Here is a 144179-nt window from a genome sequence, read left to right as displayed (position 1 = left end):
TAAAACGCGTGTAAAACATAAACCAAACGATGAAATTGGTTATTTCTTCATGTATAATGATCAACTCGATACTCCCTAGCCCCCAACAGCCTTTTTTTTCATAACACTTTAACCAGAGTGACGGGAGAGCGGCATTTCAGAAAACGTGCTTATCTCGGCGAGAAAAAGCGATTTCGGCAATAAAATTTAAAACGCGTGTAAAACATAAACCAAACGATGAAATTGGTTATTTCTTCATGTATAATGATCAACTCGATACTCCCTAGCCCCCAACAGCCTTTTTTTTCATAACACTTTAACCAGAGTGACGGGAGAGCGGCATTTCAGAAAACGTGCTTATCTCGGCGAGAAAAAGCGATTTCGGCAATAAAATTTAAAACGCGTGTAAAACATAAACCAAACGATGAAATTGGTTATTTCTTCATGTATAATGATCAACTCGATACTCCCTAGCCCCCAACAGCCTTTTTTTTCATAACACTTTAACCAGAGTGACGGGAGAGCGGCATTTCAGAAAACGTGCTTATCTCGGCGAGAAAAAGCGATTTCGGCAATAAAATTTAAAACGCGTGTAAAACATAAACCAAACGATGAAATTGGTTATTTCTTCATGTATAATGATCAACTCGATACTCCCTAGCCCCCAACAGCCTTTTTTTTCATAACACTTTAACCAGAGTGACGGGAGAGCGGCATTTCAGAAAACGTGCTTATCTCGGCGAGAAAAAGCGATTTCGGCAATAAAATTTAAAACGCGTGTAAAACATAAACCAAACGATGAAATTGGTTATTTCTTCATGTATAATGATCAACTCGATACTCCCTAGCCCCCAACAGCCTTTTTTTTCATAACACTTTAACCAGAGTGACGGGAGAGCGGCATTTCAGAAAACGTGCTTATCTCGGCGAGAAAAAGCGATTTCGGCAATAAAATTTAAAACGCGTGTAAAACATAAACCAAACGATGAAATTGGTTATTTCTTCATGTATAATGATCAACTCGATACTCCCTAGCCCCCAACAGCCTTTTTTTTCATAACACTTTAACCAGAGTGACGGGAGAGCGGCATTTCAGAAAACGTGCTTATCTCGGCGAGAAAAAGCGATTTCGGCAATAAAATTTAAAACGCGTGTAAAACATAAACCAAACGATGAAATTGGTTATTTCTTCATGTATAATGATCAACTCGATACTCCCTAGCCCCCAACAGCCTTTTTTTTCATAACACTTTAACCAGAGTGACGGGAGAGCGGCATTTCAGAAAACGTGCTTATCTCGGCGAGAAAAAGCGATTTCGGCAATAAAATTTAAAACGCGTGTAAAACATAAACCAAACGATGAAATTGGTTATTTCTTCATGTATAATGATCAACTCGATACTCCCTAGCCCCCAACAGCCTTTTTTTTCATAACACTTTAACCAGAGTGACGGGAGAGCGGCATTTCAGAAAACGTGCTTATCTCGGCGAGAAAAAGCGATTTCGGCAATAAAATTTAAAACGCGTGTAAAACATAAACCAAACGATGAAATTGGTTATTTCTTCATGTATAATGATCAACTCGATACTCCCTAGCCCCCAACAGCCTTTTTTTTCATAACACTTTAACCAGAGTGACGGGAGAGCGGCATTTCAGAAAACGTGCTTATCTCGGCGAGAAAAAGCGATTTCGGCAATAAAATTTAAAACGCGTGTAAAACATAAACCAAACGATGAAATTGGTTATTTCTTCATGTATAATGATCAACTCGATACTCCCTAGCCCCCAACAGCCTTTTTTTTCATAACACTTTAACCAGAGTGACGGGAGAGCGGCATTTCAGAAAACGTGCTTATCTCGGCGAGAAAAAGCGATTTCGGCAATAAAATTTAAAACGCGTGTAAAACATAAACCAAACGATGAAATTGGTTATTTCTTCATGTATAATGATCAACTCGATACTCCCTAGCCCCCAACAGCCTTTTTTTTCATAACACTTTAACCAGAGTGACGGGAGAGCGGCATTTCAGAAAACGTTCTTATCTCGGCGAGAAAAAGCGATTTCGGCAATAAAATTTAAAACGCGTGTAAAACATAAACCAAACGATGAAGTTGGTTATTTCTTCATGTATAATGATCAACTCGATACTCCCTAGCCCCCAACAGCCTTTTTTTTCATAACACTTTAACCAGAGTGACGGGAGAGCGGCATTTCAGAAAACGTGCTTATCTCGGCGAGAAAAAGCGATTTCGGCAATAAAATTTAAAACGCGTGTAAAACATAAACCAAACGATGAAATTGGTTATTTCTTCATGTATAATGATCAACTCGATACTCCCTAGCCCCCAACAGCCTTTTTTTTCATAACACTTTAACCAGAGTGACGGGAGAGCGGCATTTCAGAAAACGTGCTTATCTCGGCGAGAAAAAGCGATTTCGGCAATAAAATTTAAAACGCGTGTAAAACATAAACCAAACGATGAAATTGGTTATTTCTTCATGTATAATGATCAACTCGATACTCCCTAGCCCCCAACAGCCTTTTTTTTCATAACACTTTAACCAGAGTGACGGGAGAGCGGCATTTCAGAAAACGTGCTTATCTCGGCGAGAAAAAGCGATTTCGGCAATAAAATTTAAAACGCGTGTAAAACATAAACCAAACGATGAAATTGGTTATTTCTTCATGTATAATGATCAACTCGATACTCCCTAGCCCCCAACAGCCTTTTTTTTCATAACACTTTAACCAGAGTGACGGGAGAGCGGCATTTCAGAAAACGTGCTTATCTCGGCGAGAAAAAGCGATTTCGGCAATAAAATTTAAAACGCGTGTAAAACATAAACCAAACGATGAAATTGGTTATTTCTTCATGTATAATGATCAACTCGATACTCCCTAGCCCCCAACAGCCTTTTTTTTCATAACACTTTAACCAGAGTGACGGGAGAGCGGCATTTCAGAAAACGTGCTTATCTCGGCGAGAAAAAGCGATTTCGGCAATAAAATTTAAAACGCGTGTAAAACATAAACCAAACGATGAAATTGGTTATTTCTTCATGTATAATGATCAACTCGATACTCCCTAGCCCCCAACAGCCTTTTTTTTCATAACACTTTAACCAGAGTGACGGGAGAGCGGCATTTCAGAAAACGTGCTTATCTCGGCGAGAAAAAGCGATTTCGGCAATAAAATTTAAAACGCGTGTAAAACATAAACCAAACGATGAAATTGGTTATTTCTTCATGTATAATGATCAACTCGATACTCCCTAGACCCCAACAGCCTTTTTTTTCATAACACTTTAACCAGAGTGACGGGAGAGCGGCATTTCAGAAAACGTGCTTATCTCGGCGAGAAAAAGCGATTTCGGCAATAAAATTTAAAACGCGTGTAAAACATAAACCAAACGATGAAATTGGTTATTTCTTCATGTATAATGATCAACTCGATACTCCCTAGCCCCCAACAGCCTTTTTTTTCATAACACTTTAACCAGAGTGACGGGAGAGCGGCATTTCAGAAAACGTGCTTATCTCGGCGAGAAAAAGCGATTTCGGCAATAAAATTTAAAACGCGTGTAAAACATAAACCAAACGATGAAATTGGTTATTTCTTCATGTATAATGATCAACTCGATACTCCCTAGCCCCCAACAGCCTTTTTTTTCATAACACTTTAACCAGAGTGACGGGAGAGCGGCATTTCAGAAAACGTGCTTATCTCGGCGAGAAAAAGCGATTTCGGCAATAAAATTTAAAACGCGTGTAAAACATAAACCAAACGATGAAATTGGTTATTTCTTCATGTATAATGATCAACTCGATACTCCCTAGCCCCCAACAGCCTTTTTTTTCATAACAATTTAACCAGAGTGACGGGAGAGCGGCATTTCAGAAAACGTGCTTATCTCGGCGAAAAAAAGCGATTTCGGCAATAAAATTTAAAACGCGTGTAAAACATAAACCAAACGATGAAATTGGTTATTTCTTCATGTATAATGATCAACTCGATACTCCCTAGCCCCCAACAGCCTTTTTTTTCATAACACTTTAACCAGAGTGACGGGAGAGCGGCATTTCAGAAAACGTGCTTATCTCGGCGAGAAAAAGCGATTTCGGCAATAAAATTTAAAACGCGTGTAAAACATAAACCAAACGATGAAATTGGTTATTTCTTCATGTATAATGATCAACTCGATACTCCCTAGCCCCCAACAGCCTTTTTTTTCATAACACTTTAACCAGAGTGACGGGAGAGCGGCATTTCAGAAAACGTGCTTATCTCGGCGAGAAAAAGCGATTTCGGCAATAAAATTTAAAACGCGTGTAAAACATAAACCAAACGATGAAATTGGTTATTTCTTCATGTATAATGATCAACTCGATACTCCCTAGCCCCCAACAGCCTTTTTTTTCATAACACTTTAACCAGAGTGACGGGAGAGCGGCATTTCAGAAAACGTGCTTATCTCGGCGAGAAAAAGCGATTTCGGCAATAAAATTTAAAATGCGTGTAAAACATAAACCAAACGATGAAATTGGTTATTTCTTCATGTATAATGATCAACTCGATACTCCCTAGCCCCCAACAGCCTTTTTTTTCATAACACTTTAACCAGAGTGACGGGAGAGCGGCTTTTCAGAAAACGTGCTTATCTCGGCGAGAAAAAGCGATTTCGGCAATAAAATTTAAAACGCGTGTAAAACATAAACCAAACGATGAAATTGGTTATTTCTTCATGTATAATGATCAACTCGATACTCCCTAGCCCCCAACAGCCTTTTTTTTCATAACACTTTAACCAGAGTGACGGGAGAGCGGCATTTCAGAAAACGTGCTTATCTCGGCGAGAAAAAGCGATTTCGGCAATAAAATTTAAAACGCGTGTAAAACATAAACCAAACGATGAAATTTGTTATTTCTTCATGTATAATGATCAACTCGATACTCCCTAGCCCCCAACAGCCTTTTTTTTCATAACACTTTAACCAGAGTGACGGGAGAGCGGCATTTCAGAAAACGTGCTTATCTCGGCGAGAAAAAGCGATTTCGTCAATAAAATTTAAAACGCGTGTAAAACATAAACCAAACGATGAAATTGGTTATTTCTTCATGTATAATGATCAACTCGATACTCCCTAGCCCCCAACAGCCTTTTTTTTCATAACACTTTAACCAGAGTGACGGGAGAGCGGCATTTCAGAAAACGTGCTTATCTCGGCGAGAAAAAGCGATTTCGGCAATAAAATTTAAAACGCGTGTAAAACATAAACCAAACGATGAAATTGGTTATTTCTTCATGTATAATGATCAACTCGATACTCCCTAGACCCCAACAGCCTTTTTTTTCATAACACTTTAACCAGAGTGACGGGAGAGCGGCATTTCAGAAAACGTGCTTATCTCGGCGAGAAAAAGCGATTTCGGCAATAAAATTTAAAACGCGTGTAAAACATAAACCAAACGATGAAATTGGTTATTTCTTCATGTATAATGATCAACTCGATACTCCCTAGCCCCCAACAGCCTTTTTTTTCATAACACTTTAACCAGAGTGACGGGAGAGCAGCATTTCAGAAAACGTGCTTATCTCGGCGAGAAAAAGCGATTTTGGCAATAAAATTTAAAACGCGTGTAAAACATAAACCAAACGATGAAATTGGTTATTTCTTCATGTATAATGATCAACTCGATACTCCCTAGCCCCCAACAGCCTTTTTTTTCATAACACTTTAACCAGAGTGACGGGAGAGCGGCATTTCAGAAAACGTGCTTATCTCGGCGAGAAAAAGCGATTTCGGCAATAAAATTTAAAACGCGTGTAAAACATAAACCAAACGATGAAATTGGTTATTTCTTCATGTATAATGATCAACTCGATACTCCCTAGCCCCCAACAGCCTTTTTTTTCATAACACTTTAACCAGAGTGACGGGAGAGCGGCATTTCAGAAAACGTGCTTATCTCGGCGAGAAAAAGCGATTTCGGCAATAAAATTTAAAACGCGTGTAAAACATAAACCAAACGATGAAATTGGTTATTTCTTCATGTATAATGATCAACTCGATACTCCCTAGACCCCAACAGCCTTTTTTTTCATAACACTTTAACCAGAGTGACGGGACAGCGGCATTTCAGAAAACGTGCTTATCTCGGCGAGAAAAAGCGATTTCGGCAATAAAATTTAAAACGCGTGTAAAACATAAACCAAACGATGAAATTGGTTATTTCTTCATGTATAATGATCAACTCGATACTCCCTAGCCCCCAACAGCCTTTTTTTTCATAACACTTTAACCAGAGTGACGGGAGAGCGGCATTTCAGAAAACGTGCTCATCTCGGCGAGAAAAAGCGATTTCGGCAATAAAATTTAAAACGCGTGTAAAACATAAACCAAACGATGAAATTGGTTATTTCTTCATGTATAATGATCAACTCGAGTCAAGCTCCAGGGAGAGAGGCTGATTTTTCGCTTTTTAAAGCCGACCGACGAACCGGCGCGGGGCGGACTCAAAAGCTCGCAGAGCCGTAGGCACTTAGAAAAGTTTCGCCTTTGGCTGTGAGCTCCAGGGGGAGAGGCTGGTTTTGCGTTATTTCAGGCCGGCTGGAGAACCGGCGCGGGTCGGACGCACAATCCCCGCAGAGCCGTGGGCACTTAGAAAATTTTCGCCAAGTTGGCTCTGAATGCCTGGTACCTAATATGGAAGTATAGAGGCCGACTTTCGGGCAAGATCACGCCGCGTTAGGCTTCCAGGACCCCGGCTAAGTAATTTTACCGGGCCGCCCGGTTCTTTTTTTGAACCAGCCCGGTTCTTTTTACACTTCCAGCTGGAGCTCAGCAGCGGCTTTTGGCGCAAGATCACGCCGGGTTAGGCTTCCAGGACCTCGGCTAAGCAATTCTACCGGGCCGCCCGGTTCTTTTTTTGAACCAGCCCGGTTCTTTTTACACTTCCAGCTGGAGCTCACGAGCGGCTTTTGGGACAAGATCACGCCGTGTTAGGCTTCCAGAGCCCCGGCTAAGCAATTTTACCGGCCCGACCGGTTCTTTTTTTTTTAACCAGCCCGGTTCTTTTTACACTTCCAGCTGGAGCTCAGCAGCGGCTTTTTGCACAGTATCACGCCGGGTTAGGCTTCCAGGACCCCGGCTAGGCAATTTTACCGGGCCGCCCGGTTCTTTTTTTTAACCAGCCCGGTTCTTTTTACACTTCCAGCTGGAGCTCAGCAGCGGCTTTTTGGACAAGATCACGCCGTGTTAGGCTTCCAGAGCCCCGGCTAAGCAATTTTACCGGGTCGCCCGGTTCTTTTTTTTAACCAGCCCGGTTCTTTTTACACTTCCAGCTGTAGCTCAGCAGCGGCTTTTTGGACAAGATCACGCCGTGTTAGGCTTCCAGAGCCCCGGCTAAGCAATTTTACCGGGTCGCCCGGTTCTTTTTTTAACCAGCCCGGTTCTTTTTACACATCCAGCTGGAGCTCAGCAGTGACGGGAGAGCGGCATTTCAGAAAACGTGCTTATCTCGGCGAGAAAAAGCGATTTCGGCAATAAAATTTAAAACGCGTGTAAAACATAAACCAAACGATGAAATTGGTTATTTCTTCATGTATAATGATCAACTCGATACTCCCTAGCCCCCAACAGCCTTTTTTTCATAACGCTTTAACCAGAGTGACGGGAGAGCGGCATTTCAGAAAACGTGCTTATCTCGGCGAGAAAAAGCGATTTCGGCAATAAAATTTAAAACGCGTGTAAAACATAAACCAAACGATGAAATTGGTTATTTCTTCATGTATAATGATCAACTCGAGTCGAGCTCCAGGGAGAGAGGCTGATTTTTCGCTTTTTGAGGCCGACCGACGAACCGGCGCGGGGCGGACTCAAAAGCTCGCAGAGCCGTAGGCACTTAGAAAAGTTTCGCCTTTGGCTGTGAGCTCCAGGGGGAGAGGCTGGTTTTGCGTTATTTCAGGCCGGCTGGAGAACCGGCGCGGGTCGGACGCACAATCCCCGCAGAGCCGTGGGCACTTAGAAAATTTTCGCCAAGTTGGCTCTGAGCGCCTGGTACCTAATATGGAAGTATAGAGGCCGACTTTCGGGCAAGATCACGCCGCGTTAGGCTTCCAGGACCCCGGCTAAGCAATTTTACCGGGCCGCCCGGTTCTTTGTTTGAACCAGCCCGGTTCTTTTTACACTTCCAGCTGGAGCTCAGCAGCGGCTTTTGGCGCAAGATCACGCCGGGTTAGGCTTCCAGGACCTCGGCTAAGCAATTCTACCGGGCCGCCCGGTTCTTTTTTTGAACCAGCCCGGTTCTTTTTACACTTCCAGCTGGAGCTCACGAGCGGCTTTTGGGACAAGATCACGCCGTGTTAGGCTTCCAGAGCCCCGGCTAAGCAATTTTACCGGCCCGCCCGGTTCTTTTTTTTTTAACCAGCCCGGTTCTTTTTACACTTCCAGCTGGAGCTCAGCAGCGGCTTTTTGGACAATATCATGCCGGGTTAGGCTTCCAGGACCCCGGCTAAGCAATTTTACCGGGCCGCCCGGTTCTTTTTTTTAACCAGCCCGGTTCTTTTTACACTTCCAGCTGTAGCTCAGCAGCGGCTTTTTGGACAAGATCACGCCGTGTTAGGCTTCCAGAGCCCCGGCTAAGCAATTTTACCGGGTCGCCCGGTTCTTTTTTTAACCAGCCCGGTTCTTTTTACACATCCAGCATTTCAACCTGCAAGCAATATGACCTGAAAAGAAAATCACAGTTTATTTACAAAAATCTGATTTTTTGGGGATCAGCTCTCCCTCAAATGGCACGGCTTACTTGAAAGAAGTACAGACGGTTTTGCTTCTGGTTCAGCTTTTTCTTTTAGATGTTTTCTAAAATAGCCGGAAATAGCTTACATTTTAGTTTGTTGTCTGACACCGGTTGAGTGCAAGTCATCCAGTTTGTTGTCTGACACCGGTTGAGTGCAAGTCATCCAGTCTTGGATGAGATTGATTTATCTCAATTTAATTTGCATATTGACAAAAACTGGAGCAAATATCTTAAGGCTGAAAGTACAAAAACAAACAGATGACATAATTTACATCAAGCAATACTGACAGAGAAATGTCTGCCTATATAATATGTACAAGCTCAGCAGTGACGGGAGAGCGGCATTTAGGAAAACGTGCTTATCTCGGCGAGAAAAAGCGATTTCGGCAATAAAATTTAAAACGCGTGTAAAACATAAACCAAACGATGAAATTGGTTATTTCTTCATGTATAATGATCAACTCGATACTCCCTAGCCCCCAACAGCCTTTTTTTTCATAACACTTTAACCAGAGTGACGGGAGAGTGGCATTTCAGAAAACGTGCTTATCTCGGCGAGAAAAAGCGATTTCGGCAATAAAATTTAAAACGCGTGTAAAACATAAACCAAACGATGAAATTGGTTATTTCTTCATGTATAATGATCAACTCGATACTCCCTAGCCCCCAACAGCCTTTTTTTTCATAACACTTTAACCAGAGTGACGGGAGAGCGGCATTTCAGAAAACGTGCTTATCTCGGCGAGAAAAAGCGATTTCGGCAATAAAATTTAAAACGCGTGTAAAACATAAACCAAACGATGAAATTGGTTATTTCTTCATGTATAATGATCAACTCGATACTCCCTGGCCCCCAACAGCCTTTTTTTTCATAACACTTTAACCAGAGTGACGGGAGAGCGGCATTTCAGAAAACGTGCTTATCTCGGCGAGAAAAAGCGATTTCGGCAATAAAATTTAAAACGCGTGTAAAACATAAACCAAACGATGAAATTGGTTATTTCTTCATGTATAATGATCAACTCGATACTCCCTAGCCCCCAACAGCCTTTTTTTTCATAACACTTTAACCAGAGTGACGGGAGAGCGGCATTTCAGAAAACGTGCTTATCTCGGCGAGAAAAAGCGATTTCGGCAATAACATTTAAAACGCGTGTAAAACATAAACCAAACGATGAAATTGGTTATTTCTTCATGTATAATGATCAACTCGATACTCCCTAGCCCCCAACAGCCTTTTTTTTCATAACACTTTAACCAGAGTGACGGGAGAGCGGCATTTCAGAAAACGTGCTTATCTCGGCGAGAAAAAGCGATTTCGGCAATAAAATTTAAAACGCGTGTAAAACATAAACCAAACGATGAAATTGGTTATTTCTTCATGTATAATGATCAACTCGATACTCCCTAGCCCCCAACAGCCTTTTTTTTCATAACACTTTAACCAGAGTGACGGGAGAGCGGCATTTCAGAAAACGTGCTTATCTCGGCGAGAAAAAGCGATTTCGGCAATAAAATTTAAAATGCGTGTAAAACATAAACCAAACGATGAAATTGGTTATTTCTTCATGTATAATGATCAACTCGATACTCCCTAGCCCCCAACAGCCTTTTTTTTCATAACACTTTAACCAGAGTGACGGGAGAGCGGCTTTTCAGAAAACGTGCTTATCTCGGCGAGAAAAAGCGATTTCGGCAATAAAATTTAAAACGCGTGTAAAACATAAACCAAACGATGAAATTGGTTATTTCTTCATGTATAATGATCAACTCGATACTCCCTAGCCCCCAACAGCCTTTTTTTTCATAACACTTTAACCAGAGTGACGGGAGAGCGGCATTTCAGAAAACGTGCTTATCTCGGCGAGAAAAAGCGATTTCGGCAATAAAATTTAAAACGCGTGTAAAACATAAACCAAACGATGAAATTGGTTATTTCTTCATGTATAATGATCAACTCGATACTCCCTAGCCCCCAACAGCCTTTTTTTTCATAACACTTTAACCAGAGTGACGGGAGAGCGGCATTTCAGAAAACGTGCTTATCTCGGCGAGAAAAAGCGATTTCGGCAATAAAATTTAAAATGCGTGTAAAACATAAACCAAACGATGAAATTGGTTATTTCTTCATGTATAATGATCAACTCGATACTCCCTAGCCCCCAACAGCCTTTTTTTTCATAACACTTTAACCAGAGTTACGGGAGAGCGGCTTTTCAGAAAACGTGCTTATCTCGGCGAGAAAAAGCGATTTCGGCAATAAAATTTAAAACGCGTGTAAAACATAAACCAAACGATGAAATTGGTTATTTCTTCATGTATAATGATCAACTCGATACTCCCTAGCCCCCAACAGCCTTTTTTTTCATAACACTTTAACCAGAGTGACGGGAGAGCGGCATTTCAGAAAACGTGCTTATCTCGGCGAGAAAAAGCGATATCGGCAATAAAATTTAAAACGCGTGTAAAACATAAACCAAACGATGAAATTGGTTATTTCTTCATGTATAATGATCAACTCGATACTCCCTAGCCCCCAACAGCCTTTTTTTTCATAACACTTTAACCAGAGTGACGGGAGAGCGGCATTTCAGAAAACGTGCTTATCTCGGCGAGAAAAAGCGATTTCGTCAATAAAATTTAAAACGCGTGTAAAACATAAACCAAACGATGAAATTGGTTATTTCTTCATGTATAATGATCAACTCGATACTCCCTAGCCCCCAACAGCCTTTTTTTTCATAACACTTTAACCAGAGTGACGGGAAAACGGCATTTCAGAAAACGTGCTTATCTCGGCGAGAAAAAGCGATTTCGGCAATAAAATTTAAAACGCGTGTAAAACATAAACCAAACGATGAAATTGGTTATTTCTTCATGTATAATGATCAACTCGATACTCCCTAGCCCCCAACAGCCTTTTTTTTCATAACACTTTAACCAGAGTGACGGGAGAGCGGCATTTCAGAAAACGTGCTTATCTCGGCGAGAAAAAGCGATTTCGGCAATAAAATTTAAAACGCGTGTAAAACATAAACCAAACGATGAAATTGGTTATTTCTTCATGTATAATGATCAACTCGATACTCCCTAGCCCCCAACAGCCTTTTTTTTCATAACACTTTAACCAGAGTGACGGGAGAGCGGCATTTCAGAAAACGTGCTTATCTCGGCGAGAAAAAGCGATTTCGGCAATAAAATTTAAAACGCGTGTAAAACATAAACCAAACGATGAAATTGGTTATTTCTTCATGTATAATGATCAACTCGATACTCCCTAGCCCCCAACAGCCTTTTTTTTCATAACACTTTAACCAGAGTGACGGGAGAGCGGCATTTCAGAAAACGTGCTTATCTCGGCGAGAAAAAGCGATTTCGGCAATAAAATTTAAAACGCGTGTAAAACATAAACCAAACGATGAAATTGGTTATTTCTTCATGTATAATGATCAACTCGATACTCCCTAGCCCCCAACAGCCTTTTTTTTCATAACACTTTAACCAGAGTGACGGGAGAGCGGCATTTCAGAAAACGTGCTTATCTCGGCGAGAAAAAGCGATTTCGGCAATAAAATTTAAAACGCGTGTAAAACATAAACCAAACGATGAAATTGGTTATTTCTTCATGTATAATGATCAACTCGATACTCCCTAGCCCCCAACAGCCTTTTTTTTCATAACACTTTAACCAGAGTGACGGGAGAGCGGCATTTCAGAAAACGTGCTTATCTCGGCGAGAAAAAGCGATTTCGGCAATAAAATTTAAAACGCGTGTAAAACATAAACCAAACGATGAAATTGGTTATTTCTTCATGTATAATGATCAACTCAATACTCCCTAGCCCCCAACAGCCTTTTTTTTCACAACACTTTAACCAGAGTGACGGGAGAGCGGCATTTCAGAAAACGTGCTTATCTCGGCGAGAAAAAGCGATTTCGGCAATAAAATTTAAAACGCGTGTAAAACATAAACCAAACGATGAAATTGGTTATTTCTTCATGTATAATGATCAACTCGATACTCCCTAGACCCCAACAGCCTTTTTTTTCATAACACTTTAACCAGAGTGACGGGAGAGCGGCATTTCAGAAAACGTGCTTATCTCGGCGAGAAAAAGCGATTTCGGCAATAACATTTAAAACGCGTGTAAAACATAAACCAAACGATGAAATTGGTTATTTCTTCATGTATAATGATCAACTCGATACTCCCTAGCCCCCAACAGCCTTTTTTTTCATAACACTTTAACCAGAGTGACGGGAGAGCGGCATTTCAGAAAACGTGCTTATCTCGGCGAGAAAAAGCGATTTCGGCAATAAAATTTAAAACGCGTGTAAAACATAAACCAAACGATGAAATTGGTTATTTCTTCATGTATAATGATCAACTCGATACTCCCTAGCCCCCAACAGCCTTTTTTTCATAACACTTTAACCAGAGTGACGGGAGAGCGGCATTTCAGAAAACGTGCTTATCTCGGCGAGAAAAAGCGATTTCGGCAATAAAATTTAAAATGCGTGTAAAACATAAACCAAACGATGAAATTGGTTATTTCTTCATGTATAATGATCAACTCGATACTCCCTAGACCCCAACAGCCTTTTTTTTCATAACACTTTAACCAGAGTGACGGGAGAGCGGCTTTTCAGAAAACGTGCTTATCTCGGCGAGAAAAAGCGATTTCGGCAATAAAATTTAAAACGCGTGTAAAACATAAACCAAACGATGAAATTGGTTATTTCTTCATGTATAATGATCAACTCGATACTCCCTAGCCCCCAACAGCCTTTTTTTTCATAACACTTTAACCAGAGTGACGGGAGAGCGGCATTTCAGAAAACGTGCTTATCTCGGCGAGAAAAAGCGATTTCGGCAATAAAATTTAAAACGCGTGTAAAACATAAACCAAACGATGAAATTGGTTATTTCTTCATGTATAATGATCAACTCGATACTCCCTAGCCCCCAACAGCCTTTTTTTTCATAACACTTTAACCAGAGTGACGGGAGAGCGGCATTTCAGAAAACGTGCTTATCTCGGCGAGAAAAAGCGATTTCGTCAATAAAATTTAAAACGCGTGTAAAACATAAACCAAACGATGAAATTGGTTATTTCTTCATGTATAATGATCAACTCGATACTCCCTAGCCCCCAACAGCCTTTTTTTTCATAACACTTTAACCAGAGTGACGGGAAAACGGCATTTCAGAAAACGTGCTTATCTCGGCGAGAAAAAGCGATTTCGGCAATAAAATTTAAAACGCGTGTAAAACATAAACCAAACGATGAAATTGGTTATTTCTTCATGTATAATGATCAACTCGATACTCCCTAGCCCCCAACAGCCTTTTTTTTCATAACACTTTAACCAGAGTGACGGGAGAGCGGCATTTCAGAAAACGTGCTTATCTCGGCGAGAAAAAGCGATTTCGGCAATAAAATTTAAAACGCGTGTAAAACATAAACCAAACGATGAAATTGGTTATTTCTTCATGTATAATGATCAACTCGATACTCCCTAGCCCCCAACAGCCTTTTTTTTCATAACACTTTAACCAGAGTGACGGGAGAGCGGCATTTCAGAAAACGTGCTTATCTCGGCGAGAAAAAGCGATTTCGGCAATAAAATTTAAAACGCGTGTAAAACATAAACCAAACGATGAAATTGGTTATTTCTTCATGTATAATGATCAACTCGATACTCCCTAGCCCCCAACAGCCTTTTTTTTCATAACACTTTAACCAGAGTGACGGGAGAGCGGCATTTCAGAAAACGTGCTTATCTCGGCGAGAAAAAGCGATTTCGGCAATAAAATTTAAAACGCGTGTAAAACATAAACCAAACGATGAAATTGGTTATTTCTTCATGTATAATGATCAACTCGATACTCCCTAGCCCCCAACAGCCTTTTTTTTCATAACACTTTAACCAGAGTGACGGGAGAGCGGCATTTCAGAAAACGTGCTTATCTCGGCGAGAAAAAGCGATTTCGGCAATAAAATTTAAAATGCGTGTAAAACATAAACCAAACGATGAAATTGGTTATTTCTTCATGTATAATGATCAACTCGATACTCCCTAGCCCCCAACAGCCTTTTTTTTCATAACACTTTAACCAGAGTGACGGGAGAGCGGCTTTTCAGAAAACGTGCTTATCTCGGCGAGAAAAAGCGATTTCGGCAATAAAATTTAAAACGCGTGTAAAACATAAACCAAACGATGAAATTGGTTATTTCTTCATGTATAATGATCAACTCGATACTCCCTAGCCCCCAACAGCCTTTTTTTTCATAACACTTTAACCAGAGTGACGGGAGAGCGGCATTTCAGAAAACGTGCTTATCTCGGCGAGAAAAAGCGATTTCGGCAATAAAATTTAAAACGCGTGTAAAACATAAACCAAACGATGAAATTGGTTATTTCTTCATGTATAATGATCAACTCGATACTCCCTAGCCCCCAACAGCCTTTTTTTTCATAACACTTTAACCAGAGTGACGGGAGAGCGGCATTTCAGAAAACGTGCTTATCTCGGCGAGAAAAAGCGATTTCGTCAATAAAATTTAAAACGCGTGTAAAACATAAACCAAACGATGAAATTGGTTATTTCTTCATGTATAATGATCAACTCGATACTCCCTAGCCCCCAACAGCCTTTTTTTTCATAACACTTTAACCAGAGTGACGGGAAAACGGCATTTCAGAAAACGTGCTTATCTCGGCGAGAAAAAGCGATTTCGGCAATAAAATTTAAAACGCGTGTAAAACATAAACCAAACGATGAAATTGGTTATTTCTTCATGTATAATGATCAACTCGATACTCCCTAGCCCCCAACAGCCTTTTTTTTCATAACACTTTAACCAGAGTGACGGGAGAGCGGCATTTCAGAAAACGTGCTTATCTCGGCGAGAAAAAGCGATTTCGGCAATAAAATTTAAAACGCGTGTAAAACATAAACCAAACGATGAAATTGGTTATTTCTTCATGTATAATGATCAACTCGATACTCCCTAGCCCCCAACAGCCTTTTTTTTCATAACACTTTAACCAGAGTGACGGGAGAGCGGCATTTCAGAAAACGTGCTTATCTCGGCGAGAAAAAGCGATTTCGGCAATAAAATTTAAAACGCGTGTAAAACATATACCAAACGATGAAATTGGTTATTTCTTCATGTATAATGATCAACTCGATACTCCCTAGCCCCCAACAGCCTTTTTTTTCATAACACTTTAACCAGAGTGACGGGAGAGCGGCATTTCAGAAAACGTGCTTATCTCGGCGAGAAAAAGCGATTTCGTCAATAAAATTTAAAACGCGTGTAAAACATAAACCAAACGATGAAATTGGTTATTTCTTCATGTATAATGATCAACTCGATACTCCCTAGCCCCCAACAGCCTTTTTTTTCATAACACTTTAACCAGAGTGACGGGAAAACGGCATTTCAGAAAACGTGCTTATCTCGGCGAGAAAAAGCGATTTCGGCAATAAAATTTAAAACGCGTGTAAAACATAAACCAAACGATGAAATTGGTTATTTCTTCATGTATAATGATCAACTCGATACTCCCTAGCCCCCAACAGCCTTTTTTTTCATAACACTTTAACCAGAGTGACGGGAGAGCGGCATTTCAGAAAACGTGCTTATCTCGGCGAGAAAAAGCGATTTCGGCAATAAAATTTAAAACGCGTGTAAAACATAAACCAAACGATGAAATTGGTTATTTCTTCATGTATAATGATCAACTCGATACTCCCTAGCCCCCAACAGCCTTTTTTTTCATAACACTTTAACCAGAGTGACGGGAGAGCGGCATTTCAGAAAACGTGCTTATCTCGGCGAGAAAAAGCGATTTCGGCAATAAAATTTAAAACGCGTGTAAAACATAAACCAAACGATGAAATTGGTTATTTCTTCATGTATAATGATCAACTCGATACTCCCTAGCCCCCAACAGCCTTTTTTTCATAACACTTTAACCAGAGTGACGGGAGAGCGGCATTTCAGAAAACGTGCTTATCTCGGCGAGAAAAAGCGATTTCGGCAATAAAATTTAAAACGCGTGTAAAACATAAACCAAACGATGAAATTGGTTATTTCTTCATGTATAATGATCAACTCGATACTCCCTAGCCCCCAACAGCCTTTTTTTTCATAACACTTTAACCAGAGTGACGGGAGAGCGGCATTTCAGAAAACGTGCTTATCTCGGCGAGAAAAAGCGATTTCGGCAATAAAATTTAAAACGCGTGTAAAACATAAACCAAACGATGAAATTGGTTATTTCTTCATGTATAATGATCAACTCGATACTCCCTAGCCCCCAACAGCCTTTTTTTTCATAACACTTTAACCAGAGTGACGGGAGAGCGGCATTTCAGAAAACGTGCTTATCTCGGCGAGAAAAAGCGATTTCGGCAATAAAATTTAAAACGCGTGTAAAACATAAACCAAACGATGAAATTGGTTATTTCTTCATGTATAATGATCAACTCGATACTCCCTAGCCCCCAACAGCCTTTTTTTTCATAACACTTTAACCAGAGTGACGGGAGAGCGGCATTTCAGAAAACGTGCTTATCTCGGCGAGAAAAAGCGATTTCGGCAATAAAATTTAAAACGCGTGTAAAACATAAACCAAACGATGAAATTGGTTATTTCTTCATGTATAATGATCAACTCGATACTCCCTAGACCCCAACAGCCTTTTTTTTCATAACACTTTAACCAGAGTGACGGGAGAGCGGCATTTCAGAAAACGTGCTTATCTCGGCGAGAAAAAGCGATTTCGGCAATAAAATTTAAAACGCGTGTAAAACATAAACCAAACGATGAAATTGGTTATTTCTTCATGTATAATGATCAACTCGATACTCCCTAGCCCCCAACAGCCTTTTTTTTCATAACACTTTAACCAGAGTGACGGGAGAGCGGCATTTCAGAAAACGTGCTTATCTCGGCGAGAAAAAGCGATTTCGGCAATAAAATTTAAAACGCGTGTAAAACATAAACCAAACGATGAAATTGGTTATTTCTTCATGTATAATGATCAACTCGATACTCCCTAGCCCCCAACAGCCTTTTTTTTCATAACACTTTAACCAGAGTGACGGGAGAGCGGCATTTCAGAAAACGTGCTTATCTCGGCGAGAAAAAGCGATTTCGACAATAAAATTTAAAACGCGTGTAAAACATAAACCAAACGATGAAATTGGTTATTTCTTCATGTATAATGATCAACTCGATACTCCCTAGCCCCCAACAGCCTTTTTTTTCATAACACTTTAACCAGAGTGACGGGAGAGCGGCATTTCAGAAAACGTGCTTATCTCGGCGAGAAAAAGCGATTTCGGCAATAAAATTTAAAACGCGTGTAAAACATAAACCAAACGATGAAATTGGTTATTTCTTCATGTATAATGATCAACTCGATACTCCCTAGCCCCCAACAGCCTTTTTTTTCATAACACTTTAACCAGAGTGACGGGAGAGCGGCATTTCAGAAAACGTGCTTATCTCGGCGAGAAAAAGCGATTTCGGCAATAAAATTTAAAACGCGTGTAAAACATAAACCAAACGATGAAATTGGTTATTTCTTCATGTATAATGATCAACTCGATACTCCCTAGCCCCCAACAGCCTTTTTTTTCATAACACTTTAACCAGAGTGACGGGAGAGCGGCATTTCAGAAAACGTGCTTATCTCGGCGAGAAAAAGCGATTTCGGCAATAAAATTTAAAACGCGTGTAAAACATAAACCAAACGATGAAATTGGTTATTTCTTCATGTATAATGATCAACTCGATACTCCCTAGCCCCCAACAGCCTTTTTTTTCATAACACTTTAACCAGAGTGACGGGAGAGCGGCATTTCAGAAAACGTGCTTATCTCGGCGAGAAAAAGCGATTTCGGCAATAAAATTTAAAACGCGTGTAAAACATAAACCAAACGATGAAATTGGTTATTTCTTCATGTATAATGATCAACTCGATACTCCCTAGCCCCCAACAGCCTTTTTTTTCATAACACTTTAACCAGAGTGACGGGAGAGCGGCATTTCAGAAAACGTGCTTATCTCGGCGAGAAAAAGCGATTTCGGCAATAAAATTTAAAACGCGTGTAAAACATAAACCAAACGATGAAATTGGTTATTTCTTCATGTATAATGATCAACTCGATACTCCCTAGCCCCCAACAGCCTTTTTTTTCATAACACTTTAACCAGAGTGACGGGAGAGCGGCATTTCAGAAAACGTGCTTATCTCGGCGAGAAAAAGCGATTTCGGCAATAAAATTTAAAACGCGTGTAAAACATAAACCAAACGATGAAATTGGTTATTTCTTCATGTATAATGATCAACTCGATACTCCCTAGCCCCCAACAGCCTTTTTTTTCATAACATTTTAACCAGAGTGACAGGAGAGCGGCATTTCAGAAAACGTGCTTATCTCGGCGAGAAAAAGCGATTTCGGCAATAAAATTTAAAACGCGTGTAAAACATAAACCAAACGATGAAATTGGTTATTTCTTCATGTATAATGATCAACTCGATACTCCCTAGCCCCCAACAGCCTTTTTTTTCATAACACTTTAACCAGAGTGACGGGAGAGCGGCATTTCAGAAAACGTGCTTATCTCGGCGAGAAAAAGCGATTTCGGCAATAAAATTTAAAACGCGTGTAAAACATAAACCAAACGATGAAATTGGTTATTTCTTCATGTATAATGATCAACTCGATACTCCCTAGCCCCCAACAGCCTTTTTTTTCATAACACTTTAACCAGAGTGACGGGAGAGCGGCATTTCAGAAAACGTGCTTATCTCGGCGAGAAAAAGCGATTTCGGCAATAAAATTTAAAACGCGTGTAAAACATAAACCAAACGATGAAATTGGTTATTTCTTCATGTATAATGATCAACTCGATACTCCCTAGCCCCCAACAGCCTTTTTTTTCATAACACTTTAACCAGAGTGACGGGAGAGCGGCATTTCAGAAAATGTGCTTATCTCGGCGAAAAAAAGCGATTTCGGCAATAAAATTTAAAACGCGTGTAAAACATAAACCAAACGATGAAATTGGTTATTTCTTCATGTATAATGATCAACTCGATACTCCCTAGCCCCCAACAGCCTTTTTTTTCATAACACTTTAACCAGAGTGACGGGAGAGCGGCATTTCAGAAAACGTGCTTATCTCGGCGAGAAAAAGCGATTTCGGCAATAAAATTTAAAACGCGTGTAAAACATAAACCAAACGATGAAATTGGTTATTTCTTCATGTATATTGATCAACTCGAGTCGAGCTCCAGGGAGAGAGGCTGAATTTTCGCTTTTTGAGGCCGACCGACGAACCGGCGCGGGGCGGACTCAAAAGCTCGCAGAGCCGTAGGCACTTAGAAAAGTTTCGCCTTTGGCTGTGAGCTCCAGGGGGAGAGGCTGGTTTTGCGTTATTTCAGGCCGGCTGGAGAACCGGCGCGGGTCGGACGCACAATCCCCGCAGAGCCGTGGGCACTTAGAAAATTTTCGCCAAGTTGGCTCTGAGCGCCTGGTACCTAATATGGAAGTATAGAGGCCGACTTTCGGGCAAGATCACGCCGCGTTAGGCTTCCAGGACCCCGGCTAAGCAATTTTACCGGGCTGCCCGGTTCTTTGTTTGAACCAGCCCGGTTCTTTTTACACTTCCAGCTGGAGCTCAGCAGCGGCTTTTGGCGCAAGATCACGCCGGGTTAGGCTTCCAGGACCTCGGCTAAGCAATTCTACCGGGCCGCCCGGTTCTTTTTTTGAACCAGCCCGGTTCTTTTTACACTTCCAGCTGGAGCTCACGAGCGGCTTTTGGGACAAGATCACGCCGTGTTAGGCTTCCAGAGCCCCGGCTAAGCAATTTTACCGGCCCGCCCGGTTCTTTTTTTTTTAACCAGCCCGGTTCTTTTTACACTTCCAGCTGGAGCTCAGCAGCGGCTTTTTGGACAATATCACGCCGGGTTAGGCTTCCAGGACCCCGGCTAAGCAATTTTACCGGGCCGCCCGGTTCTTTTTTTTAACCAGCCCGGTTCTTTTTACACTTCCAGCTGTAGCTCAGCAGCGGCTTTTTGGACAAGATCACGCCGTATTAGGCTTCCAGAGCCCCAGCTAAGCAATTTTACCGGGTCGCCCGGTTCTTTTTTTAACCAGCCCTGTTCTTTTTACACTTCCAGCTGGAGCTCAGCAGCGGCTTTTTGGACAAGATCACGCCGTGTTAGGCTTCCAGAGCCCCGGCTAAGCAATTTTACCGGGTCGCCCGGTTCTTTTTTTAACCAGCCCGGTTCTTTTTACACTTCCAGCTGGAGCTCAGCAGCGGCTTTTTGCACAGTATCACGCCGGGTTAGGCTTCCAGGACCCCGGCTAGGCAATTTTACCGGGCCGCCCGGTTCTTTTTTTTAACCAGCCCGGTTCTTTTTACACTTCCAGCTGGAGCTCAGCAGCGGCTTTTTGGACAAGATCACGCCGTGTTAGGCTTCCAGAGCCCCGGCTAAGCAATTTTACCGGGTTGCCCGGTTCTTTTTTTTAACCAGCCCGGTTCTTTTTACACTTCCAGCTGTAGCTCAGCAGGGGCTTTTTGGACAAGATCACGCCGTGTTAGGCTTCCAGAGCCCCGGCTAAGCAATTTTACCGGGTCGCCCGGTTCTTTTTTTAACCAGCCCGGTTCTTTTTACACATCCAGCTGGAGCTCAGCAGCGTGTAAAACATAAACCAAACGATGAAATTGGTTATTTCTTCATGTATAATGATCAACTCGATACTCCCTAGCCCCTAACAGCCTTTTTTTTCATAACACTTTAACCAGAGTGACGGGAGAGCGGCATTTCAGAAAACGTGTTTATCTCGGCGAGAAAAAGCGATTTCGGCAATAAAATTTAAATCGCGTTTAAAACATAAACCAAACGATGAAATTGGTTATTTCTTCATGTATAATGATCAACTCGATACTCCCTAGCCCCCAACAGCCTTTTTTTTCATAACACTTTAACCAGAGTGACGGGAGAGCGGCATTTCAGAAAACGTGCTTATCTCGGCGAGAAAAAGCGATTTCGGCAATAAAATTTAAAACGCGTGTAAAACATAAACCAAACGATGAAATTGGTTATTTCTTCATGTATAATGATCAACTCGATACTCCCTAGCCCCCAACAGCCCTTTTTTTCATAACACTTTAACCAGAGTGACGGGAGAGCGGCATTTCAGAAAACGTGCTTATCTCGGCGAGAAAAAGCGATTTCGGCAATAAAATTTAAAACGCGTGTAAAACATAAACCAAACGAAGAAATTGGTTATTTCTTCATGTATAATGATCAACTCGATACTCCCTAGCCCCCAACAGCCTTTTTTTTCATAACACTTTAACCAGAGTTACGGGAGAGCGGCTTTTCAGAAAACGTGCTTATCTCGGCGAGAAAAAGCGATTTCGGCAATAAAATTTAAAACGCGTGTAAAACATAAACCAAACGATGAAATTGGTTATTTCTTCATGTATAATGATCAACTCGATACTCCCTAGCCCCCAACAGCCTTTTTTTTCATAACACTTTAACCAGAGTGACGGGAGAGCGGCATTTCAGAAAACGTGCTTATCTCGGCGAGAAAAAGCGATATCGGCAATAAAATTTAAAACGCGTGTAAAACATAAACCAAACGATGAAATTGGTTATTTCTTCATGTATAATGATCAACTCGATACTCCCTAGCCCCCAACAGCCTTTTTTTTCATAACACTTTAACCAGAGTGACGGGAGAGCGGCATTTCAGAAAACGTGCTTATCTCGGCGAGAAAAAGCGATTTCGTCAATAAAATTTAAAACGCGTGTAAAACATAAACCAAACGATGAAATTGGTTATTTCTTCATGTATAATGATCAACTCGATACTCCCTAGCCCCCAACAGCCTTTTTTTTCATAACACTTTAACCAGAGTGACGGGAAAACGGCATTTCAGAAAACGTGCTTATCTCGGCGAGAAAAAGCGATTTCGGCAATAAAATTTAAAACGCGTGTAAAACATAAACCAAACGATGAAATTGGTTATTTCTTCATGTATAATGATCAACTCGATACTCCCTAGCCCCCAACAGCCTTTTTTTTCATAACACTTTAACCAGAGTGACGGGAGAGCGGCATTTCAGAAAACGTGCTTATCTCGGCGAAAAAAAGCGATTTCGGCAATAAAATTTAAAACGCGTGTAAAACATAAACCAAACGATGAAATTGGTTATTTCTTCATGTATAATGATCAACTCGATACTCCCTAGCCCCCAACAGCCTTTTTTTTCATAACACTTTAACCAGAGTGACGGGAGAGCGGCATTTCAGAAAACGTGCTTATCTCGGCGAGAAAAAGCGATTTCGGCAATAAAATTTAAAACGCGTGTAAAACATAAACCAAACGATGAAATTGGTTATTTCTTCATGTATAATGATCAACTCGATACTCCCTAGCCCCCAACAGCCTTTTTTTTCATAACACTTTAACCAGAGTGACGGGAGAGCGGCATTTCAGAAAACGTGCTTATCTCGGCGAGAAAAAGCGATTTCGGCAATAAAATTTAAAACGCGTGTAAAACATAAACCAAACGATGAAATTGGTTATTTCTTCATGTATAATGATCAACTCGATACTCCCTAGCCCCCAACAGCCTTTTTTTTCATAACACTTTAACCAGAGTGACGGGAGAGCGGCATTTCAGAAAACGTGCTTATCTCGGCGAGAAAAAGCGATTTCGGCAATAAAATTTAAAACGCGTGTAAAACATAAACCAAACGATGAAATTGGTTATTTCTTCATGTATAATGATCAACTCGATACTCCCTAGCCCCCAACAGCCTTTTTTTTCATAACACTTTAACCAGAGTGACGGGAGAGCGGCATTTCAGAAAACGTGCTTATCTCGGCGAGAAAAAGCGATTTCGGCAATAAAATTTAAAACGCGTGTAAAACATAAACCAAACGATGAAATTGGTTATTTCTTCATGTATAATGATCAACTCAATACTCCCTAGCCCCCAACAGCCTTTTTTTTCACAACACTTTAACCAGAGTGACGGGAGAGCGGCATTTCAGAAAACGTGCTTATCTCGGCGAGAAAAAGCGATTTCGGCAATAAAATTTAAAACGCGTGTAAAACATAAACCAAACGATGAAATTGGTTATTTCTTCATGTATAATGATCAACTCGATACTCCCTAGACCCCAACAGCCTTTTTTTTCATAACACTTTAACCAGAGTGACGGGAGAGCGGCATTTCAGAAAACGTGCTTATCTCGGCGAGAAAAAGCGATTTCGGCAATAACATTTAAAACGCGTGTAAAACATAAACCAAACGATGAAATTGGTTATTTCTTCATGTATAATGATCAACTCGATACTCCCTAGCCCCCAACAGCCTTTTTTTTCATAACACTTTAACCAGAGTGACGGGAGAGCGGCATTTCAGAAAACGTGCTTATCTCGGCGAGAAAAAGCGATTTCGGCAATAAAATTTAAAACGCGTGTAAAACATAAACCAAACGATGAAATTGGTTATTTCTTCATGTATAATGATCAACTCGATACTCCCTAGCCCCCAACAGCCTTTTTTTCATAACACTTTAACCAGAGTGACGGGAGAGCGGCATTTCAGAAAACGTGCTTATCTCGGCGAGAAAAAGCGATTTCGGCAATAAAATTTAAAATGCGTGTAAAACATAAACCAAACGATGAAATTGGTTATTTCTTCATGTATAATGATCAACTCGATACTCCCTAGACCCCAACAGCCTTTTTTTTCATAACACTTTAACCAGAGTGACGGGAGAGCGGCTTTTCAGAAAACGTGCATCTCGGCGAGAAAAAGCGATTTCGGCAATAAAATTTAAAACGCGTGTAAAACATAAACCAAACGATGAAATTGGTTATTTCTTCATGTATAATGATCAACTCGATACTCCCTAGCCCCCAACAGCCTTTTTTTTCATAACACTTTAACCAGAGTGACGGGAGAGCGGCATTTCAGAAAACGTGCTTATCTCGGCGAGAAAAAGCGATTTCGGCAATAAAATTTAAAACGCGTGTAAAACATAAACCAAACGATGAAATTGGTTATTTCTTCATGTATAATGATCAACTCGATACTCCCTAGCCCCCAACAGCCTTTTTTTTCATAACACTTTAACCAGAGTGACGGGAGAGCGGCATTTCAGAAAACGTGCTTATCTCGGCGAGAAAAAGCGATTTCGTCAATAAAATTTAAAACGCGTGTAAAACATAAACCAAACGATGAAATTGGTTATTTCTTCATGTATAATGATCAACTCGATACTCCCTAGCCCCCAACAGCCTTTTTTTTCATAACACTTTAACCAGAGTGACGGGAAAACGGCATTTCAGAAAACGTGCTTATCTCGGCGAGAAAAAGCGATTTCGGCAATAAAATTTAAAACGCGTGTAAAACATAAACCAAACGATGAAATTGGTTATTTCTTCATGTATAATGATCAACTCGATACTCCCTAGCCCCCAACAGCCTTTTTTTTCATAACACTTTAACCAGAGTGACGGGAGAGCGGCATTTCAGAAAACGTGCTTATCTCGGCGAGAAAAAGCGATTTCGGCAATAAAATTTAAAACGCGTGTAAAACATAAACCAAACGATGAAATTGGTTATTTCTTCATGTATAATGATCAACTCGATACTCCCTAGCCCCCAACAGCCTTTTTTTTCATAACACTTTAACCAGAGTGACGGGAGAGCGGCATTTCAGAAAACGTGCTTATCTCGGCGAGAAAAAGCGATTTCGGCAATAAAATTTAAAACGCGTGTAAAACATAAACCAAACGATGAAATTGGTTATTTCTTCATGTATAATGATCAACTCGATACTCCCTAGCCCCCAACAGCCTTTTTTTTCATAACACTTTAACCAGAGTGACGGGAGAGCGGCATTTCAGAAAACGTGCTTATCTCGGCGAGAAAAAGCGATTTCGGCAATAAAATTTAAAACGCGTGTAAAACATAAACCAAACGATGAAATTGGTTATTTCTTCATGTATAATGATCAACTCGATACTCCCTAGCCCCCAACAGCCTTTTTTTTCATAACACTTTAACCAGAGTGACGGGAGAGCGGCATTTCAGAAAACGTGCTTATCTCGGCGAGAAAAAGCGATTTCGGCAATAAAATTTAAAACGCGTGTAAAACATAAACCAAACGATGAAATTGGTTATTTCTTCATGTATAATGATCAACTCGATACTCCCTAGCCCCCAACAGCCTTTTTTTTCATAACACTTTAACCAGAGTGACGGGAGAGCGGCATTTCAGAAAACGTGCTTATCTCGGCGAGAAAAAGCGATTTCGGCAATAAAATTTAAAACGCGTGTAAAACATAAACCAAACGATGAAATTGGTTATTTCTTCATGTATAATGATCAACTCGATACTCCCTAGCCCCCAACAGCCTTTTTTTTCATAACACTTTAACCAGAGTGACGGGAGAGCGGCATTTCAGAAAACGTGCTTATCTCGGCGAGAAAAAGCGATTTCGGCAATAAAATTTAAAACGCGTGTAAAACATAAACCAAACGATGAAATTGGTTATTTCTTCATGTATAATGATCAACTCGATACTCCCTAGACCCCAACAGCCTTTTTTTTCATAACACTTTAACCAGAGTGACGGGAGAGCGGCATTTCAGAAAACGTGCTTATCTCGGCGAGAAAAAGCGATTTCGGCAATAAAATTTAAAACGCGTGTAAAACATAAACCAAACGATGAAATTGGTTATTTCTTCATGTATAATGATCAACTCGATACTCCCTAGCCCCCAACAGCCTTTTTTTTCATAACACTTTAACCAGAGTGACGGGAGAGCGGCATTTCAGAAAACGTGCTTATCTCGGCGAGAAAAAGCGATTTCGGCAATAAAATTTAAAACGCGTGTAAAACATAAACCAAACGATGAAATTGGTTATTTCTTCATGTATAATGATCAACTCGATACTCCCTAGCCCCCAACAGCCTTTTTTTTCATAACACTTTAACCAGAGTGACGGGAGAGCGGCATTTCAGAAAACGTGCTTATCTCGGCGAGAAAAAGCGATTTCGACAATAAAATTTAAAACGCGTGTAAAACATAAACCAAACGATGAAATTGGTTATTTCTTCATGTATAATGATCAACTCGATACTCCCTAGCCCCCAACAGCCTTTTTTTTCATAACACTTTAACCAGAGTGACGGGAGAGCGGCATTTCAGAAAACGTGCTTATCTCGGCGAGAAAAAGCGATTTCGGCAATAAAATTTAAAACGCGTGTAAAACATAAACCAAACGATGAAATTGGTTATTTCTTCATGTATAATGATCAACTCGATACTCCCTAGCCCCCAACAGCCTTTTTTTTCATAACACTTTAACCAGAGTGACGGGAGAGCGGCATTTCAGAAAACGTGCTTATCTCGGCGAGAAAAAGCGATTTCGGCAATAAAATTTAAAACGCGTGTAAAACATAAACCAAACGATGAAATTGGTTATTTCTTCATGTATAATGATCAACTCGATACTCCCTAGCCCCCAACAGCCTTTTTTTTCATAACACTTTAACCAGAGTGACGGGAGAGCGGCATTTCAGAAAACGTGCTTATCTCGGCGAGAAAAAGCGATTTCGGCAATAAAATTTAAAACGCGTGTAAAACATAAACCAAACGATGAAATTGGTTATTTCTTCATGTATAATGATCAACTCGATACTCCCTAGCCCCCAACAGCCTTTTTTTTCATAACACTTTAACCAGAGTGACGGGAGAGCGGCATTTCAGAAAACGTGCTTATCTCGGCGAGAAAAAGCGATTTCGGCAATAAAATTTAAAACGCGTGTAAAACATAAACCAAACGATGAAATTGGTTATTTCTTCATGTATAATGATCAACTCGATACTCCCTAGCCCCCAACAGCCTTTTTTTTCATAACACTTTAACCAGAGTGACGGGAGAGCGGCATTTCAGAAAACGTGCTTATCTCGGCGAGAAAAAGCGATTTCGGCAATAAAATTTAAAACGCGTGTAAAACATAAACCAAACGATGAAATTGGTTATTTCTTCATGTATAATGATCAACTCGATACTCCCTAGCCCCCAACAGCCTTTTTTTTCATAACACTTTAACCAGAGTGACGGGAGAGCGGCATTTCAGAAAACGTGCTTATCTCGGCGAGAAAAAGCGATTTCGGCAATAAAATTTAAAACGCGTGTAAAACATAAACCAAACGATGAAATTGGTTATTTCTTCATGTATAATGATCAACTCGATACTCCCTAGCCCCCAACAGCCTTTTTTTTCATAACATTTTAACCAGAGTGACAGGAGAGCGGCATTTCAGAAAACGTGCTTATCTCGGCGAGAAAAAGCGATTTCGGCAATAAAATTTAAAACGCGTGTAAAACATAAACCAAACGATGAAATTGGTTATTTCTTCATGTATAATGATCAACTCGATACTCCCTAGCCCCCAACAGCCTTTTTTTTCATAACACTTTAACCAGAGTGACGGGAGAGCGGCATTTCAGAAAACGTGCTTATCTCGGCGAGAAAAAGCGATTTCGGCAATAAAATTTAAAACGCGTGTAAAACATAAACCAAACGATGAAATTGGTTATTTCTTCATGTATAATGATCAACTCGATACTCCCTAGCCCCCAACAGCCTTTTTTTTCATAACACTTTAACCAGAGTGACGGGAGAGCGGCATTTCAGAAAACGTGCTTATCTCGGCGAGAAAAAGCGATTTCGGCAATAAAATTTAAAACGCGTGTAAAACATAAACCAAACGATGAAATTGGTTATTTCTTCATGTATAATGATCAACTCGATACTCCCTAGCCCCCAACAGCCTTTTTTTTCATAACACTTTAACCAGAGTGACGGGAGAGCGGCATTTCAGAAAATGTGCTTATCTCGGCGAAAAAAAGCGATTTCGGCAATAAAATTTAAAACGCGTGTAAAACATAAACCAAACGATGAAATTGGTTATTTCTTCATGTATAATGATCAACTCGATACTCCCTAGCCCCCAACAGCCTTTTTTTTCATAACACTTTAACCAGAGTGACGGGAGAGCGGCATTTCAGAAAACGTGCTTATCTCGGCGAGAAAAAGCGATTTCGGCAATAAAATTTAAAACGCGTGTAAAACATAAACCAAACGATGAAATTGGTTATTTCTTCATGTATATTGATCAACTCGAGTCGAGCTCCAGGGAGAGAGGCTGAATTTTCGCTTTTTGAGGCCGACCGACGAACCGGCGCGGGGCGGACTCAAAAGCTCGCAGAGCCGTAGGCACTTAGAAAAGTTTCGCCTTTGGCTGTGAGCTCCAGGGGGAGAGGCTGGTTTTGCGTTATTTCAGGCCGGCTGGAGAACCGGCGCGGGTCGGACGCACAATCCCCGCAGAGCCGTGGGCACTTAGAAAATTTTCGCCAAGTTGGCTCTGAGCGCCTGGTACCTAATATGGAAGTATAGAGGCCGACTTTCGGGCAAGATCACGCCGCGTTAGGCTTCCAGGACCCCGGCTAAGCAATTTTACCGGGCTGCCCGGTTCTTTGTTTGAACCAGCCCGGTTCTTTTTACACTTCCAGCTGGAGCTCAGCAGCGGCTTTTGGCGCAAGATCACGCCGGGTTAGGCTTCCAGGACCTCGGCTAAGCAATTCTACCGGGCCGCCCGGTTCTTTTTTTGAACCAGCCCGGTTCTTTTTACACTTCCAGCTGGAGCTCACGACCGGCTTTTGGGACAAGATCACGCCGTGTTAGGCTTCCAGAGCCCCGGCTAAGCAATTTTACCGGCCCGCCCGGTTCTTTTTTTTTTAACCAGCCCGGTTCTTTTTACACTTCCAGCTGGAGCTCAGCAGCGGCTTTTTGGACAATATCACGCCGGGTTAGGCTTCCAGGACCCCGGCTAAGCAATTTTACCGGGCCGCCCGGTTCTTTTTTTTAACCAGCCCGGTTCTTTTTACACTTCCAGCTGTAGCTCAGCAGCGGCTTTTTGGACAAGATCACGCCGTATTAGGCTTCCAGAGCCCCAGCTAAGCAATTTTACCGGGTCGCCCGGTTCTTTTTTTAACCAGCCCTGTTCTTTTTACACTTCCAGCTGGAGCTCAGCAGCGGCTTTTTGGACAAGATCACGCCGTGTTAGGCTTCCAGAGCCCCGGCTAAGCAATTTTACCGGGTCGCCCGGTTCTTTTTTTAACCAGCCCGGTTCTTTTTACACTTCCAGCTGGAGCTCAGCAGCGGCTTTTTGCACAGTATCACGCCGGGTTAGGCTTCCAGGACCCCGGCTAGGCAATTTTACCGGGCCGCCCGGTTCTTTTTTTTAACCAGCCCGGTTCTTTTTACACTTCCAGCTGGAGCTCAGCAGCGGCTTTTTGGACAAGATCACGCCGTGTTAGGCTTCCAGAGCCCCGGCTAAGCAATTTTACCGGGTTGCCCGGTTCTTTTTTTTAACCAGCCCGGTTCTTTTTACACTTCCAGCTGTAGCTCAGCAGGGGCTTTTTGGACAAGATCACGCCGTGTTAGGCTTCCAGAGCCCCGGCTAAGCAATTTTACCGGGTCGCCCGGTTCTTTTTTTAACCAGCCCGGTTCTTTTTACACATCCAGCTGGAGCTCAGCAGCGTGTAAAACATAAACCAAACGATGAAATTGGTTATTTCTTCATGTATAATGATCAACTCAATACTCCCTAGCCCCTAACAGCCTTTTTTTTCATAACACTTTAACCAGAGTGACGGGAGAGCGGCATTTCAGAAAACGTGTTTATCTCGGCGAGAAAAAGCGATTTCGGCAATAAAATTTAAATCGCGTTTAAAACATAAACCAAACGATGAAATTGGTTATTTCTTCATGTATAATGATCAACTCGATACTCCCTAGCCCCCAACAGCCTTTTTTTTCATAACACTTTAACCAGAGTGACGGGAGAGCGGCATTTCAGAAAACGTGCTTATCTCGGCGAGAAAAAGCGATTTCGGCAATAAAATTTAAAACGCGTGTAAAACATAAACCAAACGATGAAATTGGTTATTTCTTCATGTATAATGATCAACTCGATACTCCCTAGCCCCCAACAGCCCTTTTTTTCATAACACTTTAACCAGAGTGACGGGAGAGCGGCATTTCAGAAAACGTGCTTATCTCGGCGAGAAAAAGCGATTTCGGCAATAAAATTTAAAACGCGTGTAAAACATAAACCAAACGAAGAAATTGGTTATTTCTTCATGTATAATGATCAACTCGATACTCCCTAGCCCCCAACAGCCTTTTTTTTCATAACACTTTAACCAGAGTGACGGGAGAGCGGCATTTCAGAAAACGTGCTTATCTCGGCGAGAAAAAGCGATTTCGGCAATAAAATTTAAAACGCGTGTAAAACATAAACCAAACGATGAAATTGGTTATTTCTTCATGTATAATGATCAACTCGATACTCCCTAGCCCCCAACAGCCTTTTTTTTCGTAACACTTTAACCAGAGTGACGGGAGAGCGGCATTTCAGAAAACGTGCTTATCTCGGCGTGAAAAAGCGATTTCGGCAATAAAATTTAAAACGCGTGTAAAACAGAAACCAAACGATGAAATTGGTTATTTCTTCATGTATAATGATCAACTCGATACTCCCTAGCCCCCAACAGCCTTTTTTTTCATAACACTTTAACCAGAGTGACGGGAGAGCGGCATTTCAGAAAACGTGCTTATCTCGGCGAGAAAAAGCGATTTCGGCAATAAAATTTAAAACGCGTGTAAAACATAAACCAAACGATAAAATTGGTTATTTCTTCATGTATAATGATCAACTCGATACTCCCTAGCCCCCAACAGCCTTTTTTTTTCATAACACTTTAACCAGAGTGACGGGAGAGCGGCATTTCAGAAAACGTGCTTATCTCGGCGAGAAAAAGCGATTTCAGCAATAAAATTTAAAACGCGTGTAAAACATAAACCAAACGATGAAATTGGTTATTTCTTCATGTATAATGATCAACTCGATACTCCCTAGCCCCCAACAGCCTTTTTTTTCATAACACTTTAACCAGAGTGACGGGAGAGCGGCATTTCAGAAAACGTGCTTATCTCGGCGAGAAAAAGCAATTTCGGCAATAAAATTTAAAACGCGTGTAAAACATAAACCAAACGATGAAATTGGTTATTTCTTCATGTATAATGATCAACTCGATACTCCCTAGCCCCCAACAGCCTTTTTTTTCATAACACCTTAACCAGAGTGACGGGAGAGCGGCATTTCAGAAAACGTGCTTATCTCGGCGAGAAAAAGCGATTTCGGCAATAAAATTTAAAACGCGTGTAAAACATAAACCAAACGATGAAATTGGTTATTTCTTCATGTATAATGATCAACTCGATACTCCCTAGCCCCCAACAGCCTTTTTTTTCATAACACTTTAACCAGAGTGACGGGAGAGCGGCATTTCAGAAAACGTGCTTATCTCGGCGAGAAAAAGCGATTTCGGCAATAAAATTTAAAACGCGTGTAAAACATAAACCAAACGATGAAATTGGTTATTTCTTCATGTATAATGATCAACTCGATACTCCCTAGCCCCCAACAGCCTTTTTTTTCATAACACTTTAACCAGAGTGACGGGGAGCGGCATTTCAGAAAACGTGCTTATCTCGGCGAGAAAAAGCGATTTCGGCAATAAAATTTAAAACGCGTGTAAAACATAAACCAAACGATGAAATTGGTTATTTCTTCATGTATAATGATCAACTCGATACTCCCTAGCCCCCAACAGCCTTTTTTTTCATAACACTTTAACCAGAGTGACGGGAGAGCGGCATTTCAGAAAACGTGCTTATCTCGGCGAGAAAAAGCGATTTCGGCAATAAAATTTAAAACGCGTGTAAAACATAAACCAAACGATGAAATTGGTTATTTCTTCATGTATAATGATCAACTCGATACTCCCTAGCCCCCAACAGCCTTTTTTTTCATAACACTTTAACCAGAGTGACGGGAGAGCGGCATTTCAGAAAACGTGCTTATCTCGGCGAGAAAAAGCGATTTCGGCAATAAAATTTAAAACGCGTGTAAAACATAAACCAAACGATGAAATTGGTTATTTCTTCATGTATAATGATCAACTCGATACTCCCTAGCCCCCAACAGCCCTTTTTTTCATAACACTTTAACCAGAGTGACGGGAGAGCGGCATTTCAGAAAACGTGCTTATCTCGGCGAGAAAAAGCGATTTCGGCAATAAAATTTAAAACGCGTGTAAAACATAAACCAAACGAAGAAATTGGTTATTTCTTCATGTATAATGATCAACTCGATACTCCCTAGCCCCCAACAGCCTTTTTTTTCATAACACTTTAACCAGAGTTACGGGAGAGCGGCTTTTCAGAAAACGTGCTTATCTCGGCGAGAAAAAGCGATTTCGGCAATAAAATTTAAAACGCGTGTAAAACATAAACCAAACGATGAAATTGGTTATTTCTTCATGTATAATGATCAACTCGATACTCCCTAGCCCCCAACAGCCTTTTTTTTCATAACACTTTAACCAGAGTGACGGGAGAGCGGCATTTCAGAAAACGTGCTTATCTCGGCGAGAAAAAGCGATATCGGCAATAAAATTTAAAACGCGTGTAAAACATAAACCAAACGATGAAATTGGTTATTTCTTCATGTATAATGATCAACTCGATACTCCCTAGCCCCCAACAGCCTTTTTTTTCATAACACTTTAACCAGAGTGACGGGAGAGCGGCATTTCAGAAAACGTGCTTATCTCGGCGAGAAAAAGCGATTTCGTCAATAAAATTTAAAACGCGTGTAAAACATAAACCAAACGATGAAATTGGTTATTTCTTCATGTATAATGATCAACTCGATACTCCCTAGCCCCCAACAGCCTTTTTTTTCATAACACTTTAACCAGAGTGACGGGAAAACGGCATTTCAGAAAACGTGCTTATCTCGGCGAGAAAAAGCGATTTCGGCAATAAAATTTAAAACGCGTGTAAAACATAAACCAAACGATGAAATTGGTTATTTCTTCATGTATAATGATCAACTCGATACTCCCTAGCCCCCAACAGCCTTTTTTTTCATAACACTTTAACCAGAGTGACGGGAGAGCGGCATTTCAGAAAACGTGCTTATCTCGGCGAGAAAAAGCGATTTCGGCAATAAAATTTAAAACGCGTGTAAAACATAAACCAAACGATGAAATTGGTTATTTCTTCATGTATAATGATCAACTCGATACTCCCTAGCCCCCAACAGCCTTTTTTTTCATAACACTTTAACCAGAGTGACGGGAGAGCGGCATTTCAGAAAACGTGCTTATCTCGGCGAGAAAAAGCGATTTCGGCAATAAAATTTAAAACGCGTGTAAAACATAAACCAAACGATGAAATTGGTTATTTCTTCATGTATAATGATCAACTCGATACTCCCTAGCCCCCAACAGCCTTTTTTTTCATAACACTTTAACCAGAGTGACGGGAGAGCGGCATTTCAGAAAACGTGCTTATCTCGGCGAGAAAAAGCGATTTCGGCAATAAAATTTAAAACGCGTGTAAAACATAAACCAAACGATGAAATTGGTTATTTCTTCATGTATAATGATCAACTCGATACTCCCTAGCCCCCAACAGCCTTTTTTTTCATAACACTTTAACCAGAGTGACGGGAGAGCGGCATTTCAGAAAACGTGCTTATCTCGGCGAGAAAAAGCGATTTCGGCAATAAAATTTAAAACGCGTGTAAAACATAAACCAAACGATGAAATTGGTTATTTCTTCATGTATAATGATCAACTCGATACTCCCTAGCCCCCAACAGCCTTTTTTTCATAACACTTTAACCAGAGTGACGGGAGAGCGGCATTTCAGAAAACGTGCTTATCTCGGCGAGAAAAAGCGATTTCGGCAATAAAATTTAAAATGCGTGTAAAACATAAACCAAACGATGAAATTGGTTATTTCTTCATGTATAATGATCAACTCGATACTCCCTAGACCCCAACAGCCTTTTTTTTCATAACACTTTAACCAGAGTGACGGGAGAGCGGCTTTTCAGAAAACGTGCTTATCTCGGCGAGAAAAAGCGATTTCGGCAATAAAATTTAAAACGCGTGTAAAACATAAACCAAATGATGAAATTGGTTATTTCTTCATGTATAATGATCAACTCGATACTCCCTAGCCCCCAACAGCCTTTTTTTTCATAACACTTTAACCAGAGTGACGGGAGAGCGGCATTTCAGAAAACGTGCTTATCTCGGCGAGAAAAAGCGATTTCGGCAATAAAATTTAAAACGCGTGTAAAACATAAACCAAACGATGAAATTGGTTATTTCTTCATGTATAATGATCAACTCGATACTCCCTAGCCCCCAACAGCCTTTTTTTTCATAACACTTTAACCAGAGTGACGGGAGAGCGGCATTTCAGAAAACGTGCTTATCTCGGCGAGAAAAAGCGATTTCGTCAATAAAATTTAAAACGCGTGTAAAACATAAACCAAACGATGAAATTGGTTATTTCTTCATGTATAATGATCAACTCGATACTCCCTAGCCCCCAACAGCCTTTTTTTTCATAACACTTTAACCAGAGTGACGGGAAAACGGCATTTCAGAAAACGTGCTTATCTCGGCGAGAAAAAGCGATTTCGGCAATAAAATTTAAAACGCGTGTAAAACATAAACCAAACGATGAAATTGGTTATTTCTTCATGTATAATGATCAACTCGATACTCCCTAGCCCCCAACAGCCTTTTTTTTCATAACACTTTAACCAGAGTGACGGGAGAGCGGCATTTCAGAAAACGTGCTTATCTCGGCGAGAAAAAGCGATTTCGGCAATAAAATTTAAAACGCGTGTAAAACATAAACCAAACGATGAAATTGGTTATTTCTTCATGTATAATGATCAACTCGATACTCCCTAGCCCCCAACAGCCTTTTTTTTCATAACACTTTAACCAGAGTGACGGGAGAGCGGCATTTCAGAAAACGTGCTTATCTCGGCGAGAAAAAGCGATTTCGGCAATAAAATTTAAAACGCGTGTAAAACATAAACCAAACGATGAAATTGGTTATTTCTTCATGTATAATGATCAACTCGATACTCCCTAGCCCCCAACAGCCTTTTTTTTCATAACACTTTAACCAGAGTGACGGGAGAGCGGCATTTCAGAAAACGTGCTTATCTCGGCGAGAAAAAGCGATTTCGGCAATAAAATTTAAAACGCGTGTAAAACATAAACCAAACGATGAAATTGGTTATTTCTTCATGTATAATGATCAACTCGATACTCCCTAGCCCCCAACAGCCTTTTTTTTCATAACACTTTAACCAGAGTGACGGGAGAGCGGCATTTCAGAAAACGTGCTTATCTCGGCGAGAAAAAGCGATTTCGGCAATAAAATTTAAAATGCGTGTAAAACATAAACCAAACGATGAAATTGGTTATTTCTTCATGTATAATGATCAACTCGATACTCCCTAGCCCCCAACAGCCTTTTTTTTCATAACACTTTAACCAGAGTGACGGGAGAGCGGCTTTTCAGAAAACGTGCTTATCTCGGCGAGAAAAAGCGATTTCGGCAATAAAATTTAAAACGCGTGTAAAACATAAACCAAACGATGAAATTGGTTATTTCTTCATGTATAATGATCAACTCGATACTCCCTAGCCCCCAACAGCCTTTTTTTTCATAACACTTTAACCAGAGTGACGGGAGAGCGGCATTTCAGAAAACGTGCTTATCTCGGCGAGAAAAAGCGATTTCGGCAATAAAATTTAAAACGCGTGTAAAACATAAACCAAACGATGAAATTGGTTATTTCTTCATGTATAATGATCAACTCGATACTCCCTAGCCCCCAACAGCCTTTTTTTTCATAACACTTTAACCAGAGTGACGGGAGAGCGGCATTTCAGAAAACGTGCTTATCTCGGCGAGAAAAAGCGATTTCGTCAATAAAATTTAAAACGCGTGTAAAACATAAACCAAACGATGAAATTGGTTATTTCTTCATGTATAATGATCAACTCGATACTCCCTAGCCCCCAACAGCCTTTTTTTTCATAACACTTTAACCAGAGTGACGGGAAAACGGCATTTCAGAAAACGTGCTTATCTCGGCGAGAAAAAGCGATTTCGGCAATAAAATTTAAAACGCGTGTAAAACATAAACCAAACGATGAAATTGGTTATTTCTTCATGTATAATGATCAACTCGATACTCCCTAGCCCCCAACAGCCTTTTTTTTCATAACACTTTAACCAGAGTGACGGGAGAGCGGCATTTCAGAAAACGTGCTTATCTCGGCGAGAAAAAGCGATTTCGGCAATAAAATTTAAAACGCGTGTAAAACATAAACCAAACGATGAAATTGGTTATTTCTTCATGTATAATGATCAACTCGATACTCCCTAGCCCCCAACAGCCTTTTTTTTCATAACACTTTAACCAGAGTGACGGGAGAGCGGCATTTCAGAAAACGTGCTTATCTCGGCGAGAAAAAGCGATTTCGGCAATAAAATTTAAAACGCGTGTAAAACATATACCAAACGATGAAATTGGTTATTTCTTCATGTATAATGATCAACTCGATACTCCCTAGCCCCCAACAGCCTTTTTTTTCATAACACTTTAACCAGAGTGACGGGAGAGCGGCATTTCAGAAAACGTGCTTATCTCGGCGAGAAAAAGCGATTTCGTCAATAAAATTTAAAACGCGTGTAAAACATAAACCAAACGATGAAATTGGTTATTTCTTCATGTATAATGATCAACTCGATACTCCCTAGCCCCCAACAGCCTTTTTTTTCATAACACTTTAACCAGAGTGACGGGAAAACGGCATTTCAGAAAACGTGCTTATCTCGGCGAGAAAAAGCGATTTCGGCAATAAAATTTAAAACGCGTGTAAAACATAAACCAAACGATGAAATTGGTTATTTCTTCATGTATAATGATCAACTCGATACTCCCTAGCCCCCAACAGCCTTTTTTTTCATAACACTTTAACCAGAGTGACGGGAGAGCGGCATTTCAGAAAACGTGCTTATCTCGGCGAGAAAAAGCGATTTCGGCAATAAAATTTAAAACGCGTGTAAAACATAAACCAAACGATGAAATTGGTTATTTCTTCATGTATAATGATCAACTCGATACTCCCTAGCCCCCAACAGCCTTTTTTTTCATAACACTTTAACCAGAGTGACGGGAGAGCGGCATTTCAGAAAACGTGCTTATCTCGGCGAGAAAAAGCGATTTCGGCAATAAAATTTAAAACGCGTGTAAAACATAAACCAAACGATGAAATTGGTTATTTCTTCATGTATAATGATCAACTCGATACTCCCTAGCCCCCAACAGCCTTTTTTTTCATAACACTTTAACCAGAGTGACGGGAGAGCGGCATTTCAGAAAACGTGCTTATCTCGGCGAGAAAAAGCGATTTCGGCAATAAAATTTAAAACGCGTGTAAAACATAAACCAAACGATGAAATTGGTTATTTCTTCATGTATAATGATCAACTCGATACTCCCTAGCCCCCAACAGCCTTTTTTTTCATAACACTTTAACCAGAGTGACGGGAGAGCGGCATTTCAGAAAACGTGCTTATCTCGGCGAGAAAAAGCGATTTCGGCAATAAAATTTAAAACGCGTGTAAAACATAAACCAAACGATGAAATTGGTTATTTCTTCATGTATAATGATCAACTCGATACTCCCTAGCCCCCAACAGCCTTTTTTTTCATAACACTTTAACCAGAGTGACGGGAGAGCGGCATTTCAGAAAACGTGCTTATCTCGGCGAGAAAAAGCGATTTCGGCAATAAAATTTAAAACGCGTGTAAAACATAAACCAAACGATGAAATTGGTTATTTCTTCATGTATAATGATCAACTCGATACTCCCTAGCCCCCAACAGCCTTTTTTTTCATAACACTTTAACCAGAGTGACGGGAGAGCGGCATTTCAGAAAACGTGCTTATCTCGGCGAGAAAAAGCGATTTCGGCAATAAAATTTAAAACGCGTGTAAAACATAAACCAAACGATGAAATTGGTTATTTCTTCATGTATAATGATCAACTCGATACTCCCTAGACCCCAACAGCCTTTTTTTTCATAACACTTTAACCAGAGTGACGGGAGAGCGGCATTTCAGAAAACGTGCTTATCTCGGCGAGAAAAAGCGATTTCGGCAATAAAATTTAAAACGCGTGTAAAACATAAACCAAACGATGAAATTGGTTATTTCTTCATGTATAATGATCAACTCGATACTCCCTAGCCCCCAACAGCCTTTTTTTTCATAACACTTTAACCAGAGTGACGGGAGAGCGGCATTTCAGAAAACGTGCTTATCTCGGCGAGAAAAAGCGATTTCGGCAATAAAATTTAAAACGCGTGTAAAACATAAACCAAACGATGAAATTGGTTATTTCTTCATGTATAATGATCAACTCGATACTCCCTAGCCCCCAACAGCCTTTTTTTTCATAACACTTTAACCAGAGTGACGGGAGAGCGGCATTTCAGAAAACGTGCTTATCTCGGCGAGAAAAAGCGATTTCGACAATAAAATTTAAAACGCGTGTAAAACATAAACCAAACGATGAAATTGGTTATTTCTTCATGTATAATGATCAACTCGATACTCCCTAGCCCCCAACAGCCTTTTTTTTCATAACACTTTAACCAGAGTGACGGGAGAGCGGCATTTCAGAAAACGTGCTTATCTCGGCGAGAAAAAGCGATTTCGGCAATAAAATTTAAAACGCGTGTAAAACATAAACCAAACGATGAAATTGGTTATTTCTTCATGTATAATGATCAACTCGATACTCCCTAGCCCCCAACAGCCTTTTTTTTCATAACACTTTAACCAGAGTGACGGGAGAGCGGCATTTCAGAAAACGTGCTTATCTCGGCGAGAAAAAGCGATTTCGGCAATAAAATTTAAAACGCGTGTAAAACATAAACCAAACGATGAAATTGGTTATTTCTTCATGTATAATGATCAACTCGATACTCCCTAGCCCCCAACAGCCTTTTTTTTCATAACACTTTAACCAGAGTGACGGGAGAGCGGCATTTCAGAAAACGTGCTTATCTCGGCGAGAAAAAGCGATTTCGGCAATAAAATTTAAAACGCGTGTAAAACATAAACCAAACGATGAAATTGGTTATTTCTTCATGTATAATGATCAACTCGATACTCCCTAGCCCCCAACAGCCTTTTTTTTCATAACACTTTAACCAGAGTGACGGGAGAGCGGCATTTCAGAAAACGTGCTTATCTCGGCGAGAAAAAGCGATTTCGGCAATAAAATTTAAAACGCGTGTAAAACATAAACCAAACGATGAAATTGGTTATTTCTTCATGTATAATGATCAACTCGATACTCCCTAGCCCCCAACAGCCTTTTTTTTCATAACACTTTAACCAGAGTGACGGGAGAGCGGCATTTCAGAAAACGTGCTTATCTCGGCGAGAAAAAGCGATTTCGGCAATAAAATTTAAAACGCGTGTAAAACATAAACCAAACGATGAAATTGGTTATTTCTTCATGTATAATGATCAACTCGATACTCCCTAGCCCCCAACAGCCTTTTTTTTCATAACACTTTAACCAGAGTGACGGGAGAGCGGCATTTCAGAAAACGTGCTTATCTCGGCGAGAAAAAGCGATTTCGGCAATAAAATTTAAAACGCGTGTAAAACATAAACCAAACGATGAAATTGGTTATTTCTTCATGTATAATGATCAACTCGATACTCCCTAGCCCCCAACAGCCTTTTTTTTCATAACATTTTAACCAGAGTGACAGGAGAGCGGCATTTCAGAAAACGTGCTTATCTCGGCGAGAAAAAGCGATTTCGGCAATAAAATTTAAAACGCGTGTAAAACATAAACCAAACGATGAAATTGGTTATTTCTTCATGTATAATGATCAACTCGATACTCCCTAGCCCCCAACAGCCTTTTTTTTCATAACACTTTAACCAGAGTGACGGGAGAGCGGCATTTCAGAAAACGTGCTTATCTCGGCGAGAAAAAGCGATTTCGGCAATAAAATTTAAAACGCGTGTAAAACATAAACCAAACGATGAAATTGGTTATTTCTTCATGTATAATGATCAACTCGATACTCCCTAGCCCCCAACAGCCTTTTTTTTCATAACACTTTAACCAGAGTGACGGGAGAGCGGCATTTCAGAAAACGTGCTTATCTCGGCGAGAAAAAGCGATTTCGGCAATAAAATTTAAAACGCGTGTAAAACATAAACCAAACGATGAAATTGGTTATTTCTTCATGTATAATGATCAACTCGATACTCCCTAGCCCCCAACAGCCTTTTTTTTCATAACACTTTAACCAGAGTGACGGGAGAGCGGCATTTCAGAAAATGTGCTTATCTCGGCGAAAAAAAGCGATTTCGGCAATAAAATTTAAAACGCGTGTAAAACATAAACCAAACGATGAAATTGGTTATTTCTTCATGTATAATGATCAACTCGATACTCCCTAGCCCCCAACAGCCTTTTTTTTCATAACACTTTAACCAGAGTGACGGGAGAGCGGCATTTCAGAAAACGTGCTTATCTCGGCGAGAAAAAGCGATTTCGGCAATAAAATTTAAAACGCGTGTAAAACATAAACCAAACGATGAAATTGGTTATTTCTTCATGTACATTGATCAACTCGAGTCGAGCTCCAGGGAGAGAGGCTGAATTTTCGCTTTTTGAGGCCGACCGACGAACCGGCGCGGGGCGGACTCAAAAGCTCGCAGAGCCGTAGGCACTTAGAAAAGTTTCGCCTTTGGCTGTGAGCTCCAGGGGGAGAGGCTGGTTTTGCGTTATTTCAGGCCGGCTGGAGAACCGGCGCGGGTCGGACGCACAATCCCCGCAGAGCCGTGGGCACTTAGAAAATTTTCGCCAAGTTGGCTCTGAGCGCCTGGTACCTAATATGGAAGTATAGAGGCCGACTTTCGGGCAAGATCACGCCGCGTTAGGCTTCCAGGACCCCGGCTAAGCAATTTTACCGGGCTGCCCGGTTCTTTGTTTGAACCAGCCCGGTTCTTTTTACACTTCCAGCTGGAGCTCAGCAGCGGCTTTTGGCGCAAGATCACGCCGGGTTAGGCTTCCAGGACCTCGGCTAAGCAATTCTACCGGGCCGCCCGGTTCTTTTTTTGAACCAGCCCGGTTCTTTTTACACTTCCAGCTGGAGCTCACGAGCGGCTTTTGGGACAAGATCACGCCGTGTTAGTCTTCCAGAGCCCCGGCTAAGCAATTTTACCGGCCCGCCCGGTTCTTTTTTTTTTAACCAGCCCGGTTCTTTTTACACTTCCAGCTGGAGCTCAGCAGCGGCTTTTTGGACAATATCACGCCGGGTTAGGCTTCCAGGACCCCGGCTAAGCAATTTTACCGGGCCGCCCGGTTCTTTTTTTTAACCAGCCCGGTTCTTTTTACACTTCCAGCTGTAGCTCAGCAGCGGCTTTTTGGACAAGATCACGCCGTATTAGGCTTCCAGAGCCCCAGCTAAGCAATTTTACCGGGTCGCCCGGTTCTTTTTTTAACCAGCCCTGTTCTTTTTACACTTCCAGCTGGAGCTCAGCAGCGGCTTTTTGGACAAGATCACGCCGTGTTAGGCTTCCAGAGCCCCGGCTAAGCAATTTTACCGGGTCGCCCGGTTCTTTTTTTAACCAGCCCGGTTCTTTTTACACTTCCAGCTGGAGCTCAGCAGCGGCTTTTTGCACAGTATCACGCCGGGTTAGGCTTCCAGGACCCCGGCTAGGCAATTTTACCGGGCCGCCCGGTTCTTTTTTTTAACCAGCCCGGTTCTTTTTACACTTCCAGCTGGAGCTCAGCAGCGGCTTTTTGGACAAGATCACGCCGTGTTAGGCTTCCAGAGCCCCGGCTAAGCAATTTTACCGGGTTGCCCGGTTCTTTTTTTTAACCAGCCCGGTTCTTTTTACACTTCCAGCTGTAGCTCAGCAGGGGCTTTTTGGACAAGATCACGCCGTGTTAGGCTTCCAGAGCCCCGGCTAAGCAATTTTACCGGGTCGCCCGGTTCTTTTTTTAACCAGCCCGGTTCTTTTTACACATCCAGCTGGAGCTCAGCAGCGTGTAAAACATAAACCAAACGATGAAATTGGTTATTTCTTCATGTATAATGATCAACTCGATACTCCCTAGCCCCTAACAGCCTTTTTTTTCATAACACTTTAACCAGAGTGACGGGAGAGCGGCATTTCAGAAAACGTGTTTATCTCGGCGAGAAAAAGCGATTTCGGCAATAAAATTTAAATCGCGTTTAAAACATAAACCAAACGATGAAATTGGTTATTTCTTCATGTATAATGATCAACTCGATACTCCCTAGCCCCCAACAGCCTTTTTTTTCATAACACTTTAACCAGAGTGACGGGAGAGCGGCATTTCAGAAAACGTGCTTATCTCGGCGAGAAAAAGCGATTTCGGCAATAAAATTTAAAACGCGTGTAAAACATAAACCAAACGATGAAATTGGTTATTTCTTCATGTATAATGATCAACTCGATACTCCCTAGCCCCCAACAGCCCTTTTTTTCATAACACTTTAACCAGAGTGACGGGAGAGCGGCATTTCAGAAAACGTGCTTATCTCGGCGAGAAAAAGCGATTTCGGCAATAAAATTTAAAACGCGTGTAAAACATAAACCAAACGAAGAAATTGGTTATTTCTTCATGTATAATGATCAACTCGATACTCCCTAGCCCCCAACAGCCTTTTTTTTCATAACACTTTAACCAGAGTTACGGGAGAGCGGCTTTTCAGAAAACGTGCTTATCTCGGCGAGAAAAAGCGATTTCGGCAATAAAATTTAAAACGCGTGTAAAACATAAACCAAACGATGAAATTGGTTATTTCTTCATGTATAATGATCAACTCGATACTCCCTAGCCCCCAACAGCCTTTTTTTTCATAACACTTTAACCAGAGTGACGGGAGAGCGGCATTTCAGAAAACGTGCTTATCTCGGCGAGAAAAAGCGATATCGGCAATAAAATTTAAAACGCGTGTAAAACATAAACCAAACGATGAAATTGGTTATTTCTTCATGTATAATGATCAACTCGATACTCCCTAGCCCCCAACAGCCTTTTTTTTCATAACACTTTAACCAGAGTGACGGGAGAGCGGCATTTCAGAAAACGTGCTTATCTCGGCGAGAAAAAGCGATTTCGTCAATAAAATTTAAAACGCGTGTAAAACATAAACCAAACGATGAAATTGGTTATTTCTTCATGTATAATGATCAACTCGATACTCCCTAGCCCCCAACAGCCTTTTTTTTCATAACACTTTAACCAGAGTGACGGGAAAACGGCATTTCAGAAAACGTGCTTATCTCGGCGAGAAAAAGCGATTTCGGCAATAAAATTTAAAACGCGTGTAAAACATAAACCAAACGATGAAATTGGTTATTTCTTCATGTATAATGATCAACTCGATACTCCCTAGCCCCCAACAGCCTTTTTTTTCATAACACTTTAACCAGAGTGACGGGAGAGCGGCATTTCAGAAAACGTGCTTATCTCGGCGAAAAAAAGCGATTTCGGCAATAAAATTTAAAACGCGTGTAAAACATAAACCAAACGATGAAATTGGTTATTTCTTCATGTATAATGATCAACTCGATACTCCCTAGCCCCCAACAGCCTTTTTTTTCATAACACTTTAACCAGAGTGACGGGAGAGCGGCATTTCAGAAAACGTGCTTATCTCGGCGAGAAAAAGCGATTTCGGCAATAAAATTTAAAACGCGTGTAAAACATAAACCAAACGATGAAATTGGTTATTTCTTCATGTATAATGATCAACTCGATACTCCCTAGCCCCCAACAGCCTTTTTTTTCATAACACTTTAACCAGAGTGACGGGAGAGCGGCATTTCAGAAAACGTGCTTATCTCGGCGAGAAAAAGCGATTTCGGCAATAAAATTTAAAACGCGTGTAAAACATAAACCAAACGATGAAATTGGTTATTTCTTCATGTATAATGATCAACTCGATACTCCCTAGCCCCCAACAGCCTTTTTTTTCATAACACTTTAACCAGAGTGACGGGAGAGCGGCATTTCAGAAAACGTGCTTATCTCGGCGAGAAAAAGCGATTTCGGCAATAAAATTTAAAACGCGTGTAAAACATAAACCAAACGATGAAATTGGTTATTTCTTCATGTATAATGATCAACTCGATACTCCCTAGCCCCCAACAGCCTTTTTTTTCATAACACTTTAACCAGAGTGACGGGAGAGCGGCATTTCAGAAAACGTGCTTATCTCGGCGAGAAAAAGCGATTTCGGCAATAAAATTTAAAACGCGTGTAAAACATAAACCAAACGATGAAATTGGTTATTTCTTCATGTATAATGATCAACTCAATACTCCCTAGCCCCCAACAGCCTTTTTTTTCACAACACTTTAACCAGAGTGACGGGAGAGCGGCATTTCAGAAAACGTGCTTATCTCGGCGAGAAAAAGCGATTTCGGCAATAAAATTTAAAACGCGTGTAAAACATAAACCAAACGATGAAATTGGTTATTTCTTCATGTATAATGATCAACTCGATACTCCCTAGACCCCAACAGCCTTTTTTTTCATAACACTTTAACCAGAGTGACGGGAGAGCGGCATTTCAGAAAACGTGCTTATCTCGGCGAGAAAAAGCGATTTCGGCAATAACATTTAAAACGCGTGTAAAACATAAACCAAACGATGAAATTGGTTATTTCTTCATGTATAATGATCAACTCGATACTCCCTAGCCCCCAACAGCCTTTTTTTTCATAACACTTTAACCAGAGTGACGGGAGAGCGGCATTTCAGAAAACGTGCTTATCTCGGCGAGAAAAAGCGATTTCGGCAATAAAATTTAAAACGCGTGTAAAACATAAACCAAACGATGAAATTGGTTATTTCTTCATGTATAATGATCAACTCGATACTCCCTAGCCCCCAACAGCCTTTTTTTCATAACACTTTAACCAGAGTGACGGGAGAGCGGCATTTCAGAAAACGTGCTTATCTCGGCGAGAAAAAGCGATTTCGGCAATAAAATTTAAAATGCGTGTAAAACATAAACCAAACGATGAAATTGGTTATTTCTTCATGTATAATGATCAACTCGATACTCCCTAGACCCCAACAGCCTTTTTTTTCATAACACTTTAACCAGAGTGACGGGAGAGCGGCTTTTCAGAAAACGTGCATCTCGGCGAGAAAAAGCGATTTCGGCAATAAAATTTAAAACGCGTGTAAAACATAAACCAAACGATGAAATTGGTTATTTCTTCATGTATAATGATCAACTCGATACTCCCTAGCCCCCAACAGCCTTTTTTTTCATAACACTTTAACCAGAGTGACGGGAGAGCGGCATTTCAGAAAACGTGCTTATCTCGGCGAGAAAAAGCGATTTCGGCAATAAAATTTAAAACGCGTGTAAAACATAAACCAAACGATGAAATTGGTTATTTCTTCATGTATAATGATCAACTCGATACTCCCTAGCCCCTAACAGCCTTTTTTTTCATAACACTTTAACCAGAGTGACGGGAGAGCGGCATTTCAGAAAACGTGTTTATCTCGGCGAGAAAAAGCGATTTCGGCAATAAAATTTAAATCGCGTTTAAAACATAAACCAAACGATGAAATTGGTTATTTCTTCATGTATAATGATCAACTCGATACTCCCTAGCCCCCAACAGCCTTTTTTTTCATAACACTTTAACCAGAGTGACGGGAGAGCGGCATTTCAGAAAACGTGCTTATCTCGGCGAGAAAAAGCGATTTCGGCAATAAAATTTAAAACGCGTGTAAAACATAAACCAAACGATGAAATTGGTTATTTCTTCATGTATAATGATCAACTCGATACTCCCTAGCCCCCAACAGCCCTTTTTTTCATAACACTTTAACCAGAGTGACGGGAGAGCGGCATTTCAGAAAACGTGCTTATCTCGGCGAGAAAAAGCGATTTCGGCAATAAAATTTAAAACGCGTGTAAAACATAAACCAAACGAAGAAATTGGTTATTTCTTCATGTATAATGATCAACTCGATACTCCCTAGCCCCCAACAGCCTTTTTTTTCATAACACTTTAACCAGAGTGACGGGAGAGCGGCATTTCAGAAAACGTGCTTATCTCGGCGAGAAAAAGCGATTTCGGCAATAAAATTTAAAACGCGTGTAAAACATAAACCAAACGATGAAATTGGTTATTTCTTCATGTATAATGATCAACTCGATACTCCCTAGCCCCCAACAGCCTTTTTTTTCGTAACACTTTAACCAGAGTGACGGGAGAGCGGCATTTCAGAAAACGTGCTTATCTCGGCGTGAAAAAGCGATTTCGGCAATAAAATTTAAAACGCGTGTAAAACAGAAACCAAACGATGAAATTGGTTATTTCTTCATGTATAATGATCAACTCGATACTCCCTAGCCCCCAACAGCCTTTTTTTTCATAACACTTTAACCAGAGTGACGGGAGAGCGGCATTTCAGAAAACGTGCTTATCTCGGCGAGAAAAAGCGATTTCGGCAATAAAATTTAAAACGCGTGTAAAACATAAACCAAACGATAAAATTGGTTATTTCTTCATGTATAATGATCAACTCGATACTCCCTAGCCCCCAACAGCCTTTTTTTTTCATAACACTTTAACCAGAGTGACGGGAGAGCGGCATTTCAGAAAACGTGCTTATCTCGGCGAGAAAAAGCGATTTCAGCAATAAAATTTAAAACGCGTGTAAAACATAAACCAAACGATGAAATTGGTTATTTCTTCATGTATAATGATCAACTCGATACTCCCTAGCCCCCAACAGCCTTTTTTTTCATAACACTTTAACCAGAGTGACGGGAGAGCGGCATTTCAGAAAACGTGCTTATCTCGGCGAGAAAAAGCAATTTCGGCAATAAAATTTAAAACGCGTGTAAAACATAAACCAAACGATGAAATTGGTTATTTCTTCATGTATAATGATCAACTCGATACTCCCTAGCCCCCAACAGCCTTTTTTTTCATAACACTTTAACCAGAGTGACGGGAGAGCGGCATTTCAGAAAACGTGCTTATCTCGGCGAGAAAAAGCGATTTCGGCAATAAAATTTAAAACGCGTGTAAAACATAAACCAAACGATGAAATTGGTTATTTCTTCATGTATAATGATCAACTCGATACTCCCTAGCCCCCAACAGCCTTTTTTTTCATAACACTTTAACCAGAGTGACGGGAGAGCGGCATTTCAGAAAACGTGCTTATCTCGGCGAGAAAAAGCGATTTCGGCAATAAAATTTAAAACGCGTGTAAAACATAAACCAAACGATGAAATTGGTTATTTCTTCATGTATAATGATCAACTCGATACTCCCTAGCCCCCAACAGCCTTTTTTTTCATAACACTTTAACCAGAGTGACGGGGAGCGGCATTTCAGAAAACGTGCTTATCTCGGCGAGAAAAAGCGATTTCGGCAATAAAATTTAAAACGCGTGTAAAACATAAACCAAACGATGAAATTGGTTATTTCTTCATGTATAATGATCAACTCGATACTCCCTAGCCCCCAACAGCCTTTTTTTTCATAACACTTTAACCAGAGTGACGGGAGAGCGGCATTTCAGAAAACGTGCTTATCTCGGCGAGAAAAAGCGATTTCGGCAATAAAATTTAAAACGCGTGTAAAACATAAACCAAACGATGAAATTGGTTATTTCTTCATGTATAATGATCAACTCGATACTCCCTAGCCCCCAACAGCCTTTTTTTTCATAACACTTTAACCAGAGTGACGGGAGAGCGGCATTTCAGAAAACGTGCTTATCTCGGCGAGAAAAAGCGATTTCGGCAATAAAATTTAAAACGCGTGTAAAACATAAACCAAACGATGAAATTGGTTATTTCTTCATGTATAATGATCAACTCGATACTCCCTAGCCCCCAACAGCCCTTTTTTTCATAACACTTTAACCAGAGTGACGGGAGAGCGGCATTTCAGAAAACGTGCTTATCTCGGCGAGAAAAAGCGATTTCGGCAATAAAATTTAAAACGCGTGTAAAACATAAACCAAACGAAGAAATTGGTTATTTCTTCATGTATAATGATCAACTCGATACTCCCTAGCCCCCAACAGCCTTTTTTTTCATAACACTTTAACCAGAGTTACGGGAGAGCGGCTTTTCAGAAAACGTGCTTATCTCGGCGAGAAAAAGCGATTTCGGCAATAAAATTTAAAACGCGTGTAAAACATAAACCAAACGATGAAATTGGTTATTTCTTCATGTATAATGATCAACTCGATACTCCCTAGCCCCCAACAGCCTTTTTTTTCATAACACTTTAACCAGAGTGACGGGAGAGCGGCATTTCAGAAAACGTGCTTATCTCGGCGAGAAAAAGCGATATCGGCAATAAAATTTAAAACGCGTGTAAAACATAAACCAAACGATGAAATTGGTTATTTCTTCATGTATAATGATCAACTCGATACTCCCTAGCCCCCAACAGCCTTTTTTTTCATAACACTTTAACCAGAGTGACGGGAGAGCGGCATTTCAGAAAACGTGCTTATCTCGGCGAGAAAAAGCGATTTCGTCAATAAAATTTAAAACGCGTGTAAAACATAAACCAAACGATGAAATTGGTTATTTCTTCATGTATAATGATCAACTCGATACTCCCTAGCCCCCAACAGCCTTTTTTTTCATAACACTTTAACCAGAGTGACGGGAAAACGGCATTTCAGAAAACGTGCTTATCTCGGCGAGAAAAAGCGATTTCGGCAATAAAATTTAAAACGCGTGTAAAACATAAACCAAACGATGAAATTGGTTATTTCTTCATGTATAATGATCAACTCGATACTCCCTAGCCCCCAACAGCCTTTTTTTTCATAACACTTTAACCAGAGTGACGGGAGAGCGGCATTTCAGAAAACGTGCTTATCTCGGCGAGAAAAAGCGATTTCGGCAATAAAATTTAAAACGCGTGTAAAACATAAACCAAACGATGAAATTGGTTATTTCTTCATGTATAATGATCAACTCGATACTCCCTAGCCCCCAACAGCCTTTTTTTTCATAACACTTTAACCAGAGTGACGGGAGAGCGGCATTTCAGAAAACGTGCTTATCTCGGCGAGAAAAAGCGATTTCGGCAATAAAATTTAAAACGCGTGTAAAACATAAACCAAACGATGAAATTGGTTATTTCTTCATGTATAATGATCAACTCGATACTCCCTAGCCCCCAACAGCCTTTTTTTTCATAACACTTTAACCAGAGTGACGGGAGAGCGGCATTTCAGAAAACGTGCTTATCTCGGCGAGAAAAAGCGATTTCGGCAATAAAATTTAAAACGCGTGTAAAACATAAACCAAACGATGAAATTGGTTATTTCTTCATGTATAATGATCAACTCGATACTCCCTAGCCCCCAACAGCCTTTTTTTTCATAACACTTTAACCAGAGTGACGGGAGAGCGGCATTTCAGAAAACGTGCTTATCTCGGCGAGAAAAAGCGATTTCGGCAATAAAATTTAAAACGCGTGTAAAACATAAACCAAACGATGAAATTGGTTATTTCTTCATGTATAATGATCAACTCGATACTCCCTAGCCCCCAACAGCCTTTTTTTTCATAACACTTTAACCAGAGTGACGGGAGAGCGGCATTTCAGAAAACGTGCTTATCTCGGCGAGAAAAAGCGATTTCGGCAATAAAATTTAAAACGCGTGTAAAACATAAACCAAACGATGAAATTGGTTATTTCTTCATGTATAATGATCAACTCAATACTCCCTAGCCCCCAACAGCCTTTTTTTTCACAACACTTTAACCAGAGTGACGGGAGAGCGGCATTTCAGAAAACGTGCTTATCTCGGCGAGAAAAAGCGATTTCGGCAATAAAATTTAAAACGCGTGTAAAACATAAACCAAACGATGAAATTGGTTATTTCTTCATGTATAATGATCAACTCGATACTCCCTAGACCCCAACAGCCTTTTTTTTCATAACACTTTAACCAGAGTGACGGGAGAGCGGCATTTCAGAAAACGTGCTTATCTCGGCGAGAAAAAGCGATTTCGGCAATAACATTTAAAACGCGTGTAAAACATAAACCAAACGATGAAATTGGTTATTTCTTCATGTATAATGATCAACTCGATACTCCCTAGCCCCCAACAGCCTTTTTTTTCATAACACTTTAACCAGAGTGACGGGAGAGCGGCATTTCAGAAAACGTGCTTATCTCGGCGAGAAAAAGCGATTTCGGCAATAAAATTTAAAACGCGTGTAAAACATAAACCAAACGATGAAATTGGTTATTTCTTCATGTATAATGATCAACTCGATACTCCCTAGCCCCCAACAGCCTTTTTTTCATAACACTTTAACCAGAGTGACGGGAGAGCGGCATTTCAGAAAACGTGCTTATCTCGGCGAGAAAAAGCGATTTCGGCAATAAAATTTAAAATGCGTGTAAAACATAAACCAAACGATGAAATTGGTTATTTCTTCATGTATAATGATCAACTCGATACTCCCTAGACCCCAACAGCCTTTTTTTTCATAACACTTTAACCAGAGTGACGGGAGAGCGGCTTTTCAGAAAACGTGCATCTCGGCGAGAAAAAGCGATTTCGGCAATAAAATTTAAAACGCGTGTAAAACATAAACCAAACGATGAAATTGGTTATTTCTTCATGTATAATGATCAACTCGATACTCCCTAGCCCCCAACAGCCTTTTTTTTCATAACACTTTAACCAGAGTGACGGGAGAGCGGCATTTCAGAAAACGTGCTTATCTCGGCGAGAAAAAGCGATTTCGGCAATAAAATTTAAAACGCGTGTAAAACATAAACCAAACGATGAAATTGGTTATTTCTTCATGTATAATGATCAACTCGATACTCCCTAGCCCCCAACAGCCTTTTTTTTCATAACACTTTAACCAGAGTGACGGGAGAGCGGCATTTCAGAAAACGTGCTTATCTCGGCGAGAAAAAGCGATTTCGTCAATAAAATTTAAAACGCGTGTAAAACATAAACCAAACGATGAAATTGGTTATTTCTTCATGTATAATGATCAACTCGATACTCCCTAGCCCCCAACAGCCTTTTTTTTCATAACACTTTAACCAGAGTGACGGGAAAACGGCATTTCAGAAAACGTGCTTATCTCGGCGAGAAAAAGCGATTTCGGCAATAAAATTTAAAACGCGTGTAAAACATAAACCAAACGATGAAATTGGTTATTTCTTCATGTATAATGATCAACTCGATACTCCCTAGCCCCCAACAGCCTTTTTTTTCATAACACTTTAACCAGAGTGACGGGAGAGCGGCATTTCAGAAAACGTGCTTATCTCGGCGAGAAAAAGCGATTTCGGCAATAAAATTTAAAACGCGTGTAAAACATAAACCAAACGATGAAATTGGTTATTTCTTCATGTATAATGATCAACTCGATACTCCCTAGCCCCCAACAGCCTTTTTTTTCATAACACTTTAACCAGAGTGACGGGAGAGCGGCATTTCAGAAAACGTGCTTATCTCGGCGAGAAAAAGCGATTTCGGCAATAAAATTTAAAACGCGTGTAAAACATAAACCAAACGATGAAATTGGTTATTTCTTCATGTATAATGATCAACTCGATACTCCCTAGCCCCCAACAGCCTTTTTTTTCATAACACTTTAACCAGAGTGACGGGAGAGCGGCATTTCAGAAAACGTGCTTATCTCGGCGAGAAAAAGCGATTTCGGCAATAAAATTTAAAACGCGTGTAAAACATAAACCAAACGATGAAATTGGTTATTTCTTCATGTATAATGATCAACTCGATACTCCCTAGCCCCCAACAGCCTTTTTTTTCATAACACTTTAACCAGAGTGACGGGAGAGCGGCATTTCAGAAAACGTGCTTATCTCGGCGAGAAAAAGCGATTTCGGCAATAAAATTTAAAATGCGTGTAAAACATAAACCAAACGATGAAATTGGTTATTTCTTCATGTATAATGATCAACTCGATACTCCCTAGCCCCCAACAGCCTTTTTTTTCATAACACTTTAACCAGAGTGACGGGAGAGCGGCTTTTCAGAAAACGTGCTTATCTCGGCGAGAAAAAGCGATTTCGGCAATAAAATTTAAAACGCGTGTAAAACATAAACCAAACGATGAAATTGGTTATTTCTTCATGTATAATGATCAACTCGATACTCCCTAGCCCCCAACAGCCTTTTTTTTCATAACACTTTAACCAGAGTGACGGGAGAGCGGCATTTCAGAAAACGTGCTTATCTCGGCGAGAAAAAGCGATTTCGGCAATAAAATTTAAAACGCGTGTAAAACATAAACCAAACGATGAAATTGGTTATTTCTTCATGTATAATGATCAACTCGATACTCCCTAGCCCCCAACAGCCTTTTTTTTCATAACACTTTAACCAGAGTGACGGGAGAGCGGCATTTCAGAAAACGTGCTTATCTCGGCGAGAAAAAGCGATTTCGTCAATAAAATTTAAAACGCGTGTAAAACATAAACCAAACGATGAAATTGGTTATTTCTTCATGTATAATGATCAACTCGATACTCCCTAGCCCCCAACAGCCTTTTTTTTCATAACACTTTAACCAGAGTGACGGGAAAACGGCATTTCAGAAAACGTGCTTATCTCGGCGAGAAAAAGCGATTTCGGCAATAAAATTTAAAACGCGTGTAAAACATAAACCAAACGATGAAATTGGTTATTTCTTCATGTATAATGATCAACTCGATACTCCCTAGCCCCCAACAGCCTTTTTTTTCATAACACTTTAACCAGAGTGACGGGAGAGCGGCATTTCAGAAAACGTGCTTATCTCGGCGAGAAAAAGCGATTTCGGCAATAAAATTTAAAACGCGTGTAAAACATAAACCAAACGATGAAATTGGTTATTTCTTCATGTATAATGATCAACTCGATACTCCCTAGCCCCCAACAGCCTTTTTTTTCATAACACTTTAACCAGAGTGACGGGAGAGCGGCATTTCAGAAAACGTGCTTATCTCGGCGAGAAAAAGCGATTTCGGCAATAAAATTTAAAACGCGTGTAAAACATAAACCAAACGATGAAATTGGTTATTTCTTCATGTATAATGATCAACTCGATACTCCCTAGCCCCCAACAGCCTTTTTTTTCATAACACTTTAACCAGAGTGACGGGAGAGCGGCATTTCAGAAAACGTGCTTATCTCGGCGAGAAAAAGCGATTTCGTCAATAAAATTTAAAACGCGTGTAAAACATAAACCAAACGATGAAATTGGTTATTTCTTCATGTATAATGATCAACTCGATACTCCCTAGCCCCCAACAGCCTTTTTTTTCATAACACTTTAACCAGAGTGACGGGAAAACGGCATTTCAGAAAACGTGCTTATCTCGGCGAGAAAAAGCGATTTCGGCAATAAAATTTAAAACGCGTGTAAAACATAAACCAAACGATGAAATTGGTTATTTCTTCATGTATAATGATCAACTCGATACTCCCTAGCCCCCAACAGCCTTTTTTTTCATAACACTTTAACCAGAGTGACGGGAGAGCGGCATTTCAGAAAACGTGCTTATCTCGGCGAGAAAAAGCGATTTCGGCAATAAAATTTAAAACGCGTGTAAAACATAAACCAAACGATGAAATTGGTTATTTCTTCATGTATAATGATCAACTCGATACTCCCTAGCCCCCAACAGCCTTTTTTTTCATAACACTTTAACCAGAGTGACGGGAGAGCGGCATTTCAGAAAACGTGCTTATCTCGGCGAGAAAAAGCGATTTCGGCAATAAAATTTAAAACGCGTGTAAAACATAAACCAAACGATGAAATTGGTTATTTCTTCATGTATAATGATCAACTCGATACTCCCTAGCCCCCAACAGCCTTTTTTTTCATAACACTTTAACCAGAGTGACGGGAGAGCGGCATTTCAGAAAACGTGCTTATCTCGGCGAGAAAAAGCGATTTCGGCAATAAAATTTAAAACGCGTGTAAAACATAAACCAAACGATGAAATTGGTTATTTCTTCATGTATAATGATCAACTCGATACTCCCTAGCCCCCAACAGCCTTTTTTTTCATAACACTTTAACCAGAGTGACGGGAGAGCGGCATTTCAGAAAACGTGCTTATCTCGGCGAGAAAAAGCGATTTCGGCAATAAAATTTAAAACGCGTGTAAAACATAAACCAAACGATGAAATTGGTTATTTCTTCATGTATAATGATCAACTCGATACTCCCTAGCCCCCAACAGCCTTTTTTTTCATAACACTTTAACCAGAGTGACGGGAGAGCGGCATTTCAGAAAACGTGCTTATCTCGGCGAGAAAAAGCGATTTCGGCAATAAAATTTAAAACGCGTGTAAAACATAAACCAAACGATGAAATTGGTTATTTCTTCATGTATAATGATCAACTCGATACTCCCTAGCCCCCAACAGCCTTTTTTTTCATAACACTTTAACCAGAGTGACGGGAGAGCGGCATTTCAGAAAACGTGCTTATCTCGGCGAGAAAAAGCGATTTCGGCAATAAAATTTAAAACGCGTGTAAAACATAAACCAAACGATGAAATTGGTTATTTCTTCATGTATAATGATCAACTCGATACTCCCTAGACCCCAACAGCCTTTTTTTTCATAACACTTTAACCAGAGTGACGGGAGAGCGGCATTTCAGAAAACGTGCTTATCTCGGCGAGAAAAAGCGATTTCGGCAATAAAATTTAAAACGCGTGTAAAACATAAACCAAACGATGAAATTGGTTATTTCTTCATGTATAATGATCAACTCGATACTCCCTAGCCCCCAACAGCCTTTTTTTTCATAACACTTTAACCAGAGTGACGGGAGAGCGGCATTTCAGAAAACGTGCTTATCTCGGCGAGAAAAAGCGATTTCGGCAATAAAATTTAAAACGCGTGTAAAACATAAACCAAACGATGAAATTGGTTATTTCTTCATGTATAATGATCAACTCGATACTCCCTAGCCCCCAACAGCCTTTTTTTTCATAACACTTTAACCAGAGTGACGGGAGAGCGGCATTTCAGAAAACGTGCTTATCTCGGCGAGAAAAAGCGATTTCGACAATAAAATTTAAAACGCGTGTAAAACATAAACCAAACGATGAAATTGGTTATTTCTTCATGTATAATGATCAACTCGATACTCCCTAGCCCCCAACAGCCTTTTTTTTCATAACACTTTAACCAGAGTGACGGGAGAGCGGCATTTCAGAAAACGTGCTTATCTCGGCGAGAAAAAGCGATTTCGGCAATAAAATTTAAAACGCGTGTAAAACATAAACCAAACGATGAAATTGGTTATTTCTTCATGTATAATGATCAACTCGATACTCCCTAGCCCCCAACAGCCTTTTTTTTCATAACACTTTAACCAGAGTGACGGGAGAGCGGCATTTCAGAAAACGTGCTTATCTCGGCGAGAAAAAGCGATTTCGGCAATAAAATTTAAAACGCGTGTAAAACATAAACCAAACGATGAAATTGGTTATTTCTTCATGTATAATGATCAACTCGATACTCCCTAGCCCCCAACAGCCTTTTTTTTCATAACACTTTAACCAGAGTGACGGGAGAGCGGCATTTCAGAAAACGTGCTTATCTCGGCGAGAAAAAGCGATTTCGGCAATAAAATTTAAAACGCGTGTAAAACATAAACCAAACGATGAAATTGGTTATTTCTTCATGTATAATGATCAACTCGATACTCCCTAGCCCCCAACAGCCTTTTTTTTCATAACACTTTAACCAGAGTGACGGGAGAGCGGCATTTCAGAAAACGTGCTTATCTCGGCGAGAAAAAGCGATTTCGGCAATAAAATTTAAAACGCGTGTAAAACATAAACCAAACGATGAAATTGGTTATTTCTTCATGTATAATGATCAACTCGATACTCCCTAGCCCCCAACAGCCTTTTTTTTCATAACACTTTAACCAGAGTGACGGGAGAGCGGCATTTCAGAAAACGTGCTTATCTCGGCGAGAAAAAGCGATTTCGGCAATAAAATTTAAAACGCGTGTAAAACATAAACCAAACGATGAAATTGGTTATTTCTTCATGTATAATGATCAACTCGATACTCCCTAGCCCCCAACAGCCTTTTTTTTCATAACACTTTAACCAGAGTGACGGGAGAGCGGCATTTCAGAAAACGTGCTTATCTCGGCGAGAAAAAGCGATTTCGGCAATAAAATTTAAAACGCGTGTAAAACATAAACCAAACGATGAAATTGGTTATTTCTTCATGTATAATGATCAACTCGATACTCCCTAGCCCCCAACAGCCTTTTTTTTCATAACATTTTAACCAGAGTGACAGGAGAGCGGCATTTCAGAAAACGTGCTTATCTCGGCGAGAAAAAGCGATTTCGGCAATAAAATTTAAAACGCGTGTAAAACATAAACCAAACGATGAAATTGGTTATTTCTTCATGTATAATGATCAACTCGATACTCCCTAGCCCCCAACAGCCTTTTTTTTCATAACACTTTAACCAGAGTGACGGGAGAGCGGCATTTCAGAAAACGTGCTTATCTCGGCGAGAAAAAGCGATTTCGGCAATAAAATTTAAAACGCGTGTAAAACATAAACCAAACGATGAAATTGGTTATTTCTTCATGTATAATGATCAACTCGATACTCCCTAGCCCCCAACAGCCTTTTTTTTCATAACACTTTAACCAGAGTGACGGGAGAGCGGCATTTCAGAAAACGTGCTTATCTCGGCGAGAAAAAGCGATTTCGGCAATAAAATTTAAAACGCGTGTAAAACATAAACCAAACGATGAAATTGGTTATTTCTTCATGTATAATGATCAACTCGATACTCCCTAGACCCCAACAGCCTTTTTTTTCATAACACTTTAACCAGAGTGACGGGAGAGCGGCATTTCAGAAAACGTGCTTATCTCGGCGAGAAAAAGCGATTTCGGCAATAAAATTTAAAACGCGTGTAAAACATAAACCAAACGATGAAATTGGTTATTTCTTCATGTATAATGATCAACTCGATACTCCCTAGCCCCCAACAGCCTTTTTTTTCATAACACTTTAACCAGAGTGACGGGAGAGCGGCATTTCAGAAAACGTGCTTATCTCGGCGAGAAAAAGCGATTTCGGCAATAAAATTTAAAACGCGTGTAAAACATAAACCAAACGATGAAATTGGTTATTTCTTCATGTATAATGATCAACTCGATACTCCCTAGCCCCCAACAGCCTTTTTTTTCATAACACTTTAACCAGAGTGACGGGAGAGCGGCATTTCAGAAAACGTGCTTATCTCGGCGAGAAAAAGCGATTTCGACAATAAAATTTAAAACGCGTGTAAAACATAAACCAAACGATGAAATTGGTTATTTCTTCATGTATAATGATCAACTCGATACTCCCTAGCCCCCAACAGCCTTTTTTTTCATAACACTTTAACCAGAGTGACGGGAGAGCGGCATTTCAGAAAACGTGCTTATCTCGGCGAGAAAAAGCGATTTCGGCAATAAAATTTAAAACGCGTGTAAAACATAAACCAAACGATGAAATTGGTTATTTCTTCATGTATAATGATCAACTCGATACTCCCTAGCCCCCAACAGCCTTTTTTTTCATAACACTTTAACCAGAGTGACGGGAGAGCGGCATTTCAGAAAACGTGCTTATCTCGGCGAGAAAAAGCGATTTCGGCAATAAAATTTAAAACGCGTGTAAAACATAAACCAAACGATGAAATTGGTTATTTCTTCATGTATAATGATCAACTCGATACTCCCTAGCCCCCAACAGCCTTTTTTTTCATAACACTTTAACCAGAGTGACGGGAGAGCGGCATTTCAGAAAACGTGCTTATCTCGGCGAGAAAAAGCGATTTCGGCAATAAAATTTAAAACGCGTGTAAAACATAAACCAAACGATGAAATTGGTTATTTCTTCATGTATAATGATCAACTCGATACTCCCTAGCCCCCAACAGCCTTTTTTTTCATAACACTTTAACCAGAGTGACGGGAGAGCGGCATTTCAGAAAACGTGCTTATCTCGGCGAGAAAAAGCGATTTCGGCAATAAAATTTAAAACGCGTGTAAAACATAAACCAAACGATGAAATTGGTTATTTCTTCATGTATAATGATCAACTCGATACTCCCTAGCCCCCAACAGCCTTTTTTTTCATAACACTTTAACCAGAGTGACGGGAGAGCGGCATTTCAGAAAACGTGCTTATCTCGGCGAGAAAAAGCGATTTCGGCAATAAAATTTAAAACGCGTGTAAAACATAAACCAAACGATGAAATTGGTTATTTCTTCATGTATAATGATCAACTCGATACTCCCTAGCCCCCAACAGCCTTTTTTTTCATAACACTTTAACCAGAGTGACGGGAGAGCGGCATTTCAGAAAACGTGCTTATCTCGGCGAGAAAAAGCGATTTCGGCAATAAAATTTAAAACGCGTGTAAAACATAAACCAAACGATGAAATTGGTTATTTCTTCATGTATAATGATCAACTCGATACTCCCTAGCCCCCAACAGCCTTTTTTTTCATAACATTTTAACCAGAGTAACAGGAGAGCGGCATTTCAGAAAACGTGCTTATCTCGGCGAGAAAAAGCGATTTCGGCAATAAAATTTAAAACGCGTGTAAAACATAAACCAAACGATGAAATTGGTTATTTCTTCATGTATAATGATCAACTCGATACTCCCTAGCCCCCAACAGCCTTTTTTTTCATAACACTTTAACCAGAGTGACGGGAGAGCGGCATTTCAGAAAACGTGCTTATCTCGGCGAGAAAAAGCGATTTCGGCAATAAAATTTAAAACGCGTGTAAAACATAAACCAAACGATGAAATTGGTTATTTCTTCATGTATAATGATCAACTCGATACTCCCTAGCCCCCAACAGCCTTTTTTTTCATAACACTTTAACCAGAGTGACGGGAGAGCGGCATTTCAGAAAACGTGCTTATCTCGGCGAGAAAAAGCGATTTCGGCAATAAAATTTAAAACGCGTGTAAAACATAAACCAAACGATGAAATTGGTTATTTCTTCATGTATAATGATCAACTCGATACTCCCTAGCCCCCAACAGCCTTTTTTTTCATAACACTTTAACCAGAGTGACGGGAGAGCGGCATTTCAGAAAATGTGCTTATCTCGGCGAAAAAAAGCGATTTCGGCAATAAAATTTAAAACGCGTGTAAAACATAAACCAAACGATGAAATTGGTTATTTCTTCATGTATAATGATCAACTCGATACTCCCTAGCCCCCAACAGCCTTTTTTTTCATAACACTTTAACCAGAGTGACGGGAGAGCGGCATTTCAGAAAACGTCCTTATCTCGGCGAGAAAAAGCGATTTCGGCAATAAAATTTAAAACGCGTGTAAAACATAAACCAAACGATGAAATTGGTTATTTCTTCATGTATATTGATCAACTCGAGTCGAGCTCCAGGGAGAGAGGCTGAATTTTCGCTTTTTGAGGCCGACCGACGAACCGGCGCGGGGCGGACTCAAAAGCTCGCAGAGCCGTAGGCACTTAGAAAAGTTTCGCCTTTGGCTGTGAGCTCCAGGGGGAGAGGCTGGTTTTGCGTTATTTCAGGCCGGCTGGAGAACCGGCGCGGGTCGGACGCACAATCCCCGCAGAGCCGTGGGCACTTAGAAAATTTTCGCCAAGTTGGCTCTGAGCGCCTGGTACCTAATATGGAAGTATAGAGGCCGACTTTCGGGCAAGATCACGCCGCGTTAGGCTTCCAGGACCCCGGCTAAGCAATTTTACCGGGCTGCCCGGTTCTTTGTTTGAACCAGCCCGGTTCTTTTTACACTTCCAGCTGGAGCTCAGCAGCGGCTTTTGGCGCAAGATCACGCCGGGTTAGGCTTCCAGGACCTCGGCTAAGCAATTCTACCGGGCCGCCCGGTTCTTTTTTTGAACCAGCCCGGTTCTTTTTACACTTCCAGCTGGAGCTCACGACCGGCTTTTGGGACAAGATCACGCCGTGTTAGGCTTCCAGAGCCCCGGCTAAGCAATTTTACCGGCCCGCCCGGTTCTTTTTTTTTTAACCAGCCCGGTTCTTTTTACACTTCCAGCTGGAGCTCAGCAGCGGCTTTTTGGACAATATCACGCCGGGTTAGGCTTCCAGGACCCCGGCTAAGCAATTTTACCGGGCCGCCCGGTTCTTTTTTTTAACCAGCCCGGTTCTTTTTACACTTCCAGCTGTAGCTCAGCAGCGGCTTTTTGGACAAGATCACGCCGTATTAGGCTTCCAGAGCCCCAGCTAAGCAATTTTACCGGGTCGCCCGGTTCTTTTTTTAACCAGCCCTGTTCTTTTTACACTTCCAGCTGGAGCTCAGCAGCGGCTTTTTGGACAAGATCACGCCGTGTTAGGCTTCCAGAGCCCCGGCTAAGCAATTTTACCGGGTCGCCCGGTTCTTTTTTTAACCAGCCCGGTTCTTTTTACACTTCCAGCTGGAGCTCAGCAGCGGCTTTTTGCACAGTATCACGCCGGGTTAGGCTTCCAGGACCCCGGCTAGGCAATTTTACCGGGCCGCCCGGTTCTTTTTTTTAACCAGCCCGGTTCTTTTTACACTTCCAGCTGGAGCTCAGCAGCGGCTTTTTGGACAAGATCACGCCGTGTTAGGCTTCCAGAGCCCCGGCTAAGCAATTTTACCGGGTTGCCCGGTTCTTTTTTTTAACCAGCCCGGTTCTTTTTACACTTCCAGCTGTAGCTCAGCAGGGGCTTTTTGGACAAGATCACGCCGTGTTAGGCTTCCAGAGCCCCGGCTAAGCAATTTTACCGGGTCGCCCGGTTCTTTTTTTAACCAGCCCGGTTCTTTTTACACATCCAGCTGGAGCTCAGCAGCGTGTAAAACATAAACCAAACGATGAAATTGGTTATTTCTTCATGTATAATGATCAACTCGATACTCCCTAGCCCCTAACAGCCTTTTTTTTCATAACACTTTAACCAGAGTGACGGGAGAGCGGCATTTCAGAAAACGTGTTTATCTCGGCGAGAAAAAGCGATTTCGGCAATAAAATTTAAATCGCGTTTAAAACATAAACCAAACGATGAAATTGGTTATTTCTTCATGTATAATGATCAACTCGATACTCCCTAGCCCCCAACAGCCTTTTTTTTCATAACACTTTAACCAGAGTGACGGGAGAGCGGCATTTCAGAAAACGTGCTTATCTCGGCGAGAAAAAGCGATTTCGGCAATAAAATTTAAAACGCGTGTAAAACATAAACCAAACGATGAAATTGGTTATTTCTTCATGTATAATGATCAACTCGATACTCCCTAGCCCCCAACAGCCCTTTTTTTCATAACACTTTAACCAGAGTGACGGGAGAGCGGCATTTCAGAAAACGTGCTTATCTCGGCGAGAAAAAGCGATTTCGGCAATAAAATTTAAAACGCGTGTAAAACATAAACCAAACGAAGAAATTGGTTATTTCTTCATGTATAATGATCAACTCGATACTCCCTAGCCCCCAACAGCCTTTTTTTTCATAACACTTTAACCAGAGTGACGGGAGAGCGGCATTTCAGAAAACGTGCTTATCTCGGCGAGAAAAAGCGATTTCGGCAATAAAATTTAAAACGCGTGTAAAACATAAACCAAACGATGAAATTGGTTATTTCTTCATGTATAATGATCAACTCGATACTCCCTAGCCCCCAACAGCCTTTTTTTTCGTAACACTTTAACCAGAGTGACGGGAGAGCGGCATTTCAGAAAACGTGCTTATCTCGGCGTGAAAAAGCGATTTCGGCAATAAAATTTAAAACGCGTGTAAAACATAAACCAAACGATGAAATTGGTTATTTCTTCATGTATAATGATCAACTCGATACTCCCTAGCCCCCAACAGCCTTTTTTTTCATAACACTTTAACCAGAGTGACGGGAGAGCGGCATTTCAGAAAACGTGCTTATCTCGGCGAGAAAAAGCGATTTCGGCAATAAAATTTAAAACGCGTGTAAAACATAAACCAAACGATGAAATTGGTTATTTCTTCATGTATAATGATCAACTCGATACTCCCTAGCCCCCAACAGCCTTTTTTTTTCATAACACTTTAACCAGAGTGACGGGAGAGCGGCATTTCAGAAAACGTGCTTATCTCGGCGAGAAAAAGCGATTTCAGCAATAAAATTTAAAACGCGTGTAAAACATAAACCAAACGATGAAATTGGTTATTTCTTCATGTATAATGATCAACTCGATACTCCCTAGCCCCCAACAGCCTTTTTTTTCATAACACTTTAACCAGAGTGACGGGAGAGCGGCATTTCAGAAAACGTGCTTATCTCGGCGAGAAAAAGCAATTTCGGCAATAAAATTTAAAACGCGTGTAAAACATAAACCAAACGATGAAATTGGTTATTTCTTCATGTATAATGATCAACTCGATACTCCCTAGCCCCCAACAGCCTTTTTTTTCATAACACTTTAACCAGAGTGACGGGAGAGCGGCATTTCAGAAAACGTGCTTATCTCGGCGAGAAAAAGCGATTTCGGCAATAAAATTTAAAACGCGTGTAAAACATAAACCAAACGATGAAATTGGTTATTTCTTCATGTATAATGATCAACTCGATACTCCCTAGCCCCCAACAGCCTTTTTTTTCATAACACTTTAACCAGAGTGACGGGAGAGCGGCATTTCAGAAAACGTGCTTATCTCGGCGAGAAAAAGCGATTTCGGCAATAAAATTTAAAACGCGTGTAAAACATAAACCAAACGATGAAATTGGTTATTTCTTCATGTATAATGATCAACTCGATACTCCCTAGCCCCCAACAGCCTTTTTTTTCATAACACTTTAACCAGAGTGACGGGGAGCGGCATTTCAGAAAACGTGCTTATCTCGGCGAGAAAAAGCGATTTCGGCAATAAAATTTAAAACGCGTGTAAAACATAAACCAAACGATGAAATTGGTTATTTCTTCATGTATAATGATCAACTCGATACTCCCTAGCCCCCAACAGCCTTTTTTTTCATAACACTTTAACCAGAGTGACGGGAGAGCGGCATTTCAGAAAACGTGCTTATCTCGGCGAGAAAAAGCGATTTCGGCAATAAAATTTAAAACGCGTGTAAAACATAAACCAAACGATGAAATTGGTTATTTCTTCATGTATAATGATCAACTCGATACTCCCTAGCCCCCAACAGCCTTTTTTTTCATAACACTTTAACCAGAGTGACGGGAGAGCGGCATTTCAGAAAACGTGCTTATCTCGGCGAGAAAAAGCGATTTCGGCAATAAAATTTAAAACGCGTGTAAAACATAAACCAAACGATGAAATTGGTTATTTCTTCATGTATAATGATCAACTCGATACTCCCTAGCCCCCAACAGCCTTTTTTTTCATAACACTTTAACCAGAGTGACGGGAGAGCGGCATTTCAGAAAACGTGTTTATCTCGGCGAGAAAAAGCGATTTCGGCAATAAAATTTAAAACGCGTGTAAAACATAAACCAAACGATGAAATTGGTTATTTCTTCATGTATAATGATCAACTCGATACTCCCTAGCCCCCAACAGCATTTTTTTTTCATAACACTTTAACCAGAGTGACGGGAGAGCGGCATTTCAGAAAACGTGCTTATCTCGGCGAGAAAAAGCGATTTCGGCAATAAAATTTAAAACGCGTGTAAAACATAAACCAAACGATGAAATTGGTTATTTCTTCATGTATAATGATCAACTCGATAATCCCTAGCCCCCAACAGCCTTTTTTTTCATAACACTTTAACCAGAGTGACGGGAGAGCGGCATTTCAGAAAACGTGCTTATCTCGGCGAGAAAAAGCGATTTCGGCAATAAAATTTAAAACGCGTGTAAAACATAAACCAAACGATGAAATTGGTTATTTCTTCATGTATAATGATCAACTCGATACTCCCTAGCCCCCAACAGCCTTTTTTTTCATAACACTTTAACCAGAGTGACGGGAGAGCGGCATTTCAGAAAACGTGCTTATCTCGGCGAGAAAAAGCGATTTCGGCAATAAAATTTAAAACGCGTGTAAAACATAAACCAAACGATGAAATTGGTTATTTCTTCATGTATAATGATCAACTCGATACTCCCTAGCCCCCAACAGCCTTTTTTTTTCATAACACTTTAACCAGAGTGACGGGAGAGCGGCATTTCAGAAAACGTGCTTATCTCGGCGAGAAAAAGCGATTTCGGCAATAAAATTTAAAACGCGTGTAAAACATAGACCAAACGATGAAATTGGTTATTTCTTCATGTATAATGATCAACTCGATAATCCCTAGCCCCCAACAGCCTTTTTTTTCATAACACTTTAACCAGAGTGACGGGAGAGCGGCATTTCAGAAAACGTGCTTATCTCGGCGAGAAAAAGCGATTTCGGCAATAAAATTTAAAACGCGTGTAAAACATAAACCAAACGATGAAATTGGTTATTTCTTCATGTATAATGATCAACTCGATACTCCCTAGCCCCCAACAGCCTTTTTTTTTCATAACACTTTAACCAGAGTGACGGGAGAGCGGCATTTCAGAAAACGTGCTTATCTCGGCGAGAAAAAGCGATTTCGGCAATAAAATTTAAAACGCGTGTAAAACATAAACCAAACGATGAAATTGGTTATTTCTTCATGTATATTGATCAACTCGAGTCGAGCTCCAGGGAGAGAGGCTGATTTTTCGCTTTTTGAGGCCGACCGACGAACCGGCGCGGGGCGGACTCAAAAGCTCGCAGAGCCGTAGGCACTTAGAAAAGTTTCGCCTTTGGCTGTGAGCTCCAGGGGGAGAGGCTGGTTTTGCGTTATTTCAGGCCGGCTGGAGAACCGGCGCGGGTCGGACGCACAATCCCCGCAGAGCCGTGGGCACTTAGAAAATTTTCGCCAAGTTGGCTCTGAGCGCCTGGTACCTAATATGGAAGTATAGAGGCCGACTTTCGGGCAAGATCACGCCGCGTTAGGCTTCCAGGACCCCGGCTAAGCAATTTTACCGGGCTGCCCGGTTCTTTGTTTGAACCAGCCCGGTTCTTTTTACACTTCCAGCTGGAGCTCAGCAGCGGCTTTTGGCGCAAGATCACGCCGGGTTAGGCTTCCAGGACCTCGGCTAAGCAATTCTACCGGGCCGCCCGGTTCTTTTTTTGAACCAGCCCGGTTCTTTTTACACTTCCAGCTGGAGCTCACGACCGGCTTTTGGGACAAGATCACGCCGTGTTAGGCTTCCAGAGCCCCGGCTAAGCAATTTTACCGGCCCGCCCGGTTCTTTTTTTTTTAACCAGCCCGGTTCTTTTTACACTTCCAGCTGGAGCTCAGCAGCGGCTTTTTGGACAATATCACGCCGGGTTAGGCTTCCAGGACCCCGGCTAAGCAATTTTACCGGGCCGCCCGGTTCTTTTTTTTAACCAGCCCGGTTCTTTTTACACTTCCAGCTGTAGCTCAGCAGCGGCTTTTTGGACAAGATCACGCCGTATTAGGCTTCCAGAGCCCCAGCTAAGCAATTTTACCGGGTCGCCCGGTTCTTTTTTTAACCAGCCCTGTTCTTTTTACACTTCCAGCTGGAGCTCAGCAGCGGCTTTTTGGACAAGATCACGCCGTGTTAGGCTTCCAGAGCCCCGGCTAAGCAATTTTACCGGGTCGCCCGGTTCTTTTTTTAACCAGCCCGGTTCTTTTTACACTTCCAGCTGGAGCTCAGCAGCGGCTTTTTGCACAGTATCACGCCGGGTTAGGCTTCCAGGACCCCGGCTAGGCAATTTTACCGGGCCGCCCGGTTCTTTTTTTTAACCAGCCCGGTTCTTTTTACACTTCCAGCTGGAGCTCAGCAGCGGCTTTTTGGACAAGATCACGCCGTGTTAGGCTTCCAGAGCCCCGGCTAAGCAATTTTACCGGGTTGCCCGGTTCTTTTTTTTAACCAGCCCGGTTCTTTTTACACTTCCAGCTGTAGCTCAGCAGGGGCTTTTTGGACAAGATCACGCCGTGTTAGGCTTCCAGAGCCCCGGCTAAGCAATTTTACCGGGTCGCCCGGTTCTTTTTTTAACCAGCCCGGTTCTTTTTACACATCCAGCTGGAGCTCAGCAGCGTGTAAAACATAAACCAAACGATGAAATTGGTTATTTCTTCATGTATAATGATCAACTCGATACTCCCTAGCCCCCAACAGCCTTTTTTTTCATAACACTTTAACCAGAGTGACGGGAGAGCGGCATTTCAGAAAACGTGCTTATCTCGGCGAGAAAAAGCGATTTCGGCAATAAAATTTAAAACGCGTGTAAAACATAAACCAAACGATGAAATTGGTTATTTCTTCATGTATAATGATCAACTCGATACTCCCTAGCCCCCAACAGCCTTTTTTTTCATAACACTTTAACCAGAGTGACGGGAGAGCGGCATTTCAGAAAACGTGCTTATCTCGGCGAGAAAAAGCGATTTCGGCAATAAAATTTAAAACGCGTGTAAAACATAAACCAAACGATGAAATTGGTTATTTCTTCATGTATAATGATCAACTCGATACTCCCTAGCCCCCAACAGCCTTTTTTTTCATAACACTTTAACCAGAGTGACGGGGAGCGGCATTTCAGAAAACGTGCTTATCTCGGCGAGAAAAAGCGATTTCGGCAATAAAATTTAAAACGCGTGTAAAACATAAACCAAACGATGAAATTGGTTATTTCTTCATGTATAATGATCAACTCGATACTCCCTAGCCCCCAACAGCCTTTTTTTTTCATAACACTTTAACCAGAGTGACGGGAGAGCGGCATTTCAGAAAACGTGCTTATCTCGGCGAGAAAAAGCGATTTCGGCAATAAAATTTAAAACGCGTGTAAAACATAGACCAAACGATGAAATTGGTTATTTCTTCATGTATAATGATCAACTCGATAATCCCTAGCCCCCAACAGCCTTTTTTTTCATAACACTTTAACCAGAGTGACGGGAGAGCGGCATTTCAGAAAACGTGCTTATCTCGGCGAGAAAAAGCGATTTCGGCAATAAAATTTAAAACGCGTGTAAAACATAAACCAAACGATGAAATTGGTTATTTCTTCATGTATAATGATCAACTCGATACTCCCTAGCCCCCAACAGCATTTTTTTTTCATAACACTTTAACCAGAGTGACGGGAGAGCGGCATTTCAGAAAACGTGCTTATCTCGGCGAGAAAAAGCGATTTCGGCAATAAAATTTAAAACGCGTGTAAAACATAAACCAAACGATGAAATTGGTTATTTCTTCATGTATAATGATCAACTCGATACTCCCTAGCCCCCAACAGCCTTTTTTTTTCATAACACTTTAACCAGAGTGACGGGAGAGCGGCATTTCAGAAAACGTGCTTATCTCGGCGAGAAAAAGCGATTTCGGCAATAAAATTTAAAACGCGTGTAAAACATAGACCAAACGATGAAATTGGTTATTTCTTCATGTATAATGATCAACTCGATAATCCCTAGCCCCCAACAGCCTTTTTTTTCATAACACTTTAACCAGAGTGACGGGAGAGCGGCATTTCAGAAAACGTGCTTATCTCGGCGAGAAAAAGCGATTTCGGCAATAAAATTTAAAACGCGTGTAAAACATAAACCAAACGATGAAATTGGTTATTTCTTCATGTATAATGATCAACTCGATACTCCCTAGCCCCCAACAGCATTTTTTTTTCATAACACTTTAACCAGAGTGACGGGAGAGCGGCATTTCAGAAAACGTGCTTATCTCGGCGAGAAAAAGCGATTTCGGCAATAAAATTTAAAACGCGTGTAAAACATAAACCAAACGATGAAATTGGTTATTTCTTCATGTATAATGATCAACTCGATAATCCCTAGCCCCCAACAGCCTTTTTTTTCATAACACTTTAACCAGAGTGACGGGAGAGCGGCATTTCAGAAAACGTGCTTATCTCGGCGAGAAAAAGCGATTTCGGCAATAAAATTTAAAACGCGTGTAAAACATAAACCAAACGATGAAATTGGTTATTTCTTCATGTATAATGATCAACTCGATACTCCCTAGCCCCCAACAGCCTTTTTTTTTCATAACACTTTAACCAGAGTGACGGGAGAGCGGCATTTCAGAAAACGTGCTTATCTCGGCGAGAAAAAGCGATTTCGGCAATAAAATTTAAAACGCGTGTAAAACATAAACCAAACGATGAAATTGGTTATTTCTTCATGTATGATGATCAACTCGATACTCCCTAGCCCCCAACAGTCTTTTTTTTCATAACACTTTAACCAGAGTGACGGGAGAGCGGCATTTCAGAAAACGTGCTTATCTCGGCGAGAAAAAGCGATTTCGGCAATAAAATTTAAAACGCGTGTAAAACATAAATCAAACGATGAAATTGGTTATTTCTTCATGTATAATGATCAACTCGATACTCCCTAGCCCCCAACAGCCTTTTTTTTCATAACACTTTAACCAGAGTGACGGGAGAGCGGCATTTCAGAAAACGTGCTTATCTCGGCGAGAAAAAGCGATTTCGGCAATAAAATTTAAAACGCGTGTAAAACATAAACCAAACGATGAAATTGGTTATTTCTTCATGTATAATGATCAACTCGATACTCCCTAGCCCCCAACAGCCTTTTTTTTCATAACACTTTAACCAGAGTGACGGGAGAGCGGCATTTCAGAAAACGTGCTTATCTCGGCGAGAAAAAGCGATTTCGGCAATAAAATTTAAAACGCGTGTAAAACATAAACCAAACGATGAAATTGGTTATTTCTTCATGTATGATGATCAACTCGATACTCCCTAGCCCCCAACAGCCTTTTTTTTCATAACACTTTAACCAGAGTGACGGGAGAGCGGCATTTCAGAAAACGTGCTTATCTCGGCGAGAAAAAGCGATTTCGGCAAAAAAATTTAAAACGCGTGTAAAACATAAACCAAACGATGAAATTGGTTATTTCTTCATGTATAATGATCAACTCGATACTCCCTAGCCCCCAACAGCCTTTTTTTTCATAACACTTTAACCAGAGTGACAGGAGAGCGGCATTTCAGAAAACGTGCTTATCTCGGCGAGAAAAAGCGATTTCGGCAATAAAATTTAAAACGCGTGTAAAACATAAACCAAACGATGAAATTGGTTATTTCTTCATGTATAAAGATCAACTCGATACTCCCTAGCCCCCAACAGCCTTTTTTTTCATAACACTTTAACCAGAGTGACGGGAGAGCGGCATTTCAGAAAACGTGCTTATCTCGGCGAGAAAAAGCGATTTCGGCAATAAAATTTAAAACGCGTGTAAAACATAAACCAAACGATGAAATTGGTTATTTCTTCATGTATAATGATCAACTCGATACTCCCTAGCCCCCAACAGCCTTTTTTTTTCATAACACTTTAACCAGAGTGACGGGAGAGCGGCATTTCAGAAAACGTGCTTATCTCGGCGAGAAAAAGCGATTTCGGCAATAAAATTTAAAACGCGTGTAAAACATAAACCAAACGATGAAATTGGTTATTTCTTCATGTATAATGATCAATTCGATACTCCCTAGCCCCCAACAGCCTTTTTTTTCATAACACTTTAACCAGAGTGACGGGAGAGCGGCATTTCAGAAAACGTGCTTATCTCGGCGAGAAAAAGCGATTTCGGCAATAAAATTTAAAACGCGTGTAAAACATAAACCAAACGATGAAATTGGTTATTTCTTCATGTATAATGATCAACTCGATACTCCCTAGCCCCCAACAGCCTTTTTTTCATAACACTTTAACCAGAGTGACGGGAGAGCGGCATTTCAGAAAACGTGCTTATCTCGGCGAGAAAAAGCGATTTCGGCAATAAAATTTAAAACGCGTGTAAAACATAAACCAAACGATGAAATTGGTTATTTCTTCATGTATAATGATCAACTCGATACTCCCTAGCCCCCAACAACCTTTTTTTTCATAACACTTTAACCAGAGTGACGGGAGAGCGGCATTTCAGAAAACGTGCTTATCTCGGCGAGAAAAAGCGATTTCGGCAATAAAATTTAAAACGCGTGTAAAACATAAACCAAACGATGAAATTGGTTATTTCTTCATGTATAATGATCAACTCGATACTCCCTAGCCCCCAACAGCCTTTTTTTTCATAACACTTTAACCAGAGTGACGGGAGAGCGGCATTTCAGAAAACGTGCTTATCTCGGCGAGAAAAAGCGATTTCGGCAATAAAATTTAAAACGCGTGTAAAACATAAACCAAACGATGAAATTGGTTATATCTTCATGTATAATGATCAACTCGATACTCCCTAGCCCCCAACAGCCTTTTTTTTCATAACACTTTAACCAGAGTGACGGGAGAGCGGCATTTCAGAAAACGTGCTTATCTCGGCGAGAAAAAGCGATTTCGGCAATAAAATTTAAAACGCGTGTAAAACATAAACCAAACGATGAAATTGGTTATTTCTTCATGTATAATGATCAACTCGATACTCCCTAGCCCCCAACAGCCTTTTTTTTCATAACACTTTAACCAGAGTGACGGGAGAGCGGCATTTCAGAAAACGTGCTTATCTCGGCGAGAAAAAGCGATTTCGGCAATAAAATTTAAAACGCGTGTAAAACATAAACCAAACGATTAAATTGGTTATTTCTTCATGTATAATGATCAACTCGATACTCCCTAGCCCCCAACAGCCTTTTTTTTCATAACACTTTAACCAGAGTGACGGGAGAGCGGCATTTCAGAAAACGTGCTTATCTCGGCGAGAAAAAGCGATTTCGGCAATAAAATTTAAAACGCGTGTAAAACATAAACCAAACGATGAAATTGGTTATTTCTTCATGTATAATGATCAACTCGATACTCCCTAGCCCCCAACAGCCTTTTTTTTCATAACACTTTAACCAGAGTGACGGGAGAGCGGCATTTCAGAAAACGTGCTTATCTCGGCGAGAAAAAGCGATTTCGGCAATAAAATTTAAAACGCGTGTAAAACATAGACCAAACGATGAAATTGGTTATTTCTTCATGTATAATGATCAACTCGATACTCCCTAGCCCCCAACAGCCTTTTTTTTCATAACACTTTAACCAGAGTGACGGGAGAGCGGCATTTCAGAAAACGTGCTTATCTCGGCGAGAAAAAGCGATTTCGGCAATAAAATTTAAAACGCGTGTAAAACATAAACCAAACGATGAAATTGGTTATTTCTTCATGTATAATGATCAACTCGATACTCCCTAGCCCCCAACAGCCTTTTTTCTTCATAACACTTTAACCAGAGTGACGGGAGAGCGGCATTTCAGAAAACGTGCTTATCTCGGCGAGAAAAAGCGATTTCGGCAATAAAATTTAAAACGCGTGTAAAACATAAACCAAACGATGAAATTGGTTATTTCTTCATGTATAATGATCAACTCGATAATCCCTAGCCCCCAACAGCCTTTTTTTTCATAACACTTTAACCAGAGTGACGGGAGAGCGGCATTTCAGAAAACGTGCTTATCTCGGCGAGAAAAAGCGATTTCGGCAATAAAATTTAAAACGCGTGTAAAACATAAACCAAACGATGAAATTGGTTATTTCTTCATGTATAATGATCAACTCGATACTCCCTAGCCCCCAACAGCCTTTTTTTTTCATAACACTTTAACCAGAGTGACGGGAGAGCGGCATTTCAGAAAACGTGCTTATCTCGGCGAGAAAAAGCGATTTCGGCAATAAAATTTAAAACGCGTGTAAAACATAAACCAAACGATGAAATTGGTTATTTCTTCATGTATGATGATCAACTCGATACTCCCTAGCCCCCAACAGTCTTTTTTTTCATAACACTTTAACCAGAGTGACGGGAGAGCGGCATTTCAGAAAACGTGCTTATCTCGGCGAGAAAAAGCGATTTCGGCAATAAAATTTAAAACGCGTGTAAAACATAAATCAAACGATGAAATTGGTTATTTCTTCATGTATAATGATCAACTCGATACTCCCTAGCCCCCAACAGCCTTTTTTTTCATAACACTTTAACCAGAGTGACGGGAGAGCGGCATTTCAGAAAACGTGCTTATCTCGGCGAGAAAAAGCGATTTCGGCAATAAAATTTAAAACGCGTGTAAAACATAAACCAAACGATGAAATTGGTTATTTCTTCATGTATAATGATCAACTCGATACTCCCTAGCCCCCAACAGCCTTTTTTTTCATAACACTTTAACCAGAGTGACGGGAGAGCGGCATTTCAGAAAACGTGCTTATCTCGGCGAGAAAAAGCGATTTCGGCAATAAAATTTAAAACGCGTGTAAAACATAAACCAAACGATGAAATTGGTTATTTCTTCATGTATGATGATCAACTCGATACTCCCTAGCCCCCAACAGCCTTTTTTTTCATAACACTTTAACCAGAGTGACGGGAGAGCGGCATTTCAGAAAACGTGCTTATCTCGGCGAGAAAAAGCGATTTCGGCAATAAAATTTAAAACGCGTGTAAAACATAAACCAAACGATGAAATTGGTTATTTCTTCATGTATAATGATCAACTCGATACTCCCTAGCCCCCAACAGCCTTTTTTTTCATAACACTTTAACCAGAGTGACGGGAGAGCGGCATTTCAGAAAACGTGCTTATCTCGGCGAGAAAAAGCGACTTCGGCAATAAAATTTAAAACGCGTGTAAAACATAAACCAAACGATGAAATTGGTTATTTCTTCATGTATAATGATCAACTCGATACTCCCTAGCCCCCAACAGCCTTTTTTTTCATAACACTTTAACCAGAGTGACGGGAGAGCGGCATTTCAGAAAACGTGCTTATCTCGGCGAGAAAAAGCGATTTCGGCAATAAAATTTAAAACGCGTGTAAAACATAAACCAAACGATGAAATTGGTTATTTCTTCATGTATAATGATCAACTCGATACTCCCTAGCCCCCAACAGCCTTTTTTTTTTCATAACACTTTAACCAGAGTGACGGGAGAGCGGCATTTCAGAAAACGTGCTTATCTCGGCGAGAAAAAGCGATTTCGGCAATAAAATTTAAAACGCGTGTAAAACATAAACCAAACGATGAAATTGGTTATTTCTTCATGTATAATGATCAATTCGATACTCCCTAGCCCCCAACAGCCTTTTTTTTCATAACACTTTAACCAGAGTGACGGGAGAGCGGCATTTCAGAAAACGTGCTTATCTCGGCGAGAAAAAGCGATTTCGGCAATAAAATTTAAAACGCGTGTAAAACATAAACCAAACGATGAAATTGGTTATTTCTTAATGTATAATGATCAACTCGAGTCGAGCTCCAGGGAGAGAGGCTGATTTTTCGCTTTTTGAGGCCGACCGACGAACCGGCGCGGGGCGGACTCAAAAGCTCGCAGAGCCGTAGGCACTTAGAAAAGTTTCGCCTTTGGCTGTGAGCTCCAGGGGGAGAGGCTGGTTTTTTCGTTATTTCAGGCCGGCTGGAGAACCGGCGCGGGTCGGACGCACAATCCCCGCAGAGCCTTGGGCACTTAGAAAATTTTCGCCAAGTTGGCTCTGAGCGCCTGGTACCTAATATGGAAGTATAGAGGCCGACTTTCGGGCAAGATCACGCCGCGTTAGGCTTCCAGGACCCCGGCTAAGCAATTTTACCGGGCCGCCCGGTTCTTTTTTTGAACCAGCCCGGTTCTTTTTACACTTCCAGCTGGAGCTCAGCAGCGGCTTTTGGCGCAAGATCACGCCGGGTTAGGCTTCCAGGACCTCGGCTAAGCAATTCTACCGGGCCGCCCGGTTCTTTTTTTGAACCAGCCCGGTTCTTTTTACACTTCCAGCTGGAGCTCACAAGCGGCTTTTGGGACAAGATCACGCCGTGTTAGGCTTCCAGAGCCCCGGCTAAGCAATTTTACCGGCCCGCCCGGTTCTTTTTTTTTTAACCAGCCCGGTTCTTTTTACACTTCCAGCTGGAGCTCAGCAGCGGCTTTTTGGACAATATCACGCCGGGTTAGGCTTCCAGGACCCCGGCTAAGCAATTTTACCGGGCCGCCCGGTTCTTTTTTTTAACCAGCCCGGTTCTTTTTACACTTCCAGCTGGAGCTCACGAGCGGCTTTTTGGACAAGATCACGCCTGGTTAGGCTTCCAGAGCCCCGGCTAAGCAATTTTAACGGGCCGCCCGGTTCTTTTTTTTAACCAGCCCTGTTCTTTTTACACTTCCAGCTGGAGCTCAGCAGCGGCTTTTTGGACAAGATCACGCCGTGTTAGGCTTCCAGAGCCCCGGCTAAGCAATTTTACCGGGTCGCCCGGTTCTTTTTTTAACCAGCCCGGTTCTTTTTACACTTCCAGCTGGAGCTCAGCAGCGGCTTTTTGCACAGTATCACGCCGGGTTAGGCTTCCAGGACCCCGGCTAGGCAATTTTACCGGGCCGCCCGGTTCTTTTTTTTAACCAGCCCGGTTCTTTTTACACTTCCAGCTGGAGCTCAGCAGCGGCTTTTTGGACAAGATCACGCCGTGTTAGGCTTCCAGAGCCCCGGCTAAGCAATTTTACCGGGTCGCCCGGTTCTTTTTTTTAACCAGCCCGGTTCTTTTTACACTTCCAGCTGTAGCTCAGCAGCGGCTTTTTGGACAAGATCACGCCGTGTTAGGCTTCCAGAGCCCCAGCTAAGCAATTTTACCGGGTCGCCCGGTTCTTTTTTTAACCAGCCCGGTTCTTTTTACACATCCAGCTGGAGCTCAGCAGCGTGTAAAACATAAACCAAACGATGAAATTGGTTATTTCTTCATGTATAATGATCAACTCGATACTCCCTAGCCCCCAACAGCCTTTTTTTTCATAACACTTTAACCAGAGTGACGGGAGAGCGGCATTTCAGAAAACGTGCTTATCTCGGCGAGAAAAAGCGATTTTGGCAATAAAATTTAAAACGCGTGTAAAACATAAACCAAACGATGAAATTGGTTATTTCTTCATGTATAATGATCAACTCGATACTCCCTAGCCCCCAACAGCCTTTTTTTTCATAACACTTTAACCAGAGTGACGGGAAAGCGGCATTTCAGAAAACGTGCTTATCTCGGCGAGAAAAAGCGATTTCGGCAATAAAATTTTAAACGCGTGTAAAACATAAACCAAACGATGAAATTGGTTATTTCTTCATGTATAATGATCAACTCGAAACTCCCTAGCCCCCAACAGCCTTTTTTTTCATAACACTTTAACCAGACTGACGGGAGAGCGGCATTTCAGAAAACGTGCTTATCTCGGCGAGAAAAAGCGATTTCGGCAATAAAATTTAAAACGCGTGTAAAACATAAACCAAACGATGAAATTGGTTATTTCTTCATGTATAATGATCAACTCGATACTCCCTAGCCCCCAACAGCCTTTTTTTTCATAACACTTTAACCAGAGTGACGGGAGAGCGGCATTTCAGAAAACGTGCTTATCTCGGCGAGAAAAAGCGATTTCGGCAATAAAATTTAAAACGCGTGTAAAACATAAACCAAACGATGAAATTGGTTATTTCTTCATGTATAATGATCAACTCGATACTCCCTAGCCCCCAACAGCCTTTTTTTTCATAACACTTTAACCAGAGTGACGGGAGAGCGGCATTTCAGAAAACGTGCTTATCTCGGCGAGAAAAAGCGATTTCGGCAATAAAATTTAAAACGCGTAAAACATAAACCAAACGATGAAATTGGTTATTTCTTCATGTATAATGATCAACTCGATACTCCCTAGCCCCCAACAGCCTTTTTTTTCATAACACTTTAACCAGAGTGACGGGAGAGCGGCATTTCAGAAAACGTGCTTATCTCGGCGAGAAAAAGCGATTTCGGCAATAAAATTTAAAACACGTGTAAAACATAAACCAAACGATGAAATTGGTTATTTCTTCATGTATAATGATCAACTCGATACTCCCTAGCCCCCAACAGCCTTTTTTTTCATAACACTTTAACCAGAGTGACGGGAGAGCGGCATTTCAGAAAACGTGCTTATCTCGGCGAGAAAAAGCGATTTCGGCAATAAAATTTTAAACGCGTGTAAAACATAAACCAAACGATGAAATTGGTTATTTCTTCATGTATAATGATCAACTCGAAACTCCCTAGCCCCCAACAGCCTTTTTTTTCATAACACTTTAACCAGACTGACGGGAGAGCGGCATTTCAGAAAACGTGCTTATCTCGGCGAGAAAAAGCGATTTCGGCAATAAAATTTAAAACGCGTGTAAAACATAAACCAAACGATGAAATTGGTTATTTCTTCATGTATAATGCCCGGTTCTTTTTTTGAACCAGCCCGGTTCTTTTTACACTTCCAGCTGGAGCTCACGAGCGGCTTTTGGGACAAGATCACGCCGTGTTAGGCTTCCAGAGCCCCGGCTAAGCAATTTTACCGGCCCGCCCGGTTCTTTTTTTTTTAACCAGCCCGGTTCTTTTTACACTTCCAGCTGGAGCTCAGCAGCGGCTTTTTGGACAATATCACGCCGGGTTAGGCTTCCAGGACCCCGGCTAAGCAATTTTACCGGGCCGCCCGGTTCTTTTTTTTAACCAGCCCGGTTCTTTTTACACTTCCAGCTGTAGCTCAGCAGCGGCTTTTTGGACAAGATCACGCCGTATTAGGCTTCCAGAGCCCCAGCTAAGCAATTTTACCGGGTCGCCCGGTTCTTTTTTTAACCAGCCCTGTTCTTTTTACACTTCCAGCTGGAGCTCAGCAGCGGCTTTTTGGACAAGATCACGCCGTGTTAGGCTTCCAGAGCCCCGGCTAAGCAATTTTACCGGGTCGCCCGGTTCTTTTTTTAACCAGCCCGGTTCTTTTTACACTTCCAGCTGGAGCTCAGCAGCGGCTTTTTGCACAGTATCACGCCGGGTTAGGCTTCCAGGACCCCGGCTAGGCAATTTTACCGGGCCGCCCGGTTCTTTTTTTTAACCAGCCCGGTTCTTTTTACACTTCCAGCTGGAGCTCAGCAGCGGCTTTTTGGACAAGATCACGCCGTGTTAGGCTTCCAGAGCCCCGGCTAAGCAATTTTACCGGGTTGCCCGGTTCTTTTTTTTAACCAGCCCGGTTCTTTTTACACTTCCAGCTGTAGCTCAGCAGGGGCTTTTTGGACAAGATCACGCCGTGTTAGGCTTCCAGAGCCCCGGCTAAGCAATTTTACCGGGTCGCCCGGTTCTTTTTTTAACCAGCCCGGTTCTTTTTACACATCCAGCTGGAGCTCAGCAGCGTGTAAAACATAAACCAAACGATGAAATTGGTTATTTCTTCATGTATAATGATCAACTCGATACTCCCTAGCCCCCAACAGCCTTTTTTTCATAACACTTTAACCAGAGTGACGGGAGAGCGGCATTTCAGAAAACGTGCTTATCTCGGCGAGAAAAAGCGATTTCGGCAATACAATTTAAAACGCGTGTAAAACATAAACCAAACGATGAAATTGGTTATTTCTTCATGTATAATGATCAACTCGATACTCCCTAGCCCCCAACAGCCTTTTTTTTCATAACACTTTAACCAGAGTGACGGGAGAGCGGCATTTCAGAAAACGTGCTTATCTCGGCGAGAAAAAGCGATTTCGGCAATAAAATTTAAAACGCGTGTAAAACATAAACCAAACGATGAAATTGGTTATTTCTTCATGTATAATGATCAACTCGATACTCCCTAGCCCCCAACAGCCTTTTTTTTCATAACACTTTAACCAGAGTGACGGGAGAGCGGCATTTCAGAAAACGTGCTTATCTCGGCGAGAAAAAGCGATTTCGGCAATAAAATTTAAAACGCGTGTAAAACATAAACCAAACGATGAAATTGGTTATATCTTCATGTATAATGATCAACTCGATACTCCCTAGCCCCCAACAGCCTTTTTTTTCATAACACTTTAACCAGAGTGACGGGAGAGCGGCATTTCAGAAAACGTGCTTATCTCGGCGAGAAAAAGCGATTTCGGCAATAAAATTTAAAACGCGTGTAAAACATAAACCAAACGATGAAATTGGTTATTTCTTCATGTATAATGATCAACTCGATACTCCCTAGCCCCCAACAGCCTTTTTTTTCATAACACTTTAACCAGAGTGACGGGAGAGCGGCATTTCAGAAAACGTGCTTATCTCGGCGAGAAAAAGCGATTTCGTCAATAAAATTTAAAACGCGTGTAAAACATAAACCAAACGATGAAATTGGTTATTTCTTCATGTATAATGATCAACTCGATACTCCCTAGCCCCCAACAGCCTTTTTTTTCATAACACTTTAACCAGAGTGACGGGAGAGCGGCATTTCAGAAAACGTGCTTATCTCGGCGAGAAAAAGCGATTTCGGCAATAAAATTTAAAACGCGTGTAAAACATAAACCAAACGATGAAATTGGTTATTTCTTCATGTATAATGATCAACTCGATACTCCCTAGCCCCCAACAGCCTTTTTTTTCATAACACTTTAACCAGAGTGACGGGAGAGCGGCATTTCAGAAAACGTGCTTATCTCGGCGAGAAAAAGCGATTTCGGCAATAAAATTTAAAACGCGTGTAAAACATAGACCAAACGATGAAATTGGTTATTTCTTCATGTATAATGATCAACTCGATACTCCCTAGCCCCCAACAGCCTTTTTTTTCATAACACTTTAACCAGAGTGACGGGAGAGCGGCATTTCAGAAAACGTGCTTATCTCGGCGAGAAAAAGCGATTTCGGCAATAAAATTTAAAACGCGTGTAAAACATAAACCAAACGATGAAATTGGTTATTTCTTCATGTATAATGATCAACTCGATACTCCCTAGCCCCCAACAGCCTTTTTTCTTCATAACACTTTAACCAGAGTGACGGGAGAGCGGCATTTCAGAAAACGTGCTTATCTCGGCGAGAAAAAGCGATTTCGGCAATAAAATTTAAAACGCGTGTAAAACATAAACCAAACAATGAAATTGGTTATTTCTTCATGTATAATGATCAACTCGATAATCCCTAGCCCCCAACAGCCTTTTTTTTCATAACACTTTAACCAGAGTGACGGGAGAGCGGCATTTCAGAAAACGTGCTTATCTCGGCGAGAAAAAGCGATTTCGGCAATAAAATTTAAAACGCGTGTAAAACATAAACCAAACGATGAAATTGGTTATTTCTTCATGTATAATGATCAACTCGATACTCCCTAGCCCCCAACAGCCTTTTTTTTTCATAACACTTTAACCAGAGTGACGGGAGAGCGGCATTTCAGAAAACGTGCTTATCTCGGCGAGAAAAAGCGATTTCGGCAATAAAATTTAAAACGCGTGTAAAACATAAACCAAACGATGAAATTGGTTATTTCTTCATGTATGATGATCAACTCGATACTCCCTAGCCCCCAACAGTCTTTTTTTTCATAACACTTTAACCAGAGTGACGGGAGAGCGGCATTTCAGAAAACGTGCTTATCTCGGCGAGAAAAAGCGATTTCGGCAATAAAATTTAAAACGCGTGTAAAACATAAATCAAACGATGAAATTGGTTATTTCTTCATGTATAATGATCAACTCGATACTCCCTAGCCCCCAACAGCCTTTTTTTTCATAACACTTTAACCAGAGTGACGGGAGAGCGGCATTTCAGAAAACGTGCTTATCTCGGCGAGAAAAAGCGATTTCGGCAATAAAATTTAAAACGCGTGTAAAACATAAACCAAACGATGAAATTGGTTATTTCTTCATGTATAATGATCAACTCGATACTCCCTAGCCCCCAACAGCCTTTTTTTTCATAACACTTTAACCAGAGTGACGGGAGAGCGGCATTTCAGAAAACGTGCTTATCTCGGCGAGAAAAAGCGATTTCGGCAATAAAATTTAAAACGCGTGTAAAACATAAACCAAACGATGAAATTGGTTATTTCTTCATGTATGATGATCAACTCGATACTCCCTAGCCCCCAACAGCCTTTTTTTTCATAACACTTTAACCAGAGTGACGGGAGAGCGGCATTTCAGAAAACGTGCTTATCTCGGCGAGAAAAAGCGATTTCGGCAATAAAATTTAAAACGCGTGTAAAACATAAACCAAACGATGAAATTGGTTATTTCTTCATGTATAATGATCAACTCGATACTCCCTAGCCCCCAACAGCCTTTTTTTTCATAACACTTTAACCAGAGTGACGGGAGAGCGGCATTTCAGAAAACGTGCTTATCTCGGCGAGAAAAAGCGACTTCGGCAATAAAATTTAAAACGCGTGTAAAACATAAACCAAACGATGAAATTGGTTATTTCTTCATGTATAATGATCAACTCGATACTCCCTAGCCCCCAACAGCCTTTTTTTTCATAACACTTTAACCAGAGTGACGGGAGAGCGGCATTTCAGAAAACGTGCTTATCTCGGCGAGAAAAAGCGATTTCGGCAATAAAATTTAAAACGCGTGTAAAACATAAACCAAACGATGAAATTGGTTATTTCTTCATGTATAATGATCAACTCGATACTCCCTAGCCCCCAACAGCCTTTTTTTTTTCATAACACTTTAACCAGAGTGACGGGAGAGCGGCATTTCAGAAAACGTGCTTATCTCGGCGAGAAAAAGCGATTTCGGCAATAAAATTTAAAACGCGTGTAAAACATAAACCAAACGATGAAATTGGTTATTTCTTCATGTATAATGATCAATTCGATACTCCCTAGCCCCCAACAGCCTTTTTTTTCATAACACTTTAACCAGAGTGACGGGAGAGCGGCATTTCAGAAAACGTGCTTATCTCGGCGAGAAAAAGCGATTTCGGCAATAAAATTTAAAACGCGTGTAAAACATAAACCAAACGATGAAATTGGTTATTTCTTAATGTATAATGATCAACTCGAGTCGAGCTCCAGGGAGAGAGGCTGATTTTTCGCTTTTTGAGGCCGACCGACGAACCGGCGCGGGGCGGACTCAAAAGCTCGCAGAGCCGTAGGCACTTAGAAAAGTTTCGCCTTTGGCTGTGAGCTCCAGGGGGAGAGGCTGGTTTTTTCGTTATTTCAGGCCGGCTGGAGAACCGGCGCGGGTCGGACGCACAATCCCCGCAGAGCCTTGGGCACTTAGAAAATTTTCGCCAAGTTGGCTCTGAGCGCCTGGTACCTAATATGGAAGTATAGAGGCCGACTTTCGGGCAAGATCACGCCGCGTTAGGCTTCCAGGACCCCGGCTAAGCAATTTTACCGGGCCGCCCGGTTCTTTTTTTGAACCAGCCCGGTTCTTTTTACACTTCCAGCTGGAGCTCAGCAGCGGCTTTTGGCGCAAGATCACGCCGGGTTAGGCTTCCAGGACCTCGGCTAAGCAATTCTACCGGGCCGCCCGGTTCTTATAAGAAACCAGCCCGGTTCTTTTTACACTTCCAGCTGGAGCTCACAAGCGGCTTTTGGGACAAGATCACGCCGTGTTAGGCTTCCAGAGCCCCGGCTAAGCAATTTTACCGGCCCGCCCGGTTCTTTTTTTTTTAACCAGCCCGGTTCTTTTTACACTTCCAGCTGGAGCTCAGCAGCGGCTTTTTGGACAATATCACGCCGGGTTAGGCTTCCAGGACCCCGGCTAAGCAATTTTACCGGGCCGCCCGGTTCTTTTTTTTAACCAGCCCGGTTCTTTTTACACTTCCAGCTGGAGCTCACGAGCGGCTTTTTGGACAAGATCACGCCTGGTTAGGCTTCCAGAGCCCCGGCTAAGCAATTTTAACGGGCCGCCCGGTTCTTTTTTTTAACCAGCCCTGTTCTTTTTACACTTCCAGCTGGAGCTCAGCAGCGGCTTTTTGGACAAGATCACGCCGTGTTAGGCTTCCAGAGCCCCGGCTAAGCAATTTTACCGGGTCGCCCGGTTCTTTTTTTAACCAGCCCGGTTCTTTTTACACTTCCAGCTGGAGCTCAGCAGCGGCTTTTTGCACAGTATCACGCCGGGTTAGGCTTCCAGGACCCCGGCTAGGCAATTTTACCGGGCCGCCCGGTTCTTTTTTTTAACCAGCCCGGTTCTTTTTACACTTCCAGCTGGAGCTCAGCAGCGGCTTTTTGGACAAGATCACGCCGTGTTAGGCTTCCAGAGCCCCGGCTAAGCAATTTTACCGGGTCGCCCGGTTCTTTTTTTTAACCAGCCCGGTTCTTTTTACACTTCCAGCTGTAGCTCAGCAGCGGCTTTTTGGACAAGATCACGCCGTGTTAGGCTTCCAGAGCCCCGGCTAAGCAATTTTACCGGGTCGCCCGGTTCTTTTTTTAACCAGCCCGGTTCTTTTTACACATCCAGCTGGAGCTCAGCAGCGTGTAAAACATAAACCAAACGATGAAATTGGTTATTTCTTCATGTATAATGATCAACTCGATACTCCCTAGCCCCCAACAGCCTTTTTTTTCATAACACTTTAACCAGAGTGACGGGAGAGCGGCATTTCAGAAAACGTGCTTATCTCGGCGAGAAAAAGCGATTTCGGCAATAAAATTTAAAACGCGTGTAAAACATAAACCAAACGATGAAATTGGTTATTTCTTCATGTATAATGATCAACTCGATACTCCCTAGCCCCCAACAGCCTTTTTTTTCATAACACTTTAACCAGAGTGACGGGAGAGCGGCATTTCAGAAAACGTGCTTATCTCGGCGAGAAAAAGCGATTTCGGCAATAAAATTTAAAACGCGTGTAAAACATAAACCAAACGATGAAATTGGTTATTTCTTCATGTATACTGATCAACTCGATACTCCCTAGCCCCCAACAGCCTTTTTTTTCATAACACTTTAACCAGAGTGACGGGAGAGCGGCATTTCAGAAAACGTGCTTATCTCGGCGAGAAAAAGCGATTTCGGCAATAAAATTTAAAACGCGTGTAAAACATAAACCAAACGATGAAATTGGTTATTTCTTCATGTATAATGATCAACTCGATACTCCCTAGCCCCCAACAGCCTTTTTTTTCATAACACTTTAACCAGAGTGACGGGTGAGCGGCATTTCAGAAAACGTGCTTATCTCGGCGAGAAAAAGCGATTTCGGCAATAAAATTTAAAACGCGTGTAAAACATAAACCAAACGATGAAATTGGTTATTTCTTCATGTATAATGATCAACTCGATACTCCCTAGCCCCCAACAGCCTTTTTTTTCATAACACTTTAACCAGAGTGACGGGAGAGCGGCATTTCAGAAAACGTGCTTATCTCGGCGAGAAAAAGCGATTTCGGCAATAAAATTTAAAACGCGTGTAAAACATAAACCAAACGATGAAATTGGTTATTTCTTCATGTATAATGATCAACTCGATACTCCCTAGCCCCCAACAGCCTTTTTTTTCATAACACTTTAACCAGAGTGACGGGAGAGCGGCATTTCAGAAAACGTGCTTATCTCGGCGAGAAAAAGCGATTTCGGCAATAAAATTTAAAACGCGTGTAAAACATAAACCAAACGATGAAATTGGTTATTTCTTCATGTATAATGATCAACTCGATACTCCCTAGCCCCCAACAGCCTTTTTTTTCATAACACTTTAACCAGAGTGACGGGAGAGCGGCATTTCAGAAAACGTGCTTATCTCGGCGAGAAAAAGCGATTTCGGCAATAAAATTTAAAACGCGTGTAAAACATAAACCAAACGATGAAATTGGTTATTTCTTCATGTATACTGATCAACTCGATACTCCCTAGCCCCCAACAGCCTTTTTTTTCATAACACTTTAACCAGAGTGACGGGAGAGCGGCATTTCAGAAAACGTGCTTATCTCGGCGAGAAAAAGCGATTTCGGCAAAAAAATTTAAAACGCGTGTAAAACATAAACCAAACGATGAAATTGGTTATTTCTTCATGTATAATGATCAACTCGATACTCCCTAGACCCCAACAGCCTTTTTTTTCATAACACTTTAACCAGAGTGACGGGAGAGCGGCATTTCAGAAAACGTGCTTATCTCGGCGAGAAAAAGCGATTTCGGCAATAAAATTTAAAACGCGTAAAACATAAACCAAACGATGAAATTGGTTATTTCTTCATGTATAATGATCAACTCGATACTCCCTAGCCCCCAACAGCCTTTTTTTTCATAACACTTTAACCAGAGTGACGGGAGAGCGGCATTTCAGAAAACGTGCTTATCTCGGCGAGAAAAAGCGATTTCGGCAATAAAATTTAAAAGGCGTGTAAAACATAAACCAAACGATGAAATTGGTTATTTCTTCATGTATAATGATCAACTCAATACTCCCTAGCCCCCAACAGCCTTTTTTTTTTGTAACACTTTAACCAGAGTGACGGGAGAGCGGCATTTCAGAAAACGTGCTTATCTCGGCGAGAAAAAGCGATTTCGGCAATAAAATTTAAAACGCGTGTAAAACATAAACCAAACGATGAAATTGGTTATTTCTTCATGTATAATGATCAACTCGTTACTCCCTAGCCCCCAACAGCCTTTTTTTTCATAACACTTTAACCAGAGTGACGGGAGAGCGGCATTTCAGAAAACGTGCTTATCTCGGCGAGAAAAAGCGATTTCGGCAATAAAATTTAAAACGCGTGTAAAACATAAACCAAACGATGAAATTGGTTATTTCTTCATGTATAATGATCAACTCGATACTCCCTAGCCCCCAACAGCCTTTTTTTTCATAACACTTTAACCAGAGTGACGGGAGAGCGGCATTTCAGAAAACGTGCTTATCTCGGCGAGAAAAAGCGATTTCGGCAATAAAATTTAAAACGCGTGTAAAACATAAACCAAACGATGAAATTGGTTATTTCTTCATGTATAATGATCAACTCGATACTCCCTAGCCCCCAACAGCCTTTTTTTTCATAACACTTTAACCAGAGTGACGGGAGAGCGGCATTTCAGAAAACGTGCTTATCTCGGCGAGAAAAAGCGATTTCGGCAATAAAATTTAAAACGCGTTAAAACATAAACCAAACGATGAAATTGGTTATTTCTTCATGTATAATGATCAACTCGATACTCCCTAGCCCCCAACAGCCTTTTTTTTCATAACACTTTAACCAGAGTGACGGGAGAGCGGCATTTCAGAAAACGTGCTTATCTCGGCGAGAAAAAGCGATTTCGGCAATAAAATTTAAAACGCGTAAAACATAAACCAAACGATGAAATTGGTTATTTCTTCATGTATAATGATTAACTCGATACTCCCTAGCCCCCAACAGCCTTTTTTTTCATAACACTTTAACCAGAGTGACGGGAGAGCGGCATTTCAGAAAACGTGCTTATCTCGGCGAGAAAAAGCGATTTCGGCAATAAAATTTAAAACGCGTGTAAAACATAAACCAAACGATGAAATTGGTTATTTCTTCATGTATAATGATCAACTCGATACTCCCTAGCCCCCAACAGCCTTTTTTTTTTTATAACACTTTAACCAGAGTGACGGGAGAGCGGCATTTCAGAAAACGTGCTTATCTCGGCGAGAAAAAGCGATTTCGGCAATAAAATTTAAAACGCGTGTAAAACATAAACCAAACGATGAAATTGGTTATTTCTTCATGTATAATGATCAACTCGATACTCCCTAGCCCCCAACAGCCTTTTTTTTCATAACACTTTAACCAGAGTGACGGGAGAGCGGCATTTCAGCAAACGTGCTTATCTCGGAGAGAAAAAGCGATTTCGGCAATAAAATTTAAAACGCGTGTAAAACATAAACCAAACGATGAAATTGGTTATTTCTTCATGTATAATGATCAACTCGATACTCCCTAGCCCCCAACAGCCTTTTTTTTCATAACACTTTAACCAGAGTGACGGGAGAGCGGCATTTCAGAAAACGTGCTTATCTCGGCGAGAAAAAGCGATTTCGGCAATAAAATTTAAAACGCGTGTAAAACATAAACCAAACGATGAAATTGGTTATTTCTTCATGTATAATGATCAACTCGATACTCCCTAGCCCCCAACAGCCTTTTTTTTCATAACACTTTAACCAGAGTGACGGGAGAGCGGCATTTCAGAAAACGTGCTTATCTCGGCGAGAAAAAGCGATTTCGGCAATAAAATTTAAAACGCGTGTAAAACATAAACCAAACGATGAAATTGGTTATTTCTTCATGTATAATGATCAACTCGATACTCCCTAGCCCCCAACAGCCTTTTTTTTCATAACACTTTAACCAGAGTGACGGGAGAGCGGCATTTCAGAAAACGTGCTTATCTCGGCGAGAAAAAGCGATTTCGGCAATAAAATTTAAAACGCGTGTAAAACATAAACCAAACGATGAAATTGGTTATTTCTTCATGTATAATGATCAACTCGATACTCCCTAGCCCCCAACAGCCTTTTTTTTCATAACACTTTAACCAGAGTGACGGGAGAGCGGCATTTCAGAAAACGTGCTTATCTCGGCGAGAAAAAGCGATTTCGGCAATAAAATTTAAAACGCGTGTAAAACATAAACCAAACGATGAAATTGGTTATTTCTTCATGTATAATGATCAACTCGATACTCCCTAGCCCCCAACAGCCTTTTTTTTCATAACACTTTAACCAGAGTGACGGGAGAGCGGCATTTCAGAAAACGTGCTTATCTCGGCGAGAAAAAGCGATTTCGGCAATAAAATTTAAAACGCGTGTAAAACATAAACCAAACGATGAAATTGGTTATTTCTTCATGTATAATGATCAACTCGATACTCCCTAGCCCCCAACAGCCTTTTTTTTCATAACACTTTAACCAGAGTGACGGGAGAGCGGCATTTCAGAAAACGTGCTTATCTCGGCGAGAAAAAGCGATTTCGGCAATAAAATTTAAAACGCGTGTAAAACATAAACCAAACGATGAAATTGGTTATTTCTTCATGTATAATGATCAACTCGATACTCCCTAGCCCCCAACAGCCTTTTTTTTCATAACACTTTAACCAGAGTGACGGGAGAGCGGCATTTCAGAAAACGTGCTTATCTCGGCGAGAAAAAGCGATTTCGGCAATAAAATTTAAAACGCGTGTAAAACATAAACCAAACGATGAAATTGGTTATTTCTTCATGTATAATGATCAACTCGATACTCCCTAGCCCCCAACAGCCTTTTTTTTCATAACACTTTAACCAGAGTGACGGGAGAGCGGCATTTCAGAAAACGTGCTTATCTCGGCGAGAAAAAGCGATTTCGGCAATAAAATTTAAAACGCGTGTAAAACATAAACCAAACGATGAAATTGGTTATTTCTTCATGTATAATGATCAACTCGATACTCCCTAGCCCCCAACAGCCTTTTTTTTCATAACACTTTAACCAGAGTGACGGGAGAGCGGCATTTCAGAAAACGTGCTTATCTCGGCGAGAAAAAGCGATTTCGGCAATAAAATTTAAAACGCGTGTAAAACATAAACCAAACGATGAAATTGGTTATTTCTTCATGTATAATGATCAACTCGATACTCCCTAGCCCCCAACAGCCTTTTTTTTCACAACACTTTAACCAGAGTGACGGGAGAGCGGCATTTCAGAAAACGTGCTTATCTCGGCGAGAAAAAGCGATTTCGGCAATAAAATTTAAAACGCGTGTAAAACATAAACCAAACGATGAAATTGGTTATTTCTTCATGTATAATGATCAACTCGATACTCCCTAGCCCCCAACAGCCTTTTTTTTCATAACACTTTAACCAGAGTGACGGGAGAGCGGCATTTCAGAAAACGTGCTTATCTCGGCGAGAAAAAGCGATTTCGGCAATAAAATTTAAAACGCGTGTAAAACATAAACCAAACGATGAAATTGGTTATTTCTTCATGTATACTGATCAACTCGATACTCCCTAGCCCCCAACAGCCTTTTTTTTCATAACACTTTAACCAGAGTGACGGGAGAGCGGCATTTCAGAAAACGTGCTTATCTCGGCGAGAAAAAGCGATTTCGGCAATACAATTTAAAACGCGTGTAAAACATAAACCAAACGATGAAATTGGTTATTTCTTCATGTATAATGATCAACTCGATACTCCCTAGCCCCCAACAGCCTTTTTTTTTATAACACTTTAACCAGAGTGACGGGAGAGCGGCATTTCAGAAAACGTGCTTATCTCGGCGAGAAAAAGCGATTTCGGCAATAAAATTTAAAACGCGTGTAAAACATAAACCAAACGATGAAATTGGTTATTTCTTCATGTATAATGATCAACTCGATACTCCCTAGCCCCCAACAGCCTTTTTTTTCATAACACTTTAACCAGAGTGACGGGAGAGCGGCATTTCAGAAAACGTGCTTATCTCGGCGAGAAAAAGCGATTTCGGCAATAAAATTTAAAACGCGTGTAAAACATAAACCAAACGATGAAATTGGTTTTTTCTTCATGTATAATGATCAACTCGATACTCCCTAGCCCCCAACAGCCTTTTTTTTCATAACACTTTAACCAGAGTGACGGGAGAGCGGCATTTCAGAAAACGTGCTTATCTCGGCGAGAAAAAGCGATTTCAGCAATAAAATTTAAAACGCGTGTAAAACATAAACCAAACGATGAAATTGGTTATTTCTTCATGTATAATGATCAACTCGATACTCCCTAGCCCCCAACAGCCTTTTTTTTCATAACACTTTAACCAGAGTGACGGGAGAGCGGCATTTCAGAAAACGTGCTTATCTCGGCGAGAAAAAGCGATTTCGGCAATAAAATTTAAAACGCGTGTAAAACATAAACCAAACGATGAAATTGGTTATTTCTTCATGTATAATGATCAACTCGATACTCCCTAGCCCCCAACAGCCTTTTTTTTCATAACACTTTAACCAGAGTGACGGGAGAGCGGCATTTCAGAAAACGTGCTTATCTCGGCGAGAAAAAGCGATTTCGGCAATAAAATTTAAAACGCGTGTAAAACATAAACCAAACGATGAAATTGGTTATTTCTTCATGTATAATGATCAACTCGATACTCCCTAGCCCCCAACAGCCTTTTTTTTCATAACACTTTAACCAGAGTGACGGGAGAGCGGCATTTCAGAAAACGTGCTTATCTCGGCGAGAAAAAGCGATTTCGGCAATAAAATTTAAAACGCGTGTAAAACATAAACCAAACGATGAAATTGGTTATTTCTTCATGTATACTGATCAACTCGATACTCCCTAGCCCCCAACAGCCTTTTTTTTCATAACACTTTAACCAGAGTGACGGGAGAGCGGCATTTCAGAAAACGTGCTTATCTCGGCGAGAAAAAGCGATTTCGGCAATAAAATTTAAAACGCGTGTAAAACATAAACCAAACGATGAAATTGGTTATTTCTTCATGTATAATGATCAACTCGATACTCCCTAGCCCCCAACAGCCTTTTTTTTCATAACACTTTAACCAGAGTGACGGGTGAGCGGCATTTCAGAAAACGTGCTTATCTCGGCGAGAAAAAGCGATTTCGGCAATAAAATTTAAAACGCGTGTAAAACATAAACCAAACGATGAAATTGGTTATTTCTTCATGTATAATGATCAACTCGATACTCCCTAGCCCCCAACAGCCTTTTTTTTCATAACACTTTAACCAGAGTGACGGGAGAGCGGCATTTCAGAAAACGTGCTTATCTCGGCGAGAAAAAGCGATTTCGGCAATAAAATTTAAAACGCGTGTAAAACATAAACCAAACGATGAAATTGGTTATTTCTTCATGTATAATGATCAACTCGATACTCCCTAGCCCCCAACAGCCTTTTTTTTCATAACACTTTAACCAGAGTGACGGGAGAGCGGCATTTCAGAAAACGTGCTTATCTCGGCGAGAAAAAGCGATTTCGGCAATAAAATTTAAAACGCGTGTAAAACATAAACCAAACGATGAAATTGGTTATTTCTTCATGTATAATGATCAACTCGATACTCCCTAGCCCCCAACAGCCTTTTTTTTCATAACACTTTAACCAGAGTGACGGGAGAGCGGCATTTCAGAAAACGTGCTTATCTCGGCGAGAAAAAGCGATTTCGGCAATAAAATTTAAAACGCGTGTAAAACATAAACCAAACGATGAAATTGGTTATTTCTTCATGTATACTGATCAACTCGATACTCCCTAGCCCCCAACAGCCTTTTTTTTCATAACACTTTAACCAGAGTGACGGGAGAGCGGCATTTCAGAAAACGTGCTTATCTCGGCGAGAAAAAGCGATTTCGGCAAAAAAATTTAAAACGCGTGTAAAACATAAACCAAACGATGAAATTGGTTATTTCTTCATGTATAATGATCAACTCGATACTCCCTAGACCCCAACAGCCTTTTTTTTCATAACACTTTAACCAGAGTGACGGGAGAGCGGCATTTCAGAAAACGTGCTTATCTCGGCGAGAAAAAGCGATTTCGGCAATAAAATTTAAAACGCGTGTAAAACATAAACCAAACGATGAAATTGGTTATTTCTTCATGTATAATGATCAACTCGATACTCCCTAGCCCCCAACAGCCTTTTTTTTCATAACACTTTAACCAGAGTGACGGGAGAGCGGCATTTCCGAAAACGTGCTTATCTCGGCGAGAAAAAGCGATTTCGGCAATAAAATTTAAAACGCGTGTAAAACATAAACCAAACGATGAAATTGGTTATTTCTTCATGTATAATGATCAACTCGATACTCCCTAGCCCCCAACAGCCTTTTTTTTCACAACACTTTAACCAGAGTGACGGGAGAGCGGCATTTCAGAAAACGTGCTTATCTCGGCGAGAAAAAGCGATTTCGGCAATAAAATTTAAAACGCGTGTAAAACATAAACCAAACGATGAAATTGGTTATTTCTTCATGTATACTGATCAACTCGATACTCCCTAGCCCCCAACAGCCTTTTTTTTCATAACACTTTAACCAGAGTGACGGGAGAGCGGCATTTCAGAAAACGTGCTTATCTCGGCGAGAAAAAGCGATTTCGGCAATACAATTTAAAACGCGTGTAAAACATAAACCAAACGATGAAATTGGTTATTTCTTCATGTATAATGATCAACTCGATACTCCCTAGCCCCCAACAGCCTTTTTTTTATAACACTTTAACCAGAGTGACGGGAGAGCGGCATTTCAGAAAACGTGCTTATCTCGGCGAGAAAAAGCGATTTCGGCAATAAAATTTAAAACGCGTGTAAAACGATAAACCAAACGATGAAATTGGTTATTTCTTCATGTATAATGATCAACTCGATACTCCCTAGCCCCCAACAGCCTTTTTTTTCATAACACTTTAACCAGAGTGACGGGAGAGCGGCATTTCAGAAAACGTGCTTATCTCGGCGAGAAAAAGCGATTTCGGCAATAAAATTTAAAACGCGTGTAAAACATAAACCAAACGATGAAATTGGTTATTTCTTCATGTATAATGATCAACTCGATACTCCCTAGCCCCCAACAGCCTTTTTTTTCATAACACTTTAACCAGAGTGACGGGAGAGCGGCATTTCAGAAAACGTGCTTATCTCGGCGAGAAAAAGCGATTTCGGCAATAAAATTTAAAACGCGTGTAAAACATAAACCAAACGATGAAATTGGTTATTTCTTCATGTATAATGATCAACTCGATACTCCCTAGCCCCCAACAGCCTTTTTTTTCATAACACTTTAACCAGAGTGACGGGAGAGCGGCATTTCAGAAAACGTGCTTATCTCGGCGAGAAAAAGCGATTTCGGCAATAAAATTTAAAACGCGTGTAAAACATAAACCAAACGATGAAATTGGTTATTTCTTCATGTATAATGATCAACTCGATACTCCCTAGCCCCCAACAGCCTTTTTTTTCATAACACTTTAACCAGAGTGACGGGAGAGCGGCATTTCAGAAAACGTGCTTATCTCGGCGAGAAAAAGCGATTTCGGCAATAAAATTTAAAACGCGTGTAAAACATAAACCAAACGATGAAATTGGTTATTTCTTCATGTATAATGATCAACTCGATACTCCCTAGCCCCCAACAGCCTTTTTTTTCATAACACTTTAACCAGAGTGACGGGAGAGCGGCATTTCAGAAAACGTGCTTATCTCGGCGAGAAAAAGCGATTTCGGCAATAAAATTTAAAACGCGTGTAAAACATAAACCAAACGATGAAATTGGTTATTTCTTCATGTATAATGATCAACTCGATACTCCCTAGCCCCCAACAGCCTTTTTTTTCATAACACTTTAACCAGAGTGACGGGAGAGCGGCATTTCAGAAAACGTGCTTATCTCGGCGAGAAAAAGCGATTTCGGCAATAAAATTTAAAACGCGTGTAAAACATAAACCAAACGATGAAATTGGTTATTTCTTCATGTATAATGATCAACTCGATACTCCCTAGCCCCCAACAGCCTTTTTTTTCATAACACTTTAACCAGAGTGACGGGAGAGCGGCATTTCAGAAAACGTGCTTATCTCGGCGAGAAAAAGCGATTTCGGCAATAAAATTTAAAACGCGTGTAAAACATAAACCAAACGATGAAATTGGTTATTTCTTCATGTATAATGATCAACTCGATACTCCCTAGCCCCCAACAGCCTTTTTTTTCATAACACTTTAACCAGAGTGACGGGAGAGCGGCATTTCAGAAAACGTGCTTATCTCGGCGAGAAAAAGCGATTTCGGCAATAAAATTTAAAACGCGTGTAAAACATAAACCAAACGATGAAATTGGTTATTTCTTCATGTATAATGATCAACTCGATACTCCCTAGCCCCCAACAGCCTTTTTTTTCATAACACTTTAACCAGAGTGACGGGAGAGCGGCATTTCAGAAAACGTGCTTATCTCGGCGAGAAAAAGCGATTTCGGCAATAAAATTTAAAACGCGTGTAAAACATAAACCAAACGATGAAATTGGTTATTTCTTCATGTATAATGATCAACTCGATACTCCCTAGCCCCCAACAGCCTTTTTTTTCATAACACTTTAACCAGAGTGACGGGAGAGCGGCATTTCAGAAAACGTGCTTATCTCGGCGAGAAAAAGCGATTTCGGCAATAAAATTTAAAACGCGTGTAAAACATAAACCAAACGATGAAATTGGTTATTTCTTCATGTATAATGATCAACTCGATACTCCCTAGCCCCCAACAGCCTTTTTTTTCATAACACTTTAACCAGAGTGACGGGAGAGCGGCATTTCAGAAAACGTGCTTATCTCGGCGAGAAAAAGCGATTTCGGCAATAAAATTTAAAACGCGTGTAAAACATAAACCAAACGATGAAATTGGTTATTTCTTCATGTATAATGATCAACTCGATACTCCCTAGCCCCCAACAGCCTTTTTTTTCATAACACTTTAACCAGAGTGACGGGAGAGCGGCATTTCAGAAAACGTGCTTATCTCGGCGAGAAAAAGCGATTTCGGCAATAAAATTTAAAACGCGTGTAAAACATAAACCAAACGATGAAATTGGTTATTTCTTCATGTATAATGATCAACTCGATACTCCCTAGCCCCCAACAGCCTTTTTTTTCATAACACTTTAACCAGAGTGACGGGAGAGCGGCATTTCAGAAAACGTGCTTATCTCGGCGAGAAAAAGCGATTTCGGCAATAAAATTTAAAACGCGTGTAAAACATAAACCAAACGATGAAATTGGTTATTTCTTCATGTATAATGATCAACTCGATACTCCCTAGCCCCCAACAGCCTTTTTTTTCATAACACTTTAACCAGAGTGACGGGAGAGCGGCATTTCAGAAAACGTGCTTATCTCGGCGAGAAAAAGCGATTTCGGCAATAAAATTTAAAACGCGTGTAAAACATAAACCAAACGATGAAATTGGTTATTTCTTCATGTATAATGATCAACTCGATACTCCCTAGCCCCCAACAGCCTTTTTTTTCATAACACTTTAACCAGAGTGACGGGAGAGCGGCATTTCAGAAAACGTGCTTATCTCGGCGAGAAAAAGCGATTTCGGCAATAAAATTTAAAACGCGTGTAAAACATAAACCAAACGATGAAATTGGTTATTTCTTCATGTATAATGATCAACTCGATACTCCCTAGCCCCCAACAGCCTTTTTTTTCATAACACTTTAACCAGAGGGACGGGAGAGCGGCATTTCAGAAAACGTGCTTATCTCGGCGAGAAAAAGCGATTTCGGCATTAAAATTTAAAACGCGTGTAAAACATAAACCAAACGATGAAATTGGTTATTTCTTCATGTATAATGATCAACTCGATACTCCCTAGCCCCCAACAGCCTTTTTTTTCATAACACTTTAACCAGAGTGACGGGAGAGCGGCATTTCAGAAAACGTGCTTATCTCGGCGAGAAAAAGCGATTTCGGCAATAAAATTTAAAACGCGTGTAAAACATAAACCAAACGATGAAATTGGTTATTTCTTCATGTATACTGATCAACTCGATACTCCCTAGCCCCCAACAGCCTTTTTTTTCATAACACTTTAACCAGAGTGACGGGAGAGCGGCATTTCAGAAAACGTGCTTATCTCGGCGAGAAAAAGCGATTTCGGCAAAAAAATTTAAAACGCGTGTAAAACATAAACCAAACGATGAAATTGGTTATTTCTTCATGTATAATGATCAACTCGATACTCCCTAGACCCCAACAGCCTTTTTTTTCATAACACTTTAACCAGAGTGACGGGAGAGCGGCATTTCAGAAAACGTGCTTATCTCGGCGAGAAAAAGCGATTTCGGCAATAAAATTTAAAACGCGTGTAAAACATAAACCAAACGATGAAATTGGTTATTTTTTCATGTATAATGATCAACTCGATACTCCCTAGCCCCCAACAGCCTTTTTTTTCATAACACTTTAACCAGAGTGACGGGAGAGCGGCATTTCAGAAAACGTGCTTATCTCGGCGAGAAAAAGCGATTTCGGCAATAAAATTTAAAACGCGTGTAAAACATAAACCAAACGATGAAATTGGTTATTTCTTCATGTATAATGATCAACTCGATACTCCCTAGCCCCCAACAGCCTTTTTTTTCACAACACTTTAACCAGAGTGACGGGAGAGCGGCATTTCAGAAAACGTGCTTATCTCGGCGAGAAAAAGCGATTTCGGCAATAAAATTTAAAACGCGTGTAAAACATAAACCAAACGATGAAATTGGTTATTTCTTCATGTATAATGATCAACTCGATACTCCCTAGCCCCCAACAGCCTTTTTTTTCATAACACTTTAACCAGAGTGACGGGAGAGCGGCATTTCAGAAAACGTGCTTATCTCGGCGAGAAAAAGCGATTTCGGCAATAAAATTTAAAACGCGTGTAAAACATAAACCAAACGATGAAATTGGTTATTTCTTCATGTATAATGATCAACTCGATACTCCCTAGCCCCCAACAGCCTTTTTTTTCATAACACTTTAACCAGAGTGACGGGAGAGCGGCATTTCAGAAAACGTGCTTATCTCGGCGAGAAAAAGCGATTTCGGCAATAAAATTTAAAACGCGTGTAAAACATAAACCAAACGATGAAATTGGTTATTTCTTCATGTATAATGATCAACTCGATACTCCCTAGCCCCCAACAGCCTTTTTTTTCACAACACTTTAACCAGAGTGACGGGAGAGCGGCATTTCAGAAAACGTGCTTATCTCGGCGAGAAAAAGCGATTTCGGCAATAAAATTTAAAACGCGTGTAAAACATAAACCAAACGATGAAATTGGTTATTTCTTCATGTATACTGATCAACTCGATACTCCCTAGCCCCCAACAGCCTTTTTTTTCATAACACTTTAACCAGAGTGACGGGAGAGCGGCATTTCAGAAAACGTGCTTATCTCGGCGAGAAAAAGCGATTTCGGCAATACAATTTAAAACGCGTGTAAAACATAAACCAAACGATGAAATTGGTTATTTCTTCATGTATAATGATCAACTCGATACTCCCTAGCCCCCAACAGCCTTTTTTTTCACAACACTTTAACCAGAGTGACGGGAGAGCGGCATTTCAGAAAACGTGCTTATCTCGGCGAGAAAAAGCGATTTCGGCAATAAAATTTAAAACGCGTGTAAAACATAAACCAAACGATGAAATTGGTTATTTCTTCATGTATAATGATCAACTCGAGTCAAGCTCCAGGGAGAGAGGCTGATTTTTCGCTTTTTAAAGCCGACCGACGAACCGGCGCGGGGCGGACTCAAAAGCTCGCAGAGCCGTAGGCACTTAGAAAAGTTTCGCCTTTGGCTGTGAACTCCAGGGGGAGAGGCTGGTTTTGCGTTATTTCAGGCCGGCTGGAGAACCGGCGCGGGTCGGACGCACAATCCCGGCAGAGCCGTGGGCACTTAGAAAACTTTCGCCAAGTTGGCTCTGAGCGCCTGGTACCTAATATGGAAGTATAGAGGCCGACTTTCGGGCAAGATCACGCCGCGTTAGGCTTCCAGGACCCCGGCTAAGCAATTTTACCGGGCCGCCCGGTTCTTTTTTTGAACCAGCCCGGTTCTTTTTACACTTCCAGCTGGAGCTCAGCAGCGGCTTTTGGCGAAAGATCACGCCGGGTTAGGCTTCCAGGACCTCGGCTAAGCAATTCTACCGGGCCGACCGGTTCTTTTTTTGAACCAGCCCGGTTCTTTTTACACTTCCAGCTGGAGCTCACGAGCGGCTTTTGGGACAAGATCACGCCGTGTTAGGCTTCCAGAGCCCTGGCTAAGCAATTTTACCGGCCCGACCGGTTCTTTTTTTTTTAACCAGCCCGGTTCTTTTTACACTTCCAGCTGGAGCTTAGCAGCGGCTTTTTGGACAATATCACGCCGGGTTAGGCTTCCAGGACCCCGGCTAAGCAATTTTACCGGGCCGCCCGGTTCTTTTTTTTAACCAGCCCGGTTCTTTTTACACTTCCAGCTGGAGCTCACGAGCGGCTTTTTGGACAAGATCACGCCTGGTTAGGCTTCCAGAGCCCCGGCTAAGCAATTTATACGGGCCGCCCGGTTCTTTTTTTTAACCAGCCCGGTTCTTTTTACACATCCAGCTGGAGCTCAGCAGCGGCTTTTTGGACAAGATCACGCCGTGTTAGGCTTCCAGAGCCCCGGCTAAGCAATTTTACCGGGTCGCCCGGTTCTTTTTTTAACCAGCCCGGTTCTTTTTACACTTCCAGCTGGAGCTCAGCAGCGGCTTTTTGCACAGTATCACGCCGGGTTAGGCTTCCAGGACCCCGGCTAGGCAATTTTACCGGGCCGCCCGGTTCTTTTTTTTAACCAGCCCGGTTCTTTTTACACTTCCAGCTGGAGCTCAGCAGCGGCTTTTTGGACAAGATCACGCCGTGTTAGGCTTCCAGAGCCCCGGCTAAGCAATTTTACCGGGTCGCCCGGTTCTTTTTTTTAACCAGCCCGGTTCTTTTTACACTTCCAGCTGTAGCTCAGCAGCGGCTTTTTGGACAAGATCACGCCGTGTTAGGCTTCCAGAGCCCCGGCTAAGCAATTTTACCGGGTCGCCCGGTTCTTTTTTTAACCAGCCCCGTTCTTTTTACACATCCAGCTGGAGCTCAGCAGTGACGGGAGAGCGGCATTTCAGAAAACGTGCTTATCTCGGCGAGAAAAAGCGATTTCGGCAATAAAATTTAAAACGCGTGTAAAACATAAACCAAACGATGAAATTGGTTATTTCTTCATGTATAATGATCAACTCGATACTCCCTAGCCCCCAACAGCCTTTTTTTTCATAACACTTTAACCAGAGTGACGGGAGAGCGGCATTTCAGAAAACGTGCTTATCTCGGCGAGAAAAAGCGATTTCGGCAATAAAATTTAAAACGCGTGTAAAACATAAACCAAACGATGAAATTGGTTATTTCTTCATGTATAATGATCAACTCGATACTCCCTAGCCCCCAACAGCCTTTTTTTTCATAACACTTTAACCAGAGTGACGGGAGAGCGGCATTTCAGAAAACGTGCTTATCTCGGCGAGAAAAAGCGATTTCGGCAATAAAATTTAAAACGCGTGTAAAACATAAACCAAACGATGAAATTGGTTATTTCTTCATGTATAATGATCAACTCGATACTCCCTAGCCCCCAACAGCCTTTTTTTTCATAACACTTTAACCAGAGTGACGGGAGAGCGGCATTTCAGAAAACGTGCTTATCTCGGCGAGAAAAAGCGATTTCGGCAATAAAATTTAAAACGCGTGTAAAACATAAACCAAACGATGACATTGGTTATTTCTTCATGTATAATGATCAACTCGATACTCCCTAGCCCCCAACAGCCTTTTTTTTCATAACACTTTAACCAGAGTGACGGGAGAGCGGCATTTCAGAAAACGTGCTTATCTCGGCGAGAAAAAGCGATTTCGGCAATAAAATTTAAAACGCGTGTAAAACATAAACCAAACGATGAAATTGGTTATTTCTTCATGTATAATGATCAACTCGATACTCCCTAGCCCCCAACAGCCTTTTTTTTCATAACACTTTAACCAGAGTGACGGGAGAGCGGCATTTCAGAAAACGTGCTTATCTCGGCGAGAAAAAGCGATTTCGGCAATAAAATTTAAAACGCGTGTAAAACATAAACCAAACGATGAAATTGGTTATTTCTTCATGTATAATGATCAACTCGATACTCCCTAGCCCCCAACAGCCTTTTTTTTCATAACACTTTAACCAGAGTGACGGGAGAGCGGCATTTCAGAAAACGTGCTTATCTCGGCGAGAAAAAGCGATTTCGGCAATAAAATTTAAAACGCGTGTAAAACATAAACCAAACGATGAAATTGGTTATTTCTTCATGTATAATGATCAACTCGATACTCCCTAGCCCCCAACAGCCTTTTTTTTCATAACACTTTAACCAGAGTGACGGGAGAGCGGCATTTCAGAAAACGTGCTTATCTCGGCGAGAAAAAGCGATTTCGCCAATAAAATTTAAAACGCGTGTAAAACATAAACCAAACGATGAAATTGGTTATTTCTTCATGTATAATGATCAACTCGATACTCCCTAGCCCCCAACAGCCTTTTTTTTCATAACACTTTAACCAGAGTGACGGGAGAGCGGCATTTCAGAAAACGTGCTTATCTCGGCGAGAAAAAGCGATTTCGGCAATAACATTTAAAACGCGTGTAAAACATAAACCAAACGATGAAATTGGTTATTTCTTCATGTATAATGATCAACTCGATACTCCCTAGCCCCCAACAGCCTTTTTTTTCATAACACTTTAACCAGAGTGACGGGAGAGCGGCATTTCAGAAAACGTGCTTATCTCGGCGAGAAAAAGCGATTTCGGCAATAAAATTTAAAACGCGTGTAAAACATAAACCAAACGATGAAATTGGTTATTTCTTCATGTATAATGATCAACTCGATACTCCCTAGCCCCCAACAGCCTTTTTTTTCATAACACTTTAACCAGAGTGACGGGAGAGCGGCATTTCAGAAAACGTGCTTATCTCGGCGAGTAAAAGCGATTTCGGCAATAAAATTTAAAACGCGTGTAAAACATAAACCAAACGATGAAATTGGTTATTTCTTCATGTATAATGATCAACTCGATACTCCCTAGCCCCCAACAGCCTTTTTTTTCATAACACTTTAACCAGAGTGACGGGAGAGCGGCATTTCAGAAAACGTGCTTATCTCGGCGAGAAAAAGCGATTTCGGCAATAAAATTTAAAACGCGTGTAAAACATAAACCAAACGATGAAATTGGTTATTTCTTCATGTATAATGATCAACTCGATACTCCCTAGCCCCCAACAGCCTTTTTTTTCATAACACTTTAACCAGAGTGACGGGAGAGCGGCATTTCAGAAAACGTGCTTATCTCGGCGAGAAAAAACGATTTCGGCAATAACATTTAAAACGCGTGTAAAACATAAACCAAACGATGAAATTGGTTATTTCTTCATGTATAATGATCAACTCGATACTCCCTAGCCCCCAACAGCCTTTTTTTTCATAACACTTTAACCAGAGTGACGGGAGAGCGGCATTTCAGAAAACGTGCTTATCTCGGCGAGAAAAAGCGATTTCGGCAATAAAATTTAAAACGCGTGTAAAACATAAACCAAACGATGAAATTGGTTATTTCTTCATGTATAATGATCAACTCGATACTCCCTAGCCCCCAACAGCCTTTTTTTTCATAACACTTTAACCAGAGTGACGGGAGAGCGGCATTTCAGAAAACGTGCTTATCTCGGCGAGAAAAAGCGATTTCGGCAATAAAATTTAAATCGCGTTTAAAACATAAACCAAACGATGAAATTGGTTATTTCTTCATGTATAATGATCAACTCGATACTCCCTAGCCCCCAACAGCCTTTTTTTTCATAACACTTTAACCAGAGTGACGGGAGAGCGGCATTTCAGAAAACGTGCTTATCTCGGCGAGAAAAAGCGATTTCGGCAATAAAATTTAAAACGCGTGTAAAACATAAACCAAACGATGAAATTGGTTATTTCTTCATGTATAATGATCAACTCGATACTCCCTAGCCCCCAACAGCCTTTTTTTTCATAACACTTTAACCAGAGTGACGGGAGAGCGGCATTTCAGAAAACGTGCTTATCTCGGCGAGAAAAAGCGATTTCGGCAATAAAATTTAAAACGCGTGTAAAACATAAACCAAACGATGAAATTGGTTATTTCTTCATGTATAATGATCAACTCGATACTCCCTAGCCCCCAACAGCCTTTTTTTTCATAACACTTTAACCAGAGTGACGGGAGAGCGGCATTTCAGAAAACGTGCTTATCTCGGCGAGAAAAAGCGATTTCGGCTATAAAATTTAAAACGCGTGTAAAACATAAACCAAACGATGAAATTGGTTATTTCTTCATGTATAATGATCAACTCGATACTCCCTAGCCCCCAACAGCCTTTTTTTTCATAACACTTTAACCAGAGTGACGGGAGACAGCATTTCAGAAAACGTGCTTATCACGGCGAGAAAAAGCGATTTCGGCAATAAAATTTAAAACGCGTGTAAAACATAAACCAAACGATGAAATTGGTTATTTCTTCATGTATAATGATCAACTCGATACTCCCTAGCCCCCAACAGCCTTTTTTTTCATAACACTTTAACCAGAGTGACGGGAGAGCGGCATTTCAGAAAACGTGCTTATCTCGGCGAGAAAAAGCGATTTCGGCAATAAAATTTAAAACGCGTGTAAAACATAAACCAAACGATGAAATTGGTTATTTCTTCATGTATAATGATCAACTCGATACTCCCTAGCCCCCAACAGCCTTTTTTTTCATAACACTTTAACCAGAGTGACGGGAGAGCGGCATTTCAGAAAACGTGCTTATCTCGGCGAGAAAAAGCGATTTCGGAAATAACATTTAAAACGCGTGTAAAACATAAACCAAACGATGAAATTGGTTATTTCTTCATGTATAATGATCAACTCGATACTCCCTAGCCCCCAACAGCCTTTTTTTTCATAACACTTTAACCAGAGTGACGGGAGAGCGGCATTTCAGAAAACGTGCTTATCTCGGCGAGAAAAAGCGATTTCGGCAATAAAATTTAAAACGCGTGTAAAACATAAACCAAACGATGAAATTGGTTATTTCTTCATGTATAATGATCAACTCGAGTCGAGCTCCAGGGAGAGAGGCTGATTTTTCGCTTTTTAAAGCCGACCGACGAACCGGCGCGGGGCGGACTCAAAAGCTCGCAGAGCCGTAGGCACTTAGAAAAGTTTCGCCTTTGGCTGTGAGCTCCAGGGGGAGAGGCTGGTTTTGCGTTATTTCAGGCCGGCTGGAGAACCGGCGCGGGTCGGACGCACAATTCCCGCAGAGCCGTGGGCACTTAGAAAATTTTCGCCAAGTTGGCTCTGAGCGCCTGGTACCTAATATGGAAGTATAGAGGCCGACTTTCGGGCAAGATCACGCCGTGTTAGGCTTCCAGGACCCCGGCTAAGCAATTTTACCGGGCCGCCCGGTTCTTTTTTTGAACCAGCCCGGTTCTTTTTACACTTCCAGCTGGAGCTCAGCAGCGGCTTTTGGCGCAAGATCACGCCGGGTTAGGCTTCCAGGACCTCGGCTAAGCAATTCTACCGGGCCGCCCGGTTCTTTTTTTGAACCAGCCCGGTTCTTTTTACACTTCCAGCTGGAGCTCACAAGCGGCTTTTGGGACAAGATCACGCCGTGTTAGGCTTCCAGAGCCCCGGCTAAGCAATTTTACCGGCCCGACCGGTTCTTTTTTTTTTAACCAGCCCGGTTCTTTTTACACTTCCAGCTGGAGCTCAGCAGCGGCTTTTTGGACAATATCACGCCGGGTTAGGCTTCCAGGACCCCGGCTAAGCAATTTTACCGGGCCGCCCGGTTCTTTTTTTTTAACCAGCCCGGTTCTTTTTACACTTCCAGCTGGACCTCACGAGCGGCTTTTTGGACAAGATCACGCCTGGTTAGGCTTCCAGAGCCCCGGCTAAGCAATTTTAACGGGCCGCCCGGTTCTTTTTTTTAACCAGCCCGGTTCTTTTTACACTTCCAGCTGGAGCTCAGCAGCGGCTTTTTGGACAAGATCACGCCGTGTTAGGCTTCCAGAGCCCCGGCTAAGCAATTTTACCGGGTCGCCCGGTTCTTTTTTTAACCAGCCCGGTTCTTTTTACACTTCCAGCTGGAGCTCAGAAGCGGCTTTTTGCACAGTATCACGCCGGGTTAGGCTTCCAGGACCCCGGCTAGGCAATTTTACCGGGCCGCCCGGTTCTTTTTTTTAACCAGCCCGGTTCTTTTTACACTTCCAGCTGGAGCTCAGCAGCGGCTTTTTGGACAAGATCACGCCGTGTTAGGCTTCCAGAGCCCCGGCTAAGCAATTTTACCGGGTCGCCCGGTTCTTTTTTTTAACCAGCCCGGTTCTTTTTTACACTTCCAGCTGTAGCTCAGCAGCGGCTTTTTGGACAAGATCACGCCGTGTTAGGCTTCCAGAGCCCCGGCTAAGCAATTTTACCGGGTCGCCCGGTTCTTTTTTTAACCAGCCCGGTTCTTTTTACACATCCAGCTGGAGCTCAGCAGCGTGTAAAACATAAACCAAACGATGAAATTGGTTATTTCTTCATGTATAATGATCAACTCGATAGTCCCTAGCCCCCAACAGCCTTTTTTTTCATAACACTTTAACCAGAGTGACGGGAGAGCGGCATTTCAGAAAACGTGCTTATCTCGGCGAGAAAAAGCGATTTCGGCAATAAAATTTAAATCGCGTTTAAAACATAAACCAAACGATGAAATTGGTTATTTCTTCATGTATAATGATCAACTCGATACTCCCTAGCCCCCAACAGCCTTTTTTTTCATAACACTTTAACCAGAGTGACGGGAGAGCGGCATTTCAGAAAACGTGCTTATCTCGGCGAGAAAAAGCGATTTCGGCAATAAAATTTAAAACGCGTGTAAAACATAAACCAAACGATGAAATTGGTTATTTCTTCATGTATAATGATCAACTCGATACTCCCTAGCCCCCAACAGCCTTTTTTTTCATAACACTTTAACCAGAGTGACGGGAGAGCGGCATTTCAGAAAACGTGCTTATCTCGGCGAGAAAAAGCGATTTCGGCAATAAAATTTAAAACGCGTGTAAAACATAAACCAAACGATGAAATTGGTTATTTCTTCATGTATAATGATCAACTCGATACTCCCTAGCCCCCAACAGCCTTTTTTTTCATAACACTTTAACCAGAGTGACGGGAGAGCGGCATTTCAGAAAACGTGCTTATCTCGGCGAGAAAAAGCGATTTCGGCAATAAAATTTAAAACGCGTTTAAAACATAAACCAAACGATGAAATTGGTTATTTCTTCATGTATAATGATCAACTCGATACTCCCTAGCCCCCAACAGCCTTTTTTTTTTCATAACACTTTAACCAGAGTGACGGGAGAGCGGCATTTCAGAAAACGTGCTTATCTCGGCGAGAAAAAGCGATTTCGGCAATAAAATTTAAAACGCGTGTAAAACATAAACCAAACGATGGAATTGGTTATTTCTTCATGTATAATGATCAACTCGATACTCCCTAGCCCCCAACAGCCTTTTTTTTCATAACACTTTAACCAGAGTGACGGGAGAGCGGCATTTCAGAAAACGTGCTTATCTCGGCGAGAAAAAGCGATTTCGGCAATAAAATTTAAAACGCGTGTAAAACATAAACCAAACGATGAAATTGGTTATTTCTTCATGTATAATGATCAACTCGATACTCCCTAGCCCCCAACAGCCTTTTTTTTCATAACACTTTAACCAGAGTGACGGGAGAGCGGCATTTCAGAAAACGTGCTTATCTCGGCGAGAAAAAGCGATTTCGGCAATAAAATTTAAAACGCGTGTAAAACATAAACCAAACGATGATATTGGTTATTTCTTCATGTATAATGATCAACTCGATACTCCCTAGCCCCCAACAGCCTTTTTTTTCATAACACTTTAACCAGAGTGACGGGAGAGCGGCATTTCAGAAAACGTGCTTATCTCGGCGAGAAAAAGCGATTTCGGCAATAAAATTTAAAACGCGTGTAAAACATAAACCAAACAATGAAATTGGTTATTTCTTCATGTATAATGATCAACTCGATACTCCCTAGCCCCCAACAGCCTTTTTTTTCATAACACTTTAACCAGAGTGACGGGAGAGCGGCATTTCAGAAAACGTGCTTATCTCGGCGAGAAAAAGCGATTTCGGCAATAACATTTAAAACGCGTGTAAAACATAAACCAAACGATGAAATTGGTTATTTCTTCATGTATAATGATCAACTCGATACTCCCTAGCCCCCAACAGCCTTTTTTTTCATAACACTTTAACCAGAGTGACGGGAGAGCGGCATTTCAGAAAACGTGCTTATCTCGGCGAGAAAAAGCGATTTCGGCAATAAAATTTAAAACGCGTGTAAAACATAAACCAAACGATGAAATTGGTTATTTCTTCATGTATAATGATCAACTCGATACTCCCTAGCCCCCAACAGCCTTTTTTTTCATAACACTTTAACCAGAGTGACGGGAGAGCGGCATTTCAGAAAACGTGCTTATCTCGGCGAGAAAAAGCGATTTCGGCAATAAAATTTAAATCGCGTTTAAAACATAAACCAAACGATGAAATTGGTTATTTCTTCATGTATAATGATCAACTCGATACTCCCTAGCCCCCAACAGCCTTTTTTTTCATAACACTTTAACCAGAGTGACGGGAGAGCGGCATTTCAGAAAACGTGCTTATCTCGGCGAGAAAAAGCGATTTCGGCAATAAAATTTAAAACGCGTGTAAAACATAAACCAAACGATGAAATTGGTTATTTCTTCATGTATAATGATCAACTCGATACTCCCTAGCCCCCAACAGCCTTTTTTTTCATAACACTTTAACCAGAGTGACGGGAGAGCGGCATTTCAGAAAACGTGCTTATCTCGGCGAGAAAAAGCGATTTCGGCAATAAAATTTAAAACGCGTGTAAAACATAAACCAAACGATGAAATTGGTTATTTCTTCATGTATAATGATCAACTCGATACTCCCTAGCCCCCAACAGCCTTTTTTTTCATAACACTTTAACCAGAGTGACGGGAGAGCGGCATTTCAGAAAACGTGCTTATCTCGGCGAGAAAAAGCGATTTCGGCAATAAAATTTAAAACGCGTGTAAAACATAAACCAAACGATGAAATTGGTTATTTCTTCATGTATAATGATCAACTCGATACTCCCTAGCCCCCAACAGCCTTTTTTTTCATAACACTTTAACCAGAGTGACGGGAGAGCGGCATTTCAGAAAACGTGCTTATCTCGGCGAGAAAAAGCGATTTCGGCAATAAAATTTAAAACGCGTGTAAAACATAAACCAAACGATGAAATTGGTTATTTCTTCATGTATAATGATCAACTCGATACTCCCTAGCCCCCAACAGCCTTTTTTTTCATAACACTTTAACCAGAGTGACGGGAGAGCGGCATTTCAGAAAACGTGCTTATCTCGGCGAGAAAAAGCGATTTCGGCAATAAAATTTAAAACGCGTGTAAAACATAAACCAAACGATGAAATTGGTTATTTCTTCATGTATAATGATCAACTCGATACTCCCTAGCCCCCAACAGCCTTTTTTTTCATAACACTTTAACCAGAGTGACGGGAGAGCGGCATTTCAGAAAACGTGCTTATCTCGGCGAGAAAAAGCGATTTCGGCAATAAAATTTAAAACGCGTGTAAAACATAAACCAAACGATGAAATTGGTTATTTCTTCATGTATAATGATCAACTCGATACTCCCTAGCCCCCAACAGCCTTTTTTTTCATAACACTTTAACCAGAGTGACGGGAGAGCGGCATTTCAGAAAACGTGCTTATCTCGGCGAGAAAAAGCGATTTCGGCAATAAAATTTAAAACGCGTGTAAAACATAAACCAAACGATGAAATTGGTTATTTCTTCATGTATAATGATCAACTCGATACTCCCTAGCCCCCAACAGCCTTTTTTTTCATAACACTTTAACCAGAGTGACGGGAGAGCGGCATTTCAGAAAACGTGCTTATCTCGGCGAGAAAAAGCGATTTCGGCAATAAAATTTAAAACGCGTGTAAAACATAAACCAAACGATGAAATTGGTTATTTCTTCATGTATAATGATCAACTCGATACTCCCTAGCCCCCAACAGCCTTTTTTTTCATAACACTTTAACCAGAGTGACGGGAGAGCGGCATTTCAGAAAACGTGCTTATCTCGGCGAGAAAAAGCGATTTCGGCAATAAAATTTAAAACGCGTGTAAAACATAAACCAAACGATGAAATTGGTTATTTCTTCATGTATAATGATCAACTCGATACTCCCTAGCCCCCAACAGCCTTTTTTTTCATAACACTTTAACCAGAGTGACGGGAGAGCGGCATTTCAGAAAACGTGCTTATCTCGGCGAGAAAAAGCGATTTCGGCAATAAAATTTAAAACGCGTGTAAAACATAAACCAAACGATGAAATTGGTTATTTCTTCATGTATAATGATCAACTCGATACTCCCTAGCCCCCAACAGCCTTTTTTTTCATAACACTTTAACCAGAGTGACGGGAGAGCGGCATTTCAGAAAACGTGCTTATCTCGGCGAGAAAAAGCGATTTCGGCAATAAAATTTAAAACGCGTGTAAAACATAAACCAAACGATGAAATTGGTTATTTCTTCATGTATAATGATCAACTCGATACTCCCTAGCCCCCAACAGCCTTTTTTTTCATAACACTTTAACCAGAGTGACGGGAGAGCGGCATTTCAGAAAACGTGCTTATCTCGGCGAGAAAAAGCGATTTCGGCAATAAAATTTAAAACGCGTGTAAAACATAAACCAAACGATGAAATTGGTTATTTCTTCATGTATAATGATCAACTCGATACTCCCTAGCCCCCAACAGCCTTTTTTTTCATAACACTTTAACCAGAGTGACGGGAGAGCGGCATTTCAGAAAACGTGCTTATCTCGGCGAGAAAAAGCGATTTCGGCAATAAAATTTAAAACGCGTGTAAAACATAAACCAAACGATGAAATTGGTTATTTCTTCATGTATAATGATCAACTCGATACTCCCTAGCCCCCAACAGCCTTTTTTTTCATAACACTTTAACCAGAGTGACGGGAGAGCGGCATTTCAGAAAACGTGCTTATCTCGGCGAGAAAAAGCGATTTCGGCAATAAAATTTAAAACGCGTGTAAAACATAAACCAAACGATGAAATTGGTTATTTCTTCATGTATAATGATCAACTCGATACTCCCTAGCCCCCAACAGCCTTTTTTTTCATAACACTTTAACCAGAGTGACGGGAGAGCGGCATTTCAGAAAACGTGCTTATCTCGGCGAGAAAAAGCGATTTCGGCAATAAAATTTAAAACGCGTGTAAAACATAAACCAAACGATGAAATTGGTTATTTCTTCATGTATAATGATCAACTCGATACTCCCTAGCCCCCAACAGCCTTTTTTTTCATAACACTTTAACCAGAGTGACGGGAGAGCGGCATTTCAGAAAACGTGCTTATCTCGGCGAGAAAAAGCGATTTCGGCAATAAAATTTAAAACGCGTGTAAAACATAAACCAAACGATGAAATCTGGTTATTTCTTCATGTATAATGATCAACTCGATACTCCCTAGCCCCCAACAGCCTTTTTTTTCATAACACTTTAACCAGAGTGACGGGAGAGCGGCATTTCAGAAAACGTGCTTATCTCGGCGAGAAAAAGCGATTTCGGCAATAAAATTTAAAACGCGTGTAAAACATAAACCAAACGATGAAATTGGTTATTTCTTCATGTATAATGATCAACTCGATACTCCCTAGCCCCCAACAGCCTTTTTTTTCATAACACTTTAACCAGAGTGACGGGAGAGCGGCATTTCAGAAAACGTGCTTATCTCGGCGAGAAAAAGCGATTTCGGCAATAAAATTTAAAACGCGTGTAAAACATAAACCAAACGATGAAATTGGTTATTTCTTCATGTATAATGATCAACTCGATACTCCCTAGCCCCCAACAGCCTTTTTTTTCATAACACTTTAACCAGAGTGACGGGAGAGCGGCATTTCAGAAAACGTGCTTATCTCGGCGAGAAAAAGCGATTTCGGCAATAAAATTTAAAACGCGTGTAAAACATAAACCAAACGATGAAATTGGTTATTTCTTCATGTATAATGATCAACTCGATACTCCCTAGCCCCCAACAGCCTTTTTTTTCATAACACTTTAACCAGAGTGACGGGAGAGCGGCATTTCAGAAAACGTGCTTATCTCGGCGAGAAAAAGCGATTTCGGCAATAAAATTTAAAACGCGTGTAAAACATAAACCAAACGATGAAATTGGTTATTTCTTCATGTATAATGATCAACTCGATACTCCCTAGCCCCCAACAGCCTTTTTTTTCATAACACTTTAACCAGAGTGACGGGAGAGCGGCATTTCAGAAAACGTGCTTATCTCGGCGAGAAAAAGCGATTTCGGCAATAAAATTTAAAACGCGTGTAAAACATAAACCAAACGATGAAATTGGTTATTTCTTCATGTATAATGATCAACTCGATACTCCCTAGCCCCCAACAGCCTTTTTTTTCATAACACTTTAACCAGAGTGACGGGAGAGCGGCATTTCAGAAAACGTGCTTATCTCGGCGAGAAAAAGCGATTTCGGCAATAAAATTTAAAACGCGTGTAAAACATAAACCAAACGATGAAATTGGTTATTTCTTCATGTATAATGATCAACTCGATACTCCCTAGCCCCCAACAGCCTTTTTTTTCATAACACTTTAACCAGAGTGACGGGAGAGCGGCATTTCAGAAAACGTGCTTATCTCGGCGAGAAAAAGCGATTTCGGCAATAAAATTTAAAACGCGTGTAAAACATAAACCAAACGATGAAATTGGTTATTTCTTCATGTATAATGATCAACTCGATACTCCCTAGCCCCCAACAGCCTTTTTTTTCATAACACTTTAACCAGAGTGACGGGAGAGCGGCATTTCAGAAAACGTGCTTATCTCGGCGAGAAAAAGCGATTTCGGCAATAAAATTTAAAACGCGTGTAAAACATAAACCAAACGATGAAATTGGTTATTTCTTCATGTATAATGATCAACTCGATACTCCCTAGCCCCCAACAGCCTTTTTTTTCATAACACTTTAACCAGAGTGACGGGAGAGCGGCATTTCAGAAAACGTGCTTATCTCGGCGAGAAAAAGCGATTTCGGCAATAAAATTTAAAACGCGTGTAAAACATAAACCAAACGATGAAATTGGTTATTTCTTCATGTATAATGATCAACTCGATACTCCCTAGCCCCCAACAGCCTTTTTTTTCATAACACTTTAACCAGAGTGACGGGAGAGCGGCATTTCAGAAAACGTGCTTATCTCGGCGAGAAAAAGCGATTTCGGCAATAAAATTTAAAACGCGTGTAAAACATAAACCAAACGATGAAATTGGTTATTTCTTCATGTATAATGATCAACTCGATACTCCCTAGCCCCCAACAGCCTTTTTTTTCATAACACTTTAACCAGAGTGACGGGAGAGCGGCATTTCAGAAAACGTGCTTATCTCGGCGAGAAAAAGCGATTTCGGCAATAAAATTTAAAACGCGTGTAAAACATAAACCAAACGATGAAATTGGTTATTTCTTCATGTATAATGATCAACTCGATACTCCCTAGCCCCCAACAGCCTTTTTTTTCATAACACTTTAACCAGAGTGACGGGAGAGCGGCATTTCAGAAAACGTGCTTATCTCGGCGAGAAAAAGCGATTTCGGCAATAAAATTTAAAACGCGTGTAAAACATAAACCAAACGATGAAATTGGTTATTTCTTCATGTATAATGATCAACTCGATACTCCCTAGCCCCCAACAGCCTTTTTTTTCATAACACTTTAACCAGAGTGACGGGAGAGCGGCATTTCAGAAAACGTGCTTATCTCGGCGAGAAAAAGCGATTTCGGCAATAAAATTTAAAACGCGTGTAAAACATAAACCAAACGATGAAATTGGTTATTTCTTCATGTATAATGATCAACTCGATACTCCCTAGCCCCCAACAGCCTTTTTTTTCATAACACTTTAACCAGAGTGACGGGAGAGCGGCATTTCAGAAAACGTGCTTATCTCGGCGAGAAAAAGCGATTTCGGCAATAAAATTTAAAACGCGTGTAAAACATAAACCAAACGATGAAATTGGTTATTTCTTCATGTATAATGATCAACTCGATACTCCCTAGCCCCCAACAGCCTTTTTTTTCATAACACTTTAACCAGAGTGACGGGAGAGCGGCATTTCAGAAAACGTGCTTATCTCGGCGAGAAAAAGCGATTTCGGCAATAAAATTTAAAACGCGTGTAAAACATAAACCAAACGATGAAATTGGTTATTTCTTCATGTATAATGATCAACTCGATACTCCCTAGCCCCCAACAGCCTTTTTTTTCATAACACTTTAACCAGAGTGACGGGAGAGCGGCATTTCAGAAAACGTGCTTATCTCGGCGAGAAAAAGCGATTTCGGCAATAAAATTTAAAACGCGTGTAAAACATAAACCAAACGATGAAATTGGTTATTTCTTCATGTATAATGATCAACTCGATACTCCCTAGCCCCCAACAGCCTTTTTTTTCATAACACTTTAACCAGAGTGACGGGAGAGCGGCATTTCAGAAAACGTGCTTATCTCGGCGAGAAAAAGCGATTTCGGCAATAAAATTTAAAACGCGTGTAAAACATAAACCAAACGATGAAATTGGTTATTTCTTCATGTATAATGATCAACTCGATACTCCCTAGCCCCCAACAGCCTTTTTTTTCATAACACTTTAACCAGAGTGACGGGAGAGCGGCATTTCAGAAAACGTGCTTATCTCGGCGAGAAAAAGCGATTTCGGCAATAAAATTTAAAACGCGTGTAAAACATAAACCAAACGATGAAATTGGTTATTTCTTCATGTATAATGATCAACTCGATACTCCCTAGCCCCCAACAGCCTTTTTTTTCATAACACTTTAACCAGAGTGACGGGAGAGCGGCATTTCAGAAAACGTGCTTATCTCGGCGAGAAAAAGCGATTTCGGCAATAAAATTTAAAACGCGTGTAAAACATAAACCAAACGATGAAATTGGTTATTTCTTCATGTATAATGATCAACTCGATACTCCCTAGCCCCCAACAGCCTTTTTTTTCATAACACTTTAACCAGAGTGACGGGAGAGCGGCATTTCAGAAAACGTGCTTATCTCGGCGAGAAAAAGCGATTTCGGCAATAAAATTTAAAACGCGTGTAAAACATAAACCAAACGATGAAATTGGTTATTTCTTCATGTATAATGATCAACTCGATACTCCCTAGCCCCCAACAGCCTTTTTTTTCATAACACTTTAACCAGAGTGACGGGAGAGCGGCATTTCAGAAAACGTGCTTATCTCGGCGAGAAAAAGCGATTTCGGCAATAAAATTTAAAACGCGTGTAAAACATAAACCAAACGATGAAATTGGTTATTTCTTCATGTATAATGATCAACTCGATACTCCCTAGCCCCCAACAGCCTTTTTTTTCATAACACTTTAACCAGAGTGACGGGAGAGCGGCATTTCAGAAAACGTGCTTATCTCGGCGAGAAAAAGCGATTTCGGCAATAAAATTTAAAACGCGTGTAAAACATAAACCAAACGATGAAATTGGTTATTTCTTCATGTATAATGATCAACTCGATACTCCCTAGCCCCCAACAGCCTTTTTTTTCATAACACTTTAACCAGAGTGACGGGAGAGCGGCATTTCAGAAAACGTGCTTATCTCGGCGAGAAAAAGCGATTTCGGCAATAAAATTTAAAACGCGTGTAAAACATAAACCAAACGATGAAATTGGTTATTTCTTCATGTATAATGATCAACTCGATACTCCCTAGCCCCCAACAGCCTTTTTTTTCATAACACTTTAACCAGAGTGACGGGAGAGCGGCATTTCAGAAAACGTGCTTATCTCGGCGAGAAAAAGCGATTTCGGCAATAAAATTTAAAACGCGTGTAAAACATAAACCAAACGATGAAATTGGTTATTTCTTCATGTATAATGATCAACTCGATACTCCCTAGCCCCCAACAGCCTTTTTTTTCATAACACTTTAACCAGAGTGACGGGAGAGCGGCATTTCAGAAAACGTGCTTATCTCGGCGAGAAAAAGCGATTTCGGCAATAAAATTTAAAACGCGTGTAAAACATAAACCAAACGATGAAATTGGTTATTTCTTCATGTATAATGATCAACTCGATACTCCCTAGCCCCCAACAGCCTTTTTTTTCATAACACTTTAACCAGAGTGACGGGAGAGCGGCATTTCAGAAAACGTGCTTATCTCGGCGAGAAAAAGCGATTTCGGCAATAAAATTTAAAACGCGTGTAAAACATAAACCAAACGATGAAATTGGTTATTTCTTCATGTATAATGATCAACTCGATACTCCCTAGCCCCCAACAGCCTTTTTTTTCATAACACTTTAACCAGAGTGACGGGAGAGCGGCATTTCAGAAAACGTGCTTATCTCGGCGAGAAAAAGCGATTTCGGCAATAAAATTTAAAACGCGTGTAAAACATAAACCAAACGATGAAATTGGTTATTTCTTCATGTATAATGATCAACTCGATACTCCCTAGCCCCCAACAGCCTTTTTTTTCATAACACTTTAACCAGAGTGACGGGAGAGCGGCATTTCAGAAAACGTGCTTATCTCGGCGAGAAAAAGCGATTTCGGCAATAAAATTTAAAACGCGTGTAAAACATAAACCAAACGATGAAATTGGTTATTTCTTCATGTATAATGATCAACTCGATACTCCCTAGCCCCCAACAGCCTTTTTTTTCATAACACTTTAACCAGAGTGACGGGAGAGCGGCATTTCAGAAAACGTGCTTATCTCGGCGAGAAAAAGCGATTTCGGCAATAAAATTTAAAACGCGTGTAAAACATAAACCAAACGATGAAATTGGTTATTTCTTCATGTATAATGATCAACTCGATACTCCCTAGCCCCCAACAGCCTTTTTTTTCATAACACTTTAACCAGAGTGACGGGAGAGCGGCATTTCAGAAAACGTGCTTATCTCGGCGAGAAAAAGCGATTTCGGCAATAAAATTTAAAACGCGTGTAAAACATAAACCAAACGATGAAATTGGTTATTTCTTCATGTATAATGATCAACTCGATACTCCCTAGCCCCCAACAGCCTTTTTTTTCATAACACTTTAACCAGAGTGACGGGAGAGCGGCATTTCAGAAAACGTGCTTATCTCGGCGAGAAAAAGCGATTTCGGCAATAAAATTTAAAACGCGTGTAAAACATAAACCAAACGATGAAATTGGTTATTTCTTCATGTATAATGATCAACTCGATACTCCCTAGCCCCCAACAGCCTTTTTTTTCATAACACTTTAACCAGAGTGACGGGAGAGCGGCATTTCAGAAAACGTGCTTATCTCGGCGAGAAAAAGCGATTTCGGATATAAAATTTAAAACGCGTGTAAAACATAAACCAAACGATGAAATTGGTTATTTCTTCATGTATAATGATCAACTCGATACTCCCTAGCCCCCAACAGCCTTTTTTTTCATAACACTTTAACCAGAGTGACGGGAGAGCGGCATTTCAGAAAACGTGCTTATCTCGGCGAGAAAAAGCGATTTCGGCAATAAAATTTAAAACGCGTGTAAAACATAAACCAAACGATGAAATTGGTTATTTCTTCATGTATAATGATCAACTCGATACTCCCTAGCCCCCAACAGCCTTTTTTTTCATAACACTTTAACCAGAGTGACGGGAGAGCGGCATTTCAGAAAACGTGCTTATCTCGGCGAGAAAAAGCGATTTCGGCAATAAAATTTAAAACGCGTGTAAAACATAAACCAAACGATGAAATTGGTTATTTCTTCATGTATAATGATCAACTCGATACTCCCTAGACCCCAACAGCCTTTTTTTTCATAACACTTTAACCAGAGTGACGGGAGAGCGGCATTTCAGAAAACGTGCTTATCTCGGCGAGAAAAAGCGATTTCGGCAATAAAATTTAAAACGCGTGTAAAACATAAACCAAACGATGAAATTGGTTATTTCTTCATGTATAATGATCAACTCGATACTCCCTAGCCCCCAACAGCCTTTTTTTTCATAACACTTTAACCAGAGTGACGGGAGAGCGGCATTTCAGAAAACGTGCTTATCTCGGCGAGAAAAAGCGATTTCGGCAATAAAATTTAAAACGCGTGTAAAACATAAACCAAACGATGAAATTGGTTATTTCTTCATGTATAATGATCAACTCGATACTCCCTAGCCCCCAACAGCCTTTTTTTTCATAACACTTTAACCAGAGTGACGGGAGAGCGGCATTTCAGAAAACGTGCTTATCTCGGCGAGAAAAAGCGATTTCGGCAATAAAATTTAAAACGCGTGTAAAACATAAACCAAACGATGAAATTGGTTATTTCTTCACGTATAATGATCAACTCGATACTCCCTAGCCCCCAACAGCCTTTTTTTTCATAACACTTTAACCAGAGTGACGGGAGAGCGGCATTTCAGAAAACGTGCTTATCTCGGCGAGAAAAAGCGATTTCGGCAATAAAATTTAAAACGCGTGTAAAACATAAACCAAACGATGAAATTGGTTATTTCTTCATGTATAATGATCAACTCGATACTCCCTAGCCCCCAACAACCTTTTTTTTCATAACACTTTAACCAGAGTGACGGGAGAGCGGCATTTCAGAAAACGTGCTTATCTCGGCGAGAAAAAGCGATTTCGGCAATAAAATTTAAAACGCGTGTAAAACATAAACCAAACGATGAAATTGGTTATTTCTTCATGTATAATGATCAACTCGATACTCCCTAGCCCCCAACAGCCTTTTTTTTCATAACACTTTAACCAGAGTGACGGGAGAGCGGCATTTCAGAAAACGTGCTTATCTCGGCGAGAAAAAGCGATTTCGGCAATAAAATTTAAAACGCGTGTAAAACATAAACCAAACGATGAAATTGGTTATTTCTTCATGTATAATGATCAACTCGATACTCCCTAGCCCCCAACAACCTTTTTTTTCATAACACTTTAACCAGAGTGACGGGAGAGCGGCATTTCAGAAAACGTGCTTATCTCGGCGAGAAAAAGCGATTTCGGCAATAAAATTTAAAACGCGTGTAAAACATAAACCAAACGATGAAATTGGTTATTTCTTCATGTATAATGATCAACTCGATACTCCCTAGCCCCCAACAGCCTTTTTTTTCATAACACTTTAACCAGAGTGACGGGAGAGCGGCATTTCAGAAAACGTGCTTATCTCGGCGAGAAAAAGCGATTTCGGCAATAAAATTTAAAACGCGTGTAAAACATAAACCAAACGATGAAATTGGTTATTTCTTCATGTATAATGATCAACTCGATACTCCCTAGCCCCCAACAGCCTTTTTTTTCATAACACTTTAACCAGAGTGACGGGAGAGCGGCATTTCAGAAAACGTGCTTATCTCGGCGAGAAAAAGCGATTTCGGCAATAAAATTTAAAACGCGTGTAAAACATAAACCAAACGATGAAATTGGTTATTTCTTCATGTATAATGATCAACTCGATACTCCCTAGCCCCCAACAGCCTTTTTTTTCAAAACACTTTAACCAGAGTGACGGGAGAGCGGCATTTCAGAAAACGTGCTTATCTCGGCGAGAAAAAGCGATTTCGGCAATAAAATTTAAAACGCGTGTAAAACATAAACCAAACGATGAAATTGGTTATTTCTTCATGTATAATGATCAACTCGATACTCCCTAGCCCCCAACAGCCTTTTTTTTCATAACACTTTAACCAGAGTGACGGGAGAGCGGCATTTCAGAAAACGTGCTTATCTCGGCGAGAAAAAGCGATTTCGGCAATAAAATTTAAAACGCGTGTAAAACATAAACCAAACGATGAAATTGGTTATTTCTTCATGTATAATGATCAACTCGATACTCCCTAGCTCCCAACAGCCTTTTTTTTCATAACACTTTAACCAGAGTGACGGGAGAGCGGCATTTCAGAAAACGTGCTTATCTCGGCGAGAAAAAGCGATTTCGGCAATAAAATTTAAAACGCGTGTAAAACATAAACCAAACGATGAAATTGGTTATTTCTTCATGTATAATGATCAACTCGATACTCCCTAGCCCCCAACAGCCTTTTTTTTCATAACACTTTAACCAGAGTGACGGGAGAGCGGCATTTCAGAAAACGTGCTTATCTCGGCGAGAAAAAGCGATTTCGGCAATAAAATTTAAAACGCGTGTAAAACATAAACCAAACGATGAAATTGGTTATTTCTTCATGTATAATGATCAACTCGATACTCCCTAGCCCCCAACAGCCTTTTTTTTCATAACACTTTAACCAGAGTGACGGGAGAGCGGCATTTCAGAAAACGTGCTTATCTCGGCGAGAAAAAGCGATTTCGGATATAAAATTTAAAACGCGTGTAAAACATAAACCAAACGATGAAATTGGTTATTTCTTCATGTATAATGATCAACTCGATACTCCCTAGCCCCCAACAGCCTTTTTTTTCATAACACTTTAACCAGAGTGACGGGAGAGCGGCATTTCAGAAAACGTGCTTATCTCGGCGAGAAAAAGCGATTTCGGCAATAAAATTTAAAACGCGTGTAAAACATAAACCAAACGATGAAATTGGTTATTTCTTCATGTATAATGATCAACTCGATACTCCCTAGCCCCCAACAGCCTTTTTTTTCATAACACTTTAACCAGAGTGACGGGAGAGCGGCATTTCAGAAAACGTGCTTATCTCGGCGAGAAAAAGCGATTTCGGCAATAAAATTTAAAACGCGTGTAAAACATAAACCAAACGATGAAATTGGTTATTTCTTCATGTATAATGATCAACTTGATACTCCCTAGACCCCAACAGCCTTTTTTTTCATAACACTTTAACCAGAGTGACGGGAGAGCGGCATTTCAGAAAACGTGCTTATCTCGGCGAGAAAAAGCGATTTCGGCAATAAAATTTAAAACGCGTGTAAAACATAAACCAAACGATGAAATTGGTTATTTCTTCATGTATAATGATCAACTCGATACTCCCTAGCCCCCAACAGCCTTTTTTTTCATAACACTTTAACCAGAGTGACGGGAGAGCGGCATTTCAGAAAACGTGCTTATCTCGGCGAGAAAAAGCAATTTCGGCAATAAAATTTAAAACGCGTGTAAAACATAAACCAAACGATGAAATTGGTTATTTCTTCATGTATAATGATCAACTCGATACTCCCTAGCCCCCAACAGCCTTTTTTTTCATAACACTTTAACCAGAGTGACGGGAGAGCGGCATTTCAGAAAACGTGCTTATCTCGGCGAGAAAAAGCGATTTCGGCAATAAAATTTAAAACGCGTGTAAAACATAAACCAAACGATGAAATTGGTTATTTCTTCATGTATAATGATCAACTCGATACTCCCTAGCCCCCAACAGCCTTTTTTTTCATAACACTTTAACCAGAGTGACGGGAGAGCGGCATTTCAGAAAACGTGCTTATCTCGGCGAGAAAAAGCGATTTCGGCAATAAAATTTAAAACGCGTGTAAAACATAAACCAAACGATGAAATTGGTTATTTCTTCATGTATAATGATCAACTTGATACTCCCTAGACCCCAACAGCCTTTTTTTTCATAACACTTTAACCAGAGTGACGGGAGAGCGGCATTTCAGAAAACGTGCTTATCTCGGCGAGAAAAAGCGATTTCGGCAATAAAATTTAAAACGCTTGTAAAACATAAACCAAACGATGAAATTGGTTATTTCTTCATGTATAATGATCAACTCGATACTCCCTAGCCCCCAACAGCCTTTTTTTTCATAACACTTTAACCAGAGTGACGGGAGAGCGGCATTTCAGAAAACGTGCTTATCTCGGCGAGAAAAAGCGATTTCGGCAATAAAATTTAAAACGCGTGTAAAACATAAACCAAACGATGAAATTGGTTATTTCTTCATGTATAATGATCAACTCGATACTCCCTAGCCCCCAACAGCCTTTTTTTTCATAACACTTTAACCAGAGTGACGGGAGAGCGGCATTTCAGAAAACGTGCTTATCTCGGCGAGAAAAAGCGATTTCGGCAATAAAATTTAAAACGCGTGTAAAACATAAACCAAACGATGAAATTGGTTATTTCTTCATGTATAATGATCAACTCGATACTCCCTAGCCCCCAACAGCCTTTTTTTTCATAACACTTTAACCAGAGTGACGGGAGAGCGGCATTTCAGAAAACGTGCTTATCTCGGCGAGAAAAAGCGATTTCGGCAATAAAATTTAAAACGCGTGTAAAACATAAACCAAACGATGAAATTGGTTATTTCTTCATGTATAATGATCAACTCGATACTCCCTAGCCCCCAACAGCCTTTTTTTTCATAACACTTTAACCAGAGTGACGGGAGAGCGGCATTTCAGAAAACGTGCTTATCTCGGCGAGAAAAAGCGATTTCGGCAATAAAATTTAAAACGCGTGTAAAACATAAACCAAACGATGAAATTGGTTATTTCTTCATGTATAATGATCAACTCGATACTCCCTAGCCCCCAACAGCCTTTTTTTTCATAACACTTTAACCAGAGTGACGGGAGAGCGGCATTTCAGAAAACGTGCTTATCTCGGCGAGAAAAAGCGATTTCGGCAATAAAATTTAAAACGCGTGTAAAACATAAACCAAACGATGAAATTGGTTATTTCTTCATGTATAATGATCAACTCGAGTCGAGCTCCAGGGAGAGAGGCTGATTTTTCGCTTTTTGAGGCCGACCGACGAACCGGCGCGGGGCGGACTCAAAAGCCCGCAGAGCCGTAGGCACTTAGAAAAGTTTCGCCTTTGGCTGTGAGCTCCAGGGGGAGAGGCTGGTTTTGCGTTATTTTAGGCCGGCTGGAGAACCGGCGCGGGTCGGACGCACAATCCCCGCAGAGCCGTGGGCACTTAGAACATTTTTGCCAAGTTGGCTCTGAGCGCCTGGTACCTAATATGGAAGTATAGAGGCCGACTTTCGGGCAAGATCACGCCGCGTTAGGCTTCCAGGACCCCGGCTAAGCAATTTTACCGGGCCGCCCGGTTCTTTTTTTGAACCAGCCCGGTTCTTTTTACACTTCCAGCTGGAGCTCAGCAGCGGCTTTTTGCGCAAGATCACGCCGGGTTAGGCTTCCAGGACCTCGGCTAAGCAATTCTACCGGGCCGCCCGGTTCTTTTTTTTAACCAGCCCGGTTTTTTTTACACTTCCAGCTGGAGCTCAGCAGCGGCTTTTTGCACAGTATCACGCCGGGTTAGGCTTCCAGAGCCCCGGCTAAGCAATTTTACCGGGCCGCCCGGTTCTTTTTTTTAACCAGCCCGGTTCTTTTTACACGTCCAGCTGGAGCTCAGCAGCGGCTTTTTGGACAAGATCACGCCGTGTTAGGCTTCCAGAGCCCCGGCTAAGCAATTTTACCGGGTCGCCCGGTTCTTTTTTTTAACCAGCCCGGTTCTTTTTACACTTCCAGCTGGAGCTCAGCAGCGGCTTTTTGGACAAGATCACGCCGTGTTAGGCTTCCAGAGCCCCGGCTAAGCAATTTTACCGGGTCGCCCGGTTCTTTTTTTAACCAGCCCGGTTCTTTTTACACTTCCAGCTGGAGCTCAGCATCGTGTAAAACATAAACCAAACGATGAAATTGGTTATTTCTTCATGTATAATGATCAACTCGATACTCCCTAGCCCCCAACAGCCTTTTTTTTCATAACACTTTAACCAGAGTGACGGGAGAGCGGCATTTCAGAAAACGTGCTTATCTCGGCGAGAAAAAGCGATTTCGGATATAAAATTTAAAACGCGTGTAAAACATAAACCAAACGATGAAATTGGTTATTTCTTCATGTATAATGATCAACTCGATACTCCCTAGCCCCCAACAGCCTTTTTTTTCATAACACTTTAACCAGAGTGACGGGAGAGCGGCATTTCAGAAAACGTGCTTATCTCGGCGAGAAAAAGCGATTTCGGCAATAAAATTTAAAACGCGTGTAAAACATAAACCAAACGATGAAATTGGTTATTTCTTCATGTATAATGATCAACTCGATACTCCCTAGCCCCCAACAGCCTTTTTTTTCATAACACTTTAACCAGAGTGACGGGAGAGCGGCATTTCAGAAAACGTGCTTATCTCGGCGAGAAAAAGCGATTTCGGCAATAAAATTTAAAACGCGTGTAAAACATAAACCAAACGATGAAATTGGTTATTTCTTCATGTATAATGATCAACTTGATACTCCCTAGACCCCAACAGCCTTTTTTTTCATAACACTTTAACCAGAGTGACGGGAGAGCGGCATTTCAGAAAACGTGCTTATCTCGGCGAGAAAAAGCGATTTCGGCAATAAAATTTAAAACGCGTGTAAAACATAAACCAAACGATGAAATTGGTTATTTCTTCATGTATAATGATCAACTCGATACTCCCTAGCCCCCAACAGCCTTTTTTTTCATAACACTTTAACCAGAGTGACGGGAGAGCGGCATTTCAGAAAACGTGCTTATCTCGGCGAGAAAAAGCAATTTCGGCAATAAAATTTAAAACGCGTGTAAAACATAAACCAAACGATGAAATTGGTTATTTCTTCATGTATAATGATCAACTCGATACTCCCTAGCCCCCAACAGCCTTTTTTTTCATAACACTTTAACCAGAGTGACGGGAGAGCGGCATTTCAGAAAACGTGCTTATCTCGGCGAGAAAAAGCGATTTCGGCAATAAAATTTAAAACGCGTGTAAAACATAAACCAAACGATGAAATTGGTTATTTCTTCATGTATAATGATCAACTCGATACTCCCTAGCCCCCAACAGCCTTTTTTTTCATAACACTTTAACCAGAGTGACGGGAGAGCGGCATTTCAGAAAACGTGCTTATCTCGGCGAGAAAAAGCGATTTCGGCAATAAAATTTAAAACGCGTGTAAAACATAAACCAAACGATGAAATTGGTTATTTCTTCATGTATAATGATCAACTTGATACTCCCTAGACCCCAACAGCCTTTTTTTTCATAACACTTTAACCAGAGTGACGGGAGAGCGGCATTTCAGAAAACGTGCTTATCTCGGCGAGAAAAAGCGATTTCGGCAATAAAATTTAAAACGCTTGTAAAACATAAACCAAACGATGAAATTGGTTATTTCTTCATGTATAATGATCAACTCGATACTCCCTAGCCCCCAACAGCCTTTTTTTTCATAACACTTTAACCAGAGTGACGGGAGAGCGGCATTTCAGAAAACGTGCTTATCTCGGCGAGAAAAAGCGATTTCGGCAATAAAATTTAAAACGCGTGTAAAACATAAACCAAACGATGAAATTGGTTATTTCTTCATGTATAATGATCAACTCGATACTCCCTAGCCCCCAACAGCCTTTTTTTTCATAACACTTTAACCAGAGTGACGGGAGAGCGGCATTTCAGAAAACGTGCTTATCTCGGCGAGAAAAAGCGATTTCGGCAATAAAATTTAAAACGCGTGTAAAACATAAACCAAACGATGAAATTGGTTATTTCTTCATGTATAATGATCAACTCGATACTCCCTAGCCCCCAACAGCCTTTTTTTTCATAACACTTTAACCAGAGTGACGGGAGAGCGGCATTTCAGAAAACGTGCTTATCTCGGCGAGAAAAAGCGATTTCGGCAATAAAATTTAAAACGCGTGTAAAACATAAACCAAACGATGAAATTGGTTATTTCTTCATGTATAATGATCAACTCGATACTCCCTAGCCCCCAACAGCCTTTTTTTTCATAACACTTTAACCAGAGTGACGGGAGAGCGGCATTTCAGAAAACGTGCTTATCTCGGCGAGAAAAAGCGATTTCGGCAATAAAATTTAAAACGCGTGTAAAACATAAACCAAACGATGAAATTGGTTATTTCTTCATGTATAATGATCAACTCGATACTCCCTAGCCCCCAACAGCCTTTTTTTTCATAACACTTTAACCAGAGTGACGGGAGAGCGGCATTTCAGAAAACGTGCTTATCTCGGCGAGAAAAAGCGATTTCGGCAATAAAATTTAAAACGCGTGTAAAACATAAACCAAACGATGAAATTGGTTATTTCTTCATGTATAATGATCAACTCGAGTCGAGCTCCAGGGAGAGAGGCTGATTTTTCGCTTTTTGAGGCCGACCGACGAACCGGCGCGGGGCGGACTCAAAAGCCCGCAGAGCCGTAGGCACTTAGAAAAGTTTCGCCTTTGGCTGTGAGCTCCAGGGGGAGAGGCTGGTTTTGCGTTATTTTAGGCCGGCTGGAGAACCGGCGCGGGTCGGACGCACAATCCCCGCAGAGCCGTGGGCACTTAGAACATTTTTGCCAAGTTGGCTCTGAGCGCCTGGTACCTAATATGGAAGTATAGAGGCCGACTTTCGGGCAAGATCACGCCGCGTTAGGCTTCCAGGACCCCGGCTAAGCAATTTTACCGGGCCGCCCGGTTCTTTTTTTGAACCAGCCCGGTTCTTTTTACACTTCCAGCTGGAGCTCAGCAGCGGCTTTTTGCGCAAGATCACGCCGGGTTAGGCTTCCAGGACCTCGGCTAAGCAATTCTACCGGGCCGCCCGGTTCTTTTTTTGAACCAGCCCGGTTCTTTTTACACTTCCAGCTGGAGCTCACGAGCGGCTTTTTGGACAAGATCACGCCGTGTTAGGCTTCCAGAGCCCCGGCTAAGCAATTTTACCGGCCCGCCCGGTTCTTTTTTTTAACCAGCCCGGTTCTTTTTACACTTCCAGCTGGAGCTCAGCAGCGGGTTTTTGGACAAGATCACGCCGTGTTAGGCTTCCAGAGCCCCGGCTAAGCAATTTTACAGGGTCGCCCGGTTCTTTTTTTTAACCAGCCCGGTTTTTTTTACACTTCCAGCTGGAGCTCAGCAGCGGCTTTTTGCACAGTATCACGCCGGGTTAGGCTTCCAGAGCCCCGGCTAAGCAATTTTACCGGGCCGCCTGGTTCTTTTTTTTAACCAGCCCGGTTCTTTTTACACTTCCAGCTGGAGCTCAGCAGCGGCTTTTTGGACAAGATCACGCCGCGTTAGGCTTCCAGAGCCCCGGCTAAGCAATTTTACCGGGTCGCCCGGTTCTTTTTTTTAACCAGCCCGGTTCTTTTTACACTTCCAGCTGGAGCTCAGCAGCGGCTTTTTGGACAAGATCACGCCGTGTTAGGCTTCCAGAGCCCCAGCTAAGCAATTTTACCGGGTCGCCCGGTTCTTTTTTTAACCAGCCCGGTTCTTTTTACACTTCCAGCTGGAGCTCAGCATCGTGTAAAACATAAACCAAACGATGAAATTGGTTATTTCTTCATGTATAATGATCAACTCGATACTCCCTAGCCCCCAACAGCCTTTTTTTTCATAACACTTTAACCAGAGTGACGGGAGAGCGGCATTTCAGAAAACGTGCTTATCTCGGCGAGAAAAAGCGATTTCGGCAATAAAATTTAAAACGCGTGTAAAACATAAACCAAACGATGAAATTGGTTATTTCTTCATGTATAATGATCAACTCGATACTCCCTAGCCCCCAACAGCCTTTTTTTTCATAACACTTTAACCAGAGTGACGGGAGAGCGGCATTTTAGAAAACGTGCTTATCTCGGCGAGAAATAGCGATTTCGGCAATAAAATTTAAAACGCGTGTAAAACATAAACCAAACGATGAAATTGGTTATTTCTTCATGTATAATGATCAACTCGATACTCCCTAGCCCCCAACAGCCTTTTTTTTCATAACACTTTAACCAGAGTGACGGGAGAGCGGCATTTCAGAAAACGTGCTTATCTCGGCGAGAAAAAGCGATTTCGGCAATAAAATTTAAAACGCGTGTAAAACATAAACCAAACGATGAAATTGGTTATTTCTTCATGTATAATGATCAACTCGATACTCCCTAGCCCCCAACAGCCTTTTTTTTCATAACACTTTAACCAGAGTGACGGGAGAGCGGCATTTCAGAAAACGTGCTTATCTCGGCGAGAAAAAGCGATTTCGGCAATAAAATTTAAAACGCGTGTAAAACATAAACCAAACGATGAAATTGGTTATTTCTTCATGTATAATGATCAACTCGATACTCCCTAGCCCCCAACAGCCTTTTTTTTCATAACACTTTAACCAGAGTGACGGGAGAGCGGCATTTCAGAAAACGTGCTTATCTCGGCGAGAAAAAGCGATTTCGGCAATAAAATTTAAAACGCGTGTAAAACATAAACCAAACGATGAAATTGGTTATTTCTTCATGTATAATGATCAACTCGATACTCCCTAGCCCCCAACAGCCTTTTTTTTCATAACACTTTAACCAGAGTGACGGGAGAGCGGCATTTCAGAAAACGTGCTTATCTCGGCGAGAAAAAGCGATTTCGGCAATAAAATTTAAAACGCGTGTAAAACATAAACCAAACGATGAAATTGGTTATTTCTTCATGTATAATGATCAACTCGATACTCCCTAGCCCCCAACAGCCTTTTTTTTCATAACACTTTAACCAGAGTGACGGGAGAGCAGCATTTCAGAAAACGTGCTTATCTTGGCGAGAAAAAGCGATTTCGGCAATAAAATTTAAAACGCGTGTAAAACATAAACCAAACGATGAAATTGGTTATTTCTTCATGTATATGGATCAACTCGATACTCCCTAGCCCCCAACAGCCTTTTTTTTCATAACACTTTAACCAGAGTGACGGGAGAGCGGCATTTCAGAAAACGTGCTCATCTCGGCGAGAAAAAGCGATTTCGGCAATAAAATTTAAAACGCGTGTAAAACATAAACCAAACGTTGAAATTGGTTATTTCTTCATGTATAATGATCAACTCGATACTCCCTAGCCCCCAACAGCCTTTTTTTTCATAACACTTTAACCAGAGTGACGGGAGAGCGGCATTTCAGAAAACGTGCTTATCTCGGCGAGAAAAAGCGATTTCGGCAATAAAATTTAAAACGCGTGTAAAACATAAACCAAACGATGAAATTGGTTATTTCTTTATGTATAATGATCAACTCGATACTCCCTAGCCCCCAACAGCCTTTTTTTTCATAACACTTTAACCAGAGTGACGGGAGAGCGGCATTTCAGAAAACGTGCTTATCTCGGCGAGAAAAAGCGATTTCGGCAATACAATTTAAAACGCGTGTAAAACATAAACCAAACGATGAAATTGGTTATTTCTTCATGTATAATGATCAACTCGATACTCCCTAGCCCCCAACAGCCTTTTTTTTCATAACACTTTAACCAGAGTGACGGGAGAGCGGCATTTCAGAAAACGTGCTTATCTCGGCGAGAAAAAGCGATTTCGGCAATAAAATTTAAAACGCGTGTAAAACATAAACCAAACGATGAAATTGGTTATTTCTTCATGTATAATGATCAACTCGATACTCCCTAGCCCCCAACAGCCTTTTTTTTCATAACACTTTAACCAGAGTGACGGGAGAGCGGCATTTCAGAAAACGTGCTTATCTCGGCGAGAAAAAGCGATTTCGGCAATAAAATTTAAAACGCGTGTAAAACATAAACCAAACGATGAAATTGGTTATTTCTTCATGTATAATGATCAACTCGATACTCCCTAGCCCCCAACAGCCTTTTTTTTCATAACACTTTAACCAGAGTGACGGGAGAGCGGCATTTCAGAAAACGTGCTTATCTCGGCGAGAAAAAGCGATTTCGGCAATAAAATTTAAAACGCGTGTAAAACATAAACCAAACGATGAAATTGGTTATTTCTTCATGTATAATGATCAACTCGATACTCCCTAGCCCCCAACAGCCTTTTTTTTCATAACACTTTAACCAGAGTGACGGGAGAGCGGCATTTCAGAAAACGTGCTTATCTCGGCGAGAAAAAGCGATTTCGGCAATAAAATTTAAAACGCGTGTAAAACATAAACCAAACGATGAAATTGGTTATTTCTTCATGTATAATGATCAACTCGATACTCCCTAGCCCCCAACAGCCTTTTTTTTCATAACACTTTAACCAGAGTGACGGGAGAGCGGCATTTCAGAAAACGTGCTTATCTCGGCGAGAAAAAGCGATTTCGGCAATAAAATTTAAAACGCGTGTAAAACATAAACCAAACGATGAAATTGGTTATTTCTTCATGTATAATGATCAACTCGATACTCCCTAGCCCCCAACAGCCTTTTTTTTCATAACACTTTAACCAGAGTGACGGGAGAGCGGCATTTCAGAAAACGTGCTTATCTCGGCGAGAAAAAGCGATTTCGGCAATAAAATTTAAAACGCGTGTAAAACATAAACCAAACGATGAAATTGGTTATTTCTTCATGTATAATGATCAACTCGATACTCCCTAGCCCCCAACAGCCTTTTTTTTCATAACACTTTAACCAGAGTGACGGGAGAGCGGCATTTAAAACGTGCTTATCTCGGCGAGAAAAAGCGATTTCGGCAATAAAATTTAAAACGCGTGTAAAACATAAACCAAACGATGAAATTGGTTATTTCTTCATGTATAATGATCAACTCGATACTCCCTAGCCCCCAACAGCCTTTTTTTTCATAACACTTTAACCAGAGTGACGGGAGAGCGGCATTTCAGAAAACGTGCTTATCTCGGCGAGAAAAAGCGATTTCGGCAATAAAATTTAAAACGCGTGTAAAACATAAACCAAACGATGAAATTGGTTATTTCTTCATGTATAATGATCAACTCGATACTCCCTAGCCCCCAACAGCCTTTTTTTTCATAACACTTTAACCAGAGTGACGGGAGAGCGGCATTTCAGAATACGTGCTTATCTCGGCGAGAAAAAGCGATTTCGGCAATAAAATTTAAAACGCGTGTAAAACATAAACCAAACGATGAAATTGGTTATTTTTTCATGTATAATGATCAACTCGATACTCCCTAGCCCCCAACAGCCTTTTTTTTCATAACACTTTAACCAGAGTGACGGGAGAGCGGCATTTCAGAAAACGTGCTTATCTCGGCGAGAAAAAGCGATTTCGGCAATAAAATTTAAAACGCGTGTAAAACATAAACCAAACGATGAAATTGGTTATTTCTTCATGTATAATGATCAACTCGATACTCCCTAGCCCCCAACAGCCTTTTTTTTCATAACACTTTAACCAGAGTGACGGGAGAGCGGCATTTCAGAAAACGTGCTTATCTCGGCGAGAAAAAGCGATTTCGGCAATAAAATTTAAAACGCGTGTAAAACATAAACCAAACGATGAAATTGGTTATTTCTTCATGTATAATTATCAACTCGATACCCCCTAGCCCCCAACAGCCTTTTTTTTCATAACACTTTAACCAGAGTGACGGGAGAGCGGCATTTCAGAAAACGTGCTTATCTCGGCGAGAAAAAGCGATTTCGGCAATAAAATTTAAAACGCGTGTAAAACATAAACCAAACGATGAAATTGGTTATTTCTTCATGTATAATGATCAACTCGACACTCCCTAGCCCCCAACAGCCTTTTTTTTCATAACACTTTAACCAGAGTGACGGGAGAGCGGCATTTCAGAAAACGTGCTTATCTCGGCGAGAAAAAGCGATTTCGGCAATAAAATTTAAAACGCGTGTAAAACATAAACCAAACGATGAAATTGGTTATTTCTTCATGTATAATGATCAACTCGATACTCCCTAGCCCCCAACAGCCTTTTTTTTCATAACACTTTAACCAGAGTGACGGGAGAGCGGCATTTCAGAAAACGTGCTTATCTCGGCGAGAAAAAGCGATTTCGGCAATAAAATTTAAAACGCGTGTAAAACATAAACCAAACGATGAAATTGGTTATTTCTTCATGTATAATGATCAACTCGATACTCCCTAGCCCCCAACAGCCTTTTTTTTCATAACACTTTAACCAGAGTGACGGGAGAGCGGCATTTCAGAAAACGTGCTTATCTCGGCGAGAAAAAGCGATTTCGGCAATAAAATTTAAAACGCGTGTAAAACATAAACCAAACGATGAAATTGGTTATTTCTTCATGTATAATGATCAACTCGATACTCCCTAGCCCCCAACAGCCTTTTTTTTCATAACACTTTAACCAGAGTGACGGGAGAGTGGCATTTCAGAAAACGTGCTTATCTCGGCGAGAAAAAGCGATTTCGGCAATAAAATTTAAAACGCGTGTAAAACATAAACCAAACGATGAAATTGGTTATTTCTTCATGTATAATGATCAACTCGATACTCCCTAGCCCCCAACAGCCTTTTTTTTCATAACACTTTAACCAGAGTGACGGGAGAGCGGCATTTCAGAAAACGTGCTTATCTCGGCGAGAAAAAGCGATTTCGGCAATAAAATTTAAAACGCGTGTAAAACATAAACCAAACGATGAAATTGGTTATTTCTTCATGTATAATGATCAACTCGATACTCCCTAGCCCCCAACAGCCTTTTTTTTCATAACACTTTAACCAGAGTGACGGGAGAGCGGCATTTCAGAAAACGTGCTTATCTCGGCGAGAAAAAGCGATTTCGGCAATAAAATTTAAAACGCGTGTAAAACATAAACCAAACGATGAAATTGGTTATTTCTTCATGTATAATGATCAACTCGATACTCCCTAGCCCCCAACAGCCTTTTTTTTCATAACACTTTAACCAGAGTGACGGGAGAGCGGCATTTCAGAAAACGTGCTTATCTCGGCGAGAAAAAGCGATTTCGGCAATAAAATTTAAAACGCGTGTAAAACATAAACCAAACGATGAAATTGGTTATTTCTTCATGTATAATGATCAACTCGATACTCCCTAGCCCCCAACAGCCTTTTTTTTCATAACACTTTAACCAGAGTGACGGGAGAGTGGCATTTCAGAAAACGTGCTTATCTCGGCGAGAAAAAGCGATTTCGGCAATAAAATTTAAAACGCGTGTAAAACATAAACCAAACGATGAAATTTGTTATTTCTTCATGTATAATGATCAACTCGATACTCCCTAGCCCCCAACAGCCTTTTTTTTCATAACACTTTAACCAGAGTGACGGGAGAGCGGCATTTCAGAAAACGTGCTTATCTCGGCGAGAAAAAGCGATTTCGGCAATAAAATTTAAAACGCGTGTAAAACATAAACCAAACGATGAAATTGGTTATTTCTTCATGTATAATGATCAACTCGATACTCCCTAGCCCCCAACAGCCTTTTTTTTCATAACACTTTAACCAGAGTGACGGGAGAGCGGCATTTCAGAATACGTGCTTATCTCGGCGAGAAAAAGCGATTTCGGCAATAAAATTTAAAACGCGTGTAAAACATAAACCAAACGATGAAATTGGTTATTTTTTCATGTATAATGATCAACTCGATACTCCCTAGCCCCCAACAGCCTTTTTTTTCATAACACTTTAACCAGAGTGACGGGAGAGCGGCATTTCAGAAAACGTGCTTATCTCGGCGAGAAAAAGCGATTTCGGCAATAAAATTTAAAACGCGTGTAAAACATAAACCAAACGATGAAATTGGTTATTTCTTCATGTATAATGATCAACTCGATACTCCCTAGCCCCCAACAGCCTTTTTTTTCATAACACTTTAACCAGAGTGACGGGAGAGCGGCATTTCAGAAAACGTGCTTATCTCGGCGAGAAAAAGCGATTTCGGCAATAAAATTTAAAACGCGTGTAAAACATAAACCAAACGATGAAATTGGTTATTTCTTCATGTATAATGATCAACTCGATACTCCCTAGCCCCCAACAGCCTTTTTTTTCATAACACTTTAACCAGAGTGACGGGAGAGCGGCATTTCAGAAAACGTGCTTATCTCGGCGAGAAAAAGCGATTTCGGCAATAAAATTTAAAACGCGTGTAAAACATAAACCAAACGATGAAATTGGTTATTTCTTCATGTATAATGATCAACTCGATACTCCCTAGCCCCCAACAGCCTTTTTTTTCATAACACTTTAACCAGAGTGACGGGAGAGCGGCATTTCAGAAAACGTGCTTATCTCGGCGAGAAAAAGCGATTTCGGCAATAAAATTTAAAACGCGTGTAAAACATAAACCAAACGATGAAATTGGTTATTTCTTCATGTATAATGATCAACTCGATACTCCCTAGCCCCCAACAGCCTTTTTTTTCATAACACTTTAACCAGAGTGACGGGAGAGCGGCATCTCAGAAAACGTGCTTATCTCGGCGAGAAAAAGCGATTTCAGCAATAAAATTTAAAACGCGTGTAAAACATAAACCAAACGATGAAATTGGTTATTTCTTCATGTATAATGATCAACTCGATACTCCCTAGCCCCCAACAGCCTTTTTTTTCATAACACTTTAACCAGAGTGACGGGAGAGCGGCATTTCAGAAAACGTGCTTATCTCGACGAGAAAAAGCGATTTCGGCAATAAAATTTAAAACGCGTGTAAAACATAAACCAAACGATGAAATTGGTTATTTCTTCATGTATAATGATCAACTCGATACTCCCTAGCCCCCAACAGCCTTTTTTTTCATAACACTTTAACCAGAGTGACGGGAGAGCGGCATTTCAGAAAACGTGCTTATCTCGGCGAGAAAAAGCGATTTCGGCAATAAAATTTAAAACGCGTGTAAAACATAAACCAAACGATGAAATTGGTTATTTCTTCATGTATAATGATCAACTCGATACTCCCTAGCCCCCAACAGCCTTTTTTTTCATAACACTTTAACCAGAGTGACGGGAGAGCGGCATTTCAGAAAACGTGCTTATCTCGGCGAGAAAAAGCGATTTCGGCAATAAAATTTAAAACGCGTGTAAAACATAAACCAAACGATGAAATTGGTTATTTCTTCATGTATAATGATCAACTCGATACTCCCTAGCCCCCAACAGCCTTTTTTTTCATAACACTTTAACCAGAGTGACGGGAGAGCGGCATTTCAGAAAACGTGCTTATCTCGGCGAGAAAAAGCGATTTCGGCAATAAAATTTAAAACGCGTGTAAAACATAAACCAAACGATGAAATTGGTTATTTCTTCATGTATAATGATCAACTCGATACTCCCTAGCCCCCAACAGCCTTTTTTTTCATAACACTTTAACCAGAGTGACGGGAGAGCGGCATTTCAGAAAACGTGCTTATCTCGGCGAGAAAAAGCGATTTCGGCAATAAAATTTAAAACGCGTGTAAAACATAAACCAAACGATGAAATTGGTTATTTCTTCATGTATAATGATCAACTCGATACTCCCTAGCCCCCAACAGCCTTTTTTTTCATAACACTTTAACCAGAGTGACGGGAGAGCGGCATTTCAGAAAACGTGCTTATCTCGGCGAGAAAAAGCGATTTCGGCAATAAAATTTAAAACGCGTGTAAAACATAAACCAAACGATGAAATTGGTTATTTCTTCATGTATAATGATCAACTCGATACTCCCTAGCCCCCAACAGCCTTTTTTTTCATAACACTTTAACCAGAGTGACGGGAGAGCGGCATTTCAGAAAACGTGCTTATCTCGGCGAGAAAAAGCGATTTCGGCAATAAAATTTAAAACGCGTGTAAAACATAAACCAAACGATGAAATTGGTTATTTCTTCATGTATAATGATCAACTCGAGTCGAGCTCCAGGGAGAGAGGCTGATTTTTCGCTTTTTGAGGCCGACCGACGAACCGGCGCGGGGCGGACTCAAAAGCCCGCAGAGCCGTAGGCACTTAGAAAAGTTTCGCCTTTGGCTGTGAGCTCCAGGGGGAGAGGCTGGTTTTGCGTTATTTTAGGCCGGCTGGAGAACCGGCGCGGGTCGGACGCACAATCCCCGCAGAGCCGTGGGCACTTAGAAAATTTTTGCCAAGTTGGCTCTGAGCGCCTGGTACCTAATATGGAAGTATAGAGGCCGACTTTCGGGCAAGATCACGCCGCGTTAGGCTTCCAGGACCCCGGCTAAGCAATTTTACCGGGCCGCCCGGTTCTTTTTTTGAACCAGCCCGGTTCTTTTTACACTTCCAGCTGAAGCTCAGCAGCGGCTTTTTGCGCAAGATCACGCCGGGTTAGGCTTCCAGGACCTCGGCTAAGCAATTCTACCGGGCCGCCCGGTTCTTTTTTTGAACCAGCCCGGTTCTTTTTACACTTCCAGCTGGAGCTCACGAGCGGCTTTTTGGACAAGATCACGCCGTGTTAGGCTTCCAGAGCCCCGGCTAAGCAATTTTACCGGCCCGCCCGGTTCTTTTTTTTAACCAGCCCGGTTCTTTTTACACTTCCAGCTGGAGCTCAGCAGCGGGTTTTTGGACAAGATCACGCCGTGTTAGGCTTCCAGAGCCCCGGCTAAGCAATTTTACAGGGTAGCCCGGTTCTTTTTTTTAACCAGCCCGGTTTTTTTTACACTTCCAGCTGGAGCTCAGCAGCGGCTTTTTGCACAGTATCACGCCGGGTTAGGCTTCCAGAGCCCCGGCTAAGCAATTTTACCGGGCCGCCCGGTTCTTTTTTTTAACCAGCCCGGTTCTTTTTACACTTCCAGCTGGAGCTCAGCAGCGGCTTTTTGGACAAGATCACGCCGTGTTAGGCTTCCAGAGCCCCGGCTAAGCAATTTTACCGGGTCGCCCGGTTCTTTTTTTTAACCAGCCCGGTTCTTTTTACACTTCCAGCTGGAGCTCAGCAGCGGCTTTTTGGACAAGATCACGCCGTGTTAGGCTTCCAGAGCCCCGGCTAAGCAATTTTACCGGGTCGCCCGGTTCTTTTTTTAACCAGCCCGGTTCTTTTTACACTTCCAGCTGGAGCTCAGCATCGTGTAAAACATAAACCAAACGATGAAATTGGTTATTTCTTCATGTATAATGATCAACTCGATACTCCCTAGCCCCCAACAGCCTTTTTTTTCATAACACTTTAACCAGAGTGACGGGAGAGCGGCATTTCAGAAAACGTGCTTATCTCGGCGAGAAAAAGCGATTTCGGCAATAAAATTTAAAACGCGTGTAAAACATAAATCAAACGATGAAATTGGTTATTTCTTCATGTATAATGATCAACTCGATACTCCCTAGCCCCCAACAGCCTTTTTTTTCATAACACTTTAACCAGAGTGACGGGAGAGCGGCATTTCAGAAAACGTGCTTATCTCGGCGAGAAAAAGAGATTTCGGCAATAAAATTTAAAACGCGTGTAAAACATAAACCAAACGATGAAATTGGTTATTTCTTCATGTATAATGATCAACTCGATACTCCCTAGCCCCCAACAGCCTTTTTTTTCATAACACTTTAACCAGAGTGACGGGAGAGCGGCATTTCAGAAAACGTGCTTATCTCGGCGAGAAAAAGCGATTTCGGCAATAAAATTTAAAACGCGTGTAAAACATAAACCAAACGATGAAATTGGTTATTTCTTCATGTATAATGATCAACTCGAGTCGAGCTCCAGGGAGAGAGGCTGATTTTTCGCTTTTTGAGGCCGACCGACGAACCGGCGCGGGGCGGACTCAAAAGCCCGCAGAGCCGTAGGCACTTAGAAAAGTTTCGCCTTTGGCTGTGAGCTCCAGGGGGAGAGGCTGGTTTTGCGTTATTTTAGGCCGGCTGGAGAACCGGCGCGGGTCGGACGCACAATCCCCGCAGAGCCGTGGGCACTTAGAAAATTTTTGCCAAGTTGGCTCTGAGCGCCTGGTACCTAATATGGAAGTATAGAGGCCGACTTTCGGGCAAGATCACGCCGCGTTAGGCTTCCAGGACCCCGGCTAAGCAATTTTACCGGGCCGCCCGGTTCTTTTTTTGAACCAGCCCGGTTCTTTTTACACTTCCAGCTGGAGCTCAGCAGCGGCTTTTTGCGCAAGATCACGCCGGGTTAGGCTTCCAGGACCTCGGCTAAGCAATTCTACCGGGCCGCCCGGTTCTTTTTTTGAACCAGCCCGGTTCTTTTTACACTTCCAGCTGGAGCTCACGAGCGGCTTTTTGGACAAGATCACGCCGTGTTAGGCTTCCAGAGCCCCGGCTAAGCAATTTTACCGGCCCGCCCGGTTCTTTTTTTTAACCAGCCCGGTTCTTTTTACACTTCCAGCTGGAGCTCAGCAGCGGGTTTTTGGACAAGATCACGCCGTGTTAGGCTTCCAGAGCCCCGGCTAAGCAATTTTACAGGGTCGCCCGGTTCTTTTTTTTAACCAGCCCGGTTTTTTTTACACTTCCAGCTGGAGCTCAGCAGCGGCTTTTTGCACAGTATCACGCCGGGTTAGGCTTCCAGAGCCCCGGCTAAGCAATTTTACCGGGCCGCCCGGTTCTTTTTTTTAACCAGCCCGGTTCTTTTTACACGTCCAGCTGGAGCTCAGCAGCGGCTTTTTGGACAAGATCACGCCGTGTTAGGCTTCCAGAGCCCCGGCTAAGCAATTTTACCGGGTCGCCCGGTTCTTTTTTTTAACCAGCCCGGTTCTTTTTACACTTCCAGCTGGAGCTCAGCAGCGGCTTTTTGGACAAGATCACGCCGTGTTAGGCTTCCAGAGCCCCGGCTAAGCAATTTTACCGGGTCGCCCGGTTCTTTTTTTAACCAGCCCGGTTCTTTTTACACTTCCAGCTGGAGCTCAGCATCGTGTAAAACATAAACCAAACGATGAAATTGGTTATTTCTTCATGTATAATGATCAACTCGATACTCCCTAGCCCCCAACAGACTTTTTTTTCATAACACTTTAACCAGAGTGACGGGAGAGCGGCATTTCAGAAAACGTGCTTATCTCGGCGAGAAAAAGCGATTTCGGCAATAAAATTTAAAACGCGTGTAAAACATAAACCAAACGAGGAAATTGGTTATTTCTTCATGTATAATGATCAACTCGATACTCCCTAGCCCCCAACAGCCTTTTTTTTCATAACACTTTAACCAGAGTGACGGGAGAGCGGCATTTCAGAAAACGTGCTTATCTCGGCGAGAAAAAGCGATTTCGGCAATAAAATTTAAAACGCGTGTAAAACATAAACCAAACGAGGAAATTGGTTATTTCTTCATGTATAATGATCAACTCGATACTCCCTAGCCCCCAACAGCCTTTTTTTTCATAACACTTTAACCAGAGTGACGGGAGAGCGGCATTTCAGAAAACGTGCTTATCTCGGCGAGAAAAAGCGATTTCGGCAATAAAATTTAAAACGCGTGTAAAACATAAACCAAACGATGAAATTGGTTATTTCTTCATGTATAATGATCAACTCGATACTCCCTAGCCCCCAACAGCCTTTTTTTTCATAACACTTTAACCAGAGTGACGGGAGAGCGGCATTTCAGAAAATGTGCTTATCTCGGCGAGAAAAAGCGATTTCGGCAATAAAATTTAAAACAGGTGTAAAACATAAACCAAACGATGAAATTGGTTATTTCTTCATGTATAATGATCAACTCGATACTCCCTAGCCCCCAACAGCCTTTTTTTTCATAACACTTTAACCAGAGTGACGGGAGAGCGGCATTTCAGAAAACGTGCTTATCTCGGCGAGAAAAAGCGATTTCGGCAATAAAATTTAAAACGCGTGTAAAACATAAACCAAACGATGAAATTGGTTATTTCTTCATGTATAATGATCAACTCGATACTCCCTAGCCCCCAACAGCCTTTTTTTTCATAACACTTTAACCAGAGTGACGGGAGAGCGGCATTTCAGAAAACGTGCTTATCTCGGCGAGAAAAAGCGATTTCGGCAATAAAATTTAAAACGCGTGTAAAACATAAACCAAACGATGAAATTGGTTATTTCTTCATGTATAATGATCAACTCGATACTCCCTAGCCCCCAACAGCCTTTTTTTTCATAACACTTTAACCAGAGTGACGGGAGAGCGGCATTTCAGAAAACGTGCTTATCTCGGCGAGAAAAAGCGATTTCGGCAATAAAATTTAAAACGCGTGTAAAACATAAACCAAACGATGAAATTGGTTATTTCTTCATGTATAATGATCAACTCGACACTCCCTAGCCCCCAACAGCCTTTTTTTTCATAACACTTTAACCAGAGTGACGGGAGAGCGGCATTTCAGAAAACGTGCTTATCTCGGCGAGAAAAAGCGATTTCGGCAATAAAATTTAAAACGCGTGTAAAACATAAACCAAACGATGAAATTGGTTATTTCTTCATGTATAATGATCAACTCGATACTCCCTAGCCCCCAACAGCCTTTTTTTTCATAACACTTTAACCAGAGTGACGGGAGAGCGGCATTTCAGAAAACGTGCTTATCTCGGCGAGAAAAAGCGATTTCGGCAATAAAATTTAAAACGCGTGTAAAACATAAACCAAACGATGAAATTGGTTATTTCTTCATGTATAATGATCAACTCGATACTCCCTAGCCCCCAACAGCCTTTTTTTTCATAACACTTTAACCAGAGTGACGGGAGAGCGGCATTTCAGAAAACGTGCTTATCTCGGCGAGAAAAAGCGATTTCGGCAATAAAATTTAAAACGCGTGTAAAACATAAACCAAACGATGAAATTGGTTATTTCTTCATGTATAATGATCAACTCGATACTCCCTAGCCCCCAACAGCCTTTTTTTTCATAACACTTTAACCAGAGTGACGGGAGAGCGGCATTTCAGAAAACGTGCTTATCTCGGCGAGAAAAAGCGATTTCGGCAATAAAATTTAAAACGCGTGTAAAACATAAACCAAACGATGAAATTGGTTATTTCTTCATGTATAATGATCAACTCGATACTCCCTAGCCCCCAACAGCCTTTTTTTTCATAACACTTTAACCAGAGTGACGGGAGAGCGGCATTTCAGAAAACGTGCTTATCTCGGCGAGAAAAAGCGATTTCGGCAATAAAATTTAAAACGCGTGTAAAACATAAACCAAACGATGAAATTGGTTATTTCTTCATGTATAATGATCAACTCGATACTCCCTAGCCCCCAACAGCCTTTTTTTTCATAAAACTTTAACCAGAGTGACGGGAGAGCGGCATTTCAGAAAACGTGCTTATCTCGGCGAGAAAAAGCGATTTCGGCAATAAAATTTAAAACGCGTGTAAAACATAAACCAAACGATGAAATTGGTTATTTCTTCATGTATAATGATCAACTCGATACTCCCTAGCCCCCAACAGCCTTTTTTTTCATAACACTTTAACCAGAGTGACGGGAGAGCGGCATTTCAGAAAACGTGCTTATCTCGGCGAGAAAAAGCGATTTCGGCAAAAAAATTTAAAACGCGTGTAAAACATAAACCAAACGATGAAATTGGTTATTTCTTCATGTATAATGATCAACTCGATACTCCCTAGCCCCCAACAGCCTTTTTTTTCATAACACTTTAACCAGAGTGACGGGAGAGCGGCATTTCAGAAAACGTGCTTATCTCGGCGAGAAAAAGCGATTTCGGCAATAAAATTTAAAACGCGTGTAAAACATAAACCAAACGATGAAATTGGTTATTTCTTCATGTATAATGATCAACTCGATACTCCCTAGCCCCCAACAGCCTTTTTTTTCATAACACTTTAACCAGAGTGACGGGAGAGCGGCATTTCAGAAAACGTGCTTATCTCGGCGAGAAAAAGCGATTTCGGCAATAAAATTTAAAACGCGTGTAAAACATAAACCAAACGATGAAATTGGTTATTTCTTCATGTATAATGATCAACTCGATACTCCCTAGCCCCCAACAGCCTTTTTTTTCATAACACTTTAACCAGAGTGACGGGAGAGCGGCATTTCAGAAAACGTGCTTATCTCGGCGAGAAAAAGCGATTTCGGCAATAAAATTTAAAACGCGTGTAAAACATAAACCAAACGATGAAATTGGTTATTTCTTCATGTATAATGATCAACTCGATACTCCCTAGCCCCCAACAGCCTTTTTTTTCATAACACTTTAACCAGAGTGACGGGAGAGCGGCATTTCAGAAAACGTGCTTATCTCGGCGAGAAAAAGCGATTTCGGCAATAAAATTTAAAACGCGTGTAAAACATAAACCAAACGATGAAATTGGTTATTTCTTCATGTATAATGATCAACTCGATACTCCCTAGCCCCCAACAGCCTTTTTTTTCATAACACTTTAACCAGAGTGACGGGAGAGCGGCATTTCAGAAAACGTGCTTATCTCGGCGAGAAAAAGCGATTTCGGCAATAAAATTTAAAACGCGTGTAAAACATAAACCAAACGATGAAATTGGTTATTTCTTCATGTATAATGATCAACTCGATACTCCCTAGCCCCCAACAGCCTTTTTTTTCATAACACTTTAACCAGAGTGACGGGAGAGCGGCATTTCAGAAAACGTGCTTATCTCGGCGAGAAAAAGCGATTTCGGCAATAAAATTTAAAACGCGTGTAAAACATAAACCAAACGATGAAATTGGTTATTTCTTCATGTATAATGATCAACTCGATACTCCCTAGCCCCCAACAGCCTTTTTTTTTATAACACTTTAACCAGAGTGACGGGAGAGCGGCATTTCAGAAAACGTGCTTATCTCGGCGAGAAAAAGCGATTTCGGCAATAAAATTTAAAACGCGTGTAAAACATAAACCAAACGATGAAATTGGTTATTTCTTCATGTATAATGATCAACTCGATACTCCCTAGCCCCCAACAGCCTTTTTTTTCATAACACTTTAACCAGAGTGACGGGAGAGCGGCATTTCAGAAAACGTGCTTATCTCGGCGAGAAAAAGCGATTTCGGCAATAAAATTTAAAACGCGTGTAAAACATAAACCAAACGATGAAATTGGTTATTTCTTCATGTATAATGATCAACTCGATACTCCCTAGCCCCCAACAGCCTTTTTTTTCATAACACTTTAACCAGAGTGACGGGAGAGCGGCATTTCAGAAAACGTGCTTATCTCGGCGAGAAAAAGCGATTTCGGCAATAAAATTTAAAACGCGTGTAAAACATAAACCAAACGATGAAATTGGTTATTTCTTCATGTATAATGATCAACTCGATACTCCCTAGCCCCCAACAGCCTTTTTTTTTCATAACACTTTAACCAGAGTGACGGGAGAGCGGCATTTCAGAAAACGTGCTTATCTCGGCGAGAAAAAGCGATTTCGGCAATAAAATTTAAAACGCGTGTAAAACATAAACCAAACGATGAAATTGGTTATTTCTTCATGTATAATGATCAACTCGATACTCCCTAGCCCCCAACAGCCTTTTTTTTCATAACACTTTAACCAGAGTGACGGGAGAGCGGCATTTCAGAAAACGTGCTTATCTCGGCGAGAAAAAGCGATTTCGGCAATAAAATTTAAAACGCGTGTAAAACATAAACCAAACGATGAAATTGGTTATTTCTTCATGTATAATGATCAACTCGATACTCCCTAGCCCCCAACAGCCTTTTTTTTCATAACACTTTAACCAGAGTGACGGGAGAGCGGCATTTCAGAAAACGTGCTTATCTCGGCGAGAAAAAGCGATTTCGGCAATAAAATTTAAAACGCGTGTAAAACATAAACCAAACGATGAAATTGGTTATTTCTTCATGTATAATGATCAACTCGATACTCCCTAGCCCCCAACAGCCTTTTTTTTCATAACACTTTAACCAGAGTCACGGGAGAGCGGCATTTCAGAAAACGTGCTTATCTCGGCGAGAAAAAGCGATTTCGGCAATAAAATTTAAAACGCGTGTAAAACATAAACCAAACGATGAAATTGGTTATTTCTTCATGTATAATGATCAACTCGATACGCCCTAGCCCCCAACAGCCTTTTTTTTCATAACACTTTAACCAGAGTGACGGGAGAGCGGCATTTCAGAAAACGTGCTTATCTCGGCGAGAAAAAGCGATTTCGGCAATAAAATTAAAAACGCGTGTAAAACATAAACCAAACGATGAAATTGGTTATTTCTTCATGTATAATGATCAACTCGATACTCCCTAGCCCCCAACAGCCTTTTTTTTCATAACACTTTAACCAGAGTGACGGGAGAGCGGCATTTCAGAAAACGTGCTTATCTCGGCGAGAAAAAGCGATTTCGGCAATAAAATTTAAAACGCGTGTAAAACATAAACCAAACGATGAAATTGGTTATTTCTTCATGTATAATGATCAACTCGAGTCGAGCTCCAGGGAGAGAGGCTGATTTTTCGCTTTTTGAGGCCGACCGACGAACCGGCGCGGGGCGGACTCAAAAGCCCGCAGAGCCGTAGGCACTTAGAAAAGTTTCGCCTTTGGCTGTGAGCTCCAGGGGGAGAGGCTGGTTTTGCGTTATTTTAGGCCGGCTGGAGAACCGGCGCGGGTCGGACGCACAATCCCCGCAGAGCCGTGGGCACTTAGAAAATTTTTGCCAAGTTGGCTCTGAGCGCCTGGTACCTAATATGGAAGTATAGAGGCCGACTTTCGGGCAAGATCACGCCGCGTTAGGCTTCCAGGACCCCGGCTAAGCAATTTTACCGGGCCGCCCGGTTCTTTTTTTGAACCAGCCCGGTTCTTTTTACACTTCCAGCTGGAGCTCAGCAGCGGCTTTTTGCGCAAGATCACGCCGGGTTAGGCTTCCAGGACCTCGGCTAAGCAATTCTACCGGGCCGCCCGGTTCTTTTTTTGAACCAGCCCGGTTCTTTTTACACTTCCAGCTGGAGCTCACGAGCGGCTTTTTGGACAAGATCACGCCGTGTTAGGCTTCCAGAGCCCCGGCTAAGCAATTTTACCGGCCCGCCCGGTTCTTTTTTTTAACCAGCCCGGTTCTTTTTACACTTCCAGCTGGAGCTCAGCAGCGGGTTTTTGGACAAGATCACGCCGTGTTAGGCTTCCAGAGCCCCGGCTAAGCAATTTTACAGGGTCGCCCGGTTCTTTTTTTTAACCAGCCCGGTTTTTTTTACACTTCCAGCTGGAGCTCAGCAGCGGCTTTTTGCACAGTATCACGCCGGGTTAGGCTTCCAGAGCCCCGGCTAAGCAATTTTACCGGGCCGCCCGGTTCTTTTTTTTAACCAGCCCGGTTCTTTTTACACGTCCAGCTGGAGCTCAGCAGCGGCTTTTTGGACAAGATCACGCCGTGTTAGGCTTCCAGAGCCCCGGCTAAGCAATTTTACCGGGTCGCCCGGTTCTTTTTTTTAACCAGCCCGGTTCTTTTTACACTTCCAGCTGGAGCTCAGCAGCGGCTTTTTGGACAAGATCACGCCGTGTTAGGCTTCCAGAGCCCCGGCTAAGCAATTTTACCGGGTCGCCCGGTTCTTTTTTTAACCAGCCCGGTTCTTTTTACACTTCCAGCTGGAGCTCAGCATCGTGTAAAACATAAACCAAACGATGAAATTGGTTATTTCTTCATGTATAATGATCAACTCGATACTCCCTAGCCCCCAACAGCCTTTTTTTTCATAACACTTTAACCAGAGTGACGGGAGAGCGGCATTTCAGAAAACGTGCTTATCTCGGCGAGAAAAAGCGATTTCGGCAATAAAATTTAAAACGCGTGTAAAACATAAACCAAACGATGAAATTGGTTATTTCTTCATGTATAATGATCAACTCGATACTCCCTAGCCCCCAACAGCCTTTTTTTTCATAACACTTTAACCAGAGTGACGGGAGAGCGGCATTTCAGAAAACGTGCTTATCTCGGCGAGAAAAAGCGATTTCGGCAATAAAATTTAAAACGCGTGTAAAACATAAACCAAACGATGAAATTGGTTATTTCTTCATGTATAATGATCAACTCGATACTCCCTAGCCCCCAACAGCCTTTTTTTTCATAACACTTTAACCAGAGTGACGGGAGAGCGGCATTTCAGAAAACGTGCTTATCTCGGCGAGAAAAAGCGATTTCGGCAATAAAATTTAAAACGCGTGTAAAACATAAACCAAACGATGAAATTGGTTATTTCTTCATGTATAATGATCAACTCGATACTCCCTAGCCCCCAACAGCCTTTTTTTTCATAACACTTTAACCAGAGTGACGGGAGAGCGGCATTTCAGAAAACGTGCTTATCTCGGCGAGAAAAAGCGATTTCGGCAATAAAATTTAAAACGCGTGTAAAACATAAACCAAACGATGAAATTGGTTATTTCTTCATGTATAATGATCAACTCGATACTCCCTAGCCCCCAACAGCCTTTTTTTTCATAACACTTTAACCAGAGTGACGGGAGAGCGGCATTTCAGAAAACGTGCTTATCTCGGCGAGAAAAAGCGATTTCGGCAATAAAATTTAAAACGCGTGTAAAACATAAACCAAACGATGAAATTGGTTATTTCTTCATGTATAATGATCAACTCGATACTCCCTAGCCCCCAACAGCCTTTTTTTTCATAACACTTTAACCAGAGTGACGGGAGAGCGGCATTTCAGAAAACGTGCTTATCTCGGCGAGAAAAAGCGATTTCGGCAATAAAATTTAAAACGCGTGTAAAACATAAACCAAACGATGAAATTGGTTATTTCTTCATGTATAATGATCAACTCGATACTCCCTAGCCCCCAACAGCCTTTTTTTTCATAACACTTTAACCAGAGTGACGGGAGAGCGGCATTTCAGAAAACGTGCTTATCTCGGCGAGAAAAAGCGATTTCGGCAATAAAATTTAAAACGCGTGTAAAACATAAACCAAACGATGAAATTGGTTATTTCTTCATGTATAATGATCAACTCGATACTCCCTAGCCCCCAACAGCCTTTTTTTTCATAACACTTTAACCAGAGTGACGGGAGAGCGGCATTTCAGAAAACGTGCTTATCTCGGCGAGAAAAAGCGATTTCGGCAATAAAATTTAAAACGCGTGTAAAACATAAACCAAACGATGAAATTGGTTATTTCTTCATGTATAATGATCAACTCGATACTCCCTAGCCCCCAACAGCCTTTTTTTTCATAACA

The sequence above is a fragment of the Syngnathus leptorhynchus genome, chromosome 4 (assembly GCF_054491065.1).
Source record: "Syngnathus leptorhynchus isolate UIUO chromosome 4, UIUO_Slep, whole genome shotgun sequence".
In the NCBI taxonomy this organism is placed as follows: domain Eukaryota; kingdom Metazoa; phylum Chordata; class Actinopteri; order Syngnathiformes; family Syngnathidae; genus Syngnathus; species Syngnathus leptorhynchus.
This window is presented reverse-complemented; position numbering follows the sequence as displayed.